At 33.0% G+C, this 144,179-nt stretch overlaps 10 protein-coding genes, 1 long non-coding RNA gene and 1 pseudogene across 13 annotated transcripts; 3 read left to right on the forward strand and 9 right to left on the reverse strand.

Moving 5' to 3' along the window:
- The first annotated feature begins 4,259 nt into the window (after window positions 1-4,259).
- On the forward strand, window positions 4,260-18,177 carry VHA-A2 (vacuolar proton ATPase A2). Its single transcript, XM_088122689.1, has 18 exons — window positions 4,260-4,580; window positions 6,467-6,511; window positions 7,464-7,583; window positions 7,667-7,774; window positions 8,297-8,407; window positions 8,489-8,662; window positions 9,982-10,119; window positions 11,974-12,081; window positions 12,214-12,321; window positions 12,425-12,573; window positions 14,608-14,761; window positions 15,755-15,915; window positions 16,018-16,224; window positions 16,395-16,578; window positions 16,665-16,748; window positions 16,875-17,068; window positions 17,357-17,416; window positions 17,636-18,177. The coding sequence occupies exons 1-18, from the start codon at window positions 4,434-4,436 to the stop codon at window positions 17,838-17,840; spliced, it is 2,457 nt and encodes an 818-aa protein (XP_087978815.1). The 5' UTR covers window positions 4,260-4,433; the 3' UTR covers window positions 17,841-18,177.
- Window positions 18,178-26,199: 8,022 nt separating this feature from the next.
- On the forward strand, window positions 26,200-30,367 carry PAP10 (purple acid phosphatase 10). Its single transcript, XM_022280078.2, has 10 exons — window positions 26,200-26,346; window positions 26,434-26,658; window positions 26,753-27,020; window positions 27,465-27,665; window positions 27,763-27,874; window positions 28,051-28,280; window positions 28,390-28,528; window positions 29,203-29,423; window positions 29,714-29,835; window positions 29,933-30,367. Exons 3-10 carry the CDS (start codon window positions 26,829-26,831, stop codon window positions 30,129-30,131), a joined length of 1,416 nt encoding a protein of 471 aa, XP_022135770.1. The 5' UTR covers window positions 26,200-26,346; window positions 26,434-26,658; window positions 26,753-26,828; the 3' UTR covers window positions 30,132-30,367.
- Window positions 30,368-31,617: 1,250 nt separating this feature from the next.
- On the reverse strand, window positions 31,618-35,880 carry LOC111007651 (chromatin remodeling protein SHL). The gene is made up of 6 exons (XM_022280080.2): window positions 35,752-35,880; window positions 35,520-35,604; window positions 35,069-35,414; window positions 34,539-34,607; window positions 32,817-32,952; window positions 31,618-32,050 (listed from the first exon to the last, which is right to left on the reverse strand). The coding sequence occupies exons 1-6, from the start codon at window positions 35,821-35,823 to the stop codon at window positions 32,024-32,026; spliced, it is 735 nt and encodes a 244-aa protein (XP_022135772.1). The 5' UTR covers window positions 35,824-35,880; the 3' UTR covers window positions 31,618-32,023.
- A 568-nt stretch (window positions 35,881-36,448) lies between these two features.
- LOC111007662 (RNA-binding (RRM/RBD/RNP motifs) family protein) lies at window positions 36,449-49,080 on the reverse strand. The gene is made up of 18 exons (XM_022280091.2): window positions 48,905-49,080; window positions 48,575-48,635; window positions 48,303-48,339; window positions 47,509-47,639; window positions 47,256-47,339; window positions 47,101-47,179; window positions 45,824-45,957; window positions 45,065-45,204; window positions 43,263-43,313; window positions 43,098-43,180; window positions 42,976-43,030; window positions 42,777-42,891; window positions 39,376-39,889; window positions 39,082-39,295; window positions 38,873-38,943; window positions 37,616-37,784; window positions 37,405-37,534; window positions 36,449-37,221 (listed from the first exon to the last, which is right to left on the reverse strand). The coding sequence occupies exons 1-18, from the start codon at window positions 49,013-49,015 to the stop codon at window positions 36,590-36,592; spliced, it is 2,811 nt and encodes a 936-aa protein (XP_022135783.1). The 5' UTR covers window positions 49,016-49,080; the 3' UTR covers window positions 36,449-36,589.
- A 2,511-nt stretch (window positions 49,081-51,591) lies between these two features.
- LOC111007717 (uncharacterized) lies at window positions 51,592-53,671 on the reverse strand. The gene is made up of 2 exons (XM_022280184.2): window positions 53,293-53,671; window positions 51,592-52,195 (listed from the first exon to the last, which is right to left on the reverse strand). Exons 1-2 carry the CDS (start codon window positions 53,569-53,571, stop codon window positions 51,881-51,883), a joined length of 594 nt encoding a protein of 197 aa, XP_022135876.1. The 5' UTR covers window positions 53,572-53,671; the 3' UTR covers window positions 51,592-51,880.
- Window positions 53,672-53,818: 147 nt separating this feature from the next.
- Window positions 53,819-57,008, reverse strand: LOC111007716 (uncharacterized). Of its 2 annotated transcripts, none has more exons than XM_022280182.2 (5): window positions 56,756-57,008; window positions 55,899-56,283; window positions 55,726-55,772; window positions 54,659-55,620; window positions 53,819-54,511 (listed from the first exon to the last, which is right to left on the reverse strand). In XM_022280182.2, the coding sequence occupies exons 2-4, from the start codon at window positions 56,212-56,214 to the stop codon at window positions 54,667-54,669; spliced, it is 1,317 nt and encodes a 438-aa protein (XP_022135874.1). In that variant the 5' UTR covers window positions 56,215-56,283; window positions 56,756-57,008; the 3' UTR covers window positions 53,819-54,511; window positions 54,659-54,666. The 2 variants fall into 2 exon arrangements, with proteins under 2 accessions (XP_022135874.1, XP_087979333.1); XM_088123207.1 differs by lacking the exon at window positions 56,756-57,008 and adding an exon at window positions 56,587-56,678.
- Window positions 57,009-61,996: 4,988 nt separating this feature from the next.
- LOC111007906 (TRP-like ion channel protein (Protein of unknown function, DUF599)) lies at window positions 61,997-64,737 on the reverse strand. The gene is made up of 3 exons (XM_022280448.2): window positions 64,464-64,737; window positions 63,641-63,834; window positions 61,997-62,815 (listed from the first exon to the last, which is right to left on the reverse strand). Exons 2-3 carry the CDS (start codon window positions 63,800-63,802, stop codon window positions 62,246-62,248), a joined length of 732 nt encoding a protein of 243 aa, XP_022136140.1. The 5' UTR covers window positions 63,803-63,834; window positions 64,464-64,737; the 3' UTR covers window positions 61,997-62,245.
- Window positions 64,738-65,790: 1,053 nt separating this feature from the next.
- On the reverse strand, window positions 65,791-69,731 carry LOC111008009 (phenylcoumaran benzylic ether reductase Pyrc5). Its single transcript, XM_022280584.2, has 5 exons — window positions 69,389-69,731; window positions 68,994-69,128; window positions 67,458-67,695; window positions 66,473-66,676; window positions 65,791-66,096 (listed from the first exon to the last, which is right to left on the reverse strand). The coding sequence occupies exons 1-5, from the start codon at window positions 69,569-69,571 to the stop codon at window positions 65,930-65,932; spliced, it is 927 nt and encodes a 308-aa protein (XP_022136276.1). The 5' UTR covers window positions 69,572-69,731; the 3' UTR covers window positions 65,791-65,929.
- A 5,466-nt stretch (window positions 69,732-75,197) lies between these two features.
- LOC111007544 (phenylcoumaran benzylic ether reductase Pyrc5-like) lies at window positions 75,198-85,777 on the reverse strand (annotated as a pseudogene). Its single transcript, XR_015790290.1, has 5 exons — window positions 85,432-85,777; window positions 85,028-85,162; window positions 76,605-76,845; window positions 75,829-76,031; window positions 75,198-75,564 (listed from the first exon to the last, which is right to left on the reverse strand). The product of XR_015790290.1 is annotated as a phenylcoumaran benzylic ether reductase Pyrc5-like (transcript).
- A 214-nt stretch (window positions 85,778-85,991) lies between these two features.
- LOC148211660 (uncharacterized) lies at window positions 85,992-89,572 on the forward strand. The gene is made up of 4 exons (XR_015790476.1): window positions 85,992-86,222; window positions 86,897-87,390; window positions 87,817-88,010; window positions 88,082-89,572. It is a non-coding gene; the product is annotated as an uncharacterized LOC148211660 (long non-coding RNA).
- A 7,911-nt stretch (window positions 89,573-97,483) lies between these two features.
- Window positions 97,484-101,276, reverse strand: LOC111007562 (phenylcoumaran benzylic ether reductase Pyrc5). The gene is made up of 5 exons (XM_022279966.2): window positions 100,969-101,276; window positions 100,536-100,670; window positions 99,940-100,177; window positions 98,233-98,436; window positions 97,484-97,938 (listed from the first exon to the last, which is right to left on the reverse strand). The coding sequence occupies exons 1-5, from the start codon at window positions 101,149-101,151 to the stop codon at window positions 97,772-97,774; spliced, it is 927 nt and encodes a 308-aa protein (XP_022135658.1). The 5' UTR covers window positions 101,152-101,276; the 3' UTR covers window positions 97,484-97,771.
- A 7,753-nt stretch (window positions 101,277-109,029) lies between these two features.
- On the reverse strand, window positions 109,030-112,163 carry LOC111007582 (uncharacterized). The gene is made up of 7 exons (XM_022279992.2): window positions 111,089-112,163; window positions 110,680-110,949; window positions 110,421-110,555; window positions 110,259-110,330; window positions 109,944-110,168; window positions 109,752-109,857; window positions 109,030-109,270 (listed from the first exon to the last, which is right to left on the reverse strand). Exons 1-7 carry the CDS (start codon window positions 111,602-111,604, stop codon window positions 109,233-109,235), a joined length of 1,362 nt encoding a protein of 453 aa, XP_022135684.2. The 5' UTR covers window positions 111,605-112,163; the 3' UTR covers window positions 109,030-109,232.
- Between the last annotated feature and the right edge of the window lie 32,016 nt (window positions 112,164-144,179).

Below are 144,179 nucleotides of genomic sequence, written 5' to 3' on the forward strand. Positions count from 1 at the left end.
AATAGACCTGAATGTATTGAAATAAATTACAATATGTTATTAAATATTCTCTCTTTTTTACCCCGCATAATTTCCCACCATATATAGCAGGAAACATATTAGATAAATGTGCCACTTGAAAATATAGTAAAAAAAAAATAATTGATGACAAATATAGCAAAAAAAAAAAAAAAAATGGAGGCTCAATTCTAACGGAATGGATTTGTCACTTCCAACGATTTTTGGAAATGAGAAAAATCTCTACATTCTTATAATATCAATATCAATGATATACTTCACAGGTATATTCTTATTATTTTATATTAGATATATCAATTATATACTTAAAATAATGTATATCATTGATGCATTGTAGAAAGAATAGAATATGATCCTAATCGTTCTTCTCGATAAAATAATGTATATCATTGATGTATGTGATATATACCAAGTAAAATAAAACAAAATTTATCGATACATGAATAATCAAACTATATAAACAAATAACAAAAAAAATTTATTGGTGATAGAAATCAGTAGATGCACCCGATAATCCCAACTATGTTGGCACAATCTTAGCACCCTCATCATCTAGCTCATTCCAATAAACAAATAACATTAAATAATAAGAGTTTGTACATGAGAATTGTTCAAGCTAAAAAAAATTTATTAACTAATTCTTCAAATATAAACCATAGTAGTGCATCCTCTTGCGGAAACCACCCTCGTAAGGTATGGGAAGTCCACAAAGGCGCTCTAAATCTTCGAAGGATTTATGGCTATCTTCTACCTCCACACTCCGCTCCACCTCTTCCAACGCTTCTCGCGCTGCTCGTCTCTCTTCTTCAATATTAGGCAGTCCAAAAAGTTGTTGTCGTGCTTTCAAGATCGTGCCCGAAAACCTTTTCTTCAGCATTGTCACTCGAGCGGCTGTCTTTGGTGACAACGGTGGAGTTTTGATCATCGGTTGTGGTGCTGCCACCATTGTGGCTTTAGCTGTTGAACTTCTCAGGGTCCTAGTTGGTGCCAAATCTCCACCGACTCCATGCGATTTCTATTCCAAAAATCACATTTAGTATGCACAGACAAAATAGACCTAACAAATTTTATAAAATAAATAGATTACTTTTCTCCTAATCAATTGATTTTAAGATGAAACTCTTTAAATATTAATATAATATCCTCTCTTTATTGATTGATTTTATGATGGTAGCTAAATGAATATAGCTATTAACATTATATATATTTTTTCTGTTAATTTGCCTGACTGCATTCGTTTTTTTTTTAGGATTTTTCTTCTTTGTTTCGAGAGACTTTTATTCCTTTAGGTTTAGGCTTTAACTACGTCTGTGTTAAAAAAAGACAATAGTATAATTAGTTTAAAAAAATAAAATATACTAAATTTTATTTAATAATCTATTTTTCAGATAAGTTGTAGATCCCACCAAATCAATTGTCAAAGATAATTTTAATTTTACAAAATATTAAAAAACTAAATTTTAATGTACATATTATCATTATAAGCAAAATATTTAATATACTTGAAACTTACCCAATATTACTGACAAAATATTTAAAATCTTAAAATGGTTTTTATAATAATAACAAGAAATATAGCAGTCATCAACAATTAAAATCTTCTCAACGGCAACGGGTGGGGTCGGGGGCGCCATCCCCATCCCTGTCCAGTTGGAAAATTTTCCCCTATCTCCACTCATGTCCTTGAAACTTTTGGGGTCGGGATTGGGTTCTCGGGGAACCCGTCCCTAATAAAATATTTATTTTTTTTAATGGGTGTTAAAAATAAATGAAAAAATGGTTAAATGAGCATTGCGCTTGGACTTAAAAAAAAGTATTTATTAAAATTATTATATATAAAAATATAAAAATTAATAAAATATTAAATGGGGCGGGGTGGGGATGTCGGCCAGGGACCCCGATTAGGATCCCTGGTCTGACCCCATCCCGGTCAAATCGGGGATGGGATCGCACGAATTTTTTTGCCATCCTTACTTCTCAATATCGAGTTAAATTTTTTTCTTATAATGGTTAAATTTCTTATCTGAAAAATACATGATAAATTATATTTTAAAAAATTGATTTTGTTAGGTCTACCATTTATTTCAAAAATAGATTACTAAATTTGATTGGATATATTGTACTAAAAGTTGATTGTATTAAATCCGAAACTAATTTTTAAAAAGGTACTTTTTAGAATAGTGGACCTTTTTTTAATATTTGGTAATTTTCAAATCTTTCTGATATTTTTTTATAATGATAATACCTACTTTAAAATTTTAGGTTTTCTAATATTTTGTAATTTTTTTCCGTTTGGAAAAGATTGATTTGATGTAGTCTACCGCTTATTTGAATGATAGATCATTAAATAAAATTCGATATATTTTATTAAAAGAAAATTTTAATTATATGAAATTTTATATGAACTAAATTTAAGAAAAGTTCAATAATATCAAATAAAGATCAAAACATTCCAATTAAAAGAATACAAAAAATTATCTCAAAACAAAGAAAAAATAAAAAAAAATCAAACAAAGAAAAATAAAAAAATCTTAAAGAAAAAGTTGAAAGAAAAAAAAACCCTTCAAATTTAGGGAAAAAATTAAAAATAAAAAAATCTAGAATGTTACTATCACAGAGAGTAAAACCCAAAAAAATATGACATCATATAACAAAAAAAAAAAAAAAAAATTAACCTAATGGAACTCACCAATACAGTCACTGCTGCCAAATCTTCCCAAAAAGTTTCTCGACAATTTGCACCCACCTAAACATATACAAAATTAGATATATAAATAAACGCAATAAAATTTCAAGAGCTACCACGTTTCTTATTTTTTCGACACAGTATTCTTAACAAAATAGAGAACTCACCACATTCGTCTTTGGCTTTGCATTGCCTAGGGTCTCCGATGTGAGATTACCATTATAAAATCTGATAGAACCTTTTTATTGATCAACTTCTTATTTGGTGGCTTGGCAGTCAATCTTTCACATAGAAGAAGATCTTTCAAATACGAAAGATCTTTCTCAACACCCTTGTTTTTCATCTTTCTTCACGGTTCAAATGATCTCAATTTCTTTCTACACTCTTTCTGATCTCCAGAACTTTTGGTATGGAAAGAGGAACCCTAATATTATTTTATAACATACAATGCTTATTATTTCATTACAATTATTGGTAATTTGAAATTTAAAGTGTAAATTTGAAATTTGATTTCGTTGATAGAATTAGATAGGATAAGTTATGGTATAAGAAGAATTATATAATATATTTCTTTCTAAATTCCGGTGCTAGACTTAGTTTATATATAGGAGATTAAATTGGAAGGTTAAAATAAAAAGATTTTAATGGTTTAGTTTATTTTAAGAAATTATTACTCTTAATATAAATTATGATATTAAAAAAAAAAGGTACCCACAAAAATAGCCGTGGGAATTGTTTTCCATTTGTTTATTTTTCTTAAAGTCTCAATTGTTAATTTACGAAAATCTCCAAATTTTAAATTCCTACGGAAAATTTTCATTGTAAAAGAAGAATTATTAAATTTATTAAAAATGTCTCATAATTCATAAAATTATCCATACATGTAAGCGCTAAATATATAAACATTACAATAATATCTCATAAATTTTACATACAAGTATTTAGATTTAGGATTTAAAAAAAATATAATAATAATACAAATACTTAATTAAAAATAATGCTGACGACAGGTACGGAAACATATTCTCGGTCTCCATTAAGGTGAAAAACTTTCTCCACCTCACTTCATGGAATGTTTAAATGGAGATTCTATCTCATTAGAGGTTATCACGAAGAAAAAAATACAACACTCCGATCAGTGCTAAACAAATTAAATTTTAAAAATCAATATTTACAAAATTCAAATCTTGATCTTGTTATTCCGACAAATGTACAACATTGTGAAGTTATGTTTAAGTTGAATATTTGAAACTTGATTTTGAATTAAATAAAGCAGAATAATATATGAAAATAAATCACAATAGGATTATCAAAGTTCTATTTTTTTTTTTTAAACAAACAGGTTGGATAACTCATCTCATTTCCTCGTCTAAATTTTGAAAAATAGATGAAAAAGAGAAAAAAGAAAATTTGGAGAAATAGATGAAAAAGAAAAGAAAAAGAAAAGCGGTGATTCCGGTCGCGGGGATAAAAAAGCAGAAATTCCCTGGGACACGATATATCGAAAGAACAATAATTTAATTTAGGGATAAAAAAAAAATCCTAATAGGAAAAAAAAAAACAAAAAACAGATGGAATCGTAAACGTGGATACGATCACAGCGTTCAACCCATCTCCTGTGTTCCTCCATCTTCGTCCCGAGATTCGTCTGTGTTCTCTTGTTCTCCAGGCCTGAAACTTTCTCTCATACGATTTCGGCCTTGAGGATTGGCATCTCCATCTCGGAAGAATGGGCGATTCCCGAGGAGGTTGCTGTCCGTCCATGGATCTGTTCCGCTCGGAGCCGATGCAGCTTGTGCAGCTCATCATTCCCATCGAGTCTGCGCATCTCACTGTCTCCTACCTCGGTGATCTCGGCCTTCTCCAGTTCAAAGATGTATCTAGACTTTCTCGCTTTCACTATCTCCCTAATCTTTCACTTCTCTGATTCTGTTTTGGTTTTTGCTTCACCCCGGCTTGCATTGTTTTTGTTCGAGATTATGTAATTCCGGTGTTTGTTTGTTTTTGTTGCTTGTCAATCTATATCATATGAGTTTGAGCTACGTATACTCTGTTGATGCTCAGACTGAACTTGATTGCTACTGTTTTTAGTTTATTGTGCTTCACTGTGGTGAAAATTCTCTTGCATTTGTTGCAACCGGAGGTCGTTTCGACTGTTTTTAATGGTTTGAGTTCCATATACGCTTTGTTGGTCGATTATCCAGTAACTGTCAGCTTGTATGTCAGCATCTTTTATCTCATGGAGTTGTCCTTGGATATAGGGCTTCGATATTTAGTTAAGTAAGATGGGTGACTAAGGAACTCCAAAGTCGGCTCAAAGGTTGAACATAGTATTCAGCAGTTCAAGATCCCTTTAGTTTTGGGCTATCTACTTAGAGTATATAGCACGCACTTGGGTTTTCTGATGATGACATATTGGAGGTTCATGTGGTAGTTTCAAATTTCAAGCACCCAATGATTGGGGACCTGGGGTTAAAAAATTTTTTGAGCATTCAGAGGAAGAAAAATACGTGGAAGGTCTGAAGTATTATATGGCATACAATCTCATGAGGTTTGAAAATTTTCCCAATATAAGGCACAAGTGGAATCATGTTAGAAAGTCATCTTATCTACACTCCGTGCATAGCTATTTCAAAAAATGAAACCTTTTCGTAATTACATCCCCATCTTATTGATCCGATTGTCCCCTCACCCAACGAAGATCAATGGAGATGGCCCCACGAACCATCGGGCTTATAGACCACCAGATCAACCTTCAAACTACTCTGCTCACACACTGTCCATGACCAACAGGAATCCTCTACTCTAACATTTGGCATGATAAATACCCCAAGAAAGTTAAATTTTTCTGCTGGAAACTCACTCACGGGGCCTTAAACACTCATGATAGAGTACAGAGAAAGAACCCCCAATTGTACCTGTCTCCAAATTGCTGCATACTATGTTTTGGAAGCTCCGAAACACAAAGCCATCTATTTATTCATTGCCCATTTGCCACTCGATTTTGGAACTGCTTGCTCTCAAGTTTCAGATGGACAACAGCTCTCCACACACAACCAGCTACACTACTTGATTGTTTTTTGGTGGGGCACCCCTTCAACAGAGGAAAAGCTATACTTTGGACACAACTGATTCGAGCCTTCCTTTAGTCTTTATGGTTAGAAAGGAATCATCGGGTCTTCAACAACAAGGCACTCTCCTTTGAAAACTTTTTTGATAGGGGCATTGTACTTGCTATGTGGTGGTGCAAATGTTTTTATCCGCCTTTCAATAGTTACTCTTTAAATGAGCTTATTACAAGTTGGGAAGCCTTCTTGTAATTGCCCTTGTGGCCTTTTGCCTTTTGTATATTTCATACTATCAATGAAATATTGTTTCATACAAAAAAAAAAAAAAAATGAAACGTTTTTGTAATTACATCCCTAATGTACTTATTCTTTATGATGCTCACTCATATTGAAAGAATACAGATATCATTCATATTATAATGTTAATATTTCTTGGAAAACATTGTCGTAATATTATACTATATGTATTTTTGATGGAGCATGATACTTATTGATGTTATTGGTTATGCTAGAGTTGTGAATATGTATCAGCTTCCTGCTGTTCTCTTCTCTTTTGAAATAGAGAACTTGTGTTTCTCATATAGCCGTTTCAAAAATCAATATTAAGATGGTGCTAACTCTTGGTTTTTCTGTAACTTATTTTCTTCTGGCATTTATTCTGCCGTGCCTAATTCTCATGTATTTATTCTTCCAGCTCAATGCTGAGAAAAGCCCGTTCCAACGTACTTATGCTGCACAGGTATTTCTTGACCCATGTCTCAAAAGATCATTTATGTGCTTCAGTTGTGTTTAGTTTTAATCCTATCAAACAAATAAGAACTACTGTAATAGATAAATTGGTTCTGTATGAATCTTGGTTATCCTTCCCATATTATCTTACATATATATGCACTTGTACGAAGTTTTATCATACTGGCATGTTATTAGTTGAAATAGCTGCAAGTGTGATAAAGTTTGTTCCTCGGGGAGGGTTCTTGGTGGACTTCCATCCACCAGAAGGTTTTTTGTAACTACGGTCTTCGTTTGATTATACAAGATTGGAAAGTTGCGATTGTATAGCTCTTTGGGGAGGGTTCACTCTACCCTCCGCCTTTAGACTGTTCATCCCTTTTTTTGGGGCTATCTTTTGATGAATATATTCTCTTTGTTTCTTATCAAAAAAAAAAAAAAGGAAAGTTTGTTAGAATATGTCAATTGAATAGTGATCCAGAATTAGTCTAGCTTTTATACCGAAGTGGATTTAATGAGTGTAACACGTTCTGATATTTTGTAATGGTAAGATAGGTTTGTATTTCTGCCACCTCTGCTTAACTCAGTTTTCATGCATTATTGGAATATGTAGCTTCAGGGGTTGTTTGGGGATTTGCCATCCATTTTTGATGGAGACTGGATTTCCGTTTGGTTACGAGGCTGATAAGTTCAAAGTTGTAATAGGAAAGATTATTTGATTATGAATGTTTCCAATAAATTTTCACAGTGAAAACTTCGCTAACTCTGCCTCATTATAAATGGATCTTTTGAATGGTATGAGAATTGAGTAGTATAATTTGTTTACTTGTCACTTACATTAGGTTTGCATTTCTCTTCCTCTGTTGAACTTACCTTTCTTATTCTTGGTTTTAACAAGATTAAAAGATGTGCCATTCTCTTCCTCTGTTGAACTTACCTTTCTTATTCTTGGTTTTAACAAGATTAAAAGATGTGGAGAGATGGCACGCAAATTGCATTTTTTCAAGGAGCAGATGTCGAAGACTGGATTGTCAAGCAAAAGCTCCGTTCCACAAATTGATATCAGTGTAGACGACCTTGAGGTATTTAACAATTTGTAACCAGCCAAAGTGGTTCTGGTGCTTCATGTCTTGACCATTTTCTTTTGATCGCATTATATTTATAGGTCAAACTTGGTGAGCTTGAGGCAGAACTGGTTGAAATAAATGCCAATAGTGAGAAGCTACAGCGTTCCTACAATGAACTTGTGGAGTATAAGCTTGTTATGCATAAGGTAAATCCTTTTGAACTTTAACCTAGAGAAGTTACCGGTGTTTCACTTCAAATCATTTGATGCAAGGAAATGTTTATCTTAGCCAGCTCCTTCAGGTATGTTATTCATGGTCATAATGTTGGAAAGTTTGAGACATGAGAAGTGATGTTGGAAGATGACGGTAATAAATTAGATTTCATTGGTTCCTAGAGCAATAAAAGGTGTTTGAAAAAGTAACAGAACTGTTTAGTGTCCTCCCAAAAAGAAAAAAAAGGTACAAGACTTATTGAACACCTGAAAAATACATCGTATGCACCATTTGCTCTGATAGGGATCTGTTCCACAGGTGTACAGCGTACTTGTTTTCAATTACTAGACTTTTTAGTTTGTGTTTGGCATATTTGTACAGATTTATGATTGAATAGTATTTAGATTGCATGTTTCTTGGTTCACTTAATTTTACTTAGTGGTATTCAATCTCATTAAGTTTGTCATTTTTATGTCCGACCTATTTGATTGTTATGAAATTCCCTTTTGTGTCAGGCTGGTGAGTTTTTCAGTGCAGCGCAAAGCAGTGCCCTTGAGCAGCAAAGAGAATTTGAATCACAACGAGTTGGTGGAGATTCAATAGAAGTTCCTTTATTGTTGGAACAAGTACAATCTTGACATTTTCTTTCCAAGTTTAAACAATCTTCGATTTTTACATGGTTTAATTCCATTTGCTTTGTGATGAAGGAATCATCTGTGGATCAGTCAAAGCCGATTAATTTGGGATTTATCTCTGGCCTTGTGCCTCGGGAAAAATCTATGGCATTTGAGAGGATACTATTTCGTGCCACCAGGGGTAATGTGTTTCTGAAGCAGGCTGTAGTTGAGGATCCGGTTGCAGATCCTATTTCTGGAGAGAAGGTAAATTGTTGAAACAACACATTGTAATTTTTTACTGATTTTTTATTGTAACGTTTACATGCTACTTATAATTCGTTACCTGTATTTTTTGTTCATTAAATAAAATACATCCTATATAACTTGTCACGTCTGTTTATCTTTATACTTGGAGTGTAAGCCGTGAAAAAGCCTACTGATAAATTGTATTTGTTAATGTTGTTAAATACTTGTTCTACCTCTTTTAGTTATTTTAATTTTTATTGTGGTCTTAAATCCAAATTAAGGCGATTGAGTAGAGGGCAGTAAAGTTGATATCCAGATGAGAAGTCAGCATAATAAGATTTAAAACAGGACATGATAACACAAAGAATAAGGCAAGAGTAGTAAGCCTGCTATATGTTTTTTTAATGAGAAATGGGAAAATATGTGTTACGACAGAAGGGTGACAATGGGCAAGGGTAGAGGGAACTCTCTCCCAAGGGGCTACACAAGCAATCTCTTACAATAATTTATAATCACGAGGAGGTATAATTATAAAAGAATTTCTTGTGGTTTGAGCACCATCCAGAAGTTGTAGGTTGTACAAGATTACAAAAAGAATCTACTGAAGTTGTCATATCCTCGAAAATCCATTTGTTACACTCCTTCCAAATAAGCCAAAGGTAGCATGAACCGCACTACTCCACAAAATTCTAGCGTTTCCTTAGGAAGGCCCCTCCAAGACTCTTGGAAAGCCAGTAGTCAATGCGCTCCAGTACAAATCACTCATTCAAAATGAAACCCCACACTTTTTGAGCGAAATTACAATGCAAGAAGATGTGGTCAGAGGATTCACAGTCATTGTAGCACAAGGAGCAAACTGAAGGGGAGAGCACCCAACTTTGGAATGAACTTGTAACAAAATCAACAACCTAGTGAAGATGGGAAATCCATTAAAAAATTGAATTTTTAGGATTCAGTCTTCTTCATCCTGGCAAACTCTTGCCTAGCCAAGCCAGCCCTCTTAGTCTTGCCAACACAAGCTTGAACCTGTTGAAGTCATTTGACATTTGGTGACACGCTTCTCTTTTGGGATAATCTGCTTTCTACCCCCAAAAGATTTCTTCAATTTCTTCTAAACCTCCCCAGCTTGAGTTGTTTCAATGAGTTTCTTCTTCTTTGGCATCTTAAAATTGATTTTGATATCAGTTAGTGAGAATCTCTTAAAATCCGTTTGCACTAGGATTGTTACGTTTTTTTAGTAAATAATTGCTACTCGTGATGTTAATTGGTGCGTGAAACTTAATCTGTCAACTTTGATTATATCTTACTTTTTTTTGTCAAATGTGGATGTTTTACAGATTGAGAAAAACGTGTTTGTTGTTTTCTACTCTGGAGAAAGAGCGAAGAATAAAATTCTAAAAATATGTGAGGCATTTGGAGCAAATCGTTACCCTTTTAATGAGGACTTGGGGAAACAAGCCCAAATGATTGCCGAGGTATTGAATCTTCTGCTTCTTGGATTGAGTTAGCTCATCTAATGGAATGTTATGGGAGCCTATGAATTTAAACTTATTCCTGTTTGCTACAAAGCTTGGATTTTCTTACTAATTTCTTGACTTTGTCTTTCTGTTGCCTGAGGTGTGGTGTTGATTTAGAAGATGATTATACTCTCTCCTGTTAGCTTGAAGAGCTTAATAAATTGTGTGTGTGAAACTTTTATATTCTAATGTGATTGGGATCAATTCCGAAGTTAGAGCATAATATTGCTTGGCTTTGGCCACTTTATTTATTTATTATTATTATTTTTTATCTTCCTCCACAATTTCATGTGTATCCTGTTCAGCATGATTTGAATATCTATGTTGCTATGACTTTCCCATGCTATTTCATGATTGGAAACGTTGTTGTACCATTGGAGCATTTTCATTGTGAAGTTTTGGCACCCAATGTCAGAACATTTATTTGCTTGCTGGTGCAGAATTTGAGGTTTTTGTATTTAGAGAAACTTTTGAATTAGACAACAAAATTATCTGCAGGAATTATAACATGGATGTAATAAGCAATCTAGGTGTCACAAATGCGAATCCATCCTCCATAACTTTGTGTCATGAAGGCTTGAACACATGTGAGAGAACCATATGCCCTAATTTGGACTGGTCACTGTCCTGGTTTATGTTATGTGAAAATGCAGGGAAAAATGTGGGACATTTGTTTTCTCATTGCTCTTTGAGCAGAAGATGTTGGAATTCCCTCCTGCAAATCTTCCAAGTTTCTTGGACTCTTGCACTTTGCAACATTATTTGGATGCTTTCTGGTCCCAGATCTAGAGGGAGGGTAAAATCTTATGGTTAAATGTGATTAAGGCAGTGACTTGGGGAATTTGGCTGAAAAGAAATGATCGGATTTTTTGTGGTGTTCCTTGTGTAATTCTTTCAATTTTCAATTGGGGAGCCTTTTTTGCAAGCTCCTATTAAGCAATAGGTTTCTGTAGGTAACTTCTCACCATATGAATAAGTTCTCTTTCCTTCCACACGGGGGGTGGTTGGTTTGAGTCTTTTAATCCAAGATTTCACATGAGAGGCTGGTCCATTGTATAGAGAGGGAGGAGTTATCTCTACCCACTTCAGTGCCCCTATAAGCATTGTTGACTTCATGAACAACTGAACGAGCATTGTAGTTCTAGCCTTTATCAACCATCTCTTCAAAGAGAAAAGAGATGAGAGGAAGGAGAGAAGTGAAGGGAGTGGATCCATGAAGAGTACGTGGTGAGTGAAGGGAATTGGCAGGCAGAGGGGGAGAGCATTGGTAGGACTTTATTGGGATTTGTAATAGGCTATACTTATACGGCATACCTATTGTTATTTCTATTTAAAAATTTAATCAGGAAGCATTGAAGCCTCTCAAATTTGTAAGGGGAAAAGGAAAAATTTATTTTGCTTGATAGAGCTCGCGTGTATTTTATTTATATTTGAAATTTAACTTTACAACCATTGGTGGAGATTCAAATAGTCGACGTTAAACTACGAGAAATTTTATTAATACTTTAACTAATGCTCATGTTATTTTATTTATCATACGCTCCCAAAATAAAGAATGGTTCTTCACACTGTGCAATCAGATTCTTGAGGCAGCACATTGTAACTTGCTGATGTTGTCTGAGGTTGTGGTTCAAACTTGCACTTTGGCAACTGCCTCTTAACGTTAATATAACCGTTGAAATCTGAATCCCACAAAATTTATTTTCCAAGGCTTATTTGTGTTTTTGCCTTTCTCATTATCATTGTCAGGTTCCTGCTGAAGTTCTATTTCAATATTTTGCATTCTAACTTATGTAACTACCATGAACATAGGCATCTGGAAGACTGTCTGAGATGAAGACTACAATAGATGTAGGGCTGCTACACCGGGGTAATCTGTTGCGGACTATTGGAGAACATTTTGAAAATTGGAATCTTCTGGTCTGTTATAAACTACTTTTAGAACCTTTTATTCACATTTTTAAAATTCCGGTTTTAATGTGGATGCAGAATTTTTATTTGCTGCTTGTTGTGCTGTTCTAATTACCTTACATTACCTTTTGAACTCTGAAGGTGAGGAAGGAAAAATCTATATACCATATCTTGAACATGCTTAGCCTTGACGTAACCAAAAAGTGTCTGGTGGCTGAGGGGTGGGGTCCTGTTTTTGGAACAAAGCAGGTAATTCTTCTGCCTATTTATTTGTTGTCTGAGCAATATAAATAACAGCCGAACTTTTTGCTACTAGAATTGAATACTTGTGACACCAAACTTGAATTTTCAGATTCAAGATGCACTCCAGCGGGCAGCAACTGATTCCAACTCCCAGGTTGGACCAATTTTCCAGGTTTTGTTAACTACAGAAGCACCACCTACTTATTTTCGGACAAACAAATTCTCCACTGCTTTTCAAGACATTGTGGATGCATATGGGTAAGTTAGTCTGATTTCATATTTACTCTATAACAAATAATGGACGATGTGTTTTCTGATTGTTCCATAGTGGTGGAATGTTATGGAATTCGAAACTATTAACGGTAATATGCCCTACTATATGAAATAGTGATAATAAAGAAATCTTTGTACTTACTGTTCATGTTAGTCATTTTCTCTTGCTAGATTAAAGTCAACAATTAAGAGGATTCCACTTTCCATATTTGGTTTTCACTTTTTTTTTTCTTCTTCTCCGTCTAGTGGTCAATAAGGGCCAATGTAAATAGTAAAGGGCGTTTAGAGGGAATGGGTTCAAACCATGGGGGCTACCTACCTAGGATTTAATATCCTACGAGTTACTTTGACAACCAAATGTAGTAGGGTTAGACAGTTGTCCCGTGAGATTAGTTGAGGTGCGCGTAAGCTGGTGCGGAAACTCACGGATATAAAAAGAAAGAAAACTTTCTCATTCTTCTACAAAATGATAATTACTTTAGAGGCCATGAAGAAGGGAACCTGAGCTTACTTTTGCCATAGTTCCACTGCCTGTTGAGAAATTTATAATTATTATCATTTTGAAGAGTACTTGAAACATTAACTTGATAGTATCTTCCCATTCTTATTAAAAAAAGGTCCCTCTCCCTCTCGGACTTCACCAAGCTCTCCTTTTTTAAAGTGTCCATGGGCGATTCGGTGAGATTTTGGGAGGATAGGTGGATTGATTCATCCCCCATTTCCTCATATTTCCCTGATTTGTACGTCCTCTCTTCCAAAAAGAACCAATCAGTGGCTGCTTGTTGGGTTCTGGAGGATTCAACTTGGGACATTGGGTTGAGAAGGAACCTCTTTGATAGGGAGGTTGACAAGTGGGCTGTCTTTAGTCAAGGTAGGGATTGCTTATAGTGGAAGGCAGACAGAAAGGGGATATTTTCAGCAAAATCAGCATATATAGCTCTGACATCTCCTTCCCCTAAACTGAGCACGGTCACAACTTCTATAATTTGGAATTTCAGGGTTCCGAAAAAGGTGAAATTCTTCCTATGGACTCTTTTCTATAGGGGCACAAATATGGCCGAGAGAATCCAGAGAAAGCTCCCACATTGGGCTCTCTCTCCTTCGGCTTGTGTTCTATGCCTAAAAGATTTAGAATCGGTGGATCACATTTTTTTACATTGTTCTTTTGCCACCCGGGCATGGAACTTTGTGGCTTCCCTTATGGATTTCACCTTTTGTCTCCCAAAAAGATAGATGATTTTATAGCTGAAGGTTTTGGAGGTTCAACGCTTAAAGGGAAAGCTTCAGTCCCATGGAATTGTGCGGCGAGGGCCCTCCTTTGGCTCCTTTCGAGAGAGAGGAATGAGTCGCTTTAGATTCTTTTTGTGTGAATATTAAGCATACAACTTCTTGGTGGGCATCAATTCATAAGAAGGTCTTTTGTAACTACAGTATTTTTTTGATCTTACAAGATTGGAAAGCTATGAACCATCATGGGATGACCCAAGTAGTCAATCAGGGCCCATGTAAATAGCAAAGGACTTAGAGGGAATAGGTTCAAACCATGGTGGCCACCTACCTAGAATTTAATATCCTACGAGTTTTCTTGTCAACCAAATATAGTAGGGTCAGGCGGTTGGCCCGTGAATAGTCGAGGTGCGCGTAAGTTGGTCCGGACACACGAATATAAAAAAAGAAAAAATTGGAAAGCTACGATTGTATAGATCCTTAGGGGGGGGGTTCTCTCCACCCTTCGTCTTTAGGCTATTCTCGCCCTTTTTGAGATCTTTTGATATGAATTTATGTTTACTGTTTCCTATAAAAAAAAATATTTCTAGCTAGATCATGCTCTATTTTGGAATATACTAGTTCTCATTCTCCTAAGTAGTATTTTATAATTAGGTAGGAAAAGGTTGAGAACTTCGTTAATTTCTTATTGTATCAGTGCTTTCTCTGGCAGATCTTTCTAGTTTAAATATATCTTGGTCATCATGTTATTGGCAGAAATACGACTGAACTTAATCTACAATGTAATTACAGGGTGGCAAAGTATCAAGAAGCCAATCCTGGTGTATACACCATTGTCACGTTTCCATTTCTATTTGCTGTTATGTTTGGTGATTGGGGGCATGGAATATGTCTGTTACTTGCAACACTGTATTTTATATTACGGGAAAAAAAACTTTCTTCTCAGGTAATTTCTTATAACTTATTACTAATTTAATACAGAAGTTTCTCAGAATAATATGATGTTATATTTACCGATCGAAATGATTCTATTAAATTTTTAAGGTAGCTTCACTTTAAAATTACGTGATGTGTCTTCTCTATCAATTCCTGATAATTCTTAACCAGCTTGGTAATGAACATGTAACTTATACCGATCGAAATGATTCTATTAAATTTTTAAGGTAGCTTCACTTTAAAATTACGTGACGTGTCTTCTCTATCGATTCCTGATAATTCTTAACCAGCTTGGTAATGAACATGTAACTTATGCTTATTGCCCGACTCGTGGAGTTCATTAAGATTTTTTATTTTATTTTTTTATTTTATAACAAGATACGAACTTTTCATTGATGGATGAAAAGGAACAGATATTCTTAGCACGACAGCCTCTAAAACTGTGGATGACCGAGTTCTTAGAAATGGTCATATTTTGAATAAATAGTCTTAAATCCTCTTTTGGAATGACTATATTGTGAATATTATTATTTTATGGTTAGATGAGGTAGAAGCTCTTGCACCAATTATAGTTTCAAGTAAGAAATTTAGATGTTAGCTGAGCCCCGTATTTAATTTCATTGGATCATCCCATTGACATATATACCACGATCACCCGAATAATGATTTGAATATAAGGAAAATATACAACAGAGCTATGTAAGAACAACAACCAAATATCCCCAATCATCAATAATAAAAAACTGAAAGAATACTTTTAAACATTGAAGAAGTGAAGGTCAAAGCAAAGTGTTAAACTGAATTGAAATTCTTTCCCTCCTAGTCATTATAAGGCTTCTCAAATTTTTTTTTGTTACATTCCTACTAAATATCCAAAATATAGGAAGCATTCTTGCTTGCCAAGGAATCTTTTATATTTGGATATTTTTCTTCAAGAAAAGTTGTTAGTTGGAGTGAGTCTGGTGAAAATGAAATCTAACTATGTTTTCCTTTAAAATTTCAGAAGCTTGGAGATATCACTGAAATGGCCTTTGGTGGACGCTACGTCATTTTGATGATGTCACTTTTTTCAATATACACAGGTCTGATCTATAATGAGTTCTTCTCAGTCCCATTTGGACTGTTTGGTCACTCAGCATATGCATGTCGTAGTCCTGATTGCAGGTATGCCAGTGTAACCTTTTACGTACTTTATCCACATTTTTCTGTAATTCATGCTCTGTGACTTGGTAATGATGGTTACTGCTATAATCTCCATCACTGTAGTGATGCTGCTACTGCGGGGTTGATAAAGGTGGGTTCTACATATCCATTTGGCTTGGATCCTGTATGGCATGGTACTCGAAGCGAGCTTCCATTTCTTAACTCTCTGAAAATGAAAATGTCGATCCTCCTTGGAGTTGCACAAATGAACCTTGGAATCATAATAAGCTATTTCAATGCTACATTTTTTCGGAATAGTATCAATATCTGGTGAGTTCTATGCCATTTTTATTCTTCTATCATTACTTCCATGTTATTCCTTAGTTTTCACCGTTCAAGATTTTTATTATGGGTGAATCACTGCTCTTCGTAATATTGTAGGTAATAATTGTTGTAATAAACCATCTGCTTTGTATTGTTGACTCGTGTACAATTTTCAGGTTCCAATTCCTGCCACAGATGATATTTCTGAACAGCCTTTTCGGTTATCTTTCCCTTCTTATCATCCTAAAATGGTGCACTGGTTCAAAAGCTGATCTGTACCACGTAATGATATACATGTTCCTGAGCCCCACAGACGATCTGGGTGAAAATCAGCTTTTTGCCGGGCAGAAAAATGTTCAGGTATCTCCCTTCTACTTATATTAATGTTCCTATTTAACTCTTGGATTTATTTTCCTGATACGCATATTTTTCCCTCCTATGTGCAGATTGTGCTGCTCTTACTGGCCCTTGTTGCTGTACCATGGATGCTGCTTCCAAAGCCTTTTCTTTTGAAGAAACAGCACGAACAGGTCTGCTTTGAGTTCTCTTATTTTCTGTGTGTAGGCGCAACCGTGTTTGTCTGTTTCTTTATGTGTGTTCTCTTGGGGAGGCTTACGTTTGACTAGATTCCGGTCTGACAATCATGTTTCTTTCAGAGGTTCCAAGGCCAGTCTTATGCACCACTTCCAAGTGCTGACGATTCCCTTGAGTTGGAGTCGCATCATGATTCACACGGTCATGAGGAGTTTGAGTTCGGTGAAGTTTTTGTGCATCAACTTATACATACCATTGAATTTGTGCTTGGAGCGGTATCAAATACAGCTTCCTATCTTCGTCTATGGGCTTTAAGGTATGTACATCAAGTGGTGTCCATTGTCAGTTTCTTGGTTGTGTTTGGCATTGCCACTCTTTATCGATTATAGAGTTCACAATTTAGAAAGGTGAATTTAAATGGTACTTTCTTTTTTTCGTTTTATTTAACCTGGCATTGCCATATGAAATTGTGAATGAAATTTGTTGTATGTTGAAATTTGTTATGTATGAACAGTGCGGAGTACTAGCAGTATCTTAATGACATGTTCTTTTTGAAGTAACGACAATGCAAATAACTAGTTTGACAATTTATTTTGTTATCCAGTCTTGCTCACTCAGAGTTGTCCAGCGTGTTCTATGAGAAGGTTCTCGTTCTATCTGCGGGGTACGTAACTCTTCTTCATGTTACCTTCTGTTCCCTTAAGTTGTTTGTTCGGAATTATAAACTACAAGCATATAGATAACTGACCTAATGTCGTGGTCACCCACATTATGCACCTGTGTGCTTTTAGACCATTCTCTATAATCCCCTAAAGTTGGCGGTAGTGAATAGTAATCACAATGGTTGAACTAAACAGTAACAAAAGATTTCACTGCCTTTCAGGTACAACAACATACTAATCTTAATAGTGGGCGGGATTGTTTTCATTTTCGCTACCGTTGGTGTGTTGCTACTGATGGAGACTCTAAGTGCCTTCCTTCATGCGTTGCGTCTTCATTGGGTCGAGTTCCAAAACAAGTTCTACGAGGGAGACGGGTACAAATTCCATCCTTTCTCGTTTGCATTGCTCGACGAAGATGACGAATAATCTTCAAGATGGAGCCATGAGAGGTCTGTTCTGGTTTGTGCACAGAAGAAGTGGTTTGTATTGATTCTTTAATTTAAAATATGGTTGAAGGCAATTGCCATTGCCATTGTCCTTGTTGAGGAGTGCCTGAGGTTTCGGCCATTAGCACTTGTTTTTCATTTCCTTGTGCTGCGAAGGGAAAATAATTGGGGTTTTTGGATGAGCCACTGCCCTTTGTAACTGGTAAAACTGATGACCGAATGTAATAAACAAGGATACTGAGTCGTCTCTCTATATATCTATATATATTTATGTGTGGGAATATTTATTTTAAAAAGTTGCTGCTTTTCTATGCTTAGATGCTAGTTTTATTTGATGGGTAGATTTATGAAGGATGGAGGACAATTTTTGTCTCGGTCCTTGAACATTCGGTTTTGGTTCACTCGGGTCTATGTGCGTCCATCTATTTTTAACTTTTGGTCTCTGTAGTTTCAAAATGTTTATTTTGGTCGTTGTAATTTTTAAAATCTTGGAATGACACTAAATTTAGTCATAAATTTGAATTAGTCTTCTTTTTCCCCTTTTTCTTTCTAGATAATGGATTAAAGTGTTTTCCTTCTATATAAAAATTGTGTTAATTTTTTTTACAAAAGTGTAAAGACCAAGATAGACGTTTGGAAATAGAAGAATTAAAATAAACGATAAACGAAAATTGAAATTATATAGAGTAAAATGAATGTTTTTCAAGAGTTTGAGAATCAATTATTTTATTTTGAACCTAATTTCGGATTTTTATGTCTGAGGTGGGGTTTAAATTTCATTTCAGTTCTTAGATCCTTAGACTTATTTCATTTTGGCTGTTAGATTTTTAAAATGTCTTAATCTCTAAATTTTTTAGTTTGTTTTATTTTGATTTTTATATTTTTAAAATGTCTATGACAATTGACAACTATTTTTTCGAAAATTAAATGACCATAGTATGTATAACCATAAACTAGTATTTGTAATTTTGTTTATTTCATTTTACATTCCTACAATTTATATATTTATTCTTAACAAACTCAATATAAAATTGAAAGTATACAAATATATATTAGTGCTTTTTATTTAGGAACTTTTAATTATTAGTTTTTTTATTAAAATAAAAGCAATATTAAATAGATTATTTAAAAAAAATGAAATTTATTGCAAATAATTTTTTTTCTGCAAATCTAGCCAATTTTAACTAAAATAATACTAATGAGCATGTTTTTATTTTAAGTAATACATCGCTTATTAATTTGATTTATATAAATGTATTCAGATTTTGCAATATTTGCAATTATTTATTTTATCTACTAATCTTTTTAACATTTAATTAAATTAAGCTAGATTTAGCAACATCCTAATTTAGTTGAACAAACCCACCTCCTTTTAGAAATGTAAGTAAAATTTTTTAAAATGAAAAATACTTAGGTTTTGACTGATGAGAACTTAGTTGACCATCACTGAAAAATAAGCGGTTCTCGTCAGCACCTAAATACTTTTTCTTAAAAAAGTGGCCCACACAAAAAGAAAACATATATTATTTGAAAAAATAGACATCATAATTCTGTTTACATTATAATTTCACTAATTTACAAACATTGAAAATGAAAATCAAAACTACTTAAAGAGAGCCAGACCGAACATAGCTCAAGCTGACACCTATCTCTAACAAAAGATTAAAAAAAAAAAAACTACCTAAAAAGAGGCACAGTTAAAGAAGAAATAAACCATAAGATTTCTAACACTAGTTATCAATAACCCAACAAAAATGTGGAAACCAAGTCCAGTATATTATTCCAGATTCCTTACAATTCTGCTGCTACAAAGCTATTCCAAGAACCCAAATTTTGATGGCAATAAAAGATTTTCAGAAGCCAAAGCGAGTATAGCTCAGCGACAATTGGCATATACCTCCAACAACCTTTCGATCCCATCAAAAAAATAAATAAAAGATCTCCTGAAGATCCCTATTCTCAACATCATATTTGCTGTTACATTTGGCTTCTAGACATATTTTTCCAACACAACAGAAGAACAGTAACAAATCCAAGCTTGAGAGCTTAGAGAGATCCCATCTACCGATGTGACACTCGACTAGAGAGAGTAGGGATATATGAATGAACTGATACCACGTCCGAATGAGAGGGATCTTGAGACCATGAAGCATGGTTAAGAAAATGCTTAAAGAATTGATAGTTACTATCAATACCAATAAGGTGTACCTTCCTTTTCGATAACTCAATCGTAATAACTCCAAAGTCAAACATCTTCGACTGGGTGACCTCCTAGTTGCGAAGCATGTGAGTGAGGCTATGTAGGGGTAGTCTACGCTCCTCTAAGCTCAGAACTAGATAATCCACCGACAACACTCCATGATCCAATCGCTCTGAACATATGTGGATGGACAAGATACTCCAACCTATATATGTCTGCATGAACACTGCATTGATGGCAACTGCAATTGAGGTAAAACAAAGTGACCCGTATTAGAAGCTAAAGGACATTGGAATTTTCATCAAAGAACATATGAAGTTAGTTACTTGCAAGTGGGCCATCTTTTACCAGATTTGCAGCAGTTTGATTCTCATAAAGTTAAACGATGCTGAAATTGGCAACTGATGCAGCAATCTTGGTCCTTGATCAGTTCCAGTACAGGGATAATCCTCCATCGATATTTGTATTTTCATTTGTTTATTCACAACTTTATCACTTCAATTAGAAGTTGATTTTTCTTTCTATTGAATTATACTCTCTCACATTTCATATTTGCTCATTGTTCATCAAACATTGAAAATTTTACTATTGTTTCCACGTTATTTTTATTACTTTCATTTTAATCAACAATCAGACCTCCGACTCTGAATGTATATTAAAATGCACTATTAATCAGGCTGCAACCAGGAACTAGCTTCCTCTAGATCACATTGCACAAACCAGAGGATATATAGGCAGAATTTAGAAATGCAGAATAGTGTCGTTGGAAATCTCCTTCTATATATTTTTCTATGATTCTATGATTTCCTATTTGAAGAAGATTAGAAAAACAATCAAATATCTAGATTTATTTTTTAAATAAGGGTTCAACTAATCCCTTTCCCTTCATTTTTTTTTTAGATTTTTAGACTTGGAACAAATTAGTTAAGAGAGAGAATAAAAGTGGATTGAATAGTTGATTATAGTTACTTCAGAAATAAAAAAAGTAAAATGGATTTATGGTTTAGGTTGACAACTTGGCAAATACACGTCGACAAGAATTAGCTTATCGACTCCTCGAACAATACTATAAAAATCGGTACTAAACTGAAGATATATAGGAGTTTGTCGCTAGATATTTGACCATATAGGATCGTCTAGAAAGCTTAGGGCAAGAGACAAATAATGAAGGCAAATTTAACAGCAACCATTAGAATTAGTCAGGGACCTGAGGGATAGTGGTTTACTCTGTGGTGGATGTCAGCGATTCGAGCTTGCTTATAACTTCTTGCAAACGCCATATGAAATTTTTTAAAAATGATCAGCAACAACCATCAGAAAATTCAACTAAAACCTAAGACAACAATGAAGCGTGGAGAAAATTCAAAGGAGTGAATCACAAACTTGTTTTTGGTCATTTTCAAAATTTCTATATAATTTTGACAATGTTCCCAAAAAATGATAAACAAGAAATATAGTTAGTTGTAAAATATTAAATTTCTTAAGAAAATTGGAAACGAGAAACAAGAAATGAAAATGTCACTAAACTAACCCTACATAGATAGCTATTTGTAACAGTGAACGAGAAACAAACCTCGTGATCGCAATCTACCGGCTGCTGTTCGCTTATGCTAACAAGTTCGCCTTTTGAAAGAAAATTGGCACCTTCTAGAGCACCAGTTGTACAGGACCCGCAAGATCCCTAATTCCAATATAGATGTTTATACCTAGTTTTTGGATAATGGAAAGATGGCAGTAGATTTTATATAAATCGCAGTACCCTAATAAAAGGATAAAACTTGACTTCCTCACTAGTAAGGAGTAACCTTGTCCTTACCATAATTGATTATTTAAAAACTCATTATATTTTAAAATAAAATTTTGTTTTTCATTATCTCTTAATTGTCAAATATTTAATGGTGGTATCCTTACGAGTGAGGAGTCAAGTTTTATCCCTAATAAAATCAGATTGTTCTAAAGAATTGATTTATGCCAAAAATACCAAGGCTGATGTTGGGAGCCAATTTTCCCTTCCATACTTATCTATCAATCACACAACAATATATGAGAAATTAAGAGAAAGACACAAACAAATTTATACTTGTTCATCCAATAATTGTTACATCAAGTTTTCCCTTCCACTCAGGTACGGGTTCCACTATATGAAATTTGAATACAAGCACTCAAATATATCTCTCTTACATATTCACCCTCTAAGTCTGAACAAAAACCATTCTAAGTATTCTAAACACTATACTTAATACATGAATGAAATAACTCACAAAGATAATTGAGAACTAATTACCCCAAATAAGGTAATCTCAATCTACCCCTTCGCTACCAACACCCTCGAGCTTCTGCCTCAAATGCCACAAAAACTATAATAATTTCAGCTAAGAAAATAATCCCACGGCTTGTAAAAATCCTAAGCAAAACAAATGTTTTATAACAATCTACATCGCAGCACAAAGATGCGATCCATAGCGTCTCAACGCCACGGACACGAACACCCTCAATGCACACCTCCTCACGGCATCATCTCAATGCTGCGAACTATGCAGCGTTGTCTCCTTTTCTGCAGTGTTGAGACGCTCCAATAAACGCAGCCTCCTTGACCAATGTACCCATGCAGCTCCCTTCAAATTATCCACTCCTTTTTGTTCCAATCCCTTTCCGCTTTGATTGTGGTTTGGCTCCTGGTATTCAAATCGATGAATACAATAAACTCAAGAAATTCAACGAAATAGCTAGCTGTCCTTCAACCTTTCGCAGATCGTAATTTGGAAATAAAGAACAAGAACAAAACAAGAAGCAAATCATGCCCCCTCTATAACTTCAAAGATTACTGCAAAACAGGAGAATTGAGGCCAGATAGTACGAAACCTGATTTTTCACTGCATAGACTATTAAAGTAGTTGCTGTACTGCTTCAGGCCATATAGCACGAAAATAAAAATATTTCGTCGTTGAATGTTTTTTTTTTAGACATGTCGACGACCTGACGGGTCAGAGGATCCCCGCCGTGCGGGAATGCGTCTCGGCCAAAGATTCCGATGACCAAAGGACGGTGACGACGACGGCGTATAAGGAAAATTTCCGATCCATGTTTTAAAAAATACATTGGGCTTCACGGTGGCTCTCCGGTGCTTTGGTTTTCGTAAATTTTTAAATACCGTTCTACGCTGCATTTGAATTTCAAAACTGTCCGTTATTATGAACTCTGCAAATACTGACCGTAGATTTAGAAGATCTGTGGGTCCCGCTGAAACTTGACGGCTGGATTGGCCTCATTTCGCGCCATTTTCAGTTAGTTCGTTAATCAGTGTGGTGGGAGTTCCCTCGATAAGATTACAATTTTCCCCACTAATTAAATATAGGATTTGTCCCCTCATATTTATGATAAGTTATTTTTTTTAGACAACCGGTGGTAAATATGACAAAAATATTTAGTAAAATTAATAAAATAGTAACGATATATACTTTTTTAAAATATAGCACTTTAAAAAAAAAACAAAAGTCTAATTTTAAAATGATTATTTTACCCAAATGATATATATCTGTAATATATTTGTAATATATCTAACTAATAATATATGTATGTGATATATATTTAATATACTACTGATACGAATGTCTAAAATATTTGCAATATGTATGTGATATACATCTGATATATTACTAATATGAGTGTTTGTGCAATATGTATGTAATATACATTTAATATATTACTGACAGGAATGTCTGATATACTATAATATACTAATGATATGAGTATCTGATATACTATTATATAAGTGAAAACTTTTTAGTATATTTGAAAATTTGAAAAACATATGACATATTTTGAAATACATAAAAGATTTTTATTATCTATTACGATTTCATTTTTTTTAATTATTAATTTTATTTTTGTGTGTACCTATAGGATTCAAATCTATAATGAATTTAATAATGTCTTAATCGCTAACCAAAGCATAGTTCGGTGGGTTAAGACTCATGTATTCAATTATGAGCTCAAAAGTTCAAATCTCCAACCTCACATATTTCGAAAGCTAGCTTAGAGACTAAAATATAATAACCTTAGAAATTTAAGAATAAAAAATTAGACATTTTGAAAGTTAAAGATCCTGGAGTATTTGATTTTTATTTAACATTTTTTTTTTAATATCAGAGATGACGGTAAAGATTAAAATCCATGACTTTTGATTAGAAATAGATGTCTTAGCTATAAGCTCAGCTTAGCCGAGGCAAGTTAGGAGACAATAGGCCTATTTTGAGTATTTCGAGGGTTACTCAATCCAAAATTTATTTTTCTCGAACATGGATTTTAAGGATGTCTAGAGCCAATTTAGTAATGTTGCTTCTTATTTTTTATTTCTAATTTTTAAAAAATATAAGCTATTTATAACTACAAATTTTAAAATTGTGGAGAAATTTTGAAACAACAAAATCAATTTTTTTTCTTATTTTTATTTTAGTTTTTTAAAAAACATAAATTAAAACATTATCTTATACTTATAAAATTCATAATAAATATTAAAAAATAAATATAACATAACTTTTTTAATATTTAATTAAATTAAATTTTATATAAAAAAAATTAAAATATTAGAGAACCAAAAAGAAGAAAGGTTACCCAACATCATTTTTTAAATAAAGAAATAAAAGATAAGAAATACGGAATAGTTACCCAATGCAAGTATATTTTTATTCATTAAAAAGAGGAAAGGGAAACAATAAAAAAATCAACCTTATCTTTAATTAACCATTAAAGTGGTTGTCACATATTTTTTTTTGACTATTTAATACTTTAGTTTTAAAACTTCATAGAATAATCATTACGCACGTGCTTAAGAACTAGACTAAAAAATTTATTTAAAAAAAAAAATGAACTAGACTAAAGAAGAAAAAAAAATTAACTAATAAGAACAATAATTTTTTATTGCTTCTACGTAATATGACTAAAATACAAATAATTTAATAATAATCCACAAAAAGAATGATTCCTTTATCACAAACAAAAGGAATCTTTGGGAGATGCTCGGTAATCATTTTCATTTTCATAAAGTAGCATTTAAAAAAAGGGGAAAAAGTTTTTATAAAATAAAGTTTTGCAATGTGGTCAATGGTATTTTTTTTATCACTTTCCAAAGTTCACCAGCCAAAAAAAAAAGTATAATTAATAAATAATTAATTAATAAAGACCATGAAAGTAAATAAAAATGGTAGAAAAAACATATTTATCACATTGGTTGATGTTGAAATCTGGCTAGACCACGTGTCCTTTGATTAGAAACCGTTGAACTAGTTAAACATGCAGCAACAAATCTCGACATCGGTGCAGTGGCTCATCTAATGTGTTCCTAGGATCAAATTAGTAATCGTAAGAGAGGAGAGAAACAGTAAGCACCTTAGTATTTCGTGACAAATTTTTCACTTACCATGTGGTCGTGTTATCTCGTTTATTTTATAGGTGTTGGAGCCGACTAAAGAACCGAGGTATGATGGAGCTAATCTGAACTCTGGCGGATCGTTAAGGGACATTCTCGATGCGTGGTAGCATCATCGTCGCTTGCCACCCTAACCCAATGTAGATGTTTTGCAGCAGGTGTATTGCATATCTGTCTGTATGCCCTACTAAAGTCAGTGTTACTTTCTCTGTTTGTTGTATGTCCGTGGGGATTTGACTATCACTACCATGTGTGGCCTATGAGCTTCCTACCTTTCCTGCTCGGTTTTCATTCTCAACAACATATTTAAATATTTATTAGGATTTTTTTCATAAATATCTATAGACATTTCTATTTTTTAGTACTCATAGACATTTCTTTGATTTATTTATTTCTTAAGTAGCCATAGACATTTCTAATTAAGACTTAGACACTTCTATTTTATATATTAAAATTCATTAAAAAAAAATATTTGTCCTTGACGTTGGGTTATTTTATCTATTTATTTTTTTAGTACAACATGGTGGAGTTGAAATTCAAATTTAAATTTTTTATCACTCGTTGAGGTAGACTCATATTGTTTTTTTTAATACTTTTTTTAGCCATTTTTTTGAGTACTTTGATGTTGAGTTATTGCTGACATAGTGTAATAAAAACTTAGAGATTAAAATAAATGAAAAAGTTTAAAGAACATTAAAGTTGAAGTTTCTAAACAATCCCAATTAGTTTAATGCTTTCTTAAAACTCAAAATTCAATAAACTTTCAATAAACTATGGCATTAGATTCTCCCCCATATGCATATGCATGCTTTGGGGAACAATCGCGACAGTGATGTCAATCTTCAAAAGGTTAAAAAGGTATCTCATATCTGCTTCAAATTCATCTATCAAATAATTTTTAATTTTTCAAGCCTTTCATTATCCATATTTGTTTATACGATCAAGGGGGCATGGCGACCGGCTCTGAGATGGAGATGTAAGAACAGACGAAAAGTTAAAACAATGATGGAAATGAAAAGAAATTCCCTTTTCTCCGATCGATTCCTTGGAAAAATGGGCGCCCCAGAAGTCAAATGGGGAATATGCCGCCATGGGTCACTCGATTCTCCGCCATGTGAGCTTTCTTCAGTAATCGCGTGACGCGATCTGAGAGTGGACTTCGTTGTGGGGGTACGATTCAGCATTGACTTATATATCTTTGGAATTTTTCTGTTGGTTTTTCTTTTCTTTAACTGATTTTTACGCGGATTTCTTGGTAATATAGAAGAGGAGGAGAGTGGAGAGTATTCGAGTTTTCGAGATTTGGGAATTCGCCATTAGAAATTAGAATAGTTGTGAAGATGAGTGTTGTGGGGTTTTCTTCTTCTTCGGTTGCTGTGTTTATTGCGGTTCTAGTTCTGGTTCTCAATGGAGTGGAGGTGTGTAATGGAGGTAAAACAAGCCGGTTTCTGAGGAAGATTGAGAAAACTGTGGATATGCCTCTTGACAGTGATGTCTTTGCACTGCCTCCTGGTTTCAATGCTCCTCAGCAGGTCTCTCTCTCCTCAATTTTCTGTCTCTTATTCTTCATCATTTGCTCTTTCTAGGATAATCTCGTTTGTTAAACTACCGTAGAACTCAAAAATGCAAACAGATTGATTACTATATATTTAATCGTCTCCAACCAGCAACTATGAATATTAATCGGGAAGGAATTGATGTTGCATAAATTTAAACATGGGGTCTTTTGCTCTGATACTATGTTAAAGTTATCATTGAACCGAAAAGTTTTAGCGGAGAAGTTATGATGTTTTTAATCTTTTGTTAATATTCTTAATAGTATTGCTTATTAGTTAGCTCATATGAACACCTATTCACCCAATTTCATTTGAAGTTGGTCTTGATTGTCATTTTTCCTTGAGTATAAGTTTGATTTTCTTTGAAGAAGCAATGACTGCATGTGCGGCTACAATTTTTAGATGTTTTGAATGTAATAGGTCCATATTACACAAGGAGATCATGAAGGGAAGGCAGTGATTGTTTCATGGGTCACTCCAAATGAACCAGGATCAAAGAAAGTATTATATTGGAGTGAGAATAGCAAGCAAAAGAAAGAGGCCATTGGAGAAGTATATACTTATAAGTTCTACAATTACACTTCTGGCTACATTCATCACTGCACCATTGAAAACTTAGAGGTATAGACAATTTGATCTGAAGGCAACTCTTTGCTCTTCTATGATTGGAATTCTGAATTCTTTAACTTAAAAAGGAAAATTATTTACCTTTTGGCAGTACAACACCAAATACTACTATGAAGTGGGAATTGAGTACTCACCAAGAACATTCTGGTTTTTCACTCCTCCAGAAGTCGGTCCCGATGTCCCCTATACATTTGGTGTCATAGGTGGGATAACTTTTCATACCGTAGTTGTCTGATTGTTTTTCCTACAAACTTGCTAATTTTCTCCTTTCCACCAGAATTCTCGAATAGCTGTTGCTGGGTCCTTATTTAACTCCTGCACATAGTTGGTCATTTTGATTTTGTTTGCTTGATTTCTTGTTGTTTAACGTCGTTTGCAGGGGATCTCGGCCAGAGTTTTGATTCAAACAGGACGCTGACGCATTACGAACGAAACCCGCATAAAGGAAAAACAGTGCTGTTTGTGGGGGATCTCTCTTATGCTGATAACTATCCATTCCATGACAATGTAAGGTGGGATACATGGGGAAGATTCACGGAGAGAAGCGTGGCCTATCAGCCTTGGATATGGACTGCAGGGAATCATGAACTCGATTTTGTCCCTGAAATTGTAAGTTTTCCAAATGACTCAAATGGTAGCAATATGGAAAATAGCTCTCTTGTTCTCTAGCCAAAAAGAAGTATATATATGACTTAATGACGGGCATTAATATTTGCAGGGCGAGACCGAGCCTTTCAAGCCATATACTCACCGTTATCACGTTCCTTATAAAGCATCTGGCAGCACAGCTCCTTTTTGGTACTCAATCAAGAGAGGTCCAGCATACATCATAGTCTTGGCTTCATATTCAGCTTATGGTAAAGGCTTCCTATATTTTTATCAGCATTCTGCATGATTCAGAGAAGATTCTCCAATGTTAATTTTTATTGAAACATCATTTAGGAAAGAAGTTTGCTTGATAGCATTCTCTATTATTGGTTTATATTTCTTTCTCATGAATTATTCCCAATATTGTATAGGTTCTAGAAATTGTTCTTCAATTATTGTTTCACACAAACATCTTCGCATTTTATTTTGATTTCTACCTCTTGAGGTATTGAAACAGTATTTGCAAGTGAAACTTCTATTTCTGCTTTTTTTTTCTTTTAAAGAGAGAATAGTAGACCAGAATTGGTTATCGAACTAAACGATGAGTAGCAACTCAAATGTATTTTTATTTTGTTTAAAAACTAATGAAGAACACATGATGAAACTTGAAAAACTGAGTATGTTATATTTATCAACAAATGGCCTTGAAAACTGTATTTCTTTTATGTTTTAGTCACCTCCCTGGACTGATAGAGTTGGTAGTGATATGTGATCTATACGAGTTCAAACCATGGTGGCCACCTACCTATGATTTAATATCCTACGAGTTTCCTTGTCAACCAAATAGTAGGGTCGAGGTGCGTGCAAGCTGGCCTGGACACACGGATATAAAAATAAAATGATATTGCTCTATGCCTTCAAATTCGTTTTCATGATTTTCTAGGTAAATACACTCCTCAATACGAATGGCTCAACGAGGAGCTACCGAAAGTCAACAGAAGTGAAACACCATGGTTGATTGTTCTGATGCACTCCCCATGGTACAACAGCTACAACTATCATTACATGGAAGGAGAGACTATGCGAGTGATGTATGAGTCGTGGTTTGTACATTACAAAGTTGATGTTGTCTTTGCTGGCCATGTCCATGCCTATGAAAGATCTGTAAGTGCTCTCTTAACCTTCAATTCTGATTGCAATCCTCCAATCATTGCTTGTTATAATCTGTGAAGTCCAAAATGAGAAAAACTTAGAGGATCTGTTCATGTTTTTGGAGTTAGAATTTTGTATTTGAACCAAGTCCCTACCTTTTTGTTTGGTTTTATGGAAATCATTTCAAATCTCTCCCTTCTAGACAACAAGTTCATCCTAGCAAGTTTCTTCATACGTTGTGAGATTTGCGTTTCCTATTGGTAACAAGGGACAATGAATCGATGATCTTATGCAAAATACAGGAACGGATTTCAAATATTGCTTACAATATCATCAATGGCCGTTGCGTTCCTGTGAAAGATCAATCAGCACCTGTATACATAACAATAGGTGATGGAGGAAACCTTGAAGGCCTAGCAACCAAGTAACTTCAATATCTCATGGACATGGATTCATGGTGCAAGTTGTTTTCCTGCTTCTTGATATGGTAAACCATAAGTTCATTTGTTTTGTGAATGCAGCATGACAGAGCCACAGCCCGAGTACTCGGCTTATCGCGAAGCAAGCTTTGGCCATGGCATATTCGATATAAAGAACAGAACTCATGCACATTTCAGTTGGAATAGGAATCAAGATGGGTACGCGGTCGAAGCTGATTCTCTTTGGTTTTTCAACAGATACTGGTACCCAGTTGACGAGCCATTGAGTCGGCAAGATTGAAAACTATTCGGCGAGAAGGCGCTATTTTAGTAGCTTTACCACCAAATAATACTCAGCCATGATCAGATGTTGAGGTCTTGCTTTCATCAGTAGCTTACCACTAAAAGGGAAAGAACATCTTATTTTCTGCCTCATTTATTTCATATTTTGAAAGCAAGTCAACCATAATACAATTTTGTGTCGAACCTTTGGCTTTGCTTGAATATAATTTGCTAGCCCAGAAAGGTTAACAGGTAGCTAGCTTATTCCTTTGCACCATAAAACCAAGTTTTAAATGCTTATGTCGATAGATAATGTTGAGTTTTCGAAATGTTAGATGTTTGAATATTTTTGGAAATTTATAAAAATAAAAAATAAAAAATTTCATAACAAACAATTTCATTTCTTTTAAATAAGTATGAGTTTATTAATTTTAGTATTATATTTATATTAGTGATATTTTGTTGATATTATATTATCTTTCTTTTTTGTCATATTATGAAAACGTTCTCCCTAAGCAGTGAAGTATATTTAAAGAGAATTCCATGGAAGAGTTTGAGTGAGCTAAATATGTAATTTGGTTTGTAAAATATACGCACTCAAGGAAAGAAAAAAAAAAAAAAGAATCAAGTTGTCATATTACCTAACAATGCTATTAAAAATTGGTGATATACAACATTAAAAATCCATTTGCCTACTCCAACTCACAAAATATCCTATTAAAAAAAAATTGAGTAGAAATTTAATTAATTTATTTTTTATAAAATTTAAAAAAACATTAGAGTTCAAATAAAAAGAACAAAATAATAAATAGGTTAAACAATACTTTTGGTCCCTATATTTTCGCAAAAATAAACTTTCAAATTCGTAAACATTTAGTCATTGTAATTTAAAGTTGATTACAATTTAGTCCTTGTCTTGAAATTTTTTTTTTTTGTTAATTTTCTTATATATATCTAGATTGACAAATTAAAAAGGGACCAAATATATTTATAAATTAAAAAGATTAAATTATTATATGACAAAATTTAACACTTAATTTTAATAAATTTTGTTATGATAGAGATTAAATTGTTACAAATTTTAAACTACAAAACTAAATCATTACAAACTAAAGTTCAAGAACTAAATTATTACTTTAATGAAAGTACATGGACTAAATCATTACAAACTAAAGTTCATGAATTAAATTGTTAAATTGGTAAAAGTACAAGGACCAAATGTGTTGTGTTTTGTAACCTAATAAATAATATATAATATATAATAAATTTCAAGTTCAAGTTCAAGTTCGACTAGGCAAGAGGAGACTAGGAGCTAGGAAAATAGGCCAATAGAGGGTTCTGAAAAACTAAAACCAATAAATTTATTGATGTACACTAATCTCAAAGGATAACCGTTTGCTCTCTATTCTATTAGATACTTGTGAGTGCAGAGTTCATTCAGAAAAAGAAATGAATGCAATTTAAATTTCTTGAATGGGGATGGGATGGGACAACAGAGTAGCCAATAGTCTAATGAAGCTTAGTCCAATTAAGTTGCAACAAAATAATTACATAAAGATCTCTTATCCTACACTGCCCATGACAGATATTTCACCTATACATCAGCTAAGAATGATGAGAAAACTGGATTCCCAAACAGTTTATAAGTTTAAGGAGTGCAATCTTCACAGAAGAAAGGGGTTTGTTTTGGCCTGTCTGGTTTTCTCCATTCAAATAAAAAGTAAGTTCAAAATACATTTCAAACCAGTCTCTCAGTCTCCTCTACCTGCAATGAATTTTGGCACACTAGAGCTACTATTTACATGATCATCCTACACATCTATGCACTTGTTCCAACTCATTAGAAAGTTAGAAGCCCTGGTTCTTAACGACCGACTCTAAGTCACAGTATTTTGTTTATTTACAGTATTGTCACCTCCGGCGTCGTTTCGTGTCCACCTGAAACAACATCAGAGCATATTATTCATAATAATGGCGACTGTGTTCCCAAAGTTAGTGGGAAAATAACAGCCACTTCATCATCTAATGTACTTGAAATTATCACTAGCCACGATATAATCCCGGTAGAAGCTAACCAAGATGAAAGAGCACTTGAATCGGGAAACCTAACTCTTATGCATTATTATTGCCAGAACTACTAGTTATACTTCAATGTTTAGTAGTTTGACTATCTACAAGTCAGTTTCCTTATAAATAAGCAATATGACTTCTTCATGCTAATTTGACTCTCATCGTTCCCCATAATGCTTACTCAAACACCCAAATGAGTAAGAAATACCTAAAGACTAAAGAGTATGTGCATGTCTCCTGCTCCCTTAGGGGGCGATTGGGGCATGAGTCGGGCTTAAACTGAGGTTGGCTTCCTAAGTCAACCTATATTTAAGGAGGAGTTGTCAAACTTGGGTTTAATTAGAGAAACCATCGAGCATGAACAATAACTCACTATTCAAGCCTCCCACACAATTTCTAAACTCAGGCTCCCTACACCTATACCTGAAAAAGGATTTTTCAAAACCAGGTTTCCTAAACCCTCCACTTAAACCCTAGGCTTAAGATAGGCTTATGATGCTGAATCCGCACCCCTCCAAGCTTAATAAAACATAGGGTAGTTTAAAACATCACAAAATGGAATTATATTATTCAATTCACTTTGACCAAAATCACATTGACCAAAAGCATTCATATTCTGCAGCTTCACAAATACCTTTGTCTCTGCGAGTCTAGATGTAGACTGTGAATTCTGCAACTTCTTTTGACCCTCTGAAGAACAACTTTCACAAAAGAAGTGGTCAAGTTTCTTAGCTTCTTCTACAGTCATCTCTATACAAGCAGGATGAAACCTAAATCAAGAATATCATCCAATTTAGAATCTGCATTTCATACCATAAAGCCATACATTGGGCAAATGACAAAAATACCGTAGCAGACATCAAGTAAACATCCTCAAAGGTAAATCTAGCGAAAGCAGATTATGTACTCAAAATCATTTCCGGAAAACAATCCTATCAATAGTAATGTCACATTGAATTTGTACTTCTCATCATTCCTTTTTGAAGATCCTAAAGACATGAGGTTTTTCTTTATCTCTTCCCCCGCACCTCAATATCCTAAAGAACATTGATTCAGAATCTTCAGCAGGAATTCTTGTTTGATATCCGTGACATGAGGTTCCATCCCACTAATCCACAAATTTTCAACAACCCAATACCAACTTTCACAAGGTCCTCAACAAATTCAACCAAAGTATTTCAGAATATATATGATGATGCATGGAAGTTTAGAAGCTAAAAAAAATGGAAAAGAGAAGAAAGAAAGAGACTAGTATCCAGTGAAAAGGTAAAATGACTTTTAAAATCCAAAAGACTAACGGGTCATTTCTTTCATCCTCCCAATAATGGTATTGTTAGGAACCTATTCAAATAATTCAAAGTCCATAAAGCCCATCATAAGCTTGTAGTAGGAAGACTTCTTAACTGGTATTTTTTTCCCTAACCTTTTGGTGGTGGTGGTGGTGGTGGGGGGGGGGGGGGGGGGGGGGGGGGGGGGGGGGGGGGGGGGGGGGGGGGGGTGGGGAATACTAAAAGAGACTTGGTGTATCAAGGAGTTGAACTCCTTGCATTATGCTCGGAGTTTGAAATCAAAACCTTAGAGCATATCTCCAAAAAAAGGAGACTTTTTATTAAGTGAAATAAAAAGAGTTACAAGAAGGCCAAAAAGCCTCTACTGAAGGGGCTGTTACAGAAAAAAAAAACTCAACCTTGGAAAGAGCTGTTAAGTAGTGTAGTTACAAAATGGTTGGGGTGAAGACGTGAAGTACTCCAATTGGAGGTTACGATAAAAATAAGATTTGAATAAAACCTAAATCATTTTAACTTAAGTTCATTATAGCTTATAGTTTCAGATGAAGTATAACCTATTAAAAAATTTTCTACAAAATTCCAGATTTAATTAACTATTATAGTTACAAATAAATTTTCAATTTTTTTTTTTTTTGAGTACAACATTGTGGGGGTGAGGGTTTGAACATGACCTTTTCGTCAGAGATATATGCCTTAACCACTTGAGCTATGCTTGGTTTGGCAACAAAATTTCAATTAAAGCAAGATTGCTAGTGCTTCATAAGTCATTGTACCAATTTCCTTTAAGAATACATAGTTATGTCTAACCATGTATTTTGTGTGGGTTAACAGTTACAATTTCTTCTTCATAGTATACGTTAAGAAAGGTTACTTTAATGATTTGAAAGATAGAGCATTTGTTATTACATTGCCAGTTAATTTTTTTACCATTTTGTTTTACTGAAATTATGTTTCGATTCCATATGCCTCAAATTATAGAACATAAGCCACTATGAACAATAAACACCTTTATAAGCATGTGTTAAGGCTGCAAATGGAATCAATAGCAACACAAGTACCCAGCTTACCAATCACTGCAACTCTCACACTGAACCATAAGGTCGTCAGGGTTATAAGGCATCTCACATTTGCAGTACCTGCAACGTAAAAATTGAGTGAAAATTTGCACCAGAAGAATTAGGTAAAACCATGCAAAAAAGGAGATTCATTGGCTTAAATGGCTAACGTGAGATATGACCACATACATAAAACAGCAGATAAGGGTAAATACAAAAATGGAATCGAACAAGCTTCAATCTTTAAGAAAAAGTGACAAGCAAAAAAATGGAAAATACAATTAGAACATCAATGCAAAGAGCCTTGATGCTTCAAATTCATGAACTACACAAGAGTTGCGAACAGAAAATCATGAAAATCAACGCTAGAAAGACAATGCAGCTAAAGCAGTAAGATTCACTATGAAAATCTGCAGAAACCAAATTCTTCCCATGTTAAGTCAAGTAAGAACGATCTCATTTCAGAAGTACTTGATGCCAAACACATCACTAGAATATCTAACCCAGCAAACACAACCACTTAAAAAGCTAAAGAAACTTACACAGCCACTCGATCGGGATTGAAAGCTCCAGTAGAGGAATTATACTCGAAACGGCAAAAATAATCGTCATTCCCGACGGCATCAAGCTTGGTATAACTCTTAAAGGTGTGAACCGTACACTTGCCCTCGATCGTGTCGGCGCTTTGAACGTCAAAATGGTCGGAGAGAAACACCTCCTTGGAGCCATGAAACTGTCTCCGACCACCAATCGATTCCTCCGGCCGGTAATACCAGCGGACATGGACCTTCACATTAGCCCCACGAGAGTCAGCCTCAATCTTCTCAACCTTGGCCACATACGAAGGCTTCGAGGGCTCGGAAGGCCTCATAAGCACGCAATCACCGGCTACGAAGAATTTCTCAAGATCAGATACAGACGACCGACGGAAGAAGAAGAAGAAGAAGAAGAGGCTTTGAAGAATGGAGAGATGATGAGAAGTAGTTTGTTTACCTCTAATGGTTTTGTTGATGCGTTTGACAGTGTAGGAATCTAGGGTTTGCCTCGGAGCCTTGGGTTTGGCCATCAAAAGCGTGCCCTAGAACGATTTCGAGAGAACATGCAAAATCCAGAGAAGTTTTGCAGAGATTAATGCAAAAAGAAAGTAAAACTCTTAGCAGAAGAGTAGTTTTTTGCCGGAAAATTTGGGGTTGGTGGTGGCGGTGGTGGCGGTGGCCGCCGTTACCTGCTGCTTCTGTGGAGAAAATTTGGGAAAATCTCCGGCGGAGCTGTGGATTTGGTTGTCACGTGGCGGCATATGCCAAACCCAAACTTTTACTTCGAAAAAATGAGGCCAGATCTTGTAACAGTGATTGGTGGAAAATTAATTCTTTTTTGTTTTCTTATGTTTTTTTTTCACTTTAATATTATAATCTAACTGTTTTTTTTTTTCAGATTGTGTATTTACTTATTTTGAGAAAGATTGTGTATTTTCAGAAAATCTCCGCTAATTTATGAACGTTTCTATTTATTTCTTGTTAGTGTTTTTTTTCTCGTTTCATTTCTTTTTAATCAACGAAAATAAAATTGTGTTTGATAATTATTTTTATTTATTGTTTTCTTTTTTCTTAAGTGAAAAAAAAATATGTTTGTTAATTATTTATTATTTATTGTTTTCTTAACCTTTAAATTTTATATGAAATTAAATATTTAATTTTTTCTTTGAAGTAGTAGAATGAAACTTTTTCTTTTTTTTTGAGAATGTTTAAGCTCAATCTTTAATATTGGTTAAATCACAAATCTCAATATTATATCTATTTAGTCTCGAACTTGTTTAACCATTAAAAAAAAAATATATAACCCTCTTGTATTGGGTAAAATCATTCCTGTAATTTGAAAGAAAAGACAGTTAAATATTTCGATACAAAAAAAAAAAAAAGAACTGAATAATACTATATGTTACACTTCCCATGCAAGTATAATCTCATCCGTCTTGTCCAGACAGGTTTCAGAGCAATAGAAAAACAAAAACAAATAAGAAGTGTGATTCAATGGAACAATCCTAGCCTGCAAAATTTTGTAACTTATGATTGGAACCATTTTCTAACCTGTTTTGAGCCTCTATTTTCCGAACCCTGATGCGAGAACTTGGATCTATATTGTTCGATGAGCATGTCGAGTTTATCGACGGTATCTTGTCCTATCGGATCCTTGTTCTTTTTCGGCCTCTTCCTCTGCTGTTCTTGTTGAGGTTGATGTTGTACCTTCTTTTTGTGATGAACATCAGCTTCCTGAGAAGCTTTTACTTTCCCAGTATCCAAGGATGGTGATTTCTTGCTTGATTTTTCAGGCATCAATCTTCGTCCTTTGGGTTTGGGTTTTTGTTTCGACGGCTCGTTTGTATTACCACCTTCTGGACGTTTTTTCTGCTTTTTTGTAGCTCTACTTCCCTCCATCACCACATCACGAGAATTTTCATCTTCGTTTCGATGTAGCTCCTTCACTGGCCTATCATCACCTGTTGCTTTCCTTTTTCTGGAATTCTTTTTGTTTAGGATATCCGCAGCATTTGTATCAGCATTCCGCTGCAGAGCTTTCGGAAAATTTGTAGTATTATCCTGAGACCAAGCTCGTAACTTTGCGTTACGCAGCTTCAACGTCTGAACATTGTCAATAGCGAACTCTACAATCGGGCGACGTGCGGTACCAAACGTTTCTACAAGAAACCATATATTCATCTTAGAATAGGATTAGGGACAAACTATGCTTCCGCTCGTATTACAACTACAGGGCAGATCTAGTGTTCAAAGAACCACCCACCATTCACTTTCAAGGGCTGCCACACAGTAATTTTACGCGTATTTAGAACTACGGATTATTGGACGAAAAGAATCACTACCTGGATTGTTGTTGAGAACTCTCAGGGCTACAAGGGCATGCTGATGCTCGGAAAACTCAACAAAAGCAACTCCACAAGAGTGATTTTTTGTCAGCACCTTGCCTTTCTTCACATCCTTTAAGAATTTAATCTACAAAAAAAAGAAAAGAGTAGGAAAAAAATATATCAATAACATCTAGTGGATTTCCTTTATTCTGGAAGGCCAACAAACCTGGCGAATCACAGGTTTCTGCTTTGTAGCTCGCGAGGTAACAGCTTCAATGCAAAGCTTTTTAAGTTCTTTCTCTTTCATTGATTTTGGTAAATTGTGTATCACAAGCCTAGTCCTTGAAACATGAAAATTTGGAGATTGTAGCTTAGTCGTTCTTTTCTTTTCCAGCCTGCACATGTGACGGGTGAAGAAAAACGCTATTCGATTAGACAAAAAATAGAAAAGTTGGGGTTTTTGGGCTTTTTAAAGGGAACAAAGAATAAATAATCATACAAATAAAAACAGTTTGACATAAACTAAACAGCCTTGATATAAGTCCAATGTAACACTACAAGTCCAATCTAAGTTCTAGGTTTTGTACTTCTAAATACTCTACATTAAGTATGATTTTCTCAGCCTAAAAAGGTCCAAAAGAGGCCTCCTCTAAAATGGAAGTCCTAACCTCGGTTGTCCTCTTTTCAGAGAAATTTTTAGGAATGGAAAAACATTTAAGAAAAAAAGGGATGTGAATCTACCAAGAACATACAAAAGAGACGCCAGTTGGAAGACAAAAATCTAGCCAAGAACCAAACATCCTCCAAACCTCTGAATTTGTTGTCCTTAAATTCATTTGTGAATTTTCTTGACCACATCACACTCATTCTCCTGACAGGTAGAAACTCATAGGTTATAGGAGGAACGCATTGGCTAATAATATACTAAGAGATTTGATAATTTAAGAATGGATTCATTTTCAACGACATTAGAAGAGATCAGATGCGTTCTGGGCAGAGCTAGAAAGCTTCTTTTCAGAGCCAAGTCTAAGAGCCCTACGGTAATTATATCCTTTTTATTGTTGGGGTAAGTGAAGGCCTTCTTATGGTCCTCTATCCTCCACTTCATGTTGACTCCCTTTTGGTTCTCACCCCCCACCCCCAGTTTTATTCTTTTGGTTGGTTCGATATAGGAATCAAAAGCGGTTTTTGGACAAAAACCTTCCTAAACTTATGAGGAAAAACCATGTGCAACCCAACAATAATTCTGAATGAATCACTAATAACTGAAGTCCTTCCATCAGTTTTTTCCTTCCCAGCCCCCAAAAGTTTTTAATAGAATACGAAGAATAAAGAACACATGCTCTTCTAATATTCAGACACTTTCCAAGAACCTCTACAATCATTTTCAGACACTTTCAATTTTTCAAGATACAAATTCTAGAGTCAGCTATTAGAGACACTGTCTGTCACTGCAGAAGCTAATATAGAAAGAATACGGTACCTTTGACGTTTCTCCATGTCACTAGCAGAAACTCCCTCGGCAGCTGGAGTTCCCTCAAGAATAATACCTTCCTGTAAAATGTTTGGGTCCATGATATTGAATAGAAAGAAGATCCGACCATAATATGAAATAAAAATAACAAAAACTGGAAATCTTTGGTTATAGGGAAAAATAACACAAATTTTAAGTATCAAAGAAGGAAAAAACACCTGTGCAAGGTAAAGATTCCGGTGGTCCTGATTGTCATTTTTGGACTTCTCCAATTCCTTTTCATGAGCTGATTTCTTATCCAGGGCGTTCAATACTTTCAGTTGCCTGCCTTTCAGAAATATTCCCACGCCAGATGCAACATTTGCAGAAGAAACAGCAGCAGTAGCAGCTTCGACTGTTTTAAACTTAAGAAAACCAGTGCCTCTAGGTCGCCTGCCACAAGAAGGGAGTAAAAAAAAAAAAACTACAGAGGCTCATGTTAGTAAACAAATAGAAGGAAATAAAAACCGTACTTTGTAACTTGATGAAGGACTGGCACAAAGGATAGTACTTCACCAAATCCAGAAAACCGTTGTTTCACTTCTTCATTATCAATGTCAAAAGGAAGATTGCCTATGAAAACTGTTCTCTTCAAATCATCTTCTTCATCTGTTTGCTTAAGAATAGATGTTTTGCTATCACTCAACTTTCCAGGCCCATCTGTTACTTTGTCAGACATATCAGATGACTTCTTGGGTGAATCTAAATCTGGCTCCTTGTTCACTTTAGATGGTGGGTTTCCATCAACGAGAGAAGGAAGAACCTCTTTAGCCGAAGATGTAATTAAATTTTCAAGAACTTTCCTTGCAATTTCTGCTTCTCCTTCAAAATCAACCTCTGAGGAGATGTCTTCTTTCTCCGAATCCTCTAGAGAACTTTGATCTTTGTTGGAGTGTTGAGACTTGACATGGACAACATTATTTGCAGTCTCCAAATCTTCACTATCACTACTAATACTACCTTCTCTGTCTCTTTCAGTCTGTTCCCCTGAAAACAAAGACACGTGCTCTATGAATATTTGAGGCATTATTATATAGCATGAATAATTAAAGTAAATAGCCTCCAAATGAACTGATTCAAACATAACTAAGATAGTGCGGAACATTGATTTTTCTTATTACGCATAAAGGTGTCTTAAGAGAGCAAATCATAAGACACTCCAGGTTCTTTCTTAGTGATTGCTGCTCTGCTCTAATAAGACTTGAGATATACATTTCAGAAGAGGTCTATTAGACAGAAAAATGGAAAAATGGCTAAATTTCACGATGTTACTAATGATATTCACCCAAATGAAGACATAGATTCAATTTTATGGACCTTAGACGCCTCTGGAGTCTTTTTGGTAAAATTAGCTACCTGATAGAACCCGAAACCATAATTACCCTTAAAACCAAAACCATACTCACTAATTGGATACCTTCATTCTTACACCCTCACTCTATTTATAATACTCTCCCTAACAACTTTCTATATCTAATTACTAAGGTACCCTCGATACCGTACTAATATCCCTATTACCCTTGAAGCCATTCCTATTAGTACCAAGGCCCAACATTCTTGCCCCCTCTAGTTTGGACAGCTCTAAGCAGATCTGGGGTAGTAACAACCTCAATAGAATTATAGAACAAAATTTTTTGTGTGGTATGGCTCATGGAAGCATAAATATCACGGATAGAGTTCAAAAGAGGAATCCTAATATGGCTTTATCTCTGAATATCTGTCTCGTGTAAAAGCAATGCAGAATCTATCAACCATCACTTTCTCTCTCTTTTTTTTTTTAGATAAGAAACTTGTATATTCCGAAAGGAAGACAAAAGGAACAACCTAAGGGCTGGGGTAGAGGAAATCCCACCAAAAAGAACTAAACAACCGCTTTCCAATTGTACATAAGCATGGAAAGGTCGTAGTTACAAAAGAATTTGCTATAGTTGATGCACCACCAAGAGGCAGTGTGCTGTACATTTTTACAAAAAATCTCAAAAGAAGAAGACTTATCTTCGAAGACCCGAAGGTTCCTTTCCAACCAAAGGTGCCAAAGGAGAGCTCTCGAAGCACATTTCCACAAAAACTTAGCTTTTTTAGGCAGAGTCCAGCCATGCAAGGCCTCGGCCAACCAAACATCTATATGATTAGGGAAACAAAAAGACAACCCAAAGAGATACATGATAAAGAGCCACCCTCAAGCCGCAAACGTAGAGTAAATGAAGATATGATCTATTGATTCGGTGTTGGCCATACATAAACAACAAACAGAGGGGGAGAGCACCCAATTGCTGCATTTCTTTTGAAGCTTCTCATGAGTGTTCAAGCTTCTGTGTGCTAAGAACCACAGGAACACCTTGACCTTTCTTGGAGAGGCAAACATCCAAATAGCTTGAATGAGAGAAGATTTCAAAGGGGGAGTACATTCCACCATCTTCATACAAGCAGACTTAGTAGAAAACTTTCCACCATTGCCAATAGACCAGCCAACCCGGTCTTCCCCTTCCCCTAGGCGCACTGTGTCGATGGCATGGATCAGACCCATCCAACTTTCTGTTTCCCAGTCAAAGAGGCCTCTTCTGAAGCCAAGATCCCAATCGTTCTCAGAATTATTCCAGCAATCGGCAATAGAAGCCCCCTTTTTTGTGGAGATATTAAACAAGTTGGGAAAGGAGCTTTGGAGGGTGTTTTGTCCTATCCACTTGTCTATCCAGAACTTGATACGATTCCCTTTTCTCACTTTGAACTCCAAGAACTTAGAGAAAAAACTACAATTCTTCATTATATCGAACCACGGTCTCCCTTTCGCTCTACCTTTGGGAGTAAGAGTGGCCCAACCATGAGCTTCCTCCCCATAGATGCTCACTATAACCTTTCTCCATAAAGCTTCAGGCTCTTGAGTGAACCTCCATAACCATTTTAAAAGCAAACTGTTGTTCTTTTGTTGAAGAGCTCCAATTCCAAGACCACCATAAAGCATGGGGAGTCCCGTCTTACCCCAATTTACTAGAACAACCATCACTTTCTACACTGCCGCTTTCCTTATAATGATTGGAATTTTATCCTTGGTCGGTTTGATCCCCCCTGGTGCCTTCCCAACTACATAGAAGAGGGCATTCTTGAATTACTATCAGGTTGGTGGTTCAGAGAGAAGAAAAGTTATTTGGTCTGCTGCATTTCTCTTTGGCTTCTTTGGAAAGAAAGAAACTCTAGATCCTTTTCAGATAAGTATAATTGTTTCATCCATTTTGGTGACCAAATTCAGTATATGGCATCAAATCGGGGATCCCTGCGTAATTCATTTTTTAATACTTATTTTTCTGATCAACTTAGATTGGAGGCCTTTTGATTGATTCCTCATCCCCAAGGCTGTTAGGAAGTTCCCTTTTTAATTGTTATGTGACATCTTTTCTCAATTCACAAAGTACCATTTTTGAAATGCCCACCAAGAAAAGTTGGCTTCATCCTCTCATCAGGACTTTCCTAGTGGCCAGACAATTCCCAAAAAGTAACATTACCTCTAAACCTATAAATCGAGTAAAATGAAATGTTCTCACCCAAATCTAACTGGTCGAGGACTTCGCATCCCCCTCATTTTGCAATCCCATTTATTAATGAACTGTTTTTGTTGCCTATAATAAAAATTAAAAATGAAAAAAAATCACAAACAGATAGCTGCAATTCATTCCCAACTCGATCTTTATTGCCTATTTTCCATTCCTTTATTAGAGGAAAATCATCCCCCTATAGTAAATTAAAACCAGTGAGCAGAAAGTGATAAATATCTAAGAAGCTATAGACATCAAAGATATGATGATACAGCCAAGGAGCTGTAACAAACATGTAAAGAGTGCCTGAGAAAAAGGATTAGGTTACAAAAGCAATGACTAACCTGATTCTAAATCAACCACAGCATTAGCACCAGTACTATATATCTTCTTTGGAACAGCCCAGTCCACAGCTATCGTCCTTTTACCAAACATTTGACCATTGAACTTTTTAATAGCCTAAGAAAAGGGAAGCGGGTACAAATGACTTGAAGGTACCTAGATGTTTCTTTAATGAAGCAAATCAAAAAATAGAAAACATACATTTTCAGCATCCTGCTTGCATGTAAATTTGACAAACGCAAAACCCTTTGATAAACTGCAAAATAAGACAGGTGGCTGTTACTAGGCAGGCAAAAAGGGGCATATTGAAGTAAAGGCATTACCCTGTGTCAGAACTATGTGGCATCATCACATCCCATACAAATCCTGCAGACGAAAAGGTACTGTTTATTTCTTTCTCTTTGGCCTGCACCAATGTGTAATAAGCTTGCTCAGTCAACGTGTCCCCATAAGAAAATATGACAATTACTTATTGCTTAAAGTGAAACCTTAAATGGAAGATTTCTAACGATAAGTTTCCATTTCTGAGTTTTGGACCCCTGCAAAGAAAATGAATGCAGGAAGTTTTAGACTTACCCAACATAAATAAATAGATAAGCAACTAGTGATATCAGACTATCAGTAATTTGAACATAAGATTTTTTTATTGAAAATCGAGCTTTCTGAAAGAATATGAAGGGCATAAAGAAACAGACCTAACAGGACTCAACAAGATAAGGTTGTAAAACTTTTTGGAGTACTTATTTTTTATAAGAATTTTTTAGTACTTAAGATTCCAGGTAGCACAACACAGTAAGAGAGGAGACGTAGGCCCAGCTTTAATCAAGTCCGAGAATAAAAATTAAGGGGAGAACGAGAACCGACACAATTTTTCACAAATTCATGCTCTTGAGTCTCTCTTTAATCATCAATACCAACTGCCCAACAAGAAAACACATGCCTATCTCTGCATCATCAAGGTTTCTTCAGGGTATGGGTTCAAACACCAAAACTGGATCCTTCCCAGCAATCTAGAACTGATTGATTCTTTCTATTACATAAAGCAGCAATTCTAATGAAAGAGGTAGAGAGAGATTCCTGGGTCCACCGAGAATCCATCCAAGTGAAATTATGGAAGAGAGTGATTATAAGCAAGCATGGGGATCACTGATGAGGTGATCCGTGTCCTTAGAGCAGCGGATAAAACCCTTAGGTCCACACAGCTAAGTGCAAGAATTTAACTGAAGATACTTATGGCTTTTATTATGGGAGAGAGTACCTCAATCAGATTTCCAGAGAGCGTTTAGTGGAGAACCGGCCATCCTTATGGGCTGCCCCCGTTCCAAGGCTCTAAGCTTTAACTGGTACTGAAAGTAAGGATAAAAAAAATTTCTAACTGCTTAAATACTAGAAGGAATTGTCAGTCTATTGGTTTCAGAAGAAATTTCAAATGATATGGAATCTGATGAAAGGGTGGAGGTGATCTTTTAGACCTTTGGACCGAGTTCTATAAGGGTCATCAAAAAATGGAACTTTGATTCTTCCAGTGTTTTCAGATGTTAAGTCTGTTCTCCACAATCTTATAGCTAACCAGGGGGTTGCTCCTTCCATTCTTTAAAAGCTTATTTGGAAACTTTAAAGCCCGAAGAGTCAAAATCTTCATGTGATCTTTTATTTTGAGAGGACTGATGTAGGATCAAATTCAAACGAGACATCCTCAAATTTATCTATCACCAAGGTGGTGATCCCTATTTTTTATTTATGATGAAAAACCTTGTTTTCTCCATATGTAGAGCTAATGATGAATAAATGCTTGGAATTGACTCAACAGCTGCTTTTTTTTCCTAAAAATTTTATACTCCATTGTCCATCTTCAATTTAACAGCTGGTCCTAGACTCCTACCTAACAAACAATTATAGATTTTCCAAATGCTTATCAGTCACCCTATTCAAGGACAAAGCTAAAGTGTTATGGATAGATATTATTTTAGTTATTTCTAGGGGGTCATAATATTTCAAGGAGAATAAATGGGACTTGAGGATCTTAGAGACCTTTGTGATGTTGCAAGATCTGCATAGATGTTTTACAAAATACGGACACGAGGGAAAGCAGATAGAGATAAAGAGAAGACAAGAAAATACACAATCAAATGGCTTGACCATGACCTTGTATTATTTTAAGGACATATAGCATTAATGTAACTCATTTAAGATGTGGTTAAACTAACTAATAAAGATACAAAGAATTTGTTCATTCATAACAGCGTGATGTCAACATATTCACAGTAAGGAAAATTTTATGTATATTCACCTCCCCACCCAGTTGGCGGGCCCATACAACACCCCCTTTCATCTCTTTCTGGTGTAATATGGCAACAGCAGAACGTGCAGATTTCACACTATCAAAAAGTACAGCTGAAACGTCCATTTTGCATCCATCCCGTAGTAGACCTGAAATTTTTAATTTCGAACTAAATAGATGAAATATCCTAATGAACAAACATGATTACTTGGCAAGACCTTGTGAGGAATCATTTTTCTCATAACTTCGTAAACTATCAAGATAATAAATCTGCTACCACAGTTAACGTTGCAAGCTAGGTTGACATTCAAGATAAACTGGTATAATAAGAAAGAAAATTTGTCTTCTGTAACTAGAGTCTCAAAGAAAATGATCCAAACGATCGTTGAGAAAAAATGCATTCTCAAACAGTTTCAGACTAGAAATAAATTTGTAAAACATCGTAGTCCAGAGTCAATCTATCACGTACAACTGAAGAAGTTGGCAAACACTGCTTAGCATAAGATCCATTCAACATTAAAGGAAATATGGAGGTTCATGATACAAAATGTTGGTAGCCAGACATTAACATGAAACTGATATCATGAATGATAAAATAACTTCATATCCAATAGGCTATTTTATCATCAGAAATGAATGTAACCTATCCTAAGCTCTAATGATGATGCCTTAATATTGTTTTCATTTTTTATGTACATACAGAAGACAAATAGTAATTAATTCAGCTGCCCATATACGATAAAAACAAAACACATGATTCTCATGTACCGTGTTGTTCAACTTCTTTTCTGGGAAGAGGATAAACAATAGAGCATACGGCACCAACATCTCTAGCCTGGCGATGAACATCTTCTGCCATGTCAGCATTATGAAGACCACCAAATACAACAGTCCTTGCAATCCTTAACAACCAAAAAGGAAGATGAAAAGTAAGTAAAGGTAACATGCACAAGCATGCACCCAAAAGAAAAAGAAAGAAGAAGGAAAGGTAAAAGGATGCCTATTCTTTAAAGAACAAAACAAGATGTCAATAAAACCACCTATTATTCAAGCTATATTTGTACGCTTTAAGATATACGTAACTGATTGGATGAATGATATTTAGAAATGGAGACCCAAAAAAACAAAAAACTCAAGAATTTTTTTTGTTTATAAAAAAAAACTTTTCATAAATATAAATGAGTACAAACAGAACCATAAAAATAGACTGAAACAAAGGCCTCTAGAAACGAAAATTATGAGAAACCAAAGAAGAATCACCAACCATTACAAAACAAAGTTAACAAAAAACCACGGATTGCAAACTAATGATTCACCAAAACAGAATACGGGACTCATTAGACCTTTTTTACAGAGAACTCAAAAAAGTTATTACACTGTAAATTGTAATACAATGGAAACTGCTTTCCAAGTTCTTCGGCTAATGCCATTAAATCTCCTTTTTTTAATAGTTGGCTTGAAAGAAATACGAGAATTTTAAGGAGGAGAAAATGGAGTGGGGGGTTATTTGGGATTCCATTACTTTTTAGGCATCTCTTTGTTAAATCACAAGCTGATTGGTTACAGGAAATTGAATCTTTGAAAATTTGCACAAGGCCCATCAAGTGACTATCATTTATCAATATTACTAGGGGAGAAAATGACGATACAGCAGTTCAAACCTCCTGCTCTAAAAAAAAGTTAAATTACATTGAACCCAAAAGCTTAAGCTGATGTCAATTTATTCTTTTACTAATATTTTAGCACTCTTTGGAGTTCTCGTCTCAAAGAATTTTGTAACAACCCTCCTATTATAACTTCCAAGAGAAATGGCTTCTATAATCCACTGCAAGTCCTTTGGAATTTTCATCATACTAAACAAAATACTGGTTTCTCATATATGTATATATATTAAGGAGGAAGAGAGAGAATTTAAAGGCATCTTCTACCAAATGTTTCTCAATCTCAATTATTTCTTCTCTAAAGAGCGGCAGAGCCTATTCTAGTCCATAAGTCCAAGAAAAAATAGGAACAAATGAAGAACGTGTGAAGAAGACATTTTTTACCTTTGTTTTCCCGATGAACCCTCTTTATCCACTAGATAACTAGAAAGTGGAGCAAGTTTCCCAGCATCCAAATGCTTCTCTGATACATAATTAGAAAACATTAAAACCCAGATTGTCAGATACGTTGGAGAAAAATAATAGATATTAGCAGTAACCTTTCCCCTCAGAATTTGAAGTTGTTTGTTCTTCCCTTTTAGGAATATCTACATCCTCATTAGTGTTTGATTTAGGGATAGTTCCTGTGTAAAAGCAAAAAAAGTTGAAAGAACTGTTATTAATTATTTATAAGGATCCCCCCGTTCTACCAGACCAGAAAAACCACGAAAGGAGAGAGAGAAAAAAAAAATCTGGCGGTCGTGCAACATGTGCTCTATAACAAAATTCCAAGATCGCATGCACCACATCAACCTTGATTTTCTTTTGACCTCCGCTGTTCCTGGGGAGCTCGATGCATAGCATGTTTAACAGTAATTTTTCGTCCTTCAACAGACAGCCCATTCTTCAGCTCAATAGAGCGATTTGCATCTTCTGCAACGGCACTGCAATCATAATCAAAGAATGAAGTGAAGTTAAAAAATAAAAGCCTTCATAGGATGTACAATGTGGGTAATAAATATATAACAAGAAACTTTAAAATGGATAAGAAATTAGTGTTCGCTGTGGCAAACATCAAGCAATGCTGATTATCACAGGACAGCTCATATACAACAAATAACACATGTTTGGAAAGATTTGGACCTTTATAGGTTCGATACAAATCTGACACAATCAATTTTTATTTTAATGCACTTCATACTCATGGACAAACAAAGTTAGCAAACCACTACTACAATAAAAATGGATAGTACCATCAATTGCATGTAAAATGAAACAACAAAAAAATCAAAAAAAAAAATCAATATCCAAATAAAGAAAAAGATATATAAGTATGCATGCAGTAAATCTATATAAAAAGGAAACAAAAGCATCATCCATATTGACGGCAGCTCAAGCTCCTAAGAAAAAGGTAACATTTTTAGTATTACAACTAGTGTTAGTACTTCATTCATTAAATATCACACTAAAGCTAAGCCACTGTGGAACAAAATTGTACTCAGCTAGAAATCATTGGATTAAATAAAATCAAAACATCTGAACAAGGAATGTAGAAAGAAACTAAAAGGATAATAATGACAGCAATAGAGGATGACAATCCCACTTACAATTGCACAAATCCAAAACCGCGGTGCTCAGTTGAACCTGATGAAACAAGATAAGATAGGTTTAAAAGAACTAACAATGAACATATCTCAACATGTCGTCTGAACTGAAGAGGTCGAAACAATAAAGCACAACAGTCAGTTTCTATTCAATCGCCAAAAAACGGAAATGCAGAATGAGGCTCACGAAAGAGGATCTTTCAATGAAAAAGGATAAAAGTACACTATGTGCAATTAAACCCCAATTTAAGATAGCCATGCACAGATGTATTTACCCTTCTGAGTAACCATGAAGCACCGCCGGACCGGTCCAACATCACTGAATGTTTCTTCGAGCTAGTTCATTGAGAAAATAAAGGAAAAGGTCACTAACATTCCAATTAACAGCAAAACAATTCGAGAGAAATCGAAATCAAATCAAAACATTGCTTTCTCGTAAACTTCTTGTGAAACCAATAACTTCTCATCAAAAAACACTCGATTGCGTGCTTCCTTAAGTTTGAGATTAAGAACAAAACAGCAAAAATAAAAATAAAAATCTATATTCGTATTTTCATCTCCGTTTTTTCCTCAGGAAACGAGCAAGCAACATAGGAAGTGCGAACCTGCGAATTGGTGAAGGAGTACGGCAAGTTCTTGACAAAAACCTTGGAAGGGCAGTGGTCGCCGGCGGCTCCCTTCCCGCCGCCGTCTCTAATTCTCTTGTTCTTCCCCATTGCTGCTAGAAAGCGTTCTGCAGACTGCGAAAACTGCTGAATTCTCGACTAGTTCCAGCCGAAGCGGGGGATTTTGGAATTTGGAGAAGTCCATTTAGGCCGGCTGTTATGGGCCTTAAGGACTTGGGCTGGGCTGCATATTAAACCCGATAGTCTTTTGGGCTAGGGCAAATATAGAGCCCAGTTAGGTCCAATATTACAATACAAGTTCATAATCGCCGGATAGCTGATTTTTATTAGGTTAAATTACCGATGCTTCTCAATTTTAATTTGGTCACTATATTTTTAAAATTTTTAATTTAGTTTTTATCATTTAGTTAAATCTCATTAAACATCTTTTTTGTTATCAAATATTAACAATTTTCTTATGTTTTACATTTTCTTTAAGATGTGACAAAGAGATACGATGAATCAATATTTTAAAAAAAAAATGTCACGTGAAACCTGGTAACAAAAAAGTGTTGAGTTGCATTCTTGTTTTGCATGGAAATTTAGTAATTACATGCTTTCCTTTTTTGATTTGATGGTAGAAATCTTGTGTTTTCTTGTTTAAATTGTTGAATTATATTTTAATTTTTGTTAGGTTTACTTTCTTTTAAAAAAGAAAACTATTACGAAAGATAAATCAACTTGTATTTCCTTTCATTTATGAAAAATGATATGAGTTAACCAACCAATAACAAACAAAACAAGTTGTAAAATCTTGACCTCTAACCACGATACAAATATCACAAAAAATACTCAAACGAAATATTATATAGGTGGTCGTGATGAAAGTTAAATGAATAGTCATACAATAAAATTAAGGAAGAAACGAATATAGAGAATCATTTTGAAGTATATATTAAAAGGGCAGCAATTACAATCTTCTAGAATGACGAAATAAAATAATGTGTTCCCATTTTTTTTGGTGGACAAAGAAAAGTGACGAAAAGAAAGAAGATTTACAAAATGATATATATATATATATATATATATATATATATATATATCAAAAAGAGATTGCTTGTGAAAAGGAGTGAAGAAGAATTCACATCGCAAAGAAGGGAATTGAACAATGAGAACTACTTGAAACTCGTCGTGAATGAAAATGAGGGATTTCTTTGCATTCAGAATGCTTCTTCCTTTTCTTGGCATCTGGATGCTTTGGTTTCTTCAGATCTTCCACACATCTAACATCTGCTATGCAAGCAAATGACCTCGCTTTTCCCGAGTAGTACCTCGACAAACCCCTCCTGCTCAAACGTATTCGTTATTTCTCGTGTTTGTTTAAAAAAAATGCATTTGAAAATCACAAAGTTCCATCTCAAAACTGATGAAATGAGTAGTCTACTTATATTATAACCGCTCTTTAAACTCATCGATCTTGGTCAGATTCTGTTTTTTTACCAGATGCTCGTATAAATTTTTGAACTATGATACCATATTAATATTTATGAGTTTCATCTCAAAACCAATTGACAATGATAGAAGTAACTCACTTGTATTATAAACCCTCGTTAGATCGCTTATTTTTTCATAACGTGGGATCGCGTTAACACGAAAAACGTATCAAACTTAGTAAAAATACACGGTCGGCAAAATCCGAGCCTAGCTATCAAGTCCCTATAAATTCGAAATCACCCAATATCACCAACCAAAAAGGAAAAACAGAAGTAGACCAAAAAAATTGCTTACTTTTGAGGAAGATTAGTCCTAAGAGAACCCATGTCAAAAGCCCTCATGCTATTGCCTTCACTCTCCATTTTCTTGTTCCTTTTATTTTGAGATTGAGAGAGAGAAGAATTAGTTGTGGTGGTGAAGTATTGGAGGAGAAATATATAGAAGAATTCCACTTGCCTTTTTTTTCCCCAAAACCCATTGTTCTAATTTATCAATGGAACAGAACCAATCTCTCTCATACATCCATTTGTTCCATCAATTTTCTTATACACTTAAAAATAACACCTTCCATTTGTAAAGCTACTAATAATATTTAATATTGTTATATTTTGCATATAAAAGTGTTTTCTTTTTAGTAAAAAGTGTCTTCTTTTTAACTTATGTTATCAATTTCATTGTTGGTATATTTCATAGCATCACAATCGTAAGGGCCAGAACTCATACGTTTAATCCTATAATGAAGATTATTAATATCTTCAGGAAAAGATTAGAAATCATGCAACTAAATTTTTGGATAAAATATATTGAGTTTGAGGATAAGTTCCTATTTGGCGACAGGTTAGTCTCTGACTTTTAAAAAATAGTTCTAAAATGTGGTTTGAATCAAATTTCTGTTGTGGCATTGATGAGTTAGCAGTTTTTAGATGATTGGACAATATTTATTATTTTTTAGCTTCCATGTCATTTCTTTCTCATTCCATCTTTTCTTTCTTGCTCTTTCTCGACTGAAGGTCCAAGATGTAGTCTAATCATCTAAATGATATGTAAGCTAAAAATAATAAATATTATCCAATTATTTAAAATTGTCCCCTCATCACTGTCATATATCAGCATTCGATTAGTGATAATAATGGAAGTTTGACTCCAAACACTTTTAGAACTATTTTCTAAACGTCTGAAAAAGATCAAAAGTGTATTTTATAACATTTTTTTTAATTCAACCAGTAAAGATTTAATTTGAACGTCCAAGAGAACTATGCTTAAGTTTGACCAGGCAGGTAAATACTAATATAAATTAACACAATTTTTTTTTTTTAACTGAAAGTTCTAAAAATGTCAAAATACAGCAAAAAAAAGGGAAAAAAAATCCCAAAATCATGGGAATTGAAATTCCACTATTTTTCATCCCACATGATCTCAGTTGGAATGAAAAATACAGTCCATATTATATGATGGATATAGACATGGCTGTGTATGAGTTGTTTAGTGAGTATGGTGGCCACTGCCGTCGTTGATCTTCTCCACGGCGCCTCTCTTGAGGTGCTCGGTGGGCCGGTCCATGGAGGTCGGAGCGGCGGTTTCGGTGGCCGTGGTGGTCTGAGGGTGAGGAGTGTGAGGCTGCTCCTCTTTATGCCTCCTGCCAGTTAGTTTCTCTTTTATTTTCTGGGTGAATCCTTTCTTCTTCTCACTCTTCTTCTTCCTTTTTTTCTCGTCGCCCTCATCAAACTGAGAGAAATAACACTCATCTTTCTTTTTCTCCTTCTTCCTCATTTTGCTTTGCTCCTCCTCCTCATCAAACTGAGAGAAATAACGCACATCTTATTTATCAATGCTCAAGCTGAAGTTGGTCGAATAAGAGAGAATTTTTTTTATATTATTTAATCCTTAATTTCACCATGGGAATCACGAGACAAAATTTAGGCTTGCAATCTAATTTTAGTAAACTTACATTAAAAAAAAGAACTATTTTAATGAATATAGTTGATTATTCGTGATTTGAAAGAATCTAAACCTATAATAGCACAATCTATTATAATTTACCAACAAGACCAATGGGAGGGCTGTGTGACGTCAGTCAAATTTATTGTAGATTTGAATCAAAATTTGATTTTATATTATAGGCCTATCAATTGTACTGATGATTCTTAAAACGAGCCTAACCCAATAGTAATTGACATATATAGTTTGAGACTGTGAATTCAATTCCCCACCCCATATGTTGTACTCATAAAAAAAAATGTATTGAAGAACAAAAATTTTTTTTGTCAAAATTAAAAAATGTCATAGTACAGTCTATAGAACGAATCCTGTTTAAGAAAGATAGTAATAAGTCTGTTCAAGTAAGAAAAGTTAGGTATGAAGCACTTCAAAAGTAAAATAGTTGGTTATTAAGCACTTCAAACTAAAATTGAAGTACAAATAGAAAATAGGTTGTTATTAAGGACAATGTTTATAATTCAAACCCAAAACAAGGAATCATCCCAAGAAGTGCAATTTATTTGTACCACTTTGAAAAGCTATTAGTTCATGGAAAAAAAAATAGATTTTGTAAGAACTTTCATATGGGTAAAAATATAACCTCTAGTATGTGACAATTTAATCCATGTAATTTAAAATTAGTAACAAACAAGTTATCCACCATAAAAAATTTCATCAAGATCAAGTAGTCGATCAATTTTTATTATGTAACAATTTAACTATGGTATTTGACTTTAACAACAATTTTCTCTATATAGATTAAATAATAACAAATTTTAAAGTACACAAACTAAATTATTACACACTAAAATTAAAATTCGAACTAAATCTTACATATAAAAATGAGAGAGAAGTGAACGTTAAGAGGCAAAAATGATGTCAAATGATAGATTATAACCCAAAAAGTTTGGACTCACCGAACTAGAGCCAGAAGTGGTAGAGCGAACACGGCCACCATCATCATGCCCCTCATGTGGCAGCAGCTCCTGCTCGCCATCGCCATGACCACCGCTAGGACCATCGTCACGGCCACTGCACAACAGCGACCCGAGCGTGGGGCCAATCTTGGTGGCGACCCCGGTGAGCCGCATGGGGTTGCCATGTTCATCGGTCAACACAACCGGGTTGCCAAGCTCATCGGTGAGTTCAATGGGGTTGCCATGCTCATCCCGAATATCAGCCATTTTTTCCTCCATTTACACACACCCAGAAATCAAACAAAAACCTTAAAGCAGAGAGGCTACGTACATCTCTTAAAACCCAACACGTCATCTTTTTTGGGTTGCCACGTTAAGAGATTTATGGGATAGGTGTCAGCTTCTGAGATGAAACCAATCCAAAATCCAGAGAGTTTTAAGAGCCATATCTATCTATCTTGTGTCCTGTTGTGAGGTCACTCTTGCCAAATTCTAGGAGTATCATCAGCACAGCCAAAAAACAAACTGGGGAAAACAACCTTAATTCTGAAACTGAAATTTAATACAAGTTTTCCATACATGCCAAGGACAAGCAGTTTCTAGAAACACAGCTTAATCAGAATGGAGTAGCCACATGAGGGTTACTCATAAAAAACACAAGAAAATTTTAGGTATTGAACTAATTCCCTAGTCAATACTGTAAATACCAATTTTTACAGTCCAGTGAGAATCAACCAAAGTCTATCATTGAGAAAAGATTGGAGTCCATTGATCGTACCTGATATATCCTTGCTGGTTGCAGCACAGGCCACCGTGGAAGATAGCCACCACCCATGGTCAGAGAATATGATGTCTTGGTTTTGTAAAAATCACGAGCAGTTTTATAAGAATTTGAGAACATAAGTTTGATCAATGCATACATTTGTCCACGTGAAAACGAATTGATTTGTACAAGATAGGAATGAGATCGCCAATCTGATGAGTCATGATGCAAGTTCAATCTTTTAAACCTGTTTATCTGAACTGTTACTCCTTTTACCCTGTGTTCCTATATACAAATGTTGACTCCATAAGGCTTAAACTAAGCCTATATAAAATTCATAAAAAATTATCCAACTATCCAGACCCAGGGGTGTTGTGATCTTCCCTTTAGTCAACGATATCTAGCATTCTTCATCACTTTGTGAACCAGCTGCTCAGCAGATGTGAATTTCAGAACCTGAATTTATGAACAATTGTTATTGTTAGTCGAACAAGATTCCAACAGTGTTCCACTTTAAAAAATAACTTTTAAGAAATGGAAAAAATGAATGGTGGCTAATTGGGCGTATGTGAAGGAACATGTACATGAGATTGGAAAGCTTACCTCCCATGTCACATCTTAGTAGATCTTGACCATAACAATCCCTTTCTCTTCGCTGTGTTGTTACTTTCTGGCAAGGCTTTAGTTCCGCCCTTTGAGCCAAAGGAGAAGTGTCGCCTCAAGAAACCCCTCCCTGAGGAACCTCTCAAACTGGAGCTAGAGGACAACTTAGGACACTTCCCTTGTCCGCTATTTATAAAATGATCAAACATGGTAGATTCGCCATCAAGACCACTATCCGCAATGCGATTCCTTAATCTCTTATTTCTAATTTTCAGTTCTATCTCACCTCTAAGTGCCTTTTCAGACATTCTTAGGGTCTGCTTCTCACCAAAAGAACAAATGGGGCATGCTGGATCATACTTGCTAATTTCAGGAGTCATATTCTCCAAACAATCAGCATGATAAACATGTCCACAAGTTAGTACAGCAACGACAGACAACTCACTGTTAGCAATTATTTTTTGACTGGTCCATAAAGATCTCTCAACCAACAGCATAGAGCAAATTCCACACGTTTGCACGTCCACAGAAGGAGAATTCGAGAATAGGCTGCAGGATCTAACCATCTTCTCACGAGCAAAGTCAAGGGATTCACTACCAAAAGACCACCTTCCCCTATGTGAAGTTGCCATGAGCTCAGAGAAAGCATTCATAGACCAACCATCAGAAGACCCACCATGTGAGCCCCGTAACGAATCGTTGCTCCCAGGGATTGCAGGCCTGTCCTCTGAAACATTGTAGTTATTTGGTGACTTATAAGCTGGGATACGGTTGCTAGATACTTGACGTAATAATCGGTGTCCGGGAGAACAGTGAGACAATCTCGATGAGGCCAAACTGGTGGGGGGGAGGTGACTGTGGGTTGATAGAGGGGATGTTGACAAAGATGAAGTTGAAGGGATTGAAAGGGATACTTTTGCAGGAGACGTAGATGTTGTAGGGTATTCTGTAGCTTTCTTAACCTAATTCAGTAATAGAAACAATTTCATATTTTAGATACGATAATCTACCAAATGAGAAAATAATGGAGGATGTAACACCATACATATAAACAGGGAAAACTGTACCTGTTCCAAACTAGCATCCATGGAAATATTTCTTGAAATTGAATGACCTGTCACAATAACAGAGAAAATACATAAGATGCGATGTAATGTTTATATTCTCATTGAACCAATACAACATCATTTCAAAGTTTGATGATAGAAGAAAAATTAGAGGGATGTATGCCTCAGGATACCTGATGTAGGTGTCCTCGAATTCCTTGTGCTTCCTTCAGATACAGAGGAGTTTTTCCATGTCTGTCTACGCAAATTCTCCAATGGACTGCTCTCTTCTGATGCATATGAGGATTCATATTTGAACTCTGGCCTATCATTTCTGCTTACTCCATCTGAAAACGAATTCAGGGAAACTTCCTCGCCAACCACACGCCCACGGTTATCCCATCGAAAGCTCCAACTCGGCGAGTAACGAACATTCCTATGCTGCGTTTCACTACCCGATCCAACACCAACATTCTTGTCTCTAGCAGCAACACAACAGACAGACCCCATATTTCAAAAGCCTGATATGAGATTTGGTACTGTTTTCCACATATCCCTTCCTCTATCCAATCCTTTAACCTGAGAAAAGCCCAAACATCACTCTTCCAAACAAAGCCCCTTCTAAGAAACAGAACAAACCATGCGAAAGCACACCTAATCACTCAGGAAAAAAATTCATGCTAAAATTTCTCCTTTCCATAACTGTATTTATCAAGCACCGAATTTGACAAGGCACACACACACAAACACGAAAGGAAAAAAAAATCCCTAAATTCCTAGCACGCACACCGCCGGTACCAACCCTAACAGAACCGACAAAAACAAGATACCCCACGCACTACGCAGAAATCAAACACAATCACACAACACAGAAAGAAGCACCAGTCCAAACAGTTCGAGTTCAAGGACAGAGAGAGCAGTAAGGCAGCGAAAACCCCAAGAGGGAGGAGGCGCCCAAATCAACAAACCTCGAAAAAAGAATCAATCGATCACGAACATGCCATAAAACCAAAAGAAATCAACACGAAATGAGGAGAAATCGGCAAAATACCTCGGGAAAGGAAACGGTCCAGAGGTTGAGAGAAATGGGAAATCTGGAGAGAGATCGAATCAGAGACAAGGTTGGTGGCGGTGGTTGTTGGGGAAGAGAAACTGGGGAGGCGATGGAAGTCGTTTTGGACGGTATTTTGAGGGATTGAAGTGTTAAGGCTTAGGGCTAAGAAAGAGAGAAGCAGAGGTCAGAGCTTAGCGATGACAATGGCGGGTGAATACGATACGACGATGTATTTGATGGAAAATGCGTTCATTTTTCAACTTTCAACTTTCAACTTTCAACTTCCTTCCATGATGGGGACAATAATTTGCATATAAGATAATTCAATTATTTACTTCAATTTTTTTATCTTTTTTCTTTTTTAAATAATTTATTTCAGATTTGTTGTTTTTAAATACTATTTCGGTGATTATGAATTTCACATTTATTTCTTTTCTTTTCCTTTTTTTTTGAGAAATAAGTTATTTTCTTTTTAAAAGTCTATTTTAATATCTATATTTTCAACTTTTATTTATTTTAATCCGAATAGAAAATGTCTATTTTGATAATTTTACTTGTAAGAAAGGACCCTTTGATTTTTTTCATTTTCATTTTTATCTCATTTAATTTGATTCCTAATTTTAGTATAACTGCTAAACTTCTTGAAACCTAATTATAAATGTGTATTAAAGATTCATTATTATAAAATTTGTATTAAAATTTTTTAAAGTAAGAATCAAAATGGTCATTTTTAAAAGTATAGAGACCAAAACAAATATTTTGAAAATACATACACCAAAATGAAATTGTAAGTATAAAGTCCAAATGAACATTCTGCAAGTAAAGAGACCAAACTAAACGAAAGTTGAAAATACACCCGACAAAATATTATTTAAACCAAATGATATAAAAGTTGAGATTTTAAACTTTTGTATCTAATTTGCCCCTAAATTTTCAAAATTAATAATGTATATAAAATTTTGTCCATCTCTAGGAAAATTTATGGTTATGCCTTTAATTTCTTCATCAGTTATGTAATAAATAGATTATGTAATTCTTCAATATGTGTATTAAAACAATGACATGGGCGTGTATTAGAACAACATAGGTGAATAAATGTAGGTCTTTGAATGAGATGAAAATTGAGTGAAGTTGTTCACTTAATAAAAGTTTATTTTATTTTATTTTATTTTTTTGATGGACTTAATAAAATATTAAGTTTAAGTACCAAATAAAAACGGAAACAATTTTAAGACCAACAAACCAATATGAGTAAGGTTCAATGGTTAAGACATTTTATTCACTTTTTAGAGGTCGGAGATTCAATCTGCCTTAATGTCATTAGTTCAACTCATGGTGGTTGACCAAAAAATAACTTATCGATGATGTTCTTTTTTTTTTGCTATTAAAATTTTGTGATAAATGGAATTATCAACGTAACATTATATACATTCTCAACGCTCCCATATTACGTGTAAACTCAAATACTAGATAGATTATCCATATGAAATAAAAATGAAACAACGCTATTTGAAATAAAAACTTAATGCTCTAATAAAGTCGTTGACCTTCTTATTTATGACCAAGTCTCCTTGAAATAAAAGTTGTACACAATTTTGTGGAATTTTGACTTGATAATTATTTGCAAAGTACTTAATGCTTAAATACTTTCTAATATAAAAATAGACGATATAGTAAGAAGTTTAAACTTTTATAAAAATAGCTTAATATAAACTACATTAAAAAAAGTTAAATTTGCAGAAAATTACCTAAAAATTTAACATATTTTAAAATACACATTAAATTTATTCTATGGACTAATTTCTCAAATTAATAAAACTAATGTGTTTGATTTTAAAATAGTGGTGCCTATGTCAAAATAAGTTCAATTAATTGCATATATATAATAACAACATTTTGGATTTCCAAATATAGCAAGGAGAAGAAAAAAAACTCCAAATTTGTTAAAAAAAAGTCTTAAAAAACGTCTATTAGTTTTAAACATTTTCGTTAACAGACAGTTTTAAACATCTTCATTAATAGATGTCTATTAGTAATATAATCTATCACTGATAGAATGATAGACTAATAAACGAGGTATATGTCAATTACCACTGACCTATGCTCGCTTTGACGACTAATAAACATAAATTAATGATATATAAAGACGAAATAAAATTATATAAAAATATCCAAATTGGCGAGTGAAATAAAAAAAAATCATATTTATGCTATTTACTGATACAACTATGTGAGTTGACAGCATCCAAAATTTCCATAAAAATATATGAGGTAAAAAAAAAAGTAAACTCTTTTATTTATTTTTTTTTTCATTATTATTATTATTATATTATTTTAAATTGGGCATATTTTAATTAAATATCGTCTAGGAAAATACGGCAGACACGCAAACGCAAATTTGTCACCAATATTCTTTATTAGTAAACGATATCTCATTTTCAACAAATAATTGACCCAATTAGGTACTTGAAGTAAAGAACCCTAATATTTCATACAAATTAGTGCTAACATAATTAAATATTTGTTTATCTATAAATTTTATTACTGGTGTCTAACTATTTTATGCCTTTTATATTTTTAAAAGCTTTATTTTAGTACATATGCTTTTAGTTAAATCTGATCAATTGTACTAGCACAAATGAATTAAAGTAACGAAAAAATACAATGGAGAGTAAATTATAAACCTAAGTGGACAACTTGAGCATACATATAGCTCAAAAACCTCGACCTTATATTCGAATTGTAATACTAAAACAACTTCTCAATAGCATAACATAGTTCAACTAGTTAGGATATCTATCTCCGATCAAAAAGTTCCGAGTTCAAATCCCTACCTTCACATGTTACTAATAAAAAACAACTTATTGACTTGAACGATAACGTATATGGATGAAATAAATCATTTAAGTCAACAATTAATAAATAATTTATTTGGGAAAGAAATGTTTTTTTTTCTTTAATTTAACAGACATGGAAGTGGAGATCGAACCTTCAATCGTAGGTAAGATAATATGTCGTATCTATTAAATTATATCTATTTTTTTAGTACAACATATGGAGATGAGGAATCGAAATCACAACCTCTCGATTGAATGTTAGTTATCGCTGAATTATGCTCACTTTAACATATTCAGATTTTTTTAGTTCAACAATTACGAAATGAAGAATGAAACCATCGATTTTAAGATGGTCATAGACTACATGTCTTATCCACTAAACTATATGTTCGGATATTTGACATTAGGATTAGGCGGAGAAAGAAAAGTTGCAAAAGAAGGATTAGTTGAAGGATTGAATTGAGAATATATAAGGAAGTTTGCTAAACTAAAAGTTTGGTGGGAGATTGATGGGTGATGAAGTTGAGAGAGTCTTGAGACAGAAAGAGAACAAAACGACAAGTTTTGTGGGCGTTTTGAGCTTGAGTGTACAATACGAAATAAATTGTCAAAGAGTCAAGTCAAAAAAGTTGGAGAAAATAAGGTTTGGGTTGGCTTTCTTTTAACTTGTCATGTCTCCTTTAACAGTTTCGATGGGTTTCTTTTTTCTTCTTTTTTTTTTTTTGGGGGAAGAAATTGTTTGAAAAAGTAGTGTAATTTTAGAACAGGATATGAAGGTAATGGGGAGTTGACCCTGAATAAGAGTAAATATTGAGAGTTGATTGATAAATTCTTATTGGGAGGAGATTTGGCAGTCATTTAGGTGAATTATTTGAGTGAGTCAATTGTCAGGGGTGTGAATATAATTTTAGGGAAAAAATATATTTTTGGTCCGTACGTTGGTACATGTGTCAATTTGGTGCATGAAGTTTCAAATGAATACTCTCAGTCTCTAAAATTTAAAAATTTGTTCTAAATGGTCTATAAACAGTTTGTTGATTTAATGAAAAAAATGATAATTAATAGGTGACTGGATTTTTTTAATTTGTTTTTTTAATGAGGTGTAAACAAATATTAATTTTAAACAATTTTGTTATTTTTTCTCTCTCTTTTTTTAACTCTTCATCATCTTGCTATCATCCATGACTATCGTCGTCGAGCACCGTCGCTCGTCGTTGCCGTCCATTGGAGAGGGAGCTCTCCCTCTAGCTCTTTCCCTTATTTCAGATCTGAAATGAAGGGGAGAGTCACTGTTCCAGATCTGGAACGGGGGAGAGAGGGAGAGTTCTTCCCTCTCTTCAGTGACATTGCTTGTCGTCGTTGGAGGGAAGTCCTCTCTCTCCGTGGGCAGCAACAGCGGCGACGATAGATGGCAGTACGGTAGTGGTTGGCGACGACGACGGTGGACAGTAATGATGGTAGCAAGAAGATGAAGAGACCAAGACAAGAAGAAAATAAATCAATAAAAATGTCATCTCACATGACAAAATTATGTAGTAATTAATATTTTTTCAAAAAATCATTTAAAAAAATCAATTTAGAAATGTCCAGCACCGGTAAATTATCACATCATGATTAGAGAATACTTAGAGACCATTTAGAATAAATTTTTAAACTTTAGAGACCAAAAATGTTTATTTTGAAATTTAAGGACCAAATTGACACATACCCCTAACTAAGAGTGTTCATTTTGAAATTTCAATGACCTGACACCTGGTCCAAATCTCGGGGACCAAAGTATATTTTTCCATAATTTTAATTATAAGTAATTGAAATGAGGATGATAATATAAATAAGATATTTTGACTGTGTAATTAAAGACACGTACATCTCGTTCATGAATTTTATGACTTAGAATATTAGTCAATATGATATCTAAGATTTATTATATTGAATATATATGTATATAGCTACGAATTTTTGTAGTCAAGTAAGAAAGTTATAACCAAAATAGAAAAAAGTATGAAAGTTAGAGATTAAAATTTTTTAACTAAGAAAATCTCATGGTTGGAAAAATGACAAGTCCCTCTCCTAGGCACACAACTATATATAAAATTGATATAATTGACTCAATTTTATACGAAAACAAGTCAATCCCAATTTTCTTTTTTTTTTATTACAACAAAAGATAATTTACTAGTTAATTGTCATTAATAGATTATAGTGTACTTTATTAAATGAATATTTTTTTAATATAACATGGGGAGGTAGAGATTCGAACTCTCAACCTCAGAGTTTGATACATCTGTCTTAATCTGTTATGGTGAGGTATAATAACTCACCATAAAGTTTAAATCTATATTTATTTGCCAAAGCGAGCATAATTCGACATATATACCTCCAATCAAGAGGTCGTGGGTGGTTTCTTTGTTATCAAAGATTATATTTAATTTGACACGTTTCCCTATTCTGCCTGGGATATTTTAAGAAGTAAATATTTTTCTTACCCATAGAATCCAAGATTCCCCCATTTCACTTACGTACATGGGATATTTTAAGAAGTGAACATTTTTTTTACCCACGGAATCCAATAACCATTATTATTTCACTCGTCAGTTCACTAGACCGTCCCTGTGGAGAATGAACTCTAGAATTCTCCCTATCAAAAAAATCATTTCCCGATCTCCTCTTCCTCGTCCCTCGGGGGAAGGTAATCCAAATTCCCGTCCACCCCGCAAAATTCAAAAGCGACATCAAGAAAGTAAAGCATAAAAACAAGTAGAAATGACGATGAAAACATAGGAACTGGTCCAAAGATCCACAAAAACAAAGGAAATGAGAAGTAGAAGGCTCGCAATCCCAATGACCAGAAATAGCTGCCTCTGTTCACAGTGGTGGCGACGTACTCAGCGCTTAGGCGCTGGTGGTGATGATCAGAAGAAATCTTTCTGAAGGGTGTATTTATGAGAATGCTTGCATGGCTGTAGTACCTGATGGACTGAACATTGAACAAAAACGCCACCAAAAAACAGACCAAAATGGCAAAGAACTTAATGGAGAAATCAAACTGGCTTTTGTTGGCAAATACGACCATTGGGGATTGATCATTGCGGCCGCCGCCGCTCGTCATTAGGACGGCGATGAGAGAGCAGAGCATTATAGCCGTTGATGCCAAAAGAGTCGACGCCATTATGTTGTTCCTCAGTGTTTGGACCGCGAGCACGCCATTCTTCGACGCGTCCTGGTCATCAAGTTTCAGTACTACCGTTAACTTTTCATAGAAGTTTTTCGAAAATACCCTTCAAAGTAACATAAGTTAACATTTTGGTAGAATTTGAAATGACGTAGTCATTAACGTGGATAGAGAGATGGAAATTCTCTTGGGAATAAAAGAAAAAAAACTTTCAGGACAAAAATAAGACGAAATCAATTTTCCGTTCAAAATAGGGAGTATTTTTAATATTCAAAGAAAAAAGGGTAGAAAATACAATTTTGGTCACTGTATTCTTTATCTTTAGTTCATTTCGATGTCAGAAAATACTTGCTCCTCATTAAGGAGTCTTGTCCTTACCACGATTAAATATCCGAAAATTAAGAGAGAAAAATGCAAAAACAAAAAGTGTTTTTAAAAAATGATGAGTTGTCAATTATTTAATGGTGTTAAAGACAAGATTTCCCCTTTACTAGTGAGAAGCTAAGTATTTTTCTTTGGATGTCGGTACTCTCAAAATGTTCATTTTGGTCTATATACTTTTGAAATGTTCGTTTTGGTCCTATACTACTAAAAAGTGACCATTTTAACACAAACTCTATCCCTAATAAAAACCATGTAATATAAAGTCATAGTTATATTTCAATATATATTATAGTGTCATGTTAAAATTGTGATAAAAAAATGAGATTAAAAGTAAAATTAAAGATAAAAACAATTACTTTTTAAAAGTGAAGGATTTTAAAAATATAGATATTAAAATAAAATAAAATAAAATTGAAAGTGGTATAGAAATCAAAATAAATCAAATATTAACGGAAAAATAAAAAAGAGAATAACGGTCGGACATGGAACCTCCATCATAGCACGAACCCACAAGCGACGATTGATGGCGTTGATGCCAATTACAGTCTTGTTGGGATGTGTGATGATCCGATGGAGAAGCCACGTGTGATACCCCACCATCACCACGAAACCAGATGATACCAATATGTAGTCAACAATTTTTTTCTCCATTTCTTCAGGGAGATTGATGAGAACCAAATGCACTGCAAATTTTCAAAGTACATAAAGAAAAAATATATATATATTCAAACAAATAATTTCATCAGCAATTCACTCCGGAAAAAAAAAATTGCATCTAGGGATGAGTCATAGGTGACCGAAGTGAAAATAGATGACATAATGACACGTTTCATGTTCGATAAACTCTTGAATTCAACGATGGTATGGAAATCAAAACTTCATGAAATGTATATTTATCCATCCATCAACATTTTATTTAATACATTAAATTAAAAGTCAAAAAGTATAGTACAAAATAAAATTGAATAGATGTTAATTTTTATGTTTGAAATTTTTTCCTTTTGGGTGAGTACATCATGTGGGGGTGGGGATCGAACTCGCAACCTCAAATATATGCTTTTAAAAATTAAACATTATTATTATCTCAACAAAACAAAATATTTATTTTGTTTGTTCTTTTCTAAAGATAACAACACCTAGAGGCGAAACTCCACAAACTAACCTGAAAAAAAATTCAAATTCACATATATCTACGAAATCAAATCAAATAATGGATTAAAATTAGAAATAATGAAACCAATATTTAATTCTTTAAAATGCCACCAACGATTTACGATTGAAAGAAGAAATAATAACAATAGAAATTTCAAACCTTTCAGTGAATCTGAAATTCCATAGGATACGTTGGCCACACACCGCGTGAGAAGAATATGGGTTTCCTCTGCGAAAATGGAATTTAGAAAGTGGAGAAAAATGGGTGATTCTTAGAGCTCTATTCTATTTGTATGGCTTTAATTTTCTTTTGTGTTCCTTCTCTTCAAAGTTCCTCTTTTCAGAAAAAATGAGGAAGAAAGTGGGAGAGAAAAAAAATGTGAGAGAATGAGAGAGAGAGAAATTGAAAATGTGGGAGAGAACTAGAATTGTTGGGGGAGGGAGAAAGTTACGTAGAATGAGATAAAAAAGGGAAGTGGGAGAGATTTCATGGAAGAATAGGTCGTTTGGGAAAAATATATTTTTTTAATTTTTAATCTAGGATAAAAATTAAAAGTTTTGAAAAAATATTTTTTAAGAAATCACCACATTGGGTCCCTTAATTTTACTTTTGATTTCATTTTCTATAACGATTTCAATACAGATACTACACACTTAATAGAAATGTAACAATGACTTTATATTAAAAGGTTTTCATTAGGTATATAATTTATGTTAAAATCTTGCAAAGAGGGACTAAGATAGTCACTTTTTAAAAGGGATCAAAACGAACATTTTGAAAGTATATGGATCCAAATAAATATGAAAATATAAAAACCAAAATAAACCAAAGCTGAAAATACCGAACAACTCCGAACTTATCAAGTGTAATTTTTTCACTATATAAATAGACATTAACTTAGGGATATTTGTTGTTCTTTTTTTTAGTACAACAAATGAAAGTTGGTGAATCGAACTCAGGACCTTGTGATCATAGACAATAGTCCATTACCACTAAGTTAAATCCATGTTAGCAAGTCTTTGTTCAACGTAACAAAAAAATGTAAATCAGCCATCCAAAATTTTTATGATTTATTTGGGATGATCACGTAATAAAAGTTGTTTAAGTAAATTTACAATCCCAAATAAAACTTTTAATAGTTTGGGTATTAATTTTTTTCTAAATTTTTACCCATTTTTTAAAAAATTTCTTCTTTCCGAATTCTTCAAGTCTTCAAGGTGAGTCCTACATTTCTTCGATTTTACTTAAAACTTTAATTTTGAATTATAACATAGCTTAATAGAAAAGGTATAAATTATATTTTTGTAAAGTCAAAAAGTTCAATAATCCACTCCTACGTTTGTTGTACTAAAAACGAGTTCCATTTTTATGAGAAAAGTATACAATTATTTCTGAAATCACAAGTTGAATAATCCACCCTCCTTTGTCGTACTGAAAACAAGTTCCTATTTTTATTGGAAAAATACAAATTAAGCATGAAGCTAAATAAAAGTCAAATGAACTCACTGAATTTAGTAGAGACAGAACCTGTAGGCCAAATTCAAACAACATAGGTAATACACATACAAAAGGCAAAGTCAAATCACATCACTAAACCTTTTGGTTTTGCCCTCCAGAAAGTGCTTTTAAACAAAGCGATTGAGAAATTCATCCACAGTTGTATACTTAACATCTGGATACAGCTCGGTGGCTTCCACTCCAAATGATGGTTCAATATCAAAATTGGTATGATCTCCCTTCACAAAAACTGAGTGAGAAATTGATAATATCACATTCAAGGGAATTGGAGCCTCTGCAAAACCCAACAAAGGAAGTAATAAGTTGCCTTCATTCAAATGATGTGGTAATTATAGTGGAAGTTTGTCTCGATTAAGTCTAAAAAGAGAGAAAATATTGTGGAAGAAGCTATCGTTTTTAAAAAGTAAAATATTGGATAGACAATAGTGGGAAAGTAAACTCTCTTACAACGGAGGAAGAATACTTTTAGGATAAAATTACTACGTGAATTGTCACATCGTCTCAGATTCTACTCTATGTTATGTTTCTAACTCTACCCTATGTTATGTTGATCAAATAATATTTTTGTCACAAAGGACAGACTTCAGGTGTATTTTTTTTTTAATTGAACCAAAATTTGAAAGGCATCCATCAAATAGGGGAAAACTAACCTTGGATGTTCTTCAACACTTGTTCCTCAGGAACATAGATTTTCTCGAGGGTTTTGCCAATTTTTTTCTCCCAAAGGGCCACAAGATCATTGAAAGAGTAGATGTTTCCAGGAGGTTTGATGTAGAGGATTTTGTTCAAAGTTCTTGGATCATCCACAGCTCTGATTGTATAGGTTGCAATGTCATCTTCCTTGTCGAATATTGCTGAAGAAACAACAAACAATAAGCTGTTTGATATTTCAAAATACTCACTTTCTTCGATATAAAAGACATTCTAGAAAGAAATTTTCAATTATGGTTTATCCACATATATGGAACCTTCTGTGAGCATTCGGACAAGTTAATTACAACTCAACTAATTTAATGAGAGACAACTATTTAACCCTACATCATTATCAATCTTATGAGAATTGTGTATGGTATAGAGCCACAAGGATAAATTCTAGAACGTTTTAACTTCATTTTTAGAAAAACTTCAATGCATGGGTATACGCAAGATATAGACCAATCCAGTAGCCTTTTGCTCAATTTCTTTCTCGTAGGTCAGATTTTGATCAGCCTGCATTTAGCCGATTCATAGGGCAAATTTGAAACTCCTAAAATGAAAGTTGTTCCACATTCACCCTAAAGGAGAGTTTCCTAATTCTAGCACCTTATCAGTTCCTTTGTGCTCATGAAGCTGTATTATGAGATTTGCATAGAATTAACCCATATCACCAAGTCTACCAATTGACACAAGAACACTAATTACCTATCTTATTTTTAATATCTATCTACCTGCATTAGGATCCCAGTTCATGTATCTCTTAACTCGAGAAACCAAAATAATATTTTAACTACCTACTTGGTCACCGTGAAATTTGAACCTATCCCCCACACATTGGAATTACTGTATTATGGTAACCATGAAATTTGAACCTATCTCCCACACACTGGAATTACTATAATACAGGGGATCAAAATGAGAGGAATTTGGTTGGATTACCCTTGGGATTTCCATCCCCTAAGATAACAACTTTATCTGTAGGTGGAGTGGAGGCTCCAGGCTGAGCCAAATTGGGAAGAAAGTAACCAGCAAAGAAGTTGGAGGAGACATATGTGTAGGGAATTCCTGCAGCCTCCACAGCTCGCCGGATTTCAGCTTTCACGGCGAAGGCTGATTTTGCTGGCTCAACAGCGTGCACACGATCCACATCATTCCCAAACTCAGAAGGGAAAAATCTCTGTATCATATACACAGTTAAAAGGAGAATAACAGTTCTTTAGAATCATGCCATACACAAAAAGTAAATGTAGGTTCCAGCTGACGATAAACATTATTATTTTAAGTAGAAGTGATTTCCACAGTGACGAAAGTAATTTTGATCCTATCGAAATCACTTTCAAACTTGTACTGATGACAATGAAATACAATTGATTTTAGGATGTGTCTGAAGTGATTTTGGTAGTCATTGTCAAAACCACTCCCCTTTCCATTGACATGTTTTATAAGTTAAAAAATTGATTTTAAGAAATTTTAAAATCACTTTAAACTGATTTTGAAGGTATCATTTGAAGGGTGATTTTGAAAAATCAATTATAAAAAAGTTAAAGTACTTTTCATGATAAATTTGAAGAAATGATAATGAGAAAGTACATCATAGAGTTTGAACTCAAAACCTCTCTCGGTTAACCCTAGTCCTTTCGGACCAATAAGTCACCTGCAAGGGTTCCTTACACTTTAAAAATTACTCTTTTGGTCTTTTATAATTTTTTTTTATATTTTCTATTCATCACAAACATTATTGTTAATAAATTTCTTGAAATATTGTCATAATTTTGTATTAAATAGTTTTTGTAGCGTATAAAATTCATGTTAAGATTTTGAAAATAAAGACTAAAATGGTCGTAGATGTTTCGAAAATATAGGATTTGGTGACGTTCTCATTTCTAGTTTTTAATTTTTGAGAAAAACAAAATCAAATTTCTTGTTTGGTTTCTTGTTTATATTTACAATTTTTTCTATATTTTTTTTTATTAACATAGATAAAAGCATTGTTTTCATTTTTTATTTTAGAAAATGCACAATATATATCATAAAAAGAAATAAATATAACATGAATTTTTTTAATATTTAATTTGAATAATTAAATTTCATATAAAACTTTATTTTTAGCCAAAAGTTGTAGAGAACAAAAATAAGAAATGATTACTAAATATAATTCTATTTCTTTACTCCGAAAAAAAAGAAAGAACAGAAAATAAAAAATAGTTACAAAAAATAATTGATTCTGTTCAAAATAGAAGACAGAGAAACAATTAAAAAAAAAAAAACAGAGCTCATTGTAACCAAAATAGAAAAGTAAAGAAACGAAAATCGAGAGCAAATCGAAGTACCAAAATAGGATTGAAATCAACAATTAACCAACACAAAGAGAATTTTCTTGAAACTAGACGAACGATTATGATATTAGATCACCGAAAATATGAACAATCAAATCCAAATTCATCAGAGGAATGAAGGAAAAGAAAGGAGTACGACCTTAACATTGCCGGCTTGTTTGATTGCAGAGATAATTTTATCTTGATCGGCCAACAGAGCATGACCAACGCTGGAAATCACCACATCCACCTCCTTAATCGCCTTTACCAAACTCTCATGATCGTACAAATCGCCCTGCAAAAGTTACTCACAATTCCAGAGAAATCGTTTACAGATTTAACAAAATCAAGCAGTAATCAACACGATGATGTTCTAAAAAGCCTCTAGTCCCTCGGATTTTTCTCCAATTGGAAACGAAAATGAAGATCCGAGCCCTAGAGTTTCAGGATAAGTCGAAAGATATTTTCGCGATTTCAAAATTTCGTTTCCCTCCATTTCATCGCAATCAGAGGTTTAGTGGAAAAAAGGAAGAAACAGAGATGAAACTGACTTACAGAGACGAAATTGACTCCCAAGCTCTTGAAATTGTCGATAATCGGAGCCTTGGCCGGATCGGAGAGAGTGGAATCTCGGACTAGAACATGAGTTGGATGCCTGGCCTTGGCGCTCGCCTCCACCACGAACTTTCCGATGTATCCGGTGCCTCCGACGATGAGGATCTTGCTTTTGCCGGCCATTTGATCGGAATCTCCGGCGAAGAAACGCGTATATATCGCCGGGAAAATAGAAAACGGAGAAGAAAAGAAGCAGAGGAGATGATGGTGTTGTTCGTGACACTGACCAATCTGAGTAATACGCTATTGCATGGCTGCCATTTGTTTTTACAGGGAGGAGAAATCAGAAAAACTTGAATTTTTTTCAAGTAATTAGATATTTGACGATTCATTTATTTTTAAAATTTTATTTTTATTTTTTAATTTTTCTTTATTACTTATCAAATATTTAATGATGTTAAGGGAGAAACAACAAAACTTTTTTCAAGAAAAAAGATACAATAATTAGTAATTAGAAAGGAATATTCAAACTTATGTATGAATGAATATTCAAACTTATGAACTCGTCGTCAGAAATATGTGCCAATGACCATTTAGTTGAGTTCAAATTGGTCGTGAATTTTGTACTTTAGATTCTTAAAGCTTGAAAGTATTTAATAAACTTTCAAGTTTATACTTTAGATTCTTAAAGCCGGAAAGTATTTGATAGGTTTCGAAGTTATCGAACTATCAAGTTTGTATCGAGAAAATCTCTTACCTATTCAATGTTAAAATTAAAAATTTAGGATCCTATTAAAAGTATATTTTGAAAAATATTGATCAATGCATTAGAAATTTATTACATATCATTTTTTTTGTACAACTATTAGACAAGACATAAATTTGAAAGTGATACTTTTAAAGTTGAGGCACCTGTAAGGTACAAGATTGAAACGTGGTGGTTCATTATTTCTTAAAATTTTTCAATTATTCTATTTATGTTGGTGGATATTAAAACCGATTGATAATAAATTTATGTGACATGATATCTAAAAGTTTTTATCGACTTTCTAACATTATAACATGTTAGAGATCCATATATGAATTAATTAAATTTACCCCACTTATTAATTTAAACTTTTGGTTGAATAGTGGTTTATTCATCCTTAATATAACATGATATAGTTACTTTTTCATCATTTAATTTGAAACCGACAAAAATAGTATAATTGGCGATCGACAAAGGTATAAGGAGAATGACTAAAATATCCTTGCATATGTGTAGTTGTATCACATGCATATGTGAAGAAAGAGCATGTTCCCACAATTGCGTCCACATTCAGTGACGATGAAAGACAACGAGGAAAGGAACTAGTACTCCCCACCAATCGTTGATTATCAACTCACTAGCCACGAAAAAAAAATTAAACTTATAATTCACCAAATCAAAGCTACTAATGTCTTCGTTTCTTATTTTTATTTTTGGTTCGATAACTGCTTTTATTTCTTGTTTCTCAAGCATTATTTTACCATTCTTTGCTTATAAAATGCATAAAAATATTAAAAATAAATATTAGATAAAATTTTTATAAAGAGTTAATTAAAAAATGAATTTTCGTACAAAAAATTACGTTTTTAATTTGAAACGTAAAAATAGCGAGAAATAAGAAATGATTACTAAAGATAAAGTTTCTATTTTCAATAAAATAAAAGAATAAAAAAAATAAGAAACAATTATATATAAAAAACACAATTTAAAAAAGATCAAACAAAAAACAATAAACATTAGCAGATCAGCCATTATGTGTCTAAAAAACTTAAAATGAGAAATAGAAAAGTTTAAAGAAACAAGACATCAGAATAAGAATGAGAATAAAAATAGGACCCACCTTTTAACTTTTCTAATTTAAGAAACATTCTCTTTAAAAAGGATAATCTAATTATCATTTCTTATTTCATGAACCCACACTTTTTCGGTAATCACTTTACAACATTTACTCTATCTCTCGTCTATTAACGAAACATATAGCATTTTAATTATTTCTTTTTTATTTTTTACAGTTCTACTATTTCTTTTGTTTATTATACTATTAATAACTTTTCTTCAAATAAAAAATTATACAACTTTTTCTAGTTAATGTGATTTTTTTGGCCAAGGCATTTTATCATACAATATTACAAATTTCTATTTAATTTATCAGTTAATAATTTTACTTTATTATTATAAATTAACATGAGTAAAATTGTTAAAGTAGATATTTTAGTTCCTAAACTTTTAAGCCTATTTCATTTTGATCATTGAATTTTTAAAGTGTCTATTTTACCACCTAAATTTAAAAAGAATAAATTATTTTGGGATATAATTCTATTATTATTTAATTAGGTGTAAATCTTTTAACAAGTAGATAACGTGATTTTGGAATATAAACCTGTATTAGAGCTATATAGGTTGACTAATACAGATAGGGGTGAACGAAATACTTATCAAAGTACCAAGTTAAAATTATTAATTTCAAAAAATTAAAATATTCTCTGAAAATTTAAAGACCAAAATAGAATTTAAAACCTAAAATGGGTTATATTTTTAAACAAGAACTACATTTTAACCTAAAAGAAAACATTTCTTGGACAAACATTCGACCATATTGAATGCAAGCATTTAAACTCACATGAGATGTATAATCAGAAGAGGAGTTTTGGTATCATGCCTTTTTGTTCGTGCACTACAAAAATATATTGTTTTTCCACGAAATTTTTCCAACGTTAAAAATGTTGTCGGGAGAAAATGACTTATCCCGGGAAAAATAAAGTCGTAGTGTCAATTATAAGATTTGCCGACATTTTTACAATAACGTTGGAAAAAAATTTATATTAATTGTCGACGTTTTTTCACAGAATATCGGCAAATATCCCTCCAAGCTATTAGGTTTACTCTTTTTGTGTGTTGTGTAACCTGCCAGACAAATGTAAGAATTTTCATGCTCAAGTCAATGTAGATCGGAGAATTAATGAGTATAATGTATTGTGGAAGAGATTCGAGCATACTTTGATAAGCGATTACCAATTCTTTTTATAGTTGAATGAGGATGAATCAGTTAATTATGTAGGTCGAGATTCCCTCCGCAGATCTCGGTGGTTAGACTGGTGACTGGCGCGAACTACACCCAGTCCAATATGTCATTCCCGTGAGCATATAATGGTAACGACAGGGCAAGGTGGACTTGTTTCGCCCCTCACAACTTCATTGACATCACCAAGTTGGCGTACTTCATTCGGCTGCTCGACAAGTGAACGTCCTTTTTTCCCCCTCATAACACATTTGTTTATTATTATTTCTACTTACTATTTTCTATTACTTTCATTAATGAGTCGTGGTCGTTGAAATATTGTGTCTATTTAACAACCTTTAAATTATGATCTAAGCTCATGCTGTTATAATACCGTTTTAAACAAACTGTTTTGTTTTATTTAATAGATAACCTCATAAACAAATTGCATATATACACCGACCATTAGATAAAATAGAGCCAATCATATAGAATTTTTTCTAGTACAACAAAAGTGGGAATGTGTGGGAATGTGTGAATTAAACTTCTGACCTCTAAAGAAGGAACAAAATATCTTAACTACTAAACTATGCTTATGTTGACAATCCTGCAGACAATTAGGTATGGTTAAAAATAAGATACATTACTTAAAAGACATATAATATGTTGCATTTGTTTCTTTATCATGTCTTATTATCCCATATTAACTTATATAAATGAGAAGTTATTAAAACCTTAATAAATTGTAAGAATAATGTAATTTAAAAAACAAATTAAAAAATAATGTAGATTTAGAAGTAATAACAAAATAAATGTAGTATAAATAAAAAATTACAAAATTAAGTTATATATTCAAACTATTGACAAAAATAGGTTAGGTGATAGTCAAAGTCAAAAATCGCATACAATGAATGTGATTTAGGTGCCAACATGACATAAATGAGGTGAACCTCGAAGAATGAGTCAGCAAAGAAAGTCGCGTACGTTATAAATAGAAATTGCGTACACGACTTTCCATTTATAGAAGTCGCGTACGTTGTACACCATTTCTATTTATGGAAAGTCGCGTACAATGTACGCGATTTTCATTTAAAATATTTATATATTTATTTATGTAGAAAGACAACGGTTAAATCGAACTTGTGATGGGAGGGTTAAAAATGAACATTATGACCACTACTGAACAATTCTTATCATTTAACTAATTGACGAAATATTATATATATAGTATATATAACTCGCAACAAATGCATGCGATTAGCATCCATATGTCACATCGAAGTCGTAGTCACGACTTTCACAGAATCGCAGTCATTGGCTGCGATTTTGGCGTGCAAACTACTATTTTCCCTAAAATCGCAGTCATTAAATACGATTTACCTGAAATCGCATCCAATAACTGCGATTTCACTACCCTACTTTTAAAAATACTTTCAAACCTACATTATTTCTGTCATTTGTTTTTTAAAAGACATTATTTAAAAAAAAAATCCTAATAAATTGATTGAGCTACGTTTGTATGGTCAAATCCTAATTATATATGTATAACGCATTAAATATTAATTTACTTCCAAATATTATTATACCATTTATTTCACAGTCCTTCCCCTTGAAAAGAAGAGAGCAAATATGATAAGGCGGGTGCAAGAATGTAGAATAACGAAAACATCCTTGCATTGTGTGGTTGGTGACTTTACCCTAAGGTCTTAAATTCTCATCCCAATGAGTCTGATATCGAAATAAGAAGTTATCAATATTTTCATAGTATCACCAAACTGAGCATAGTTCAAGTGGTTGATGCACCTATCTAATGGAATATCTATCTATTTCGAATTTTTTTTCGTTATTGTCATAAAATTGAGGCCTTGACATTTTTTCCATTAACATCAATATTTAATTTGAAACCTTGTTTCACATATATGATCGTGGTATTTTATGGAAATATCAATGAAATGCGAGTGATGTATGTGTGGATATTAATTGAAAATTAAATAGATTGTGTCAGGATTATATATTCCTAACTTATTTGAAAATTCATTAAAATCCGACTGTCAAATTTTTAATTTGGGTTTAAACCCTATTTTAGTATCTGAATTTTCAGAACATTGTCTCAAAATTTTAAGAAATATTTTGTAATAAATCTTAAATTCGAAAAACCACAAAATGAGATTAAATCTAGCAAAATCCTAAAACATAACAACACACAAAAGGAAGGGCCAAATCTTGGCTCTTATAGTTTTTTCAAAAAAAAAAAAAAAAATCTTGGCTCTTATAGAATTGGATTAGATAGATGGCAGCAGATACAAACAATGACGGATTCAGAATTTTACTCGAGCGTGCACAAATTTATATATACGTAATAAAAAAATATCAATTTTAACTATAAACTTGACCATGTATATCATCAATTTATATATTATTCTAGGATGAGTGTTGCAATCTTGACCTAAACATTAAAAAGTGTCGTAAATTTTATCCTACGATAGATTTTCATTTTAAATTTGTTGAATAATTCTCACATGTCAAATAAACTAGAAAACATATATTACTATGAAACTGATAGGATTTAGACCAAAACAATAGTTGGTGGTCTCTTTTTTTCTTAAATTTGTAAGTTTTGACCGAATTATTTAATAATAAAATTTGTGTATTAATTTCAAAAATTTGATTTTTTATTCAGTTAGTGAGTCCTTTGTAGAGTTTTTTTTTTCAAAATTTTTTAATTTTAAATTAAGGAGTGAATTAGCAGAAATCAAATAGAGGGTAAAAATTCAACACGTATCTAAAAGAAAATACTCCCTACAATATAAACTTAATCAGATATATTGAAAGTTTAAATTACTTATTTTAAATGACAAAACTATATTTTCAAAAGAAATACATGTTAGATTGAGTTTGTTGGAGATCCAATGTATTAAATTTACTCAATCCATCAGCTAAAACCCGAGCCATTAGACACTCCGTAGATCTACCCTTCCATACAAACTTTATTGTCTTCTCCTCCGCAAAGTGCTTTTAAACAAAGCGATTGAGAAATTCATCCACAGTTGTATACTTCACATCCGGATACAGTGGAAAAGTTGGTATGATCTCCCTTCACAAAAACTGAGTAAAATATTGATAGCCTTATATTCAGTGGAAATGGAGCCTCTGCCAAAATAATAATAATGATAAATCATTAGTTTTATATGTCTAAAAAATTAAATTTACCGCAATCTATCAACTTAAAAACTTGTAAGTTCAACGGTGATTTAACATATTATGTCTCATGTTTGAGCTCTGATATCTAATATCATTTCTTTCGTTCTATCCACAAAAACTAAATTTACGAGTACAGATAGATCATCGTCTGCTAGAGATCAAATGTGGCTGAAAATAGAAATGATACCAATAATTAGTATTCAAAAAGCTAACCTCGGATATTCTTCAACACTTGTTCCTCAGGAACATAGATTTTTTGGAGGGTTTTGCCGATTTTTTTTCCCAAAGGGACGCAAGATCTTTGAAAGAGATGATGTTTTTGGGAGGTCTGACGTAGAGGATTTTGTTCAGAGTTCTTGGGTCATCCACAGCTCTCATACTGTACGTCCCTATGTCATGTTCCTCGTTGAATATAGCTGAGATAATACAACTCTAAAATTGAAAGAAATGATACCAATAAGCTGTGCTAAATATTTTGAGGGAAAAAAAAAACTACCACTTCCCTGAATAGAAGACATTTCAGGACATATTGTGAAAATAGACCAATATTAGACACAAAATTAATTTTTTTTATTATTATTTTTTTGTATAATAGATTTGTTAACTTAGAAAATATCGAATAGAGGGTAAAATTTACAGTTTAGGAATCTATTCAACACTAAATACATCCGTACCTATCTTCGACTAAAAGGTCGTGAATTCGAATCTTCGTCCCCACATGTTGTAATCAACACTAAGTACACGAATTTATAAATTCGACACAAAATTCTAGTATCAAATAGACTATAAAACTTAAAGTTCACGAACATCTATCAAACATGGGGTATACTAAGTACACTAACTTAGTAGATACAATTTTATTATCGAATAGATTATAAAATTTAAAATTTATGAATCTATTAAAAGTTAAGTAAACGAATTTATTATAGATAAAATTAGACGCAAAATTGAAATAGAACGAATGCAAATGAAAGTGGGTGGATTGTTACCCTTGGGATCCCCATCCCCTAAGATAACAAATTTATCTGTAGGTGGAGAGGAAGAAGCTTCAGGCTGAGCCAAACTAGGGAGGAACCAACCAGAACAAAAGTTGGAGGAGACAAAGGTGTAGGGAATTTGTGCAGCCTCCACAGCTCGCCGGATTTTAGCCTTTGCGGCGAAGAGTGATTTTGCTGGCTCAACGCCATGGACACGATCCACATCATTCCCATACTCCGATGGCAAAAATCTCTGGACCCAGACACAGGAACAGTTACTTAGAATAAAAAATCTCTAAAAGTTATGTTTCTTCGCCATTAGAAAGTACGCGATACATCTTTCATTTTCAATTGAGTAAACCCGCTGGGATCAGCATGCTATAACAAATTGCAAGGCTCTGTGATATGCGAGATATTAGAGGAAATTGAGATTTTTGACCCTTTCAATAATCATTGGACTTTTGACCCCCTTTTGATTTTTACCTATTTATGACCCCTCCACCTCAGATTTCTGACCCCTCCCCTTATTTTGCTTTGTAAATTGATTAAATTGCCCTCATTTCATAATAAATGCATTTATGATATAATAAATTTCCAACCAACCCACCAACGACCAACTTAACAATTCTCACTTTGTTTTTTCAACTCCAAATCACCACACACACGCAAGTCACGTTTTTTTTCCAATACTCAAGATTTTCTCCACGTGATTGTTGGCTCACATTATCCAATCGATCGGTCCCCACATAATCCGTTATCTCGAATCCATTGTTTTCACAATATAGGTATGTCCATTTCATCATTTTAGAATATTGTACTTCTTCAAACTTGTAATGATACGAAATTTTATCATTTTTCTAGAAAAAAACGTTATTTTACGGAAAACAGAAATGAAGTCTAGAATTTAACTTGGACCGGGATTGGTACCAGGATGAAATTTAGAACCGGCTTTGAGACCGAGATAGAAGGTAAACTCAAGCCCGGTCCTTCATGTCCAGATACGACCGGGATCGGGACCGAGATGAGGATAAACTGGGGTAGACCGAGATAGGGATTGGGACCGGGACCGGGATTGGGACTGGGATCGGGACCGGGATAGGGACCGAGACCATGCAATATAAATCTTGAATTTTTCTTGTTTGTTTGTAAATTTATTGATTTGTATTTAATTATAGTGTTTTGGTCTATTTGCAGGATGCCTCGTGTTTTTATATCATTCGGTGGAGAATGGAAAGATATTGAAAATGATTACGTGGGTGGTCGTACAAGAGGATTGACTGTGGATAGTAAAATCACCTATGCTGAATTTCTAGGACATGTATGTAGGCTAAGTAGTATAAATCCATTACAGGAAGATATCATAATTAGACGTGTATATAATTTTAAGGCGAAGGTTTGTGTAATGGAAATAACTGACGACGATGACCTGACTTTCTTCTTGACTGGTGAAGATGTCTCTGAATTGCCGCTATACATATCTACCGTGCCAAAGAAGGTACATCAGAATGAACCGTACATGCCTTCTTTCCTATATTATTTAGGTCAACACGTGTCCAATGTTCCTATTCCCTCAGCTTGTGCCCCCCATTTGCAAAACCCTTATTTTCGAGACCCTCATTTTCAAGTCCGTCAGTTCCGTCCTCGTCGTCGAACCCCTCTTCTTCCCGCCCACCACCCCCTACTTTGGTCATATTGGTCATGATATAGCATCTCTCGCACCGTTAGGGTCAAATGTTGTTCCTTGTAATTTGGGAGATGATAGGGCATATGATTGGGATGTGCCTGGCTTGTGGAATGGAAGTGAAAATGTGGATGAAGATAGTGATGAATCATATCGTCTAATGACCGACACGGAAGAAGGAGACGACGAAAGGGAATATGGAAATGAGCACGCCAGTGATCGACTTGATGTGCAACATGAGCATGAAGATGTAACAATTCATAATACAATGGCTGAATATCCTGTAGATGCCGTCCATGAAACGACAAGTAATAGACTCACCGGTCAGTCAGAAGCTGATAGATTGCAAGCCATGGTCCAATCGGCTGGGACCAATGATGTTAAGGAGGGTGATGTATTCGACTCGAAGAAGGAACTAGTTATGAAAATGCATTTACTTGCATTGCGGAAGAACTTTCAGTTTCTAGTGAAGAAGTCTACGCCGGAACTATACTTGCTGCGATGCGTCGATCCTACTTGCACGTGGCGACTTAGAGCCACTAAGATTAGAGATTGCAACCTGTTTAAGATAAAGAAATATATCGCAGTCCATTCTAATTGCAATGATGCCCTAATGAAACAGGATCATCGTCAAGAGAAGAGTTGGGTGGTCGGTCATCTAGTACAATCAAAGTTTACTGATGTTTCTCGCACGTACAGGCCGAAGGACATCATCCAAGATATTCGTGAGGAGTACGGTGTAAATATGAGTTACGACAAGGCCTGACGTTCGAGCGAAGAAGCACTCCGACTTATCAGAGGGGATCCAGCTTCATCGTACGGGCTACTACCCGCTTATGGGGAAGCCGTGAAAATCATGAACCCAGGTACTATATTTGAATTGGAGTTGGATGATAGCAAGTACTTCAAATATGTCTTCATGGCCATGGGTCAATCAATTAGAGGTTTTATGTGTTGCATTCGACAAGTTTTGGTTATTGACGGGGCACACCTTAAAGGGAAGTACGGAGGTGTATTACTAACTGCTTCTGTCGTTGATGCGAATAACCAAATATACCCAGTTGCTTTTGCCATAGTCGAGAGTGAGAGCGTCGCATCATGGGTATGGTTTATGGCTCAATTGAAGAGTGTTGTCGACACCGTTCAGAATTTGGTCTTCATTTCTGATAGACATGCTGCCATCTATAAAGCGATTGATGAGGTATTTCCTACTGCATTTCATTGCTTTTGTATACATCATCTAAAGATGAACTTGCTGGCCAAATTTAAAACGCCCGCGTTGGAGGAATTATTTTTTAAGGCTGCGAAGGCATTTCGCGAGTCATATTTCAATGAGAACTGGGTCCAACTGTGCGCACACCCAGGAGTGAGGGAATATCTAGAAGCTATAGGAAAGGAACGATGGGCTCGCTGCTTTCAGACAAAACTAAGATACTCACAAATGACCACCAATATTGCAGAGTCCGTTAATGTCCTTTTCAGGCATGCACGTAAGTTGCCAGTCACCGCATTACTTGATCATATCAGAGGTGTGTTGCAGAGGTGGTTCTACGAACGTCGGACGCTTGCTTCTTCACGTCAGAGTACGTTGTCTGACTACGCAGAGGAAATGATTGTCGAAGCTTCGGATAATGCATAGAGACACATTGTTATGAACATCGACCAGTTTAATTTTGAGGTACGCGATGTGAACCTCAATGGGGACGTTGACTTGCAATCGCAGACGTGTACTTGTCGGGAGTTCGATTATTTTAAAGTCCTGTGCTCCCATGCTATTGCTGCAGCCTGTTCTCGTAGCATAAATCCGTACACACTATGTGATGAGGCGTACACGGTCAACAGCTGGATGTTGGCGTATGCAGAACCAATATTTCCAGTGGGTTCATCCTCAACATGGAAGAGTTCTCCGGGGTTTGTGAATATCGATGTTCAACCACCGAAGAAGGTCGTTAGGGTTGGACAGCGACAGACGGTGAGGATTCCTTCCACAGGCGAGGTCCGTCCACCGCGCAAGTGCAGTCGATGTGGTACGTCGGGACACAATCGTAAAACCTGTCGCGAACCACTAAATACTGTGTAGCAATATTATGGCTATTTACGTTGTAATATGTAGACATTTATGTATCTCAAACAAAAATTTATTAGAAGGACTAATACATTGTATTTTGGGAAAATTGACTTTGCCTCTTGCAGGGGCCTTTTAAGTTTTTTAATCGCCCTTCTCAAACCAAAACTTTCTAATCATTTGCTGACATCACCTATTTTGCCAAATGACCTCCAATGCCCCTCCTTAACTTGGCCCAAATCTCCTTTACTTGGGTAATACGAATAGTCCGTTCCATCTTTAGCGCACTCACACTGTAGCATTCTTCGCTCGACTCAAATTTGACTGTCTTCACCTGAGACTGAAATTACATTTCTCTAAATCTCTTGTTCTTTATCCTTCGTATTTCGATTGCGACTCGCTAATGTAACTCTGACCCTATCGTCTTCAAGCAGGGAGACGAAGTGATTTTGGTTGCATATTACAACGAAGGAGATTTCATCGTTAACTTTGGGTTAGTGCATTTATCTCTCGAATAGCTTAAGATTTTCGTTTTAATTACCACTATTTTAGATATTGTCGTAAGTTCTGTACAACCCCGACGTTATTCTTCTGTCTCTTTTGCGATTTTTGTGGATTTTTTACACTGCACATCTAGGGCTTTCGAAGAAGAGGAAAATAATACGTAATCGGCACCAGGGAAATGAATCGATTGAGACTAGCCAAAGAGCCAAAAATGAGATCGAGAAATACAGTGAACATGAAAGGTCGAGAGCTAGAAAAATCGAGAGCGAGACATATCTAGAACGAGAGAATCTCCATTGATTGACAATTACCGTGAGTGTGCTAGGAAGAGCGAAATCGAGCGCTAGAAATATCGAGAGCCAGAAATATCGAGAGCTATAAATATCGAGAGCTGGAAATATCGAGAGCTATAACATCGAGAGCTAGAAAGATCGAGAGCGAGAAATATCGAGTACGAGAGAAGCTCCATTGATTTGCAATTATAGGTTGTGAAATAGATCGAGAAACATCAAGATCGTGAAACATCGAGATCGAGAATCATCGAGATCAAGAATCATCGAGATCGAGATCGAGAAAAATTACAGTGTTTTACATTTTGTATTTGAACTAGTTGCGTGTTTCCCTTTCCCTGTCTTTTTAATCCGTGATTATGTATCATGTTCAATTATTAAATTTTTGAACTACTTGCGTGTTTCCGTTTCTCTATCTGCTTAATTTGTCATCATATATCTTGTTCAATTTGTTGCAGGTGCACAATGGACCATCAGTTGAGGATTAAGGAGAATGACCGCTTTCCGGCTCAAGCTACCAGCATGTCTCACTTGAGCAATGTCAACAGGCTTATCAAGGATAAACTCACAGCGGACCAACTTGATATGTTCCGTAGAAGAACAATATTTGGTCGATTTGTTGACTTGGAGATGATGTTCTGCAGTGGTGTAGTTCATCACTTTCTGTCAAGGGAGGTTGCTGGGAGCAGTGACGACAGCATGAGTTTCTTAATTGGTGGCAACGTGTTGACATTCTCGAAGGATCAATTCATGCGTATAACGGGATTGTGGCGGCTGCCCGGTAAGGTGGTTCAGAAAAAGATTGGAAAGAATAGGTTGCGGATGAAGTACTTCAACAATGAAGCCTCCATGCTGCTCGAAGAGTTTGTGGAGGTTTACAAGCAGACTGATTTCGAGGACGACGAGGACGCCGTTAAAGTGACATTAATTTTGTACACGGAACTTGTGATGATGGGAAAGAGCAAGAGCAAGTCGAAGGTTGACATCGACTTGTACAACCAAGTCGATGACTTGGACTACTTCAACCATTTGGACTGGGGTTCTGATGTCTGGAGTAGGACAGTTAACGGTCTGAAGCGTGCGATGAATGGAAAAGTTGCGCTATACAAGAACGGAGTAAGAACGAACAAAAAGTATCTAGTAAAGTATAGCCTACCGGGATTTCCGCTTGCGTTTCAGGTAATCAATACGTATGCATACTCGTTGTCCTTGTTTGTGAAAACTTTTTTCAGGTGTGAGACTAAACTGAAATTTTATATTCAGGTGTGGATATACGAGGTTGTCCCATCTCTCATCACTCCCGGTGTCAATCGTTTCAGCGAGACCGCCATTCCCCGGATAATTCGGTATTCGTGCAGTAGAGTCGTCGGTACAAAAGATCTGGGAGAGGAGGTCCTTGGTTCAGCGGTGGTAAATGATCTATAATATGTTTATTGTTGTCTAGTTGTAATGGTATTTACACTTCCTTATGTTCTTGTGATTTACGTTCAGTTGGTCATATCTTATCCACTCGTAGAGACGGAGCTGGATAAGGACTACCAGCGGTGTCCATTGGACGAAAGAGAGGTGGTTGATTTAACTGCGCCTGGGTGTTCCACCTCCGACAGTGATGATGGACACAATCCTTCCCCCATCACCGACAATCTTGGCGCCGAAGACGATCTCCCACTCGACAATGCGCATTCGTTGGAAACGAATGTACAGGCAATGCCGGATGAGTCTTCGGATATGCCACGTACAGAGGCCGCATCTGAAGGTGGGCAACGGACACCGATCGAAGTACTTCGACAAAGTACTTCTATTCGGTCGAATGTGGGGCAAAGCCCGCGGCAATCACCGCGAGCGACGTCACGCGCTGCTTGCCCTACACAACGGCACGACACCCGTCGATCGAATGATAGATTCGGGGCTATGGAGAGAAGGCTGGATCTTTTAGCTTCGGACATGGCGGAGGTGAAGACGGATTTGGCGGAGGTGAAGACCGATTTGGCGGAGGTCAAGTCCGACTTGAGTGAAATGAAACTCCTGCTTCAACGGTTGTGCCAGGTAGCCTTTTCTTATGACTTGGTATAGTTCGTATATTGTACGTACTCATTCAATTGAAGTGCTAATACGTTAGTTCGTTTGCAGATCGATAGGCGAGAGGTGAATATTGGTGTCTCTCCGTCGGATACAGTCCAATTGTCACATCCATTGGTATCCAATGTTATCCCCGAGCATGATGGGGATGCTGATGACCACCAACCTGGAGGTTCCGAGGGTGGAAAGGAGGACGATATGGTTCCTGTAGAAGTGTCGTTACATGAAAAGGCAACAGATGGAGTAGAGATGACCATACCCCCATCCGATCTTGGAGATGCAGAACTAGCCAACCCCGCATGTATTGTCGATTCGGTGGAGTTGGACGTTGCAGTGGTGACACCCATTGTTTCGACAGAGATGGTGGAACTCGAAATGGGATGAGTTCGAAACCCTGAAAGTCCATTCTAGAAGGATGGAGTTTCTGGATTCTATCTCGGGCCTCGTCCCGGTCCATTTCGAACCGGGATGAGTCCCAAGATGGATTCCAGAAGGATGGTCTTTCTGGATACCATTTCGGTCTTCATCCCGGGTCTATTTCGAACCGAGATGAGGCCCGAGATGGAATCCAGAAAGTCCATCCTTCTGGAATGGACTTTCAGGGTTTCATCCCGGTCCTAAATCCACCGGGCTTAAAGCCGAGATGGAACCCTGAAAGTCAAAAATTAAAACAAAACAATGGAAGCAACAATAAATCAAACTTCATAATAACCTTGGCTACTTCAGATAGAGCCGAAGGTTGAAATCATTCACACCCACGCAAAGAACGAAGAAAAAAAATGTAGAAAATCATTCACAATAAGATCGCGAGTTCGAAAGAAAAATTACCTCAATTAGGGAAGGGGGAAAGCTCTGATAGAGACGAAGTGAGGGAGACGAAGAAGAAACGACGGAGATGAACTTTCTGGTTGTGAGGGAGAGACCGGGATGAAGACTGGGATGGACAACGAGATAGTGAATGAGGGAGGGGAAGGACCGAGACAGGGAGGGAAAGGAGGGGAGGGCTGAGTTTGATTTCTTTTTTCAAATTGAGGGTAACTTAGTAATTTTACAAAGCAAAATAAGGGGAGGGGTCAGAAATCTGAGGTGGAGAGGTCATAAATAGGTAAAAATCAAAAGGGGGTCAAAAGTACAAAGTGGTTATTGAAAGGGGTCAAAAATCCCAATTTCCCAGATATTAGTTGAGTGTTTCCACTTTGAAGTTATGTATAATAAGTACCCTAAACTTTAAAAAGTGTGCGATTGGTCTAACCGTTCCTAAACTTTTAACTTGGTTTCTATTTGGTCCTTGAATTAAAAGACCGTCATTTTTTATCTCTAAAATTAAAATTTAGTTTCTATTCTGTTCTTGCATTTCTAAAATTACATATTTGGTCCTTAAGTTTGAATTGAGTTTTTAATTGGTCACTCAGATTTGAGGTTGGTTTCAAATTGATTCCTAAGATTTGAATTTGATTTCTAATTGGTCTTTTGAATTGAGTTGACGAAAGGATGATGTCACAATTAACCTATGTTGACTAGATTTTGTTACTTAGGCAAAAGAGAATGAAAAATCTCATTAGATTTACTAAATTTAAATATCAGAAATCAAAAGTGATGATTTTCAAAATTTAGAGACCAATTAGAAACTGAATCCAAACCCTCGAGACTAAAAATGTATTTTCCTCTAACTTTTATATCTACTATGTGCCTAAACTTTAAATGTGCTAAATAGATTACTAAGTTTTCAATTGGATGTTTAATAAGTCCTCAATCCAACTTCCAGTTCTGTAAATAAGGAAATGAAGTTTTGACAAAATTAAGAAACGACTGGGACCTTAACATTGCCGGCTTCTACGATGGCAGAGACGATTCTGTCTTGATCCGCTAACCGAGCGTGACCGATAGTCGATATCACCACATCCACCTGCTTTATCGCCTTAACCAGACTCTCATGATCGTACATATTGCCCTGCAAAGTTAATCACAAATTCTAATTACTGTTCACAGATTTTGAAATTGAAGCAGCAATAATCAATCTGCTCTGTTCTGAAATCCTCCAGTTCCGATCCTAGCGTTTCTTTCCCCAAATGAAGATCAAAATGTAAAATCGACAAACGGATTGCATAACGGTTTCTTCCAATCGATTTTAAGCCCTAATTAATTTTACTCGGTGCGATCTCAAATTCTAATTTGCCTGCCTTAATTTTCTCGGCAATCGGAGGTTCAGAAGTGACTTACAGAGAGAAAATTAACTCCGAAGCTCCTGAAATTGGCGATGATCTGAGATTTGGCAGGATCGGAGAGAGTGGAATCTCGGAGAAGAACATAGGTCGGATGCCCAGCCTTAGCGCTCGCCTCCACCACGAACTTGCCAATATAGCCGGTGCTTCCGATGAACAGAATCTTGCTTTTGGCGGCCATTCTTTCGAAATCTCCGGCGAAGAATCGCGAGTAGCGCCGGAAAACACAGAGAAGAAGAACGGAACGCGACGAACAAAGAAAGCGAAGGAAATGGTTTTGGCGGCACTCACTCTCGAAATAAGACGTTGCCGCGCGGTTAGTTTTATAGGAGAGACTTGTTGGTTCAAACATGTTTAAATTTATGTTAAAATATATAGTTTTAACTTTGGTTTTGGTTTATTTTAGCGTGCTTTCTAAATATTTATTTTCGTCGTCAAAAGTACCGTATGATGAAGAAATTTCACTTGGTCGCTAAAAACTTTGTCTAATTTGAATATTTTTAGACAAAATATTGGTGACGAATAAAAAGTTGGTCGGGTGCTTTTGGTGATGTCGTCGTAGACACTTATGCCAACGAATATTATTTGTCACCAAAATGCGTGTGGGAGATTTTGGCCGCCAAAAATTCGTCGAAAATAAAACGCCGCATTTGGAGTGTTTTAGTGAAGAATTTATAACTTTTACCGACGAAAATAATTTCGTCGGCAAAGGTCACCCTAAATTTCGAACAACTTTCTCTGGTTGATCCACCACCGCACGTTGCTGCCACCCACTGCCGCACGCTGCAGGTCCGTTCTCTTTTTATGTATAATGTTTGCTTTAGCTTTGGTGTTTATGGTCGTTATTTGCCGTTTGATTGGAGTTCTAGGGTTTAACAGATGTGTAGACTTTTGGGCTTGAATTTCATATGGGGTCGTTGGCGTTTCGGCCAATAGAAATAGAGAGAGAAATTTGATAAATTTTGAAAGTGGATGTGTGAGGGAATTCGTTGGGGGTTGTGTGAGTTCGTGTTTTGGAACTTTATTTGAAAATTGGGAATTTTATGATTGTTTTTATGTGCATTTGTGTTTTTTAAATTTGGAGATTTTAAGACCTTTTTTAGTGGGTTTGTGTTTATGAAATTTTGGCATTTTGGACGTGTGATGTTGCCTTGTTAATGATTGTGCTCGTTGAATTACCCTATTGATTTGCTCGAAGTTTAAATGGTTATATGATGACGTTGATGATTTGAAATTAGCAATAATCAATTTGTTAATGAGAGATATTTATTTTCGAAATTAGCTTTATTTGAACAAAAGAGATGGAAGGTATATTCGGAAATACTTTTAAAAGTGTTGTTATTAAACGTAGAAGGTACCTTTGATCAAATTGAGAACTAAAAAGTCACTAAAGTATACAAAGTTATGTTATTGTTCTTGTTAGTTGATTGTGACTTGAATATGATTATATGAGTTGTTGTTAGGTTGGAATTTATAAGCTTGGATTTGAACTTAACCATATATGGTGTCAATTATATCGTACTGGTTCCCGACGTTTGCTGTAACTTGTGCTGAAAGGTATGTTGTGAATTAATTTGTAGTTAGTTTGATTGTGACTTCGTTATTTTGGTGGTGAACGTATTGATGTTGCTTGTTTAATTTAATTTATTGGTTCCGACATTTGCTGTCCAAAGTCTCCTACTTTTGACTATAACATTCATCCTCAATAATAAACACCCCTATCGTAATGTCACTTTGATATATGATGAGTACGATAGCGAATAAGTATTCCTCTAATATACGTTGGATAATTTACCTTTCAAATTGATTTATGTTGAGTATTTGTTTCATTAATATATAATACTATTGGTGATTTGTCTAAGTTTCTAGCTAAAATAAAATCAAACAGATCGGTTACAACAAGTACACGTACAAGGTGATTTTCCAGCGAACTCGCCTGTTCCATCTTTTCCTCCAAGTACGTTGATTTACATATATGTAAAATAAATACGTTATTCATATTTAACTAATTAGTTTAATGTTTGACAATATACACATATAAAATGGGAGTGTAAGGATACACCCGATTAACAAAACTATAAAATCAAGTTCATGCTAGTGGCTCTAAGGTAAAGATCTTATGTGACCACACAGTAAATAAACTAACTTGCAGCATGGCCACCACATTTTTTATCGTGATTAGGACACATACTTAGGAACAAGTTAAACTAAATGCTAAGATTTTGAGTGAGGTCAAAGAAAGCGACAAGATGGTGGTTATAACCGATCTTAATGTAAAATTCTTATTACTCAATATTTTTTTTTATTATTTGTATAAAGTAACAATAATAAGACTCCACTTGGTTTAATATTTTTTTTGTATGGTCATTTCGAATTTGACTAGTCAGACGAAGTCCTGATGAAATTCATCCATCATGTAATGTAAACAACATACAAGGAGTATATGAAAAATTGTACAAATACTACAAAAGTCATCCTACACCTGAGATTGCTCGCAACAAACCACCTGAACAATTGTTAGCAGGATCAGGAGATTGGAACATGTTATGAGATAAATGGAATATAGATGAGTGAAAGGTACTTTACGAATATTAGCTAGTTATACTTATTTTCTATGCTTTATATTTGATACATTTTTCTTTTGTTAGCAATCTGAGACCAACAAACGTAATAAGGTGAAGCTTCCATTCAATCATCGTGTTGGGTCGAAAGCGTTTGCTACTATAGCTAAGGAGAAGGTACAGTGCAATAACATTTTCCTTTCATATACCTCATAACTTATGATTATCAATAATTATGTGTTATTAAGTGCAAAACAAGCAGGAGGTAGGCGAACACTTTGGAGAAATCGATTTGTTTAGGGAGACTAGGTACTATAATGTTAAAAGTTGGGGTCGAGGGTGTTGAGACAACCTATGTAAGTTTACTACTCTTGCAACAGTTAACTTCAAATTACACCTCAAATTGTTTGTGTGAACATTTTGTTTCTTTTGGACTATTTATACATTAAACATGATACGTCTTAGAGAAGAATCTATTGGAGAAGGCAGCGAACCAATGTTAGGTCCAGAAATAACGGAATAGTTCTTGGGTCTCGATCAGGTTATGTTAGAAGCTTTGGTTGGGGTCCAAAACCTAAATCTCGTAAAGATTCTACATCTAGTGTAGCTTATTCACAGCGAGAATAAGAGTCATCTAAAGAAATATCTACTCTAAGAGGAGAATTTGAAGAACGTCTCTCACATAAAGACAAAAAGTTAGAGGAGCACGTCTCTCACAAAAAGATTATGAGATTACGAGTCTATGCGGTGAAGTGTCAGATTTGAGATCAATGATGTTAGAATTTATGACTCGTTTTGGTGGAGCCAGTTCGTCAAAATAGGTAGCTATGTTTATGTTAGAGGGGCGGGGGTTGGGTTCAATTAAACCTCAGTTTGGATTGTGTTGGAAAATTTCCAACTCAACTGAGTCGAGTCGAGTCTCGGGTTAATCCTTAAAAATTTCAGGTCTACCCGATCCGACCTGAATAATGCTTTATTTGTATTTTTAATATAATAAATATATAATACTTTTACCTTTTTATCTTCAATCTCACCCGTCCATTGAGTTTTAATCTCAAGCCTTCATCTAACATTTACGGTTTCCTACTTTTCTTTTCTCATCTTCCTCTCCTACCTCATTTGATTTTAAATCCCATGTTTTCTCTAATCTCTTCATCTCTCCTCCATTTGCACCCGCCGCCCTCGCTGCACCCGTCATCGCCCCACTGCCCGCTGCCCGCCACCCGCTACACCCATCGCGGCCCGCCTCCCCATCAGCTTCGGTCGCCGTCGGTGAAGGAGGTATTGGTAGTAGCTATTTTTTTTTTAAATTTTTCTATACTTTTTTCGGTCTAGGTCATAAACAAAATAAAATTAAAAAAAAATTGACAACCCGACAACCCAACCCAAATTTTTCTAGGTTGTGTTGGCCATCAATTTTCAACCAATCGATTTCCACATTGCCAACCCAAAAATTATGATTGGTCCCAACAACACTCCTAACCCAACCTGTTTACACCTCTAATTGGTGGGTGTGCATGATTTTAAGACTTTTAGATAGTGAGAGTTAAAGTTTTTTTTTTTTTTTTTTTTTTTTTTTTTTTTTTGAATTTGAAGTGTATTTTAATGAGTTTGTCAACTTTTAATGGAATTGGTGAGTTTATGGCATGTGAGTCATGAATGCTTGTTTTGTTTTTTAATGCTTAAGTTTGATGAGTTTATGGCGTCGTGAGTCATGAATGCTTGTTTTCCCTTTGAATACTTAAGTTTGATGAATTTATGGCGTGTGAGTCATGAATGCTTGTTTTCCCTTTGAATACTTAAGTTTGGTGAGTTTATGGCATGCGTTTGTGCCTTTGAATGTTAAGTTAGGTGAGTTTATGACATGGGAGTCGTGAATGTTTTTTTGTCATTGAGTTCTTAAGTTTGGTGAGTTAGACACTTTTTTGCCTTGCAAAGTAGTTTTTGAGCTTTTATAGGTATAATATAGATTAATTTAACTATTTTTTTTTTCACGAAAGTTTATTTGTCATTTGTTTTTTTAGATTAGTTCGATTTCTCTATCTAAAATTTTTGGAAATTAGAAAAGGTTTCATATAAAGACTCCAAGAAATTTTTAGAATAGGTTTAGATTGTCAAATTTTACTTATGGTTTTATTAAACTTCTTGTACTAGATTGTAAAACTAATTTTTGTTTAATATATATAAATCTATAAATTTAAACCCGTGTCAAATTTTAGTATTTGAATAAAGATTCAGGAAAATAATAAGAAATAGCACCAAATAAAAAGGAAAAAACTGTACATTTCATGACGAAATCTGCAATTCGTCGCGAAAGGTACCTTCAACGACGAAAGCAGTACATCAGTAATGGTGTCTTTGGTGACAAATATGTATTTGTAGCCATAGTTATTTTTGCGACGAAATTGAGTTCGTCGCAAAATCTATTTTTTGACGACAACAGTAACATCTTTGGCGACGAATATGTATTCTTCGCAAAAGATACCTTTGACAACAAAATACAAATTTCGCGCAAAGTATATGGTGACAGGGCTATAACGATGACTTTCGCGACGACCTTATTTTGTCGCCAAAAGTTTTTCCTGACAAAAAACTGAATAATGGCGACGATTGGATTCATCAGTAAAACAAAAATCCTTCTAGTGAGTATGTTGATAAGTTGCATTATGTCTAAGTTAGCTCAATCTTTTTTGAAGTAGAATTTATTTCCTTGTTTAGCCACCTACACGAAGTTAATTTAAGCAATTAATGTGAACTTGAACACAACTTAATTAGTTAAGATATAAATCTCCCACCAAAATGTTAGAAGTTCAGATTTCCACCCTGGATATTTTAACTAAGAAAAAGCAAATAAATATACAAGAAATACATGCAAAAAATAAGTTGCAAATAAATATTATTCGACAAATTAAAGAGGAAGAGTTGAGATATTTCACGCCTTAACTCTAATGTACGTGCACTCTCAAATAACTTTTAGAAATTCTATATAATTATTTTTTTTTTTATTATTTTATTTTTACCTTTTTTACAGGTTCATGGACCACAAACCAATTACTTTTATGGAAATAAAATTGAAATCTTTCTAACATTATTTTTCAAGTATAGCTGAATTGATAACTTCGTTGAAAACTTGAATCTTTTCATGTTTTGTTGAAGTGAAAAAACTAATAATTAATAATCAAATGCATGCTCCAGAAACATTGTTATTTTTTTTTATTAACAAGCTTTAACCAAAATTTTTACTGAATAATCTAAATGAGATTTTTTAATGCATTAATTATTTTTAAAGATAAACAATAAAATTACTTCAAAGATTAAGAGCTATTTTATATATTTATCAATAATGTCACAAATAATTGAATACTATTTCAATAAAAATATATGTTCTAATCATAAACTCCCAAAAATAGTGTCATATTTAAATTCTATAGAGTTTTGTTTTGTTTTGTTATTTTTTTAATTCTAGAGTTGTCTTTGGTGTGCTAAGAGGGTAGGTACCTTGGCATTAAATATCACGAAGTCTTCCTCAATTTATTGAATTGTAATTATTATCGAAATTTAATTTTTGTTCGTGGACTTTGTACATAATTAAATGGTTTATAGTAAAGCTATGTCATATTTATTTTGATTTTGATTTTTTGTTTTTAAATTAAATTTAAAATATTACTTTTACTTGTGTTCCTTTGTTATATAAAATTTTATAAACATTTTCAAAATTTGGGTCAAATTTTTAAAACAAAAGAAAAATAGTTTTCATTTTTGAAATGATTCGTTTCAAGAGAGGTTTTCGGGAGATGGAAAAAAGTTACTTATGAAATTGTACATTAGGAAGCATTACTTTTAAAAACTTAATTTTACTAAGTTCATAATATATGGAAATAATATTTGAATCTTTATATTTAAATGGTACAAAAGCAAGCATTACTTTTTTAAATAATGTTTTTTTTTTTCAAATTTATTTTTAAAATAATGTTCCTTTAAAACATATTAAAAGAAAAATGTAACTTTCAAACTTTTCCTCACATAAAATGATGATTGTCTCTTAGGCATGCAATTCTCACCGACCAACGTTGATTTTATTTTAAAAAGAATAATTATATTGTATTATATATTACAAAATAGATTTTCTTTTCAATATTAGTCTTTAATGAGCTGATTGAATGGAGCACTTCCCTTACAATTGGGTTCAAATCTTACCTTATGCATGTTAATCACCTTTTTACTTTCTTCTTATTATTAAGTAAAAAGAAAAAGGAAAAAAAAAATGCAAGATGTAGGACTCATACTTGAGGAGGCTGGATTGCGAGAAGATGCTCCATCCACTAAGCCCAAGATCAATATTGAAAAAAAAATGTTTTTTATTTTTAATATATAATAAATATAATTATTTTTTTTCCTTTTAAAAATCAACCTTGCCGTCTTTGCCTTTTGGAAAAACGAGTGTAACTCTATGTTTAGATGGTTGTCTCAGACGACCATATCCTCGAAATAGCCAGAGATGACGAAGTGGTGTCATAAATTTCAAAACATTATTTTTTGAAATAGTTTTAATATGTTTTAAATGAACATGAAACAATATTTTTTTATTTTTATTAACAAGTTTTACCTAACTTCATATTGATATTAATAACTACGACTCTCACATAGATCAAAGCTTTGAATGATAACACTGATATAGTTATGACACAATAATTACTAGCAAGGTAAAATACTCATTGGTAATTGACATATAGTTCCTATCGTTACGAGTTATTTGCCATATTGAATATATATGCATCGTACCCTACAATTTATTATTATTATTTATGTAGCAATGAGCTAGTATTTTCTCTTTAGCGGATTCTATTAGAATTTAAAGTTGAGTAAAAAAAAAAAGGAGAAAATGGGTGATTAAAAAACCATTTAAGGATGATTATTTGTGAGTTTTTAACCAAAGTGTAATCCATCAAATTGAAACTTTAAATTTTTTTTAGTACAATAATTTAGATGTATAAGGGTTTAAACCTCTGACTCCAAGGGAAAGAATAGGTGTCAATCACAACTGAACTATGTTCTTCTTCTTTTTTTTTTTTACCAGTTATATCTATGGCGAAGCTAAACTAAAATCTTAAAGACTAAATTAAAACCTTTAAAATTATAAACACTAAATTAAAATTAAGCTCAAACATAAAAACTAAATTGGTAATTAATTTAACCTAAAGAGCAAGATTCACCCATAATAATATACAATCATTATTTATAGCTTAATTGCCTATGGTTGAAAAACATATCAATACTTTACTTATCATGAAAGTAAAATACAAATTAATAAGCTAACATCAACTTAGTTTAACGATAATTAACACTTCTCCCTAATTTAGCTTAACTTAGATTTTTAGGTTAAATTGCTTTCAACTTTTAGCAACTTACACAAAAATTAATTCAATCAATTAATATATAAAAGTCCAAAGAGATACGTAAATTAAATTGCAAATAAATATAACTCTGACTAATTAAAGAGGAAGAATTGAAGTATTTTACGCCAATATTAATTGTAATGGTTCGACCAAACTCTAATGTACATGCACTCTTAAATAACTTTTAGAAATTTTAATAAATTCAACATTTTTTAACGGGTTCAAAATCACACACTAATTATTTTTATGAAAATAATATTGAAATATTTATGCCACTGTTTATATAGTATCTATTTTAACTCGAGTATGATTCAATTAAACATGCAGGGATGAAAATATTCGAATTCACTGCCTTTTAATTAAAAATATATGATTAACAATCAATTTCATTATTTATCTGTCAAGAGGAGAGAAATCCAAATCTCTTCATTGTTTATTTCAATAAAAGTATTTGTCTCTAATCGAAAACTCCCAAAAGTACTTGTCGATAGATAACCATTAACAGGATTGAACTCATTCCCTCTCATTTTACCTAGCCTCTTTTGACTAATGAGTCACCCACGATGATTTAAGAGAGAATAATTAGTTCTTAAAATACATTATTTATCTGAATAGTCAGGAACAAAGAAAAAAAGAAAAACGCTCTAAACAACTTTGTTGTTTTAGTGTATATTTAAATAGGTCGAGCGACAACTTATGCCTAGCTCAATTGATTAAGATATATATCTCCGACTAAAAAGTAGTGTGTTCAAATCTTCATCCCACATGAATATAGCTTGTACCAAAAAAAAAGGGAAAAAAAACATGAACATAGTTTAGTTGTGATTGATACCTAGCTCAATTGTGATTGAAACGTACTCCTTCCCTTGAGATCAGAGGTTCAAACCTTTATACCCCAAATTGTTGTACTAAATTTTTTTTTTTAATTTGATCTTTATTGTTTGGTCAATCTCAATGAGCTAGTATTTTCTATTTAGCTGATTGTATTAGAGTTTAAAATTGAGTAAAAAAAGGGAGTATAAAGGTTTGTGAGTTTTTATCCCAAGCGTAGAGACCAAATTGAAACTTTTAAAATTATAGTGACTAAATTGAAGTTAAATGAATTTTTTTTAGTACAACAATTTGGGGTATAAAGGTTTGAACCTCTAACCTCGAGGGAATTAAGGAGTAGATATCAATCACAACGGAGCTATGTTCATGTTTTTTTTCTTTCTTTTTTTTTTTTTGGTACGAGCTATATTCATATTGGCAAAGCTAAACTAAAATCTTAAAGACTAAATTAAAACCTTTAAAATTATAAACACTAAATTAAAATTAAGCTCAAATATAAAAACTAAATTGGTAATCAATTTAACCTAAGGAGCAAGATTCACCCATAATAATATCAAATAATTTATTATAGCTTAATTGCCTATCCTTGGAAAACATATTAATTAGCACTTTACTTATCTGGGAAATAAAACACAAATTAATGAGCTGACATTGACACCTCTCTTTAACGTAAGGTCATGAGTTCATACTTGTTATTCAAATTTTTAAAATTTTTAGGTTAAATTGCTTTCAACTTTTAGCAACTTACACAAAATTAATTAAATTAATCAATTAATATACAAAAATTAAATTGCAAATAAATATAACTCGAATAATTAAATAGGAAGAATTGAGATATTTTACGCCAATATTAATTATAATGGTTGGACCAAACTCTATGTACATGCACTCTGAAATAACTTTTAGAAATTTTACTAAATTTAGCATTTTCTAACGGGTTCGAAATCACAGACGAATGAGATACTCCTTACCCTGCACAAGTTTTTAATACATGTCAGGTCAGTCACAGTATTCATCAATTCTATTGCTGTTTTTTGGCGAGTCTCAAATTCATCGTCAAAACATAGTTTGATAATTGCTACCGCTCGTTCATCCATCTCTATCCACTCATTATTTGACATTCCAATGGACGGTCATTCTTTCAGGGTCCTGTGAATCTTCTCGTATGCAAGAAGATTTGTAATCTGGATTTTTCAAAATCCAAAATTCTCCCCTTTAAATCTCAACACTCCCTGAAGGAGTGATGTGATTTCTGACTGGATCTCATAATACTGCAACTTAATACCACTTGTTGGGAAATTAGATGTTCAAAACAATTTCTCCTTCCACAGTTATATCGAATAATTACAAATATCATACAACACAAATGAGAGATTAAAGGAAAAAGCAGAAAACGACACAAGAATTTATATTGGTTTACCCCAACAGTTTATGTGCTACGTCCAGTCTTCCGCTTAGATGCGGGTTCCACTAATAAAGAGATTGGATACAAACACTCAAATATCTCACACCGATATTTACCCTCTAGAGGTCCTAAGAAAAGCCTTCTAGCTTCTAAGTATTTAACATAATATACTTAGGTACAGGAATGCAAAACGCTCACTAAACCCACAGGATACAGACTCCTTTTCACACACTGCCCACAACCACTCAACTCGCTTTTATTTGGAATTGTACAAATAAAACTTTAACAAAATGACTCTTTTTATAGGAAGCCAAATATCCAAATCTTTATAGGAACAACAATAGTATAATCTTTCTAAGAAAACAGCATCCTACCCCTCTTAGGAATCCGTAGTAGTGCTGAAAATTATTTTCTTCATATATATAGGACATGAGTTTCCTCTTTTGGCTCCATTATCCCAACATGTAAATGGTTGGATTTGAGTCCGGAGTGAGTCTTGCTCATTAGAATATGGATTAAATTACTAGTTCGGATACCTTTCATTTGAGCTTAATAATTTTTTAATTTAATTTCTATGACTTTTAAAAGTTTCAATAATAGTTTCAATAATCAATTATTGTGGGGATGTATGTCCAATCGGAAAACACATATGAATTATTTCCTAAGATGATTGAATCAATTCCCTCTCGTATGAATTATCCTAGCCTATTTGGACCAATGAGTCACCCATCATGGTTGAAGAGACATTCTTTATCCGAACAATCAATAGTCAGTAATTCATTTTATAGAACAAAGAAAAAAAGAAAAACACTCCAAACAACTTTGTTGTTTTAGTGTATATTTAAATAGGTTGAGTGTCAACCTATGTCTAAATTAATTGATTAAGATATATATCTCTGATTAAAAGGTTGTGTGTTCGAATCTTCCTCCCACGTGTTGTTGTACTGAAAAAGGTTGAGCATCTCACTTATTTCGGTTGTCTATTTAACACCTTCAAATGATAATCCAAGCTCATGCTGCTAATATTGTTTTAAACAAAATGTTTTGTTTTATTTAACAGACTTCATAGACAAATTACATTAAATTATAAACAGTAAGATATAATACACATAAAAATATAATATATTGCATTTGTCACTTTATTGTATCTTTTTGTCCCATATTTGAAAGAAAGGTTATATAAATATTTTAATAAGTTGAATTAGGTTCAAATTAGCATATCTAACTATAGTTAAATATATAATGCATTAATTAGTTGGGTTATATTCAAATTGTGCAGTCATCTGTAAGTTTCAATATAAACATACTTCAAATATTATTATAATATGTTCTATCCCTTTGGAAAGCAAAAAGCATATTGGAGAGAGCATAAATCAAATATGATAAAATAGGAAGAAAATATAGTCACATTTAGTAATTAATAAGAAAGACAATATACCTTAAAAAAAATGGAAAAGGTAGAATTTGGTAGATTTTTACTTCCAAATGTGTATACTCTACCTTGAAAATATATATATGCCTTATTTCTATAATAATAGATACATGTTATACATGTGGAATGATACGTCAAAGTATGCATAGCTCAACGGTAATTGACATATGCCTCCTATCAAGAGGTTGTGAGAATCGACACCCAAGCAACGAACCTCAATTATAGAGATCCACGGCATAAACCACACAAATATCGATTTCGAGAAATTAACAAAAGAAAAAAAAAGATGGTTTCATTTTTTCTTTTAACTCCAAGCAACGAACCTCAATTATAGAGATCCACGGCATAAACCACACAAATATCGATTTCGAGAAATTAACAAAAAAAAAAAAGATGGTTTCATTTTTTCTTTAACTCGTACCTCATTATATTTTAAAACCTTGCGTCTAAAATTATAGAACTTCACTAATCTTACAAGACACCGTATGACTCTATTATATTTGGTCGCCAAAGAAACATATAGAAAATTAATTATGAGATAGATGACCATCATAGAATTTGAACGCATTCTCTTTCAATTCTCCTGATTTACACCTTATTTAGTAACTATTTTGTAATAAATCTAAAATTTTAAGAACCATCGGAGCTCTTATTGAATTAGATTAGATGTGAGCAGATAAAAACCTTTTGGTTTTGCCCCACAGAAAGTGCTTTTAAACAAAGCGATCGAGAAATTCATCCACAGTTGTATAATTAACATCCGGATACAGCTCTGTGGCTTCCACTCCAAATGATGGTTCAATATCAAAGTTGGTATGATCTCCCTTTACAAAAACTGAGTAAAATATTGACAGCCTCATATTCAGTGGAAATGGAGCCTCTGCCAAAATAATAATAAATCATTAGTTTATTTTGTTAACATGTATATATGAAAGATTAAATTTACCACAATCTATCCATTTAAAAACTTTTAAGTTCAACGGTGATATACAATCTATCAATTTAAAATTTTTTAAGTTCAACGGTGATATACGTCTTATGTTTGAACTCCTGTAACTAATATCATTTCTTCCGTTCTATCCACAAAAACTAAATTTACGAGTACAGATGGATCATCGTCTGCTAGAGATCAAATGTGGCTGAAAATAGAAAAGATAGTATTCAAAAAGCTAACCTTCGATATTCTTCAACACTTGTTCCTCAGGAACATAGATTTTTTGGAGGGTTTTGCCGATTTTTTTGTCCCAAAGGGACGCAAGATCTTTGAAAGAGATGATGTTTTTGGGGGGTCTGACGTAGAGGATTTTGTTCAGAGTTCTTGGGTCATCCACAGCTCTCATAATATACGTCCCTATGTCATGTTCCTCGTTGAATATAGCTGAGATAATACAACAATAAAATTAAAAATAATGATACCAATAAGCTGTGCTAGATATTTTAGAAAAAAGAAAGGTTCGTTTGGTAACGTTTCGGTTTCTTGTTTTTTTTTCTTCATTTTTTAATAAAGAAAAATGAATGGTAGGGGCCAACATCCATAAACACAAATATGATAACACAATCTTTTTATTTATGTTTTGGAACAAATGGGAAAGGAGAACAAGAAATAAAAAACTTGTTTTTGTTGTTTCTAAAATTTCTATATAATTTTAAGAATGTTCCAAAAAAAAAAAAACAAAAAACATAATTAGTTGCAAAATATAATGCTTAGATTTTTTAAGAAAATTAGAAATAAGAAATAATACACGGGAACATCAACAAAAGGGGTCGAAAACCCCTCAATTTTCTTGAATAAAAGACATTTCGAAAAAAACTTGGCTCCTTAAAGTTAGAAGCACCCTTAAATATTTGACAACTAAGAGATAAATGTAAAAAAAAAAAAAAATTAAATATAATGAATTGTTAAATATTTTAAGGATATCAAGGGAGAAGTTCCTTCTTAATTTTATAATTCTAAGGAGCTAAGGTTTTTCCATCCAAAATTGATATACATTGCTAAATTCACGGTTAAAATTAACTTTTTTTCATTATTTTATATGTATTTATGCTCGACATTAAATATTGGATCTGCCACTATTTTAGAATATTATGAAAATAGACAAATAGACAAAAATATATCTTCCATGTTGAATAATTGCTTATAATTCAAGAGGAACACAAGGCAATAAGTTGCCTAATTACAAGAAAATTTTAAAAACATATAATAAAAACAGGGTTAAATTACAAGTTTGGATAAGTGGACTTTGGACACTATCTAATAGGTCTCTATCTCATAAATACTGAACTTTTAAGAAGTACAAAAGTAGTTGAAAATTTTAAAATTTTGTATCTAATGAGCTTTTAACTCATTAAACATTTTTTTTAAAATTAAGTCCATTAATTTGAAAATGTCTAATAGGTGAGATATATATAAAATTAAAAAATTAAAAATATACTTGGTTTCAAGACTAATCTCTTGCCCTACAAGTAATAATCAAATGTTTAACAATGAGAGAAATACAAATACAGATTTTTTTTTTTTAATTTCAAAGACCTATTAGATGCAACATTATAAAGTTAGACAAAACTCAGAAATTTATTAAACACGCCCCCAACAAGTTAATCACTAGTAAGCATCGTAAAGATTGCCCTGCAAAGTTAATCACTAATGAACTTGTAATTTAGCCTAAAAATATCCATTATTTTCTTAGATTAATGGCATTCTAGAAGACCCACATTGGCATGATGCAAATAGACCAACAGACCAAAATATTTGAGATATTGAATGAAAGAAAATTTCTAGTATGGTTACTCTTGACCCATAAGAACCTAATGGTGCACATACCAAACATTATAATATCAACATGAATGTAATTAAGAAAAAGAGGAAATTAGTGGATATTACCCTTGGGATTTCCATCCCCTAAGATAACAAATTTATCTCTGGGTGGAGATGAAGCTTCAGGCTGAGCCAAACTGGGAAGGAACCAACCAGAAAATAAGTTGGAGGAGACAAAGGTGAAGGGAATTTGAGCAGCCTCCACAGCTCGCCGGATTTTAGCCTTTGCGGCGAAGGCTGATTTTGCTGGCGCCACGCCATGGACACGATCCACATCATTCCCATACTCTGAAGGCAAAAATCTCTGCTCCCACACACAGGAACAGTTACTCAGAGTCAAAGACCTCTACAACTTATGTTTCTTCAACATTAAACATTAAAAAGTAAACCTTGCAATTTAACCCAATAATAATAAAATTAGGCATATGAATCTACTAATTGTATGGTATGAATAAAAATAGAATTCTGATAAGTGACCATATCGATATTAAATAAATTCGACTAAAAGCATATGGTATAATATGATTAATTGAACAATAAAAAGGAGAATTTACTTGCAAAGAGACAAACAATTTCAATACAAAAGCAAACCTAAATTAAACTCTATTTCCGATCTGTAAATAAGCAAATGAAATTTTTCAAGATTAAGAAACGAGTGCGACCTTAACGTTGCCGGCTTCTACGATGGCAGAGACGATTCTGTCTTGATCGGCTAACTGAGCGTGACCGACGGTCGATATCACCACATCCACTTGTTTTATCGCCTTAACCAGACTCTCATGATCGTACATATTGCCCTGAAAAGTTAATCACGAATTCTAATTACAGTTCACAGATTTTGAAATTGAAGCAATAATCAATCTGCTCTGTTCTGAAATCCTCCAGTTCCGATCCTAGCGTTTCTTTCCCCAAATGAAGATCAAAATGCAAAATCGATAAACAAGAATTTGCATAACGGTTTCTTCCAATCGATTTTAAGACCTAATTAATTTCACTCAGAAGTGTAGCAGTAGATTACGGTAAAAACATATGTGCAATTTCAAATTCCAATCTCCCTTCCTTTTTTCGGCAATCGGAGGTTCAGAAGTGACTTACAGAGAGAAAATTGACGCCGAAGCTCCTGAAATTGGCGATGATCTGAGATTTGGCAGGAACGGAGAGAGTGGAATCTCGGAGAAGAACATAGGTCGGATGCCCAGCCTTAGCGCTCGCCTCCACCACGAACTTGCCAACATAGCCGGTGCTTCCGATGAACAGAATCTTGCTTTTGACGGCCATTCTATTGAAAACTCCGGCGAAGAATCGCGAATAGCGCCGGAAAACACAGAGAAGAAGAACGGAACGCGACGAACAAAGAAAGCGTAGGAAATGGTTTTGGCGGCACTTGAATCTGGAAATTAGACGTTGCCGCGCGGTTAGTTTTATAGGAGAGACTCCTTGGTTTAAATATATTTAAATTTAATTTAAATTTTATACTTTCACGGCTTCCGCTCGGTTTGGTGTATACTTTTAAAATTTTAATTTGAGTTTATTTTAGTGTCGGTAATTTCTCAATATTTATCTTACTTACGGTACTTTTAGAAAAAAAATGCACATATTCAAATTTATTCCAAAAATAATGTTGGAATAAGTTGGATGGGTTATTTTAGGTGCGAAAGATGAGACGATCATATTAGGCGCGAAAGATGGTGATCTCTTAGATCTCTTGCAAACATGCTTGTAACCCAAACAATTTTCTTTTAATTTATCAATTCATGTTTAACCTTTATCTTTTTATTTATAATTATTTTTTCTTAAAAGTTAATTTTAAATTTACGTTAAATTTTTATTTTAACTAAATTTATAATAAATAAACTAAATTTTATGTTAAATTTTTTCTTCAATAATTATAAATATCTATTGTAGTTCAAATTAAAAAAATATATAAAAAATCGGAGAATAATGTTTTACGTTTATATAGATAAAATAATTATTAATGTCAATTTACAGCTTATCCATCTAATCCGCCCCACAATAGGGACGTCGCCGATTAGATGTCGCTGACAACGAACCATTGGTGCTGCTAGTGTCTCTCAGTCCTCCACAAGATCTCGATCCTCTGTAGGGTTGAGGTATTGCCCATGCTCCCCAAGTCCACATTCATGGCCGACTCTATAACCATACTGTGGTGGCAAAGGTGGTGTGCGATACTGACTAGAATCAGGAGTTGGTATCATCACCATAGGCGTGGACAGACCGACATCATCCTGTGTCTGTGTAAATGGTGGAACGTCCACGACGTTATGATAAATAACTTCAGGTACAAGATCGTCAAGCTCTATTGGAGCATCCTGATCTACTTGACGACGTCCTCTACGCCTAGGACCACAAGCACGAATGGGCACTTTATACATCTGATGAAGGCTTTGAAGATGTCTCTCACCAACGTTACACAATCTATTAATATCTTCCGATGACGAGAGAATACTTATTTGCTCGAAACACGCAAGTCTACATGAAAAAAATAGAATTTAACAAATATATATTTAAATTCGAATAGTTTATATAACCAAATTAAAAATTGTACCGTAGCACCAAATGTTGCTCCTTCTCGAGTGATATATCGCCTAGTGATTGATAAATACCAACTCATGTATTCTGGATTGCAAGCACCATCATCGTCCATGGGAAGATTTTGATGATAATATAATCTCTTTGCATGTGTCACCTCGCCACAAAAGGTGCAGTTTGATTCTGCCATGTTCTATCTCGAATGTCTACGTCATGTATCATCGGTTTCCAGCTGGGCACTTTTGGAATTGCTTGTTTCATACCAAAAGCATATGAGTGGACACAGTAAAACCTCAACTTGACGGTCCATCACAATCAACTTCATTTACACCATCAATAGTACCTCTATTCGTATACACTATAATCACCAAAATTTAGCTATCATTTAAATCCTAAATGAGAAAAAGAGATCTTCAATTGTAATTAAATCTAACTACACTAATCAAATGAACTAATTTTAATTATAATACAAAAAAGATATAATCTTATAATTACTTAAATTTATTTAATAAAAAAACTACTCATGACATATAAACTAATTAAACAAAAGAGATATTAAATAATAATTACATCTAACAACACAATCAAATAAACTAATTATATTTATAAAACCAAAAAATATATAATCTCATAATTACATAACTTTATTTAATAAAAAAACTAACCACTCAAGACATATAAACTAATTAAATTAAAAAAATATATTAGTTAACAATTAAATCTAACTACACTAATCAAATAAACTAATTTTAATTATAATATCAAAAATGTATAATCTTATAATTACTTAAATTTATTTAATAAAAAAACTATTCAAGACGTATAAATTAATTAAATAAAAAATATATTAATTAACAATTAAATCTAACTAAACTAATTATATAAAATAATTTAGATAGAGTCAAATAAAAAAATACACATAAAAAAACACTAACATACAAATAAATAATAAAATAGAATAATAATAAAGAAAAAATAAAAGACAAAGCATAAATACCTTAAAGTGGTCCCTAACAAACGAACTGGTCCGTTGGAAGAATCTAAAAAAACAATAAACAAAACAAAACAATGTTTTTTAGTTAGATTATATAAGTAAAGGGAAAGAAAACCAAAAAACAAAACAGAACCTATCTATGAGCGCCGGACGTCAGACGGCAGAGGAAGAACGATGGCGGATGGTGAAGGAAGGACGACGACGGCAGCCGGAGGGGCAATGACGAATGGAGGAGAAGGGAATAAAAAGGCAAGTGGGGTAGGGATTAGGGTTTTAAAAAAAATGTGCATGGTCTCTCGACCACACGTGTCTTTCATGCATGATGCAGAGACGATAATCTTTTGTGCCTAATATAGCGCCCACGTACGATGGTCGTCACTCATCTTAGGCGCGAAATATGGTGGTCTCTAAACAGAAGATCAAGTCCCACCAATTCTATTCTAGAAATATTTTTGGAACTAATTTGAAAATGTGTTTTTTTTTTCTTTTATCGATTAAAAAATCATTATTTTAAAAATACGTTTAATTTAAAACATTATTAAACCTATTTTTTAAATGTAGATCAATGGATAACTTCGGTGAAAATTTGAATGAATTAAAAAAAATAATAATTAATAATCAAATGCCTAATCCAGAAACATTAATTTTATTATTAACAAGTTTTAACCAACTTTTTTACTAAATAACCTAGAGAATTTTTTATGCATTAAAAAAGGTTTAAAAGATAAAAAATAAAATTACTTCAGAGATTAAGGGCTATTTTATATATTTATCAATAATGTCACAAATAATTGAATATTATTTCAATAAAAATATCTGTTCTAATCATAAACTCCCAAAAATAGTGTGATATATTGAGATTCTAGAGTTTTTTTTAATTTAAATTCTAGGGTTGTCCTCGGTCTGAGTCAATTATTATAGTATTTTGGCATTTAATATCTCAAAGTCTTCCTCTTTAATTTACTGAATTGTAATTATTGCAATTTAATTTTTGCTTGTTGACTTTGTATATAATTAAACTGTTTAGGAAAGCTATGGCGTATATTTCGAATTATTTTTTTTAAGGTCATGAGTTCGAACCCCACCTAGAGCATATCTCCACTGATCTATATATTATTTACCTTTTCATCAAATTAAAAAATATAATAATTGGAAATCAAAAGCGACTCCAATATATTCATGAAACAATAATTTTTGTTTTTATTAACAAGTTTTAACTAATTTTATATTGATATTAATAACGACGACGAGTTTAAACATCACGAAAATATTTACATAGATGATCATTAGCCATCACAAAAATCTGTACATTGACACGAAAACCTTTACATTCACAATAGATTTAGTGTCATCAAATAGCATCGTGTTAATTTAGTGTAGCCTAATAAATTTAATGACATAATTCGTTGACAAACTTTGCATTGATTTGTACTTATAAATTCTAAAATATAAGTGGTATATATTAAAATCAAATCATTTATATACATATATGAACTAAGATTATGCTTTTTTCCGTCAATTTTGACGAAAAATTCGTAAATCTACATCTTTTCACGTTAAAAAGTGCGCTACAGCTTTTCGTGAAATTTTAATGTCATGGAATCACAACTTATTTTTCTTTCTGTGACATTTAAAAACGTCATAAATAACAAAAAAATCGTAAATCCTCAATCTCCTCGAAAAAAAAATCTGTACATTGACACGAATCATGATCATTGACACGAATTATCGTTGACAAACTTTGCATTCATTTGTACTTATAAATTCTAAAATATAAGTGGTATATATTAAAATCAAATCATTTATATACATATATGAACTAAGATTATGCTTTTTTCCGTCAATTTTGACGAAAAATTCGTAAATCTACATCTTTTCACGTTAAAAAGTGCGCTACAGCTTTTCGTGAAATTTTAATGTCATGGAATCACAACTTATTTTTCTTTCTGTGACATTTAAAAACGTCATAAATAACAAAAAAATCGTAAATCCTCAATCTCCTCGAAAAAAAAATCTGTACATTGACACGAATCATGATCATTGACACGAATTATCGTTGACAAACTTTGCATTCATTTGTACTTATAAATTCTAAAATATAAGTGGTATATATTAAAATCAAATCATTTATATACATATATGAACTAAGATTATGCTTTTTTCCGTCAATTTTGACGAAAAATTCGTAAATCTACATCTTTTCACGTTAAAAAGTGCGCTACAGTTTTTCGTGAAATTTTAATGTCATGGAATCACAACTTATTTTTCTTTCTGTGACATTTAAAAACGTCATAAATAACAAAAACATCGTAAATCCTCAATCTCCTCGAAAAAAAAAAGCACCTCAACCCTTTTGTGACGGCTTTTAAACATCATTTAATGTTGAGTTTTTTTCTACTTTTCGTGACATCATTGAAAAAACTTCACGAGAAGTCAAAAATCTGAAAAAACTTCATTTCTTAAAAAAAACGTGTCTTTTACATTTAATGAATTTTTTTTTGTTTTTTTTACTATTTATCAACGTCACATAAACCCAAAATTATATTAGTATTTTAAAATAAAAAAACTGAAACTAGAAAATAGAAAATTAAAAAATCAAAAATTAAAAACAAAAATTGGAGCCTAAATGATTATATAACGTACACTATGATATTGTTATCGTATCCACCTGAACTTGACTAAACTTTCTTTTTAATACATCAATAAATAATAGATGAATGAAGATTCAAATCTTTCAATATAAGATTATTTTATACTTTAATTAGTTAGTTATCTTCACTTAAAATATATTAAAAACTTCTTTCTCTAAGTTAAAAATTCAAATAATGTTTTATCCAAAAAAATTTTTTTTTGAAGTAATGTTATACTTTGACTAGTTTGTTATCTTGCTTAAAATATATTAATAACTTCTTTCTCTAAGTTAAAAATTCAAGTAATGTTATGATATTACTGTAGAGAACCATGGACTGATTTGTCAGATAGATGGCAAAATTAGTGATAACAGCAACATATATTATATCATATATTGTTTTAAACTCTCACTTTATTTTATGTAATTGTTTCACTTTTAATATCATTTTGGGTACACGAATGGCCTCAAATATCCAAAAACATATAAAATTGGGCTTTGTACTTCAAAATGCAAAAGCCCGCTTAGAATTGAAAAGTGTCCCAAAATAATCCGATATGGTCGACGTGTCAATATTTTCATAAATACTTTCGTGTGTCCATGGGTTCGACATCAACATTTTCATGTGTCCATTGGTTTATTTTAGTCCCTATACTTTCAAAACATTCATTTTGATCTATGTATTTTTAAAAAGTGACGATTTGGTCCTTTAATTTTATTTTTAAACTCATTTTATCTATCACAATTTCAACATGACGCTACAATCAATATATTTTTTAAAATGTAAACATTATTTTACACTAAAAAGTTTCATGCAAAATTTTATGTTCAAATTTTGTAAAGATGGACTAAAATGATCTTTTTAAAAGTACGGGAATCAAAATGAGTATTTTTTAAAGTATATGGACTAAAATGAACCAAAGTTAAAAGTATATAGAATAAAATAAACATTTTCAAACTAAAATAAAATAAACTATAAAGACAAAAATAGGATTTTAACATTTTAATTTTGTCTGAATTTTTAAAACTTGAACTTATGGGAAAGGTATCCAATCCGTTTCAACTTTGCTCAAATGGTCATATAACTTTTAGTGTGATTCTTTTCTCAACTTCAATTTACAATACCTATTTTTAATTCAATATTATTTGTTAAATGATTCTATACTTCAAAATATATAAAAAAAGGTCCATAGCTATTCATGTGATTATAACATTATAATAACTTATGAGCAATCAATAAAATAGTAATGGGCCCTAAAGATAGTGAAAGGCCAGAATGGTATTTCTAAAATCCAATCAAAGAGATCTTGTGGATCAATAAAGTCGGGCCGGGCTGGTCCCGGTCTAGTCGCTATTGTTGGCGGTGTGAAAGTGAACCCAAAGTTGAGGCTCAAATGGCAACTTGATGCAAGTGGCTACAATGAAGCTCAATGGTCCCATTGGGTTTCTTTTCTCAAGTGAACTTTTTTATTTATTTTTTCCTTTATAGTTATTTAAATAAAATAATTTTAAGAAAATTTCATTTTTAGAATTGTATTTGTTTTTTTAATTAAATAAGTGTTTTTACACTTGTGTGTATATATATATTATTTTATTAGGTTAAAAAGTTTTTCGAGTGAGAAAACAACACCTCTTTTTAACAAAGTTGAGTTCAAGTTGTAGGAACTTTGCTAAATAATTGAAGAACTTGCACGGAGTTGTTGATGGGAGCAATAAAGAGCAACATATATATATAATTTTTTTTAATCACAACCTCTTCCATCACTTTTGTGGCAAACCGATGTCTCTCGTATGTCTTTATCTGTCACGCCTAATCAATGAATAAGATTGTCTGTTAATGAAATATGCGATTATGTTCTCTTTCGTTTTTGTTACCAGTCAATTTGTTGTCCATCTATGTTCATGCTCGAAACCATTCTAAATCATTATAAAATAAAAAATTGTGATCTTTCTTTATCTGTGATGATTTCTTGTCGAATTCAAGGAAGATTTCGAGATATATATATATATATATATTTTGGAGAAATAAAAAAAAACAAGCAAATGAGCAAGATCACATTAATCTTGAAAATATAGTCTAAGACAATGAAAAAAATTATTTCTCATTTTAAAGAGAAAAAATTCAGAAATTTTTTTATTTATAATTAAATTTGGAAATAGACTACGTAAAAAAAGATCCGTATATGGTTGTCTGACGTAATGAAAGATATTTTATACGGAAAAAAACATCACGAATGAAAAAAGTTTATTTGTTGGTTCTCAAACTTAATTAACTAAATAATATCTTAACATATGGATGTTATTGTTAACATCATAATCATAATCTAGCAATTTTAGCATCTCTCAATCAATTTTATGTCCACATCATTGTCAAATGTTAACATCTTCAAATAAAAGGCCTATTATATTGTCCCATGTCTTTCATGGGACATCTCAAAAGTATTTATTACATTAATCTAATGTTTGGATAATATTATTTTAACCATAAATATTCAGTGGAAATTATTGCACTTTCAATTGCAACTTTTTCTCATCTTTATAAAGGGGTGATATTTGATTGGATGCACAAAATCGAAACAATTTTTTGAATTATGTTAATCTTACTTTAAATCCTTAATTTATAAACCAATTAATATCATGTTTTTTCTTAATAATATCAACTTGGTGGTGATTGTTTTAACGATACTAAAATAAAAGGTGAAGAGACATGTACGGAGTGTTAAAAAAATTGTTAGGTTATGATAAATTTGATTCAAAATTTATTTATTTCTTCAAACTTTATACTTAGTCCCTAGAAAGTATTTTGTGTATCGGCATACAAATTAACATTATAGATAAGAGAAGATGACATCTTATGTTATTTTCTTTTAGCAAAAGACAATTATAACGGAAGCGATTCAAATCCAAAATAGGTATTTCAAATCAATTAATTTTTGTCGATCGATGGATTGTAACTAAGTCGAATTTAGTATAATGATAAACATGATCGCTAATTGGCGCTACTCTTATTCATATTGAGCCGGATGTATACATACAAATTACACACACATATATATATATATGCTAGTTATGTACTTTGGAAAAAGAGGAAAAGAATATATAGATACGGAAGAGAAGACAAATAGAGACTAATATTTGATTGAATCTCATGAAGAGTGTGATTAATAGATGAGACTCTAACTACTCTCACATTTCCATCTTTATATTGCTTCCTTCAACAGAACCTACCAAAAGAAAATGAAGAAACATTCAACTCTTAGATCATCAATTACAATCAGATACAAAATGAAATCACTATTTCTATCATGATTCCTCGACGCACCTAAATTAATTCAAGCTAAACATTTTAGTTTATGCACTGTTGAAAGTGGAGGACAGTTATTGGAAAAAAAAATAGTGCAAAATTGGTGGGAAGATTGTTGATGGAGATTGACAAAGGGATCTCTATAATATTTTTTTTCCTTTTCTTTCAAAGCAATAGGAATATCCCAAGAAGCCAATTGGCTCAGAAAATTTGTAGTCATTTTCCTTAGCGAAAAAAGCATTAAGAAATTTGATGGAGGGGACCATGAGAATGTCTCAATCATCAATTTTAAATATCCACTTTTTTTTTTCCTTACTCTGAATTCTTTCTCAAATCATAATAATGACGGTTGAAGAAGAAGAGGAAGGAAAATTGACTACACAGTTCGATCCTATCTTTACCTGTATATGGTTGAGAAGAAAAGGCGTTTGATGATCTTGCTTGATCGAAACCCACATTGTACAGATTCTGCAAATCGACGTCCCACGCTGAGGAGGGTTGGAATTGCTGCAGCGATTGATTGATTTGATGTAATTAGGAACAGAAAATGAGCGAAACGGAATCGAATTCGGCGGAGTTTGAAGAGAACTTACGGTGAGGCAGGAGGAATCGAGGAAATTTTCCGGGAAAGAAACAGGGGCGCTAATGGATCTTCGGAGACCGACGTCGGAGGTATTCATTCCCATTTCTAATCCACAACCCGGGACGATTTGTTGATTGTTTGGATTAAATTGTAAGTAGGAAGAATGATCTGTCATCTCCGAGGAGATACCGCCGATCGCCGGGAAGTTGGCGGTGGTGCAAGGAGGGGGGAAAACCTGTTTGTTTCCCGGGAAAATTTTAGCTTCTGGTTGTTGATTTTTCTGATTAAATGAGTTTGAACTTTTGAAATCGTTTAGTTTTGTTACCTCTTTGCCGAAGAGATCATCGACATTGAAGTCGAACCTTGGATTAACGGCGGCTAACTTCATGGACAAGAACTGTTTGATAAAATGCCACAGAGAGAAGTTTAGATTTCAGAGCAAGTTGAGCACCATTTTTAAGGTGATTGAGAAAATTTGAGTTTTCACCTCCACTTGTCTTTGAAGAGATTGAACATAATTGATGATCTCGTCCAGCATTCCAGCTTTTCCAGTGATTTTGTTACACCCTGGTACTAAATCTTGCAGATACTTCATTCTCTCACTGATTTTTTCCCTTCTAGCCTACATGAAACCAAAAATTAACTTGATTATCAAAAGAGAAAATGCCCAAGTTCATAACAAACAAACAAATCAAAGAAAAAGAAAGCAACCCAGAAGAAGAAATTGGATGTTTTTTTTGGCTTACTCTTTCTGCTAAGCTATGGCTATCAGTGGCTTGGCCACGGCGAGCTCTGACATGAATGTAATCAGGCTTTTGAACCTCTGAAGCTTTGGAGTTTTCTTTTGAGGTATCAGCTGAAGTTTCTCTGTTGTTGTTTGTTGTCGTGGTGGTGGTTGAGTTGTTGTTTTTGGTGCTGTTTTGATCTGTGGCTTTGGATTCTCCTTCTTCTGCACTTGCTTTGATCCTCTTGATCTCTTTGTTGCTGTTGTTGTTGTTATCTTCCTCCACAGTCACCTGCAAAATCCACCATTAATCTGTTACAACTCCTTGAAAACTTTTGGCCATTCTTTTCCCATCTGGGTCTAAAGAATTAGAATCCTCTTTTGGGTCTTGAAAAAGAAACAAACAGAGAGATCATATTATAGAAACTTGCCTTGTTGTTGTTGCTGCTGCTGTTGTTGTTCTGAACTTTCTCAGCTTTCCTTTTCTTGAAGCTCTCCCTTCCGGCCGCCGACCCCACCTTCTCCGGCACCGCCGGCGGGCAGCTGGACGTTCTAGAGAGAGAAGAATTGAGTTCATAAGCAGTGGCATTCAGCAACAGAGAAGGATCAAACTTGCCCATTTCAGACCACCCATCTTCCAAGCCAGGGTCAGGCTTCACCGCCCCCATTACCATCTCAACAAGGGACGCCCCACCACCACTGCCACCCTCGCCGCCGCCGCTCATGAACCCCATAAACCCCGGAAGGTGGTGATCCGGCGGAACAGCCACCGGCGGCGGAAATCCGCCGTAATCGGCCCTATTGAAACAGCCCTGACTCTGTTGCTGCAAGAACTGATCTTGCTGCCATTTCAAACGAGCCCTCTGCCTCTCGAGAACAGTGAGAGTATCAGGACAGTTCCCGGCAGTGTTAAAACAGTGCAAAATCTCCGGCAATGCTCTGTTCATTGTTTCTCTTCAGAATCCCCAATCCAAAGGAAGGTTAGAAAATGCTCCCACTTTCCACTTTCCACTCCCCACTTCCCACCACGAAGAACAAAAGAGAGAAAAAGAAAAAGTTTCTCTTTTTTTCCTTTCTTTCTGCTGCTAAGATACGCAATTTCCCCAAAACATGAAAAGGGAAGAAGAAGAAGAAAGGCAAAGGCAAATGGGTTTGTGATTTGTAGTACTCTAAAATCTCACACCAAACGCACGAGCTGCTGTTGAATCATCTGTTGGTTTGGTGATATAAGAGGAGAGAGTGAGGGAGGAGAGAGAGAGAGAGGGAGGGGGGTGGGGTATATATAAAGGTGGAAAAGTAGGGGGGTGGTGGTGGCCGGCGGGAGAGTGACAACAAGTGGCCGTGGCCGGAATTATTGGTTAAGAGGGAGAGAGAAGAGAGAGAGAAGAGAGAGAGAAGGGGAATGGGGGCAGAGAGGGCGTGGAATGAAGCCATAACCATAGGCCGTGGGCGGTGGGGCCGACTGACATGACTGCCACGTGGGCATGTCCGGAGCAGCAGCAGGACCCAAACCCAAACCCAAACCGAGTCCTCTCCCCTCTGCTTTGCCCCTTGACTCTTTCTAACGCCCCCCATACGATCTTCCCACTTGCTCCTCCCAAAATCCAACGCCCTTCTTCTAAAATACCAATCCAACAAAAATAAAAATAATTTTTTCTTATTTTTTATTGGTCATCCTCATGTTTTCGTCCAATTGTCTTTTTAGTTAAATTTTTGACAGGTAAAAGAGAGAAATATATTTTTTAATAGGAAAACAGCCTTCAATTTTCGTTAAATGACCCAGCCTCCCTTAGCTCTTCCACCGTCTGGGCTTCCTTTCCTGTCTATGCTATGCTCCCCCAATGCAAGCCTACCACGCTTCGCACCTGTGAAGTTTTTGCCAAATGGTCTTTGTCAATAGTGCCATCTTCCTTGCTAATTGTACGGGCAAGTTGCCCCTCGCTGCTGCATTCTATTAGGTATGAATTATATGAACAAATGTAGTTGAATGAGACAGCAGTTCCACTGTGCGAGATGTGAGGTGCGCCCCAACCTATTAGGGGTGTAATGAATAGAGATCTCCTGTTGTCTTCTCTTTCTATTACTTCACTTATTTACATATGTGCATATGTATATTATTTTTAGTGTGACTAGCATGAAGATAGGCGTTGACCATTTGTTTAATATTTGCGGATCTGACATCATTCGTAAGTGATGCTAAAGTTGTTAACCATGGAAGTAATCTTTTCTCGAGAAAGAAAGAAAAAGAAAGAAGGGAAGCAATGTTCTATTCATACTCTAGTATTGGAAATTTTCTAGTGTCTCATTATCCTAACTTCTAGGCTCGGGGTGTTTGCAATACGGGTTCATCATCTTTTAAGCTTGAGTAGGTTTGGGGTAGGATTGTTCAATAAACTGAAAATGCTTGATGTGGATCACTATTTTTTCTTTCTAAATCTTTGCCAAAGTGAACATACTAATTGGCATATATCTCAAATCAAAAGATTGTGAGTTCGAACCTTCACCCCACATGTCGTACTAAAAAAAAGCTTAACAAATTTACGAGGTAAATATGGACTCGACATCTTAAGTAAAACCGACCTAAACTCCAACTCTCGTCTCAAAGCCCATAAAGGATTTTACTATTCTATTTGAATTTATTCCGTCAAAATTCTTTATAATAAAAATATTTGATTAAATTACAAGTACCTTTACATTTTGTCAAGTTTCAATACAACCCTTAAATTTCATAAACATTTCAAAAAAAATTTTTAAACAAACATTAATTAATATTTTGAATGGAAAATTGAAATGAAGTGACAAATTGAAATAGTTGTTTCATTGACAATAAAAGTTCATATCACAAAATTTGTCTTAAAAGTCTTCTTTCTTCATTGTTAACAGAGTTTTGCTCCTCCATTATCTACCCAAATTTGTTATAATTAATCTCCTTTTAAAAATGATAACATCTTCTCTATTTTTCTCTCTTTTCAAACTTAATTGTCACGTCGTTCCATATTTTGGCATGTCAATTTTCCATTTAAAATATTAACGGATGTTTGCTTATAAGATATTTTTAAAACTTTTATGAAAATTGGAGGCTATTATTCAAACTTTCGGAAGGAGAAGGATATGTTTTAAATAAAGGGGAAATTTTCTAGTGTACTTTTGTAATTAAGCCATAAAATTTTATTTCATATATTCTTGTACTTAGCTGGGTGGGCCACTCTTATATCCTTAAAACTTCTAAGCTATGACACATTATTAAATATATATATTTTTTAGATTGAAGTAACTTTTGTTTATAGATTAAAGGTTCCAATTACTACCTCTCATGATTTATTATAACATTAAAAATTAAAATCATTCTAACAAATTTGTACCAAAAATTTTGAGGGAATATGTCATAACCCATGATTGCCACCTATATAATTAATTTATTAGGTTGCACGCAAGTTAGCTGATTCGAACACTTACGAATATAAAAAAAATTCATTTGGATGGTCGGAATAATTCAATGAACAACACTTATTCTCTACCAAACCACCATTATTGGCACTACGAATCCAAATTAACAAGCGCGGAACAAAAACAATTAATCAACAAATTTATTTCAAGAATTTAGATAATAGATATGAATCATAGTTTATATTATTTTTTCTTGAATTTAAAATTTTAGGTTTAATTGTAACAATCCTTGTAGTTCAAAAGTGGTTTATCCAATTTTTATGTCCTGTCATAAGTGTCCATCATAGAGTCCATCATAGAGTTCAAACTCATTTCCTCCCAATTTTCCTCTGGACCAATGAATCACCCAAAATGGTTTTTTTTTCTGATGTTATTTTATAAACATATTTTCCCTACATTTGATTTTTCCAAGTTATATTGAGGAATTTATTAGAGGAATAATTTTTCTCTACTACAAGAAATTAAACCTTTTTCAACGCAACGTTTCGTCCAAATTGCTAAGCCATAAATTTTTCTTAGACGATTTTTTTTTCTTAAGAAAACCATCGATATAACCATGTTGGGAGAAGATTTTGCCAATGAAATTGTCATTTCGTCATCAAAAGTAGTCTTGTCGACGCCTTATTTTTTCTTCACCAAAGGAAGTTATGTCAACATTTTTTTTTTCTTTTCCATTCATTGGCATAAGTCTATGCTTCACAATGCTCATGGAACCATATTGCATAACCTTTCCCGATACTTTTCTTGACTCTAGTTTTGTTGGAGAAAATATAACATGAGTAAGAGGACTTTGGATCTCATGGTATCTATAGCTTACCATGAGGACTTGGCCAATTACAGTTTTGTAAAAACTCATCTTTTATATATACCACATCTTTATCTTATTTTACTCACAAGTTCATAAAAGAAAAATAAGAATACACAAACTTAAAGTTTCAGCAACTGACGCTTTAATTTTGCATAATTCACATACATGCTACAAATAAATCAATTGACAATTCTTATAAATATATACATTTTGTTAAATCTCTTTATTTTATTTATTTATTTTTATGTGAGACTCTTAACACTATGTTGATGTCCGCGAAATTATGTAAATAATTCAAATTAAGAACATCTTGGAATTTTTCCATTCTTATTATATTGCTGGAAATTTATATATAACCAATATATGCAATGGAAATTTTATACAATAGGAATTTGAGAATTTGCCCAAAAAATACCCTCTGACATAGCACATATATGGGTGGAAACTTCATCTTTTGGACACGGAAGTCATAGTTCATCAACAGGTCAAAATATTACTTACCTTTCTTAAAGATCAAAATTTGAATCTCATCTCTTATTGAACTAAAAATAAAATTTAGAGATTAAAAGCATACCTTTTGCTTATAAGTTGAACGATCATGACAATAACAACTACACCATTTGCGTAATCATTCTTGATGATAAGCGTTTTCTTTTTCTTGTCTCTCGGCTCCATCAAATAAAAGGGTCTGTCCTTGACAAAAATTAAAATATCCAATGAAAAGATGTATGAATTAAATTGTCATCGGTGGTTAAATGATATATTAATGATTAAAAATCAACTAATGACATGTCCAATCATTATCATAATAAGGTAAGAAATAAGACCCAACAATGGTTAGATATCCTTTTTCATTAAAGCTCAATGAAAAAGGAAGGGCTTATTCTAAACTTCCTCATTTATTTTAATATTAATATCTAGATAATAAGAAGGATCCGATCATAAGCCATAACAAACAAAGAAATTGTTAACAGCTAATTAATACAATATTTTCCCACTACATATTTAGTTGACATTAATAAATTTAAACATTAAAACTTTAATTTTATCCATAGAATTCAGGGCTTAAATTAAAAATAATGAAATGAATAAAAGGGCTAGAAAATTGTAATAAAGCTATTAAAATCCGTAAATAAATAGAAAGAAGTACCTTAGCCAAACCAACCGATTAAATTTCATAACTTATTCAAATTTAAGTTAATATTCAATGAAATTAGCACGAAGGAAAGTTTAACTCACTCAACTAAATACAAGACTACAAGAGTATAAATTGTATAATTTTCTTTCAATATGGTTTAAACCTATCTAATTAATACTACTCAACTTTTTATTCGTAAATTAATTTTAAACAAAATAAAAAAGCAATATTTTTTCTCCTCTCTCACTCATTCTTAAATTAACATTCCTTCAGTCGATCAACTCTCTAATTCTCTCGAAATAGAAGAAAACGAAGTGAAGACAATAATAAAATTAAACTCTCCTGTAATATAACATTAAAGACCGGGAGTGCCTCACCGGCCCATCCCGCCTCGGTGTCAACCCTACATGTTACAATAAGCCATGTCAACTTGTTTTCATGGATGTGATTGACATGATTATATATAGAAATTATTTTTCAACATCACTTTGCAAAATTTCCCGTCCAAGGATGTTAGTTATTGAAAAACCAGCCACAACAGAACTCTAACTTCTCAACCACGTGTTCCATTCTCACCGTTGGCGCGTGTGGCTCACGCTCTCTCCTCATTGGCGGCGTAAGATTCACACGAATACGAGCGCGTGAGCCAATTACGGAGTTTTGAGAGGATGTTTTGCCGCGTATTACGGAATCTGAGGAGCAATCTGAAGTTAGAAAAATTGAGTTTCCCATAAATAAACCTCTTTTTGTCTCTATCTTGTTCTTAAATGGTAATGTACTTTTTGGTCTTTTGGTTTCTTAATTGGAGCATTAATTAATCTTAATTAGCTAAAAGAAATTAATGGATAATTTCCTTCTAATTTGGATAAATTATTGAGAGTAGGTACCTGCCACTTAATATGGCAATAGGCTATTTCAAAGTTTAAATTTTGTTTTAGTCTCCAAATTTTAAAGATTAATAGATTATTATTATTATTATTATTATTTTGGTCTCTCCTTTTAGAATATTTGTTTTAGTTTCTAATTTTTTTTGGCTAATTCACTTTTTGTCTCTTTAAAATTTTAAAATGCGGTCACGCAAATTCGTTGAGGTGAGTATTGGGATGAAAACATCTATATTTTAAAAGTTTAGGACACTAAAATAGATATAGGGAGGTTTGAGAGACTAAAATAATTGTTTTTTTTTTAAGTATAAGAATTCAAATAGTTTTTTACATAAATATTTTTGAAAGTTTAGGGACAAACTTAGGGCTGAGTATCGATCGGTTGGGGTCTGTTTTTGGCCGACTTCGATGATGAAAACTGACGGTTTACTTGCAGGAATTGACACCAACCAAATCGACTGTCGGTTCAATTGGTCGGTTTATCGGGAAACCGACAATACTATTTCTGTTTTTCAATTCCATTTTTTTAAATTTATTCCCATATTTTTCATTATTTCTATTCAATTCTTCTTGTATATACTATTTTTCATTATTGTTTACCTTCAAGTTGAAATTTTCTTCCATGTTGAGGGTGATGGTTTCAAACCTAATGTCTAAAAACATAAAAACAAAAAAATAAAAAATAAATTTAATAGGTACATATTATGGTCGGTTGGTCAGTCGAAATTTTGAGGTGTATGATCGCTGACCGACCGACAATCGAACCAACAGACCAAGAAATCAACTGACTGACGTCAATTTGGTCAGTTTCGATCGGTCGAATAAGTAATTCGGGTCTCTTTGCTCACTCCTACTTGAGGTGACAATCACGTCATGACAACTACACCAAATATTATTATTCTCCAATTTTTTTGAGTTCAACAATTGCAAGGTGAGGACCAAACTATTGATTTTTGAGATGGTAAAAAATACCTTATCCATTAAATCTCGAACGGGGCTTAGTACAATTATATTTATTGATGACTCTCCAACTCCTTTCCTTCTAAAGCCTTAAGCAAAAATGGAAGGTAAAGAAGAATTTTCATTTTGCAAACCAAATCAATTCCTTTAGTTGCAAATTTGATTCACTAACAAATTTGAAGGCTCAAGCAATATAGAGGAAGGTAAAGTGAACCAAAAAGAAGATATACTTGAAATTTAGGTGGGTGCATGTCCAGAGAGGATGAAGGCTACTTCCATTATCACCTAAAATGGCCCCCCTCCCTCATACCCCACAAACCCTAGTCTAAATATTCTCCTCAAAAAAAAAAAAAAAGAAAAGAAATATATATATATATATATATATATATATATTTTATATAACATCTCTCTCTAAATTGTGTATCACACATGACCTTCTATTGCAAGTAGAGACATATGGGACCAAGATTTCTCTATATGATTCCTTCAATCACTATCAATGTGGTCATCATCAACAGAAAACTACCCTGTTGGCCCCCTCTCTCCTACTATACCTCTCACTCATTTATTTATTTTTTAGTACGACATATGTGGAGTGGAGGAGTCGAACTCACGACCTTCTGATCGGACATACGTAATTTAGTTTGTTGAGTTATGTTCAGGTTGACTCGATCAATAGAAGAAATTATGGTGATGGTTCATACAAGTTGTCAATTCAATTAATAACCCAAGTTGCATTAAAAGAGACATTCAGCTGATCAGAACAATGACTAGTAGTACACATACCCATTATTTATGTTTCAACCATACACATTCTTACAAAAGTTTTACTGCCATGTTAGGTGCAAGTTGTTAGCATTGGGTGACCTGAATTCTTTTATGACCCCATCGTCGAGAAAAAATCATGTGTTGTGACCTTTCGCCAGTGAGAAAATTTGAAGTCTGTGGTGATAGCAGAGTGGTCGGGCCACCATGCATGCATTTATGTGTGTGTTCTTTAGGGTTTAGGGTTATCTTTTTCGATCTTGTATTGCTAACATCAACAACATAACTAGCAACATAACTATCAGTTGTACGTTGCTCTCGTACTTTATATCTTATCGTAGTGAATTTCCTCCCTGGCTCATATAAATTTTTCATGTAAAGTCTATTTGTTCTTGCATTTTTCTTTCTTTGATTTACCAAGCTATTTTTACCCTTCAAAACCTATTTAGACTCTCAAATACTACTTTTTCTCTTAAATAAATAAAATTTTCTATTCAAATTTTTGTTCTTTACAAATCGAATCATGAAACATAGAGACATAATATACTACTATTACATACACAAGTATTCTGAAAATGAGCTAATATAGGATGCATATTTGAATAAATAAGCAGTAGAATTAGTTTTGAATGAAAATTGAGGCACAATTACCAAAAATAAACAAATAAATAAATAAGTGGATGAAATGGAATTGAAGAGATGGTTAAGTGAGTGAGAGGGAAATTTTGGCAACAAAAACCAAAGAAACAATATTTTGAATGAGACCCAAACCTATGGCCTTTCTGGTCCATTATTCCAACTTCCATTGGTGAACATAATTAAGTAGCTACCTAGCTTCTCTGTGTCTTGAGATTAATAATAATATATATGTATGTATAGGTCAAATAAATAAATATTCATGTGGCAAAGATATAATACATTTATTATCGTACACAAGACGTTCAATATGGTTGATACGATATGATTGTTGTTTTTGTAATCGTGTCATGCCATACATATGTTTTATTATTATTGTATCGTATATTGATGTCATGTCATGCATATGTTTTATTATTATTGTATCGTGTATTGATATCCAACGATGATAAGAATAATTGCTGCAGTTGTGACTATATTAATGAAAATAATTTTATGATAGGAGGGAGATGGTAAAAATGCTCTAAACCATGTATCAATCAAATAATGATAAAAGTGAGAGTCATATTCCAATGACTTCTAATCATTTTTTTTAAGAAAAATATCACATCATTCCTTCAAAAAAGCAGTTGGACCATTTATTTAGTTCTTCAAATAATTTTGAGAGATTAAGAAAATACTTTATTCTTCAACCATATAATGATTAAATAAATCATAAAAGTGGCGGTCAAATTCTAATCCCTACGAGAGAGAAAGATAAAGAAATCGAGCCTCTAAAATAACCTAATATTAAAAAATTTATAACTCTTAGTCTATGCATTGGTTTTTGTTTTGAGTACAAGATTCGAACTCACGATCTTTTAAGTAAAAATAAGTATCTTAACCAATTTAGATTATATATCACACGTTGAGATTAAAACAAAAAATCCATTTACTAACATTCTCATTTCTTGTTTTTCGTTTCCAATTTTCTTAAGAAATCTAAACATTTTGCAACTAGTTATGTTTCTTATTTATCTTTTTTTGGGACCATTCTCGATATATATTTATACTTTTTTTTATTAACCAGGAGTCAGCGGTTATTGCTTGGTTGGAGCTGCGTTTCATGTAGTTTGAACCCAATACCTCAAGGATATTCTTTAAGGTCCCAAGCCACCCAAGCTATTTCTTGGAGACAAAATTGTATATAAATTTTGAAAACAACCTAAACAAATTTATTATTTCTTGTTCCCATTTCCAATTTGTTCTAAAACATAAATAAAAAGATTGTTTTATTATATTTGAATTCATAGATGTTAGACCATGCAATTCATTCTTCTTTATTAAAACAAAGAAGAAACGGAAGTAAAAAATAGAAACGTTATCCCGCCCGTGCTTAATAATTTGGTGGTCAAGCTTTATTGCATGCATGGCCATGATTTCATTCATAAAAAACGAAGAGGCTCTCATCTTGGTTGACATATATATATATATATATATATATAAATAAAAGTATATTTTGAAGCTTTTTCTTATCTTATCCTCTAATGGATAAGGGTAGATAGAGAAGGGGTTAGAGTTAGGGTTTGGAGGCCTGCATTGAAAGAAAAGAGGAGCATCAAATCCCACGTATAAGGTATCCTAGTTCCAGGGAGATGCATTGCAATCCACTTGCTACAATTATTTGTAATGAGATAAATACACAAATGGGCAATCCTAATTTCTTGATGCTTCCATAGATTTTCTTTGCTTCTTTTTTCTCTCTTGTTTTTAAATGGGTAAATAAATTGAGAGAGAGAGAGAGGATATGCCCCTCCACAATTTTAAGTAGGGAATCAAATCTTTCATATTGTAATATATATGTATGTATTTAATGTGTTACACTTTTTACTATTTGGGGCACTATAATTATTCATATATACTTTCATTCCATGCCCACCAATAATAGTGTTCCTTTCTTTCTTTGAAGATAATTGAATAATAAACTTGCTTATATATGGTATACACAAGAACTAAAGGTTTAGGGAATAATGTGTAATTTGAAACCATACATTAAATACTTAGTTTAAAATTTTAAATAATACTATTTTGGGTAGACTTTTGTTTATTTTAATCATATTTTATTTTGGTTAATGTACTTTCAATTTTTGTAAATTTAAGTAATTGTACTCTCAAAATATTGGTTTAATTGGTTCATGTACTTTTAAAAAGCGACTAATTTAGTCTCCATCTGCAAAATTTTAACACAAAATTTATACACAATGGAAACCCTTTAATGTAAATTAGTGAGTGAAGTGTCATGCTAAATTTATGATCACAATGATCATTTTTTAAAAATATAGGGACCAAATGGACGTTTTGAAAGTACAGGAGCTAAGAACCTAAATGAACCAAAAGTGAAAGTACACGGTACCAAAATATAATTTAACCTGTATATAATTTCTAACCTCCAACTTTTAAGAGTGATTACTATGTTTCAACCATTTCAGGATGTTGTATCCTCACCTACATTCTTTCTATAAAAATTCTTTGAAGTCATCCCACCTAAGATTGTTTCAAGTTCAACATGATTAATTTTGAAGTTTCCAAAGATTAAGCCACCAAGAAAGAATGTGCACCTTGTTAGATAGTTACTATAAATTTTTTAAAGCTTTTCTTAACAATACAAACATTCTAAGATCTCTCTTATTCGAATGTGTGGTGATAGCACATTCATGTTCCTCTCTACTCAAACGTCACATGTTCATCAGCTTTGACTTGGTTTGTCCCTCGAACTACATTATTTTAGAAGAGATCCTACTTTGATACCACTGGTAATTAAAACATTAAATCCTACCCTTTGTTATAAATTTTTATAAAGATGTGAGTGAGTGAATCTAAAAGTAAGTTGGTTTAAATACTCACGGATATTTCAATTATTCTCCCCAAATATATTGATAATTTTATTCTAGAAACCCTCTCCAAGCCTCTCAATTGCAAGAGTAATATTATGTGGAACAATGCTATTGGCTCAATTATGTGGAATGTTTGGCTAGAAAGAAACAATCGCATTTTCTCGGAGGTTCTAGATCACGCACTTCTCTTTGGGAGGACATTATCATTACGCACTTCTCTTTGGGAGGACATTATCATTACTGTCTCTGTTTGGTCCTCTAAATCTATCTCTTTTGTAATTACGATATATCTACATTTTCTCTCAATTGGGATGAGGTATCTCTTTTTTTTTTATGCATGTTTCTCAAATGCTTTTTAAGGAATGATATCTTTTCTTAAAAAAAGAAAAGTGTTAAAATATTTGAAAAGGAAGAATATTTTATTTCTCCCCAGGAGCAATTATTGTTCAATTGTTTTTTTTTTCTCTTTTTTACTTTATTATTGACACGACATTTATTTTCTTTAAAGCAAGTCATGGGAGAAAAAAATGAGAGATTCTCTAACATCCATATCTTTTTCTTAATAATCTAGGCCTGAAAGTACCAAAAATCTCACAAATACCAAGTTTTTCTTTGTCTTATTTTCCTATTATAAATAAATATGTAAATCCTATTATTTGGGATCTTGCGAAAGATTCTATAATATACCCTCTCTTTTATTACCAATTAGTTTCGAAACGAAATTTATAAACATTTATATGGTATTAGAATTCAACCAGTTTAAACCAACATTCTGTCAAAAAATGAGATCTTGCCAGAATCGGTGAGTTCAAAAGAATTACTGTCTCCATTCAAGGGCATGTCAATGATCCTATTATATATATGACTACTTCTCTTATTACCGATTGATTTTGAGATGAAAGCTAGGAATAATATTGATAGACTAAACCATTTAAATCTCTAATTTGCCAAAACATTCTACCTTCGTATAAGTGTCCTTTCATTACTTTTTTAAAATCATCTAACAATACCTGATGTAGACAAAAATTATTTTGTCCATGGTGAACATATAGCTCAATTAGTCCAAATTTATGCTAAATAATTAATAGAAATTTAATGGTAAGAAAATAACAAAAGTTTTAAATATCAAAATTAAAATATTCTAAACATTCAGAGAAGAAAAGATTTAAATCCTATTTTTGTTGTTATACATTTAGTTATTTGTTTATTTTGGTTCAGATATACTTTTAAAACGTCAATTTTAGTCTCTGTACCTTTAAATTTTGTTCATTTAGTCTCTGCACTTTTAACACGTTCGTTTTGGTTTTTTACTTTTAAAAAATTATCATCTTGATCTTTCCAATTTTATTTTTATCTCATTTATTTCTATCACAATTTAATATAAAACTTCATTCATCACTAAATTTATGGAAAAGTAACCATAAATTTGTACAAAAGAGTTTATATTGTGTATAAAATTTATGTTAAAATTTGTAAACAAAGACTAAAGTAGTCACTTTTAAAAGAGGGAGAGACCAAAATGAATATTTGAAAAGTAAAGAAATAATAAATAAAAATTAAAAATATAAAGATTAAAATAGACGTTTTAAAAAATGCGTAGAAGTAAGAAGTTGGATAAGAAAAATAGTATTTAAATTTAAAAAATGTATTGAATTTAAAGAAGTTGAAATGTCTCATCTTTTACGACAATTATTAAAGCAAGTAAGAAAATTATTGTGTTTCAACATTGGGATTGGGACTCCTCAATGCTTACGCTATGGTTGCAATTTCTAGGCATTGTTTTGGGAAAGCATGACGTAAGAGAATTTAGCAACAAGACAACGTTGTTTTTTGTTACAAATGCCACAGAGGTCAGACATTATTGTTTCACTCCACTTTATCAAAATCTTCATTTTATTGTTTGTTGAAAATTCAGTTTTCCATGTGTTTATGAATTTTTAATGTTATTTGTATTTTTTTTTTAAGTAATATGATCTACAAAATAATCTTGTAGATTTGTTTAAGAAAAAAGTATCAATGCTACTTTTTGTTTAGTTAAAACCAATAGGCAATAAGATTGTAATAACAAATATCAAATTTAGATGGGGTGCGTACATAGATTAATCTTATAATTAGGACAGCTGTTTAATGCTATTACATTTAGTTGCCAAGAAAACACATAAGAAATTAATTCTTAGATAGGTGTGTTGGATTTGTAAAGGGGATGCAAACAAAATCCCACATTTTGCTAGGGAAAAGTATGATTTCATGGTATATAGATGAAGATAATTATCTCCATTGATATGAGGTCTTTTGAGTGAAACCAAAAAAAATCACGGAGTTATGCCCAAAGCTAACAATATCATACCATTGTGGAAATAGTTAAAGTACTTGGGGTACTGTTGTCCTTAACAAGTGGTATCAGAGCCATCGTCTAAACCTAGCTGTGTTGGTGAATCCTCGATTGAGTGTCGAACAAAGAAGTGGTGAGTCTTAGAAGATATAGTCATGGTGTAATCCGTGGGCATGCTCTATCAAGGTGTGGCAGAATCCTAGCAAACTATCCTTCAGGTCTGAGAGTAAACGGATGAGTGACTACATAAGGGGAGACTCAGTGATACTTTTTTCTAGGGAAGAATTGTTGGATTTGTAAAGGAAATGTAAACAAAGTCTCATATTGGTTAGGGAACAACATGATTTATCCATGATATATAGATAGCACAATTATCTCCATTGATATGAAATCTTTTGAGTGAAACCAAAAGCAAAACGGTAAAGATTATGCTCAAAGTTTGAACTCATTTTCTGTAAATTTGTTTTTTATTCACCCTTTAACTCATTTGAATCCAGGAGTGCCGGCCCACAATGGTTATGAGTCCTATAATTTATCTCACCACCTATTTTGATACCTTATGAAATTTCTTTTAACAAAATATTACATAAAAAGTTATATAAATAATGTAAGATCATAATATATTTAAAGGTTACAAAGGGAGACACATGTTTCAAGGTTTTTTACCAATTCTAGCCACGAAACTAATTTGTTAATTATTATTGGTTCCAAATCAACCCTATTTTATCTAGCGTGTCCCTTGGTAGCCTCATTTAGATAAGTTCCATCTAAATAAAAACTAAAATTCTACTTGATCAAGTTAATTAAGATGGTGAAAAAGATATATATTTACTAATATTTTGATGTGAATAAAATGCTTCATATCCTTATATATCAGGTTAAATTTTACCATCCGTTCGAAATGAAAAAAGGTTTTAAATATATTCATTCAATCTCTCTTTTTTTAATAATCTCTAAAGTATAAAACTTTATTTGATCTCAAAATGAAATCGAAGTTGAGAAGGAAAAAAAGTAGAGTCAATTGTGACACCTATTAAAGAGTACCCTACAGCGATAAGATAAGAGTTTATAATAAACACGGGCTATTCGATCCTCTCATATTCAATTGATTTTGAGATGAAACCTCATGAATATTATTATGGTATCAGAGTCCAAAAATTCCAACGAGCATCTAGTCCAAAGATAGGATTCGACCAAGATCGATGAGCCAAAAGAGCCATGATCTTGAAGGGGCATGTTAAGGATTCCATTATGATAAATAAGAATTCATAATAAACCTAGATTTATTCCTCTTCTAATTAATTGATTTTGAGATGAGATATTAATAAATTGCATTGAAATTGTGAAAATTTGAAGTTGTTCGAGTTCCAACCAATTATTGACGTTTGCTATAGATCACTTTTTTCACAGAAAACTTTGTAGTTTCTTATTTTCTCCTTTTGCTGATTCCCATGCATATTAAAGAGTCTCTCACACGTTCACAAATGATGGTCGTTTTTCTAATGAGTTCTCTACTTTTCCCCTAAGCTATTTTCAAAAGTTGGACGTGAGTTTCGATTTCCATACCCATATGTGCCACTAAAAAAATGCAAAGTCATCCATATTTTTATAGATAAATATATCCCATTTTAAGTGGCACAGGAGATATCTATTATATTGTCATAAAAACGTTGTTATTAGTCCATAAAAAGAATAGATATTAAAACTCAAGTTTATATGATTGCTAAATACGATATCTTTTTGGGGAAAATACATTTTCGATTATCCTGAGGTTTGGGGTAGGTGTCAGTTTGGTAACTGAAATTTCAAAATGAACACTTTTAGTCTTTTGAGATTTGAAGTAGGTGTCAATTTGGTCCTTAAGTTTCAAAATAAACACTTTTGGTCCCTAAAGTTTAACAATGGAGGGAGGAAGTTGGGCCAAGAGAGAAGCGGGCTCACGTCGTCAACTAATAAGGCCAGAACCAGCGACCCGAGCCGACCATGACTGACCCGAGGTCGGTGCCGAGCAGTGCTCGGCACCAAGGTGTTATTCTCTGCCAACTGGCCGGGAACACTGGTGGTTCTCCTCAACCTTTGTGCAGCCCGATCCGGTTCTACCCTGTCTTGACCATTGATCTGATATTAAGCCCACGACGAAATACACAGGCCCATGCCAAATCTCCTAAGAACATTAGTATTCGACTTATGTAAATCCTAAAAGGATTAGGATTCGACTTATATAATTCGTAAAGGGATTAGAATTCGACTTCTATAAATATGAGGGTGAACCAAACCCTAAAAGTATGCTAAAATACTCTACCCTCTACAGTCGACTACTCTGATTCTAACTTAAGCATTGAAGCCTGTGTGGTAAGAGTTACATCGGTCTTAGTGCTACTTTGCTTTGCAGGTCTCGTCGATCCCTTTTATTCTGAAAGATTTGTGCAAATTTGGCAGTCCTAGGAGGCCAAATTTCTGCATCAACAATTTTTAACAATTTTGTTATTTTTTATTCCTTCTCTCTAATTTTGATCTCTTCATCTACCATCCATCATCATCGTCCACCGAAGAGGAGAAACTCTCCTTCTCTTTCTGTTCCAAATCTAGAATGAAGAGGAGAGCCATTGTTCCATATCTAAAACGAGGGAGAGATGGAGGAGCTTTCCCTTTCTCACGTGAGCAGAAATAGAGGCGACTGCCAACGATAACAACGGTGGTGGACAACAGTAATTGTAGGAAGAAGATCGATGAAGAAACTAAAAGAAGAAGAAAATAAATAAATAAATAAATAACGCCACCTCACATAAGAAAATGGTGAAAAAAATTAATATTTTTTCACAAATCATTTAAAAAAATCAATTTGGAAAATGTCCAGTCACCTGTGTCATGTCATTTTTCTGTTAAGTTAACTAATTCTAAAAAAATACTTAGGGACCACTCAGAATAAATTTTCAAACTTTAGAGACCAAAAGTGTTTATTTTGAAATTTAGAGGACCAAATTGATGTCTATCTCAAATCTAAAGAGTTCAATATTTAATTGGTCAAAAACGACTTATCAGAAGTTCCAAACTCTCACCCGAGTTCAAAGAAGGAAAAATAATTGTTTAAAATGCAATATAAAAAGATTAATTTCGAGGGACAAATTTATGATTTGAGAGTTAAAAATGTTACTAAAAAAAAGTTTGAAATGACTAAAATTTTCCTACTAATTTCAAAATGTACAATATTTTACCCGAGAAAAATCCTCAAATAACTTATACAAAATTTTTGAAATCTTAAAAGTGGAATTAAATCTCATATTTTTCGCCTATAAACTTTAAAATATCTGTTTTTCTTTTTCGAACTTTTAAGTTCTTTTTATAAACTATCCTTTTTATATGACTTAATTACTATTATACACATATCTTTTTCTATTTTAACTGTTCAAATTGATACCTACATAACAAATATTTGAAATTACATCCTATAAATTAAATGACTATATTTTCGTCCTTAACTATTTTTTTTCTATAAATTATTTATAAAAACCAAACATAATAATATGCGAATAATATTTGGATGCTTACTTATTGGTAGGTGTCTTCATATTTACAGCCCATTTAAAAATTGATACCTATTTCTTTTTTTTTTTAAAAAATGAAAAAAAATATTTTTTCACTCTTTAGTTTATGTGCATTCATTTCTCTTAACTATTAGCTATTTTTTTGTGCAACAAATGGGGTAGGTAGAGATGGCAAAAAAACCCACTGGACCTGATCCCAGCGGGTACCTAAGAATCTTCGGTTTGACTGGGGACAAGATCAAATCGGGGATCCTAATCGAAGTCCACGGGGACGAGGAGGTCTCCCTACCCCGTTTAATATTTTATTTATTTATATATATAATAATATTAATAAATACTTAAATTTTTTCAAAATCCAAGTCCAATCTCATTTAGCCACTTTTTCTTTAATTTTCACACCCATAAAAAAATAAATAATAAATATATTTATTAGGGACAGGTTCCCGGGGAATCCCAACCCTCAAAATTTCGGGATGGGAAAAAAATTCTCAATGGAACAGGGATGGGGATCGTCCCCGATCCCGTCTCGTCCAGTTGCCATTCCAAAGTAGGGTGATTCGAACTCAAAACCTCTTGATCTTCTCTCTTTGCTATTAATTGTTTCAATGTTAGTGAGTAGGAGTAAGCACCTAATATTATTCATTTATCATTTTTAAAAAAATTAATTATTCATATATCATTTGCCGATATGTTTGCAGCTACATATAGTACATACCTAGAACCCAACTTAAAGTTCCTTTTAAATAATTAAGGAAAATGATTGAGATTAGTTGGATTAGAGAATTAAAATAGAACATGAGAGTAAGAGTATAATTTCAGAACCCAGCAGGTTTCAATTTCTCGTTTCTTGTTTGATTTTTTTTTTTTTAAATGGAAGCATTTGACAATTATTTATGTTTTTTGTTTCTCATTTTTTATAAACCTTCTCATGTATAGAAATTTTGAAAAAAAAAACAAGTTATTTCTTGTTTCCGTTTCCCACGTTTGTTTCAAAAGTAAACAAAAATTAATGGAGTAATGAAGAGTTTAAGATTGTTGTGTCACATCGAGTGACGTTTGAAATGGGAAAATGAGGTGAGAGGATAGCCCCAACTCGAGGCAACGGCATATTTTCTTTGACAGCAAAATCTCTTAGCAAAAGTAAGTGAAAGCGACATGTCGTACCATCTCTCTCTTTCTCTCTCCCATCCTATTATGCAAAGGGGAGAATTATTTTGGTTGGCCCACAAATGCTCTATTCAGATTCAATATATCGAGGCCAACAAAACCCTCTCTTATTCATTGCATACTCAATTTTATTTCTTTCTCTATTTTCCAAACTCATTAAAAATAGGGTTTGATGGATCAAAAAGGGAAGAAAATGAAAAAGAAAAAGAAAAAGAAAAAAGGTTTCAGAAAATTCAGTGGCAAAGTTGCAATCATGTGTGTGCTTTTCACCGTGCATAGATAGAGGGAGGAAGCTTAGCCAAATGCTCTTCTTCCTACTTTTTGTGTTACTAAAACTTGATTTGTTATTTCTGGCATCGGCTTGATAATGTTTTTATTTTGCTATGTTTTGTTGTGATTTAGAAATTACCTCAATTTAGTTTTAAAAGGTTTTTCATTTCAAATGAGTACACCTTTTTTGTGTTGGAAGGGAATTACATGAAATTAGACAGCTCGATTGTTGGATTAAGTATTTGTTGTTTCGCTGGCAGGTCCATTTAGGTTAGATGTTGGGATAGGAAATTGGAAGTCAAATATACCATACACTCTACTTCGACGTCTACACTTAGGATAATGGTTCACAATATATTACCATGGATGACTCGGTCATTCTCCTATTTTCCATCAAATAGTGAGAGTCGCCTCTTTTTATGTCTGAAGTGCATGGTCGTATTTTATTTATTTATTTATTTTTTTAGTTGTAGTTATTTTACTAAGGAACATAATAAGACATCTAATAGGCTGCGATTAATTTGTTTCTATTTATTATCTTGATTCTAATAATCACACATTTATCTTGATCTTGAAATTTTCTCTCTTTAATCTTCTTTTTTTAGTTCAAGAGCAAGATTTGAAACAGCCCTGTGATGAGTTGCTTTTAATCTTTAAAAACATCTAGTTTTTCTTTTACTTTTTCAGATAATTAGCTTGTATTCTAAAGTTCTTTTTTTATTTTTTATTTTTTTACTTTAAGAAGTCTACAAAACAGACAAAAGGAGACTTGAAAGAGAGAGAATAAAAAAGAGAGATAAATGAGTGGAGAGAAGAGGTGATAGAGCTATTGAGGTTTCCCAAAGGGTATTTTTTTTTTCTTTTGAATTTTAAAAATATAAGTTTCCCAAAGGGTTATTAACTTATTTGCATGGAATGGATTGCATGAATATAGATTGAAAAAAAAAAGAGAAAAAAAAAGAGAAATGGGTCAAACTTAAAATGATGGTCAAAAACAATAAATGGCAGTTCTGCTTCCTCTACCTAAAGACACTGCATCACAATGTCCCATCTCTCCCCACTCTCTCTTCTTCCTCTTTTAATTTCCATTTCTAGCCCTAATTCCTTCTTTCTTTTCTTTTTTTTTAAACTCGCCTTTTATATATATATATATATATATATATATATATATATATATATATATATATTTGACGGTGAATTTTGGAGAAGTCCACGCATGAGTCTACAATCGGAAAACTCGATGCTGGTACGGTGTCCCGCCTAATAACCTCCGACACTCAAGTAAGTGATCAGAATACAAATATGAAAAGACACGTTAGTGACATGTTTTTCACTTACTTGGTGAAGGTATAAGAGTCTTTCTTACATAGACTCAGACGATCGACTAGGAAGGATGACAATTATGGTGGTAGAGGAGCGCCGCGCGGTACGTCGTCTGTCGAAGGTGTATGCCTCCGATAACTGGCGGATGGTGCCATCGCCTGCATGTCTGGGACCTGTTGCCTATCGTAGACAATCTTCGGGTTCAGCGTGCTACCAATACCAGAGTGACCGAGGTGCAAATCTCGTGCCACAGCAACTTATGAAAGGAAATTTATTAGTGAAAAGATCGATTTACTAAAAATAGTGACGGCTAAAAACAAAATTGTCATTAATGAAGTTCAAAATTTTGAAAGTTTTATTTTAGTAGTAAATTTTGTACACTTTTTCTATTTTGGTAATTTATTTTTTAAAATCTTATTTAAGCATCCAATTACTTGCGTTAAAATCCACAATTAATCTCTATTATAGAAGCGTTATGTATCTAATTTATTAAAAATGTTGATTAAAACTTTCTTTTTTCTATTCCATTGCATAAAATCTTTTTTTTTAATTGATATCATTACATACTTTTTTTTTATTACAATATGTGGGGTAAGAGATCAAACTCACCACCTTTGAATTTGAGTTATATACCAATTATCGTTGAGTTATGCTCGCTTTAACATATCATTGTTACTTTTACTATAAAAACAAAATGTATGCTTTTGATGAAATTTTGAACTAAAATTAAAAACTTAAATATTAAAAGGACATAATCAAAGAATTGATAAAAGTTAAATGCCAGAAGTGGAATCTCTTTTTTAATTTATATTTATGACCAAAATGAAAAAAATTCATATAAAATAGGTAGATGAAAACCTATTTAAACCCTTCAAAAGAGAAATAATAACCGGCCAATTATTCTTAAAGAATAAATAAACACAACTTATAAAGAGGAAATATAAAATATGTTAAATATATGTTTTGGTTCTTTAATATTTTCGTTTTTTTTTCAATTTGGTTATTAATCTTTTATTTTAGTGTATAAAAAATTTATTAATTAAGTCTTTATTGTCAAAAATTGTTAAAATTAAATGACAAAATGATACGATATTGTCAAAATATAATTGATTAGTTAAGTTTTTTTTAGTACATAAAATTCAAAATTTTATTCTTATCACGTGACTTGACTTGAGAATGTGGTAACTTATTCAAAATTGTTGAGTGTTAGAAAAAATTGAGCCATTTAAATGTTGGTAAACTAATGTTAAACTCATACAAAAGAATACTATTTTTAAATTTATGTGCAGTTCTTTCAATATTTATAGGTTGTAAGAATTTAATTGAAAAGATTTTTTGTATTAAACGATGAAATTGAAATTTTAAAAGATTACCGACCAAATTGAAAAATCACCGAGGAACAAAATATATAAGAAATTAAATCCTTTTTCAATAAGGTAGGTTCATTGAATGAGAATAATTAAGTATGAAAGACACAATTAGAATCAAATAAATGAAAAAGGAAATTTGTCAAAAGTACAATAAGAAATAAACATTATAGAAAATATAATGAGACAAAATATATTAAAATTTAATGTTTCATATCTATATATATGCTCCTCTAAAGAGGTTCGAGTCCTCACCTCCATATTAGCGATGTAATATTCTAAAAAAAACTAAATTTGAGAGTAACATTTGCATGCAACATTTTTTCCTTAAAGGAAAGAAGTATATTGGGGTAAAAAAATATATTTACAGTTTCCCAAATTTTATTAAAAAAATATATATATATATATTTATACACACACAGTTAAAGAGAAATTAGCCATTGTTAACTTAAAAAAAAAAAAGAATTTAGTCCCTATTTAGGTAATTTTTCTTTTTTTTTTTTGTAATTTTTAAAAATTAAGTATAGAAATACTACTTCATACTTCCATCTATATCCATCTATATATTTCTTTATTTTTTTATCTACTTTTTAAAAATATTTTTAAAATTTTAAGCCATGAAATTTTTTTTCCCTTAGAACTTGTGTTTGATTTCTAAAATTTGATTAGGAATTCAAATGTGCTTTTAAGAAAGGTAGAAAACATACTTTTCTTGTCAAAAATCAAATACAATTTTTAAAAAAAAAAAGAAAAAAACAAAATGGAATATCATGGATTTTTTTTTAATTAAAATTTTATAACTATCATGGGTCAGCTCATTAGTTCAAAGCGGCTAACATAAATTAAAAGGATTTAGAGGGAATGAATTCGAATTCTATATAGCCACCTATTAATTTTCATGGGTTCCATCTCAAAACCAATTGACAATGAGAGGAGTAGCCTATGTTTATTATAAATAGGTCTATTTTCTTTTCAATTCCTATGTATTTGTCCCAATGTAGTAGAGTCAATGTTAACCCAAGCACATCCTAAAGTTCGTCAGAGTTTCAAAACGCCACTATATACTAGAAAAGAAAACGTATAGGTCAAAATAATATTCATGCATAATAAAGGCCCCAAAATGTATAGAATATTGTATCGAGGTAGGAATAAGGAGAACGTGTTACATATAATCAGTACTACTAAAATATACTCTTAATTTAATTATGTAAAATTCTCAAATTTCTATCGCTTCACTTGGCTTCAATTTATACAGCAACAAATAGGACGAGTTACTATATAAAATCAAGATGTATGATTGTTTACTCTATTTAAGAGAGATTATTATAAGTCAACAACAATCCATATAACTAGAAACGAAAAAAAAAATAGTAATAACACATTTCATTGATACGAGACATTTAAAAAGTAGTAATAACACATTTACTGATACGGGACATTTGAAAGAAATTCAGAATAATTCGAACCCACTTAATAAAAAATAGACAATATATCATATCAAACCACCCACCATCATCATAATAGAGAATCTTACAAGTACAAAACCATTCTAACTATGATATCATTCTATGAAAACCGTGCTACTTAATGCCAATTAACTAAAAACCAAAAAAAAAAAATTTAAATTGTTTTTTCTTTTTCTTTTTTATTTTTTTTTGGAAGATATTGATGTTGTCACAAAACTCAATCCAAAATTCCAGCTAGCTGCCCACCTTTGTGAAAGGATCTCATCTAATCTTCCAGCTAATATTTCTCCAACTGATCCCACTAACTTTGATTTGAGAAGGCAATAATAATAATAATAATAATAATAATAATAATAATAATAATAATAAATCATTTTCCATTTGCTTTTCTAAGTCACCAAACACACAAACATATCATCTGTTAAAAAATTACAAGAAAAATAAAAAACTTTTAAATCTGTCTAAAACATTTAATACCAATGCTCCTAGAATCATAGACAATATGGAGATAGGAGGATCCAAGTTGTAAATAAAAAATTAGAATTTTTAAATTCAAGGAATGGATGAACTTTTATTTTCATCCAACATGCACTAATTTTATTATTATTATTATTATTTTTAATTCATTAAGAGATTAGGGAGAGACATGTCACATGAAAGGCCTTTGGGGCACCCCTTAAAAACAAGGACATGAAGGAGCCCAAATTGATAGACAAAACAAAACAATATGTAACGAAAGAGAGGTGGGTGTTGTGAGGAAGTTGGGGTGTCATTAGGAATATTTTGGCCAAGGCTGAGAAGGATAAGGAGACCATAGGCATTAAGGGCATAGTTTTTCAAAGGTCTTTTCTCTTTTTTGCCATTAAAGTTCTCTCTCTCTCTCTACAACTGGTTCTTCATTTGACATTAAAGCTCTGTCTCTCTCTAAATATAGGAAACAAAAGCTACTTCAATTAAATTAATACTCTTATCGCGTAAAAGATTCATAATTAGGTAGATCGTCGATAGAACAACTCTTTTGATGCCCTAATGCATCAGGAATTAACTACTTCTGTATTTAGGCGTAATTAAAAGCTAATGGGTTATGATAAGTTTGATTATCAATTAGTATTGTATAGTATTGTATAACTGATCAACCGGTCAAAACATCTATTTCCGATCAAAAGGTCGTGAGTTCAATCAAATTCTCACCCCACACTTTGGATGTTGTACTAAAAAAAATGCTAGTGAGTTTAATGTACTATTGTAATTATATTGTTCGGATAATGTAAATAATTTATCTTTATTATAGTTTTGTCTTTGTTGTTGTTTTTTTTTTCTAGACACTATAACTACCACGTGTGAGTTTGGAAATGAACACAAAATCCCGTTAAATGATTAAAAGGAGTATGAACTTAGGATCTCAATACTTTTATACCATATGAATTAAATTGCTACTTAACGAAAAAGACTTAACCTGATCGGATGCGATAACTTTACTTGTGAATTCATATTCTTAAATAGTAAGATCCTCGCAACAATATTTTCCATCTGTCAAGATGAGCATAACTTTGCAGTAAAGACATCTTGTTGGTTCTTTCGACGTCGGAGATTCAATCCCATATCTTCATATCTGTTGTATTAAAAAAACCATCCATCACACATCTTTTTATCTAAAGTGACCAACAAGAGAAAAATGAAAAAATTCATCGCATTGAGAGTATATTATTTATCTTTTAATTTTTCCTATGTTTCCCACGGAAGAAGAATGAAATTCATATTTATGAGAGAGTAAAATCAAAGTTTTAAATGTACAATGCGGAGGCTTTGAATTTGATGAAAATATTGATGGAAAATTTTGGAAAAGTTATAAAATAAAAATTCATAAAAATTATTTAAGTTAACTAATAAGAAGTTTTCCTTTTTTTAAATATGTTTGACATTTTTGTTTTTGTTTTTGTTTTTTTTGAAAGAGATACCAATTCAACCGTTCATTAAAAGGGGTATATGAGAAACATACAAAAAAGGGTGGCTAAATGAAAGTTTAGCGAAACGGTAGAGATATCGTAAATATTATATCTTTATTAATAATATTTTGTTTTTCCTCAAATTTTTTATGATACAATGAAAATATAATAGAGATTCACCTCTTTTGCTGATATTGAACTATTGAAGGAAATATAATCCAGTTATAGAAATTTAATACCCATGAATAAAACATATGCACCTAATTATTAATAACTAAAATAAAACACTTGAAACAAAAATAGGTTTAAAATATCTCTTCAAAGATAGATCATTTATATATGAGATATACCGGAAATTTATCATTTTATTACTATTATCTTATTTTGATATTTAAATACTAATCTCTCTCTTAATTTCTAAATATATACTATCTCTCAATATTTACAAATTTTTCTCTGTCTCCACCCCTCTAATTTTTTTCTCTCTTTCTAAATATTATCTCTCTACTTTTAAAAATTACAAATAAACTTAAGTAATGATATTTTGAGTAAGAAATTTGGATGAGTGGAGAAAAAAAAAGAGTTAAGAGTGAATGATGAAGATAAATAATGAAAATATTAAGAGAAAAATAAATAAATGAAGTTTTTGGAGGGAGGAGAGAAAATTATTTGAGAAAAATAGAATTTGTAAAGGTGGAGAGAAAATACTTAGAAATTAAGGGGGGTAGCGAGAGAATGGGGGAGAGAATTGATGAAATTTGAAGGGATTTGGAGAGAGAGAGTAGAGTGAGAAGAGAATTGGTGAAATTCGAGGGAAAGATGAATGACAAAATTGCCATCAAATTAACTGGGAAAACTATTAAAATTAAGAGGCAAAATAAAGAGACAATGCTTCTCACTATTGTACCTTTTATATATAGAATAGTTACAGAGATCATTTACCGTTGCGTCGTATACGTACAAGAGGGGAGAGAGAGAGTTCATAATGAGCATATGCATGGAGATTGGTACTAAAGCTGTGGAAGTTTTTTACTTATAATGATTTTGCTTCTTTCAAATCAAACGAGTGATGATTATGTATATACATATATATATGTTTGCCTGTACTAACTTTGTACACCATCCATCTTTTTCTTTTCAATCACTGAATTATTCTTTCTCCGACTCTAAACTCATCATTCTCCCTTTTCAAGTTCTATCCTCTCACTCACGTGATTGTATTATAAAAATTTGTTTTTGTTCTTATGAGTTATAACAATCTAATGATTCATTGGTTTGACCATGTTTAATTTCACTTTTGGTTTTTTTGGGTTTTAAACCTTTTCTTTTGTTATGTGATCTGCTAGATTTTCAAAATTTTGCTTCAGATTTTTAGAAGGGAAATACTCAACCAGAAATGGCCAGTAAATTAGCTTAACTTGTGTTAAATAAGTCATTCTATTACATTTATTTCCAAAATTTAAAATATATTGCTATGAATTTGTAGTCGTGTAATGAAAATTTACATTAATGATTAAATAATAGTATTTGAATAAATAGTTAAACAAAATACAATGACTAATTACTGCACTTATTCTTGCTTAATCTCCCGACCGTTCTTTTTTTAATTTTCCAGTATATATTACCTTTTTTAGGTTTTAGGATTTAGGATCTAGGGTTTACAATTTACGGTTTAGGGTTTTATTTATTTTTATCAAAAATATAGGAATATGTGTAGTTTGGTAATTTTTACCTGGGACCCATCATAAACGAACCTCTATCGTGACAATATATATATATATATATATATATATATATATATATATTCGAGTTTTTAGACATTTATATAATTGGATTCTTAAAAAGATCTATTTGTGTTGCCATCCTTAAATATATATAACTTATAAACTATATCATAAAATTTCTACCTTAAGGTGAACGAGACAAAATTTCCATTTGCATAAATTATGAACTTTCATTAACTAAATTGAAGAGCGTCCAATGTTACTCGATAGTCTAATGAGACAAAGTTTGTTTCTCATCAGTCAATATCATATATAATTGGTATACATCCTCATAAATAACTTAACATATTACTATATATATATATATATGTATTTATAGTATAATATTAATGTTGCAGTCACTTGATTAATAATTTATAGTAGTATTAATTACATGTTAGGGATATATAGAGAGTATCGAAGTTTCGTTTTAATCTTGCTAATAATATTCCGACAATATAAAACAAAACCCGTCTTCTCAATTCTAGTACTTGGTTTTGTTTTACTAAATTTTGTTAGATCAAGTAAAACCAACTAGAGAAAGAGGCATGCTAGACACTTGATTAAAAATTTGGTTGTTATAATGTATAGTATAAATTATTTTTGATTGACATTAACACTTGAATAAGTCTTTGGACCATGATGCCCCTCAAGACTCACAAATCAAAAAGGAGGAAAGAAAAGAAAAGAAAGGGGGCCATTTTTTTTTTCCTCATCTCCCAATATTATTATTAATTAGCTTTTGGAGTTGAAACAGAATATGGTTTGACATCTGAAAGAGGTTATCAAAGATGTAGGGTGTCACCTCAAACTGAAAAAAGAAATAGAGAAATGGTAGTGGAAAACAGAGAGAAGCCAGTCTTCGCAAACAATCATTCTGTTTCTGTTTTTGCTTTTGGTATTTCAAAAGTCAATCTCAGCTTTCAATACATAGCCAGCTGTTCCACCATTTTTTTTTGAATTGGGGGATCACTCAAAGCCCAACAATTTGTTTTTGTGGATCCATAGGGCCCATTTAAACAAAGCAATTTACACATTTTAAAAAATATATTTCTAAATATATATTTGGTTAAATTATCAGTTTGGTCTAGTTTAAAAAAAACAACAAAGGAAAAGGAAACAACAATGTAGGAATTTGAATATAAGACCTCCCGCTCTGATACCATGTTAGAAAGGAATAAACTATAACTCAACCTAAAAGGTTAAGCTAATGAGTTTGGTAAATTTAATTCATTTATATGGATTTTCAACAATTTGACCAAATTATAGAAATCAATATGGAAATTTAATTGAAACTTTTAGAACTATATTGAGACTCAGTTGAAACTGAACTCAAACTATATATGGATCAAATTGAAACTTTTAGAATCAAAGGGATCAAATTTGAACTAAGCTCAAACTACCCGAAACTCACAAAGAAAAAAGGAGGTGAGTTAGATAAAAAGAGAAGAAACTTGGACAAAAAAAGAAGTGACTTGGATAAAAAGAAACGAACTGACTTAGCCAAATCTTTTTTATCGATAACCTCAGACCAATCAATCGAATATTGATTAATACGTAGTCAATCGAACACTACTTGAAAATGAAAATGGCTCTTCTGCTCCGAAATGAAATGTTCTTGGAAATTCTTGCTCCCATTGGACCATTTGTATCTATATGCATTAGGATCTCGATTCAAGAAATCAAAATAAGATGATCGAACCATTTCTTCGGACCATTTTTCAAATCAAAGGATTCAAATTTGAACTAAGCTCAAACTATAAAGATGAAAAATGGTATTTAAAGCTATATAACTTTATAAGAATGATTATAAATATAGCATGTTTTCAAAACTTGTTAATTATTATATTGACCTATGTTTTTTTGAAAATATATAATTTATTTACTAATTCATATGTACTTGTTGATGTACAGAATGCACTCTTAAGCAAAGTACCAAAGTGGTTGCGGGAACGATACGCTTTGGTTACCGGCGAACGCTTCCAAAGGCGACCCTCTCGAGTTTCCAGCGGTTTCCTAGATTGAAGTAGCCTTTCGTCATCCTACCAAACGAAAGAACTCACTATCAAGCAGCGAGCCCTTATTAGTTTAGTTTAGTAAAGTCAAGCTCCAAAAAATGAGAGAATACGTTTTGTTACGTTACGCTGCCATTTGTGCCATTTTTCCAATATCATTGAATAGCATGGCCTGGGGCTAAGGTTCTCATTCCCTCTACCACGTGGTTTGTACTTATTTTTTAAGTACAACAAGTGAGGTGGAGGAATTCGAACTCATGACCTCTTAACTAGAGACATTTGTCATTTACCGCTGAGGTAACCCATGTTAGTGATATATGTATATCAATTATATAAGAGTTCTTAACTTTTGTATAATTGTTCCAAAACATTTTACCAGACAAATCTACTATTATTATTTATCATCTAATAAAATGAATTATAGCCATAAATATGCATAAGAAAGGAATTAATGTCAAAGAAGATCATTAAGAAATCACTGGTTCGAACCACCAGCGAGAGGTGGTGTAGAATGGAAATACTTTTTTTCCCGATTCGGTTACGGTGTTGGTTGGCCATTCACATTCTAAAGTTATAAGAATCTAACTGACAAAGCCACACGACATTGATTTTGAGTTATTAAAAAGAAAAACAAATCACTAGTCGAATTTTTAGTCAATTAATGTGAATATGAAAGTAGGTTGAATAAAAAAAAATCCCGTTTCTAAAAATACGTAAATTATTTAACTATTTATATGCACACAATTTAAAATCAATTTCAATAAACATGTGCTAAGTGAGTATTGCTCACCGATAATTGACATATATGTCTGATCAATAGATCATGAGTTCGAAAACCCACCCATGTTATACTAAAATTTTTTTCAATAAAATTGTAATAATCTAGAAAAAAAAAATACTCTGAAGCTCATTTTTAGATAAAAAAAAATATAATAATATTTTTTTTAATGAAGTATAGATTAAAACATATTTTAAATTTTATCAAAAAATATATATACATATATATTACATTAGTTTTTTTTTTCTTTACCATTTAGTTCTCTTATTAATTTTAATTGTTTTGAATTTCGTTCTTATATTTATAATAATATTTACAAATAGTCTCTTTACTGATTCTCTTTATAAATGCCAACATCTATTATTTTTTTTTTACTCAAATAACGTTATTAAGGGTGAGGCCAGCAAAATTTTACCTCTCTCTCTATATATAGAGAGCGCTAATTAATTCATTCATGAATTTTTCCTTTCTTAAAATTTACGAAATGTCAACTAAGGAAAATTACATATTTTTAAGTATTTAATATATACGTTTTGAGTTTATGAAAAGTTAAAGAGGGACATCTCCTTCATTATTTTATCTCTCGCCCTTGAACTTATTCGACACTAATAAGTAATAAGATATATTATGAAATTATAGAACCGTAAAAAATGAAATAGTTTAAACCATATAAGAGCTTGAGGGTGCCATAATTGAAAAGATATAGAGACTAAAAATATCTTAATTATGCATTTTGTTCCTAGAAATTCATGATGAATGTAATTTCTTTTAATATCTAATGATTACATGATCTTAGTTATTTATTAAGTATATAATTGCAATTGTCACTTGAATTACTTATTTTACCAATATCTTAAATTTATTTATAATTTAAGTTTTAATATAATCGTGATTAATAAATAATAGACCACAAGTTAATTAGGAGTCTAGTTTAACCTGTTAGAATATATATTATCGATTAGAAGATCAGAAATTCAAAATCTCTATCCACACCGTCACATGTCGTTAAACAAAAAAAAATTGTATGAGGCTCTAGATAAAACCAACTACAATGATGAGTATTCCAACAAGAGATCACTTGATATTTCTCAATTACATGGCCCATTTTATTTGAGTTGCCATGGAGAAGTACTAGCCCATTCACTTTATAAGACAAGTCAACTTCATCGATCTCAATGAAGTTTAAAGTTAATATGTTTTTAAAGTTAAAAATATTTGCATATATGTAGTTTTTAAAGTTGGTTTTATATTCGGAAAGGGTCTCAAAATCTCAAGGATATTCTTTAAAGTTTCGAGTAACTCAAACTATCCCTCAAAACTATACTTTTCAAAGTCGGTTAAAACACAAGATAATATGTTTCCATCAATATCTCATATTTTTATATGTCTGTAAATTTGATATTGATATTTTCAATATGTTGTAATAAAATTAACAAAATATAACAAAATAACAACAAAATATCACTAATATATGGACATGATACTAATAATATTTTTTTATAATTTTTTTTACAAATATCTCTTGACATCAATATTTATCGATATTTTTATCTACATTCCCATAAATTTGTGACCTGATACTTCGGTTGACATTAACATTTAAAAATATGGTTAATATATTATTCAAATAAAAAAATTATAAATACATATTTTTTTTTAAAAAAGGTATATTAGTTATTAATTGACTTGATAATAGTAATATGTTATCATCTTCAATATTTATTAAAGTAGATAATCATAATAATTGTTGATGGACAATTTTTTTTTGTTTTTTTGTAACTTTAATAAGACGTCGGGTGGCGTTTGATCCTTTTAACTCTTTTTCTTTTGTCGAGGGTATATGCCTTAATTAGTTGAGCATGTAATTATATAAAATTATTAAGGATTAAAAAATCATGATATATTTTTTTTTCATGTTTATAATGATTTTTTTCGTGCATGAAAAAATTATCACATATGATTATATTTTAAAAAGAATCATAATATAATAAAAATAACTCTCTACTTTTTTTAATACAGAAAAGAAATCTTTACTTGTGATTTTTGCAAAAAAAGTTAAATAATTAATTACTATTATAGTCCAGTAATAAGTGACTATTTTTAATGATTTAAATACTATTTTGATTTCTATAGTTTCGACTTTGAGTCATTTTGGTCTGTGTACTTTTGAAACGTCTATTTTGATCCATATATTTTTTAAAAGTGATGATCATTTTAACCTTTCTGTTTCATTTTATCTCCTCTAATTTTAGCATATGGTACTTAATTCACTAAACTTTTTGAAATTTAGGCATAAATTTATATTAAAGAGTTTTCAAGGTGGATAAAATTTGTACTAAAATTTTATAAATAAAAACTAAATTGGTCTCCTTCTTTAAAGTACATGGATCAAAAATAAAAAATTTGAAAATAAAGGCACCAAAATAGTATTTAAATCTTTTATAATTGTTTGAATGGATCCACGGTGAAGAAGAAAAAGGAGATTGAATAATATGGAAGGGGAGAATCCCTCCCTTAATGAAGCATCTGAATCCGTTGATGTAAAACAATATCCCCAATTATTTTTTATTTATTTATTTATTTTTGCAACCAACTGAGAACCACATACTCTTCATCACCCTATTCAAAAGCCTCCTAATTCCTCATATATTCATTTTTGTCTTCACAAAAATTTTTGACCCATAACTAATTCGTTTTTAGTTTTAGTAGGTTCTTGATAAGTGAATTTTGTGTCGAGTTTAGGTTGTTTTAAAGCGTTTTATAGGATTTTCAAGTATTGGCAATGAAAAGAATAACTCATATCTATTATAAACTTAGGTAAGGTACATTATTTATTCTTAACCCATAGGAAAGCAGATTGAAAAAAGAAAAAAAAAACAATTTATAGCGTCTAAGCATTTCAAACTTAAAACAAATTTGAAAAGCATGTGTTTCAGCACCTATGTGTTGTGACGATGTCTAGACATATAAATGCATATTTTAGGTTTAGATTTTGAAGGGAGAAGAAGGAGATCGAAGGAGGATGTTGCGAAGGCATTTTTTATAGGGAGAACTCTCCTCTTTTCTTCTTTCTCTTCCTTTTGTCTTTATGCTTTTGATGAATGCTTTGTACATTTTAGCCGAAACTTTGAACTATTGGACCTCATGCATTTGCATGAGTTAATGCTTTGTAGTTTCTTGATCACCAATTTCATGATTTTAGATATTCAATTTGGGAACGAGAGATGAGAGTTGAATCGAACCTTAAATGTTTAGAGATAGATCACATTGTAAGATAGAGATATGTTTAATTATGAATTATTGTATAGCAGATTCATGGAGCTCTCCCGCTTAATGCTTTTCGATAGGTTTGAAATTTCACAAAGATGTAAGAATTTCCTGTCAAATTGTTTGCTGATGCTTGAGAAAAATTAAGTAGCAAATTAGAAGGAATTCACTATCGATATAGAAAAAAAATAAAAGTTTAAGAGTAAAAGAACTCAAGACAGATAAATAAGGTGAAGTTGAAGCTTTGGCTTTTTCTTCCTTCGTTTTAAACTGTACTTATTTTTTAGTTCATTCACATATATTCTTCTACCGAAGAATCAAATAAATTATGATTGGATATAATTGGTAATTACTGGTTAATTAACAATCCGGGTGGAGATGATAATTTACTCACTATATTATATTCTATTACTTGTGATGATTCAAAACACATTTAAATTTTTATATAAAAAAAGCCCAATTCCATATTTTTATAGCAACAAAGAAAAAGAGTAGACATTATTGAATGGAAAAATAGTGTACTAAGATTCTAAGAACCTAACTCCATATATCTTTGTTAAGTCAATTCGCAATATTTTAGGTAACCCTTCACCCATCTCTCTCATGTCTAATTGTTTTCCATAAATAAAAATGCTCTTTTTTTTTTTGCCAAGTAAATAAAAATGTTCTTTGACTAAAAGAGAATTGTAATTTGAATTCAATATTAGCTTGTTCATGAACTATAGAGAAAATACAATTGTAATATATATATATAGTTACGTTGAACTGCTTT

The sequence above is a fragment of the Momordica charantia genome, assembly GCF_013281855.1.
Source record: "Momordica charantia cultivar OHB3-1 chromosome 4 unlocalized genomic scaffold, Mcharantia_2.0 BLBB01000004.1, whole genome shotgun sequence".
NCBI lineage: Eukaryota > Viridiplantae > Streptophyta > Magnoliopsida > Cucurbitales > Cucurbitaceae > Momordica > Momordica charantia.

Bases quoted from the DNA above. Each gene is read 5' to 3' on its own strand.
- VHA-A2 (XM_088122689.1), top strand. From the start codon at position 4,434: ATGGGCGATTCCCGAGGAGGTTGCTGTCCGTCCATGGATCTGTTCCGC. The intron at 7,775-8,296 runs GTAAATCCTTTT...CTTTTGTGTCAG, and splicing joins ATAAGCTTGTTATGCATAAG to GCTGGTGAGTTTTTCAGTGC. The intron at 17,417-17,635 runs GTACGTAACTCT...ACTGCCTTTCAG, and splicing joins GTTCTCGTTCTATCTGCGGG to GTACAACAACATACTAATCT.
- PAP10 (XM_022280078.2), top strand. From the start codon at position 26,829: ATGAGTGTTGTGGGGTTTTCTTCTTCTTCGGTTGCTGTGTTTATTGCG. The intron at 27,021-27,464 runs GTCTCTCTCTCC...TGAATGTAATAG, and splicing joins GTTTCAATGCTCCTCAGCAG to GTCCATATTACACAAGGAGA. The intron at 28,529-29,202 runs GTAAAGGCTTCC...ATGATTTTCTAG, and splicing joins GGCTTCATATTCAGCTTATG to GTAAATACACTCCTCAATAC.
- LOC111007651 (XM_022280080.2), bottom strand. From the start codon at position 35,823: ATGCCGCCACGTGACAACCAAATCCACAGCTCCGCCGGAGATTTTCCC. The intron at 35,415-35,519 runs GTAAACAAACTA...AATTCTTCGTAG, and splicing joins CATCAACAAAACCATTAGAG to CCGGTGATTGCGTGCTTATG. The intron at 32,051-32,816 runs GTATTTGTGAAG...ATGTTGTTTCAG, and splicing joins CTAGACTCGCAGAGACAAAG to GTGGACACGAAACGACGCCG.
- LOC111007662 (XM_022280091.2), bottom strand. From the start codon at position 49,015: ATGGGGAAGAACAAGAGAATTAGAGACGGCGGCGGGAAGGGAGCCGCC. The intron at 47,640-48,302 runs GTAAGTGGGATT...TTATGATTGCAG, and splicing joins GGTTTTGGATTTGTGCAATT to TGCCGTTGCAGAAGATGCAA. The intron at 37,785-38,872 runs GTACCGTATTCT...TCACATGTGCAG, and splicing joins GACATGGAGAAACGTCAAAG to GCTGGAAAAGAAAAGAACGA.
- LOC111007717 (XM_022280184.2), bottom strand. From the start codon at position 53,571: ATGGAGGAAAAAATGGCTGATATTCGGGATGAGCATGGCAACCCCATT. The intron at 52,196-53,292 runs GTGAGTCCAAAC...TATTTCTCTCAG, and splicing joins CCACTTCTGGCTCTAGTTCG to TTTGATGAGGAGGAGGAGCA.
- LOC111007716 (XM_022280182.2), bottom strand. From the start codon at position 56,214: ATGGGGTCTGTCTGTTGTGTTGCTGCTAGAGACAAGAATGTTGGTGTT. The intron at 55,773-55,898 runs GTATCCTGAGGC...TTATTGTGACAG, and splicing joins TTCGAGGACACCTACATCAG to GTCATTCAATTTCAAGAAAT. The intron at 55,621-55,725 runs GTACAGTTTTCC...TTACTGAATTAG, and splicing joins TGGATGCTAGTTTGGAACAG to GTTAAGAAAGCTACAGAATA.
- LOC111007906 (XM_022280448.2), bottom strand. From the start codon at position 63,802: ATGGAGAAAAAAATTGTTGACTACATATTGGTATCATCTGGTTTCGTG. The intron at 62,816-63,640 runs GTTCCATGTCCG...CTTGATGACCAG, and splicing joins GGGTTCGTGCTATGATGGAG to GACGCGTCGAAGAATGGCGT.
- LOC111008009 (XM_022280584.2), bottom strand. From the start codon at position 69,571: ATGGCCGGCAAAAGCAAGATCCTCATCGTCGGAGGCACCGGATACATC. The intron at 67,696-68,993 runs GTCGTACTCCTT...TATATGATACAG, and splicing joins AACAAGCCGGCAATGTTAAG to AGATTTTTCCCTTCTGAGTT. The intron at 66,097-66,472 runs GTTAGTTTTCCC...TGGGTTTTGCAG, and splicing joins AGTGTTGAAGAACATCCAAG to AGGCTCCAATTCCCTTGAAT.
- LOC111007562 (XM_022279966.2), bottom strand. From the start codon at position 101,151: ATGGCCGTCAAAAGCAAGATTCTGTTCATCGGAAGCACCGGCTATGTT. The intron at 100,178-100,535 runs GTCGCACTCGTT...GTGTGGGAGCAG, and splicing joins TAGAAGCCGGCAACGTTAAG to AGATTTTTGCCTTCAGAGTA. The intron at 98,437-99,939 runs GTAATATCCACT...GTATTATCTCAG, and splicing joins AGGGGATGGAAATCCCAAGG to CTATATTCAACGAGGAACAT.
- LOC111007582 (XM_022279992.2), bottom strand. From the start codon at position 111,604: ATGAACAGAGCATTGCCGGAGATTTTGCACTGTTTTAACACTGCCGGG. The intron at 110,950-111,088 runs GCAAGTTTCTAT...TGGATTTTGCAG, and splicing joins GCAGCAGCAACAACAACAAG to GTGACTGTGGAGGAAGATAA. The intron at 109,858-109,943 runs GTAAGTTCTCTT...CAATCGCTGCAG, and splicing joins TCGATTCCTCCTGCCTCACC to CAATTCCAACCCTCCTCAGC.